This window comes from Phyllostomus hastatus, unplaced genomic scaffold (assembly GCF_019186645.2).
Source record: "Phyllostomus hastatus isolate PE091 unplaced genomic scaffold, TTU_PhHast_1.1 phas_contig_58, whole genome shotgun sequence".
Lineage (NCBI taxonomy): Eukaryota > Metazoa > Chordata > Mammalia > Chiroptera > Phyllostomidae > Phyllostomus > Phyllostomus hastatus.
Genome location: NW_025333916.1, coordinates 993,794 through 1,137,972, shown reverse-complemented (window position 1 = coordinate 1,137,972; position 144,179 = coordinate 993,794). Strand labels below are relative to the sequence as shown.

The window sequence follows — 144,179 nt, the reverse complement described above, 5'->3', positions numbered from 1 at the left end:
GATTGGAGTGAGGTGCACCCAAGCCAAAGAACACCTAGAGTCACCCTAAACAAAGAGGCAAGGAATGGATTCTCATTTAGAGCCTTAGGAGAAAGTATGACTTTGCTGACAGTTGATGTTGGGCTCCTGGTGTCCAGAACAGTGAGAGAATAAATTTTTGTTTTAGGTCAATTGGCTTATGATAATTTGTTACAGCAGTCACAGAAACTAATACAACATTAAATAAAATAATTGTGAAGAATGTACTTAGCATATGATCTAAACATAAAATGTTATTTGTAAATAAAAGTTATTATTATGCAAAACCTAAACAGTATAGAGCCTAGAACTAACACCAAAGTGAAGAAGAGCTTTGCTTTTATTGAGCTCTTTCTGTGTGCCAAGTATTGCCCTGGGTGTTATGTACGAGTTACACAGTTTCTTTTTCTATCTCTACTGAAAGTAAGTATTATAATTTCTCTTGACAGACAAGAAGACTTGAGATTCAGAAAAGTGAAATGACATGTCCAAGGGCTTATCAAAAGTAGGATAATTTAGATTCAAACTTAGGTGTGTCTCTGGGAAAAGCACTTACTCTTTTTTCATGATGCTTCTATAAGATACAGTGTTCAGAAGCGGTGAGTAGGTTTGGCTTGGGGTGGCATGGGCGGAACTAAGCCTAATCCATCAGTTCTGTGTAATAGTTTGTCAGTCTTAAGGCTCTTAGCACAGAGGAAGAATCAAAGAACAAAGAAATAGGCAATGCAATGGATAATGGAGGACATAGACAAAAGTGAGACAGTTAGAAAAGATCAAATAATCCAACATTTCTGAACAAATTATGGTGTTGGTCATCGGAGGCAGGAATTGGTTAGAGGTGAATTTTACAGGATGTTAAAATAGGTTTGATGCCATGGCAGGCATAATTCTAAGATGGCCCTCAAGATTTCTGTCCCTTGATGTGCACACTTCTATATTTCCACCTTGAAGTGTGGGTGGGAACTGGGAATGTAGTGGGATGTCATTCCTATTAGGTTTCCTTATACAGCAAAGGTAAATAGAGTTTGTAGCTCTAAGTCCCAAATCCATGTGTTTTTAGCTAATCAAAAGAAAGTATTTTTGGTGGGCATAATTAACCAGATAAAAGCCCTTCAATGAGCAAATGGACCTGCCCTAAAAGTAGAAAGAGATTCTCATGCATGCAGTCCTGCTGTGAATCACCTGGAGACGGCCATGTGGTGTGGTATCTTGGGTGGCCTCCATGGGCTGAGCTCATCCCATCCAATCCAACAGCCAGTTATCACAAAGGCTCCCCAATCTTACAATGGTAAGAAGATAAATTTTGTGAACAGCTTGAATGAACTTGGGAAAAAATTCTCTGATCAAGCTTAGTGATACAAAAGCAGCCTGGCAGATGGTTCCAATGTAGCTTTGTGAGACCCTGAGCAGATTAAAAAGTTGTTTTAATTTTAAATGACCTTTGCACAATGGAATTTAAATATATTTTTCTCCTGATTTGGAGATATTTCTTTGTAAATTCTAGCACTGAGTATATTATATCCAAATGACTAAGGATATTTCCAAATATATTATACAGAGTCTCCTTAGGTAGAAAACTTTTTGAAATCTTCTTGCTTTTTGGATTACTGAGGTAAATATCTGACTGATAATTATAAACATCTTTACCTATGTTTTAGTGACTCAATCTTTTTCAAACTTTTCAAGGGATGATAACCCTCGCTAGTAGTTACTGATAGATTGAAAGTAGAATTAGACCTCATGTTTCTGTGTGTCTCCATCACCCATCCAGATGTATTAAATTTGAGATGAATGCTATTTTTTTCTGAAATTTAGTTACTTTTAATCTCCCAACTATTGTTATTATTAAACTTTTATGTAGAAAAATCAAGAATTCCATCCAAAACTGACCTTAGAAGAGGTTTTCCATGTATAATTAATTTTTCTCTTTTCCTCCCCCTTCCCACCTTTATTTCTCTTCCTCTTTTCTCTTTCCTCTGTTCCTTCCCTCTCTCTTCTTTTTTTCAACCAGCATGTATTAGACATACACGACCTATCTGGAAAAAGTTCAGCCATTATTAACATAATGAGAAAGGTTTTCCCAGCAGCAATGTAACCTGACAGGCAAGGAGAGTGGACTGGATTGAGTGAACAATGACGATATCACTGTACTAGTCAGGGGGGGCAGTAGCTGCCATTGAGTGAGCATGTGTACTGTGTGACCATCACATTCAAAATGACTGAGAGAGTGGAGCAATGAATTTGCATCAAATTTTACATTAAGCTTGAACACTCCTCCACAGAAGCTATTCAGATGATTCAGAAGGTTTTGGGGGACAATGCAATGAGTGCAGCACAAAAAAAAGTGTGGTACAAACACTTCAAAGATAGTCTAGAATCTGTTGAAAGTGATCCACATTCTGAAAAGCCTGAAACATGCAGAACACCTAAGAATGTTGACTGTGTACAGGCTGCAGTCAACAAAGCTCAGTGACTGGTGTGCAAGAACTAGAAACTGACCTGGGGATTCCCAAAACTACTGTGTCCGAGATTTTGATGCAGGCTCTTAGAATGAAACATATCATGGCAAAATTCATTCTGTGGCGTCTGCTACCAGAGCAGAAGGAACATTGTGCTGAAGTTACTAATGACTTATTTCAAACCACTACCAATAAACCAGATTTCCTCAAGAAGGTCATAACTTTGAAGGCACCTAAGGCATCATTGTCCTATGTATAACGTTTCGTGTACCTTATATCCTCAATAAATGTTTCTGTTTTTTATATTGCATGGCTGGATACTTTTATATCATGTACTTCCACTGCATTAGGCACAGGATATAAATAAAACAAGACAGCTTTGTATGTGATCTCCCAAAGTTTAGAATCAAGGAGTCAGATTCAAATTTTAAAACAAGTATTTACAGTAAAGTATGATAAATAATACAGTAAAGGAAGAGCAGAGGGCTAAGGAAATGCTTAGCAGCAGCTTCTAATACAGTTGTGGACAAGGGGTATTGCTCAGAAAAAGGCTTCTAGACAAAGTGACAGGCTGAAACCTAAAGATTCATTAAACACCAGACAGTTAATATTTCCATGGTAAATATTAGAAATACATGTTTATTTAGGTTTCTATCTTATTATATTGTTGTCTCTTCTTTTTCTCCAGTACCCACTAAAATACCTGTCATATAGATGGTGTTTAATAAATATTTGATTAATTAATGCAGAAATATATAAATAACTTAATAGTGTATTGGCAAAACAATTTGTTAAATGTGCTTGTATATTATACAATTAAAAAGGAGCATTGATTTCAAGAATATTAATACATCTCCCACGTCTCCACCACTAGTCTTAAAGTCTCTTCTTTTTTTCTTATACTTTATTTATTCTGTTTCTCTTTTTTTATTCATGTTTAAACGTATCAGTGTACTCAGATCAATATACAATTAACTTAACCTTTTTACAATACAATTTATTACAGCTTCAATACTTATTCAAAGTTTAATAACTTATTTTAGGTATCATTTTATTAAAATAGCAATTTATAAAACTTCTCACTTGACCAGACACTTCTCCAAGGAAAACATACAGAGGATTCAAAGACACATGAAACGATGTTCAATATCGTTAGTTATCAGAGAGATGCAAATTAAAACCACAATTTGATACCACTTCACACCGGTCAGAATGGCCATCATAAACACAGCAACAAACAACAAGTGTTGGAGAGGTTGTGGAGAAAAGGGGACTCTAATGCACTGCTGGTGGGACTGCAGACTGGTACAACCACTATGGGAAGCAGTATGGAACTTCCTCAGAAAACTAAAAATGGATCTGCCTTTTGACCCAGCAATTCCACTGCTGGGACTATATCCTAAGAACACTAAAACACCAGTACAAAAGAACCTTTGCACCCCAATGTTCATAGCAGCACAATTTACAATAGCTAAGTGCTGGAAGCAACCTAGATGCCCATCATTAAATGAATGGATCAAAAAACTATGGTACTTTTACACAATGGAATTCTATGCAGCAGAAAGAAAGAAGGAGCTCCTACCCTTTGTAACAGCTTGGATGGAGCTGCAAAGCATTATGCTAAGCGAAACAAGACAGAGAGTGAAAGACAAATACCATATGATCTCACCTTTAACAGGAACCTAAGAACAACAAAACAAAGAAACAAGCAAAATATAACCAAACACACTGAAATAGAGGACAGGCTGACAGTGACCTGAGAGGAGAGAAGAGGGAATTTCAGGGGAGAATGGGAAGGGTTTAAAGGAACAAATTTAAAGGACACATGGACAAAAACTAGGGGGAGAGTGGTAATGGGAGGGAAGTGGGGAGGGTTGGGTGGGTGGGCTGGAATGGGAGTAAAAGGGAGAAAACTACTTGAACAATGATTAAAATAAACAAAAAGAAAAAAAGAAAAAGAAAAAACTTCTGGCTTAATATTTGCCATTTTATTTTGCCTATAGGAAATGTGTTTAATAAAAGACTGGAAGATTATACAAGAAAATTACCAAAAACTTTGAGTACTAAATAATTACTTTGAGTATTGCTTTAAAAAACTTGCAAGTTACTTACTTTATGCATATGGAATATACACAAATTTATGCTTCTTTGGGCAGAGATCATTTAATTGGAGAATAAAAATTAAAACCTTATTCAAATTCATTTTGAAATGTGAGAATATAATACACACAAAACCAGGCTCATACATTCATAAATAAAGAAAGTACATTAGAAAACAGCAATGCTAATTGACATGAAACACCAAGGCAATGGGGCATTTACAATTGTCATTCAGAGTTGTTGGAATATAGTTAAGAAAATGAGATTTTAGATCTCATTAGAAACTGAGCTCAATAAGATCTTACAAATATTTTTATGCTTAGGGTGAATATTGGAAATTTGTTTATATTAGCTCAAATTGGTCTCGAGTATCTCATTTTCTTCTGTTGCTTATTCTCAATTATCTGAGAATTCAAATGCAGATAAAGGAACAATAAAACACGTCAAAGGTGGAAATGGGTCATAATTTACTAAATACAATTATACATTGTTTTTGAAAAACAAAATTTTTTGAGAACTTTAGAGGCAAAAATATAAAGTTTATATAAAAATTTGCAAAAGAAAAAATTTAACTTAGCTTTCTCCAAAAATCAGGGATGATTTTTGTTTTAAATTGCAACTTTTTAAAAAGATTTTATTCATTTTATTTTTAGAGAGGGAAGGGAGGGAGAAAGAAAGAGGGAGATAAACATCAATGTGTGGTTACTGGGGGATGTGGCCTGCAACCCAGGCATGTGCCCTGACTGGGAATCGAACCTGTAATGCTTTGGTTCGCAGCCCACACTCATTCCACTGAGCTACACCAGTCAGGGCAGGGATGATTTTTTAAGAGAAGCAAATTTATTTTCTAGAAAACTGATTATATAACACACACACACAGACACACACACACACACACACACATACAATACGTGGTACAACACATTTTAGAAAATTAAAATAATCCCTAAAGTATACTTTTCTTTTAATAAATTGCTTGATCAAGATGTTTAGGAAAGGATTTCCTTTGAATATGTGAAATTTAACAGTTCTTTTTAAAATTTTATTTTATATATTATTGATTATGCTATTACAGTTGTCCTATTTTCTGCTCTTTTATTCCCCCCCCACCCTGCAACCCCTCTCCCACCATCATTCCCCTTCTTAGTTCATGTCCATCAGCCATACATACAAGATTTTTGGCTTCTCCATTTCCCGTACTATTCTTTTTTAAAAATTTTTATTTTAGTTGCTGTTCAAGTACAGTTCCCATACTATCCTTAACCTTTCCCTGTCTATTTTGTACCTACCGTTTATGCTTCTCATTCCCTGTACTTTTTCCCCTATTCTCTCCATCCTCCTCCCCACTGATAATCCTGCATGTGATCTTCATTTCTGTGAATCTGTTCCTGTTCTAGGTGCTTGGTTAGTTTGTATTTGTTTTTTTGTTTGTTTGGTTTTTTTGTTTGTTTTTCTTCAGTTGTTGATAATTAGTAGTTTGTTGTCATTTTACTGTTCATATTTTTAATATTCTTCTTTTTGTTAGAAAAGTCCCTTTAACATTTTATAAAATAAAGGCTTGATGATGATAAACTCCTTTAAGTTGATCTAATCTACCTTATCTGGGAAGCACTTTATCTGCCCTCCAATTCTAAATGATAGCTTTGCTGGATAGAGTAATCTTGGATGTAGGTCCTTGCCTTTCATGACTTCAAATACTTCTTTCCAGCCCCTTCTTGTCTGTAAGGTTTCTTTTGAGAAATCAGCTGATAGACTTATGGGAACTCCTTTGTAGATAACCTTCTCCTTTTCTCTCATGGCCCAGTGGGTTGGGCATAGTCTAGCAAACCAAAAAGTCATTGGTTCAATTCCTGGTCAGGCACAAAACTGTGTTTCCTGCCAGATCCATGGTTGGGGGTGTGTGAGAGGCAACCAATGGAGGTTTCTCTCACACATTAATGTTTATCTCCTTCTCTTTCTTTTTCCCTTCCTCTCTTTCTAAAAATAAATATAATTATTTTAAAAAATGGGATACTGAAGTATAGGTTCTCTGCTTTAAGTGCATGGATTATTCTAACATAGGAACATGGAGTCCAAGCACAGCCATCATAGAGCAAGGAATAGTCAGGCAATCCCATGGTTTAGAATCTGTGCACTAACAGAAGAAGGGATGGAATAGAAGGAAGAAAAAGCGGAGATTCTAATTGATCTCGTGCCATGTGGTTCAACTGTCCCTACCATGAAAATGCAAGGGAAACAGGGCTTTTGTGGTTTTACTTGGATGGAGGAGTAGCAAACAAAAGCCATTTTAGTTGATAATTTTGCTTAATTTTAATAAGATTATAATCTGTTATTCTGTTAATTTCTTATGAAAATAAAAGCATAATCATTCCATTAATACTATTAAAAAGCTATTCTCTACATGGGTTATAACCTTGAACTTGAAAATTGGGGAAATAATGATAAGCAAAATACTCAATTTTTAATTCATATAAAGGTAGAGGATTGGAGTGTGAGGTAAGAACAAAGAGAAGTTACATCATTACTATTTATTATTTCCAGTTTTTCTTTCTAAGAGAGAATTTTCCATGTCTGCCTCTGTGCCATGAACATGTTTAGAGTAAATGTTGGTCTCATTATTGCTAGATTGAGGATTAAAAGGACTTCTTCAAGGACTCTTTTTCCTCAAATTTTGATCAAGAAAAAGTGAAGATGATATTAACATAGAACAATTGTATACATATTGAACAGCAAATGAAATCATTGAAATATTATGTTGAATTATCACCATCTGATCTGGCACAATTGCAACCAAACACTGGTTAAAGGTTAAAGACTGAAAAATAAAAAGTGAACTTTTCTTTTTGAATCTCATTTGATAGATTTCTAGACAATAAAATATATCCCTAAGGCATGCTAGGAAAAGCAGCAACTTAGCCTTTAAATATAAAGAGAAGACTAGGTACTTAGAGATTTCAATATAGCTCCTTTCATAATAACTTAAAGCACTTACAACAAATTGAAGCAATTAGATTTTGACTTTAATTTGGGAGCCATGCAATTTATAATGCTTAGTACCAAGGTTCCAGTCATTGATATATATCAGAAGTACCCTTTTGGTATCAGAGGAAGGGGCTGATATTCTTGGTGAGAGTGATCATGCCATAAGGGACAGATCAAGTTACAAAGATAACCTTGAATTAAAGGTGATTCAGCAAGAAAGTAGAGCTGATGTTCACATATAAGAAGGACATGGCATGTAGCTGCACTAAGTCATACTTTTGTTGAACAACTAGTTAGCTTCACATTTAGAAAAAGAGATGATTGTTGACTTTATTTTGGTGAACCAAATTTGGCTCTGAATTCACGACTTCCCTTTGTAGTTACAGACTTTACCCTGAGTTGATTAAGCATTTTATCTAATAAATATTGATTTAAGCTATTTTGAATACAGCTAATGAACTAATAATCTCACAAGTGGTTGAAGATTAAATTTCACTATAATTTAGTTTTTGATAGTTTTGAGCAATTATTAACCTCCCTGCCATTTTTCTGACACAGTGAAATATGACCATTGTCTTATACTGAATTATGATTAGGGTGACAATATAATTTATCTTCGAACAAAGAACAAGTTTGAAAGTAAACAGGATGCTGTTAATAATTGTACTAGAAGTTCGGACATAAACCAGAACCATCTCTGGTCTATAATTATGGCCACCATAATTATAGCAGATTTATTTTTCAAGCAAATATCTTATGGGGTGGTGGGAGAATCACAATAAAAACAGAACTTTGATGTGACTGTGAGGGTTAATTTTACTTTGAATATTTGAAAAATGTTCCCAGAGTTTATGGAAGTCATATTTAGTTTTGTATTGACCTCAATTTTTTCAAACTCTTTCTAATTTTTTAAAATTTAAAACCTTGTAAACTTAATTAGTTACTGTACAATTGACCTTAATTGACAATAATATATACTTTCCGTTTAATAACCAGTGGAGAATAGAAAATTTGCCAATATAATCATAATTTGGATTATCAGTTGGTGATTTTGAGGGCATTAAAAGTGATAAGATATGGAATAATTTACCATTTAACTATAGTAATTAAATTGTGTAGAGTTTTTTTTTATTTGTAGTATAGGTTCATAATAAAGCAAGTTATAAATGTTACATTTACATAATGGGCTTGTACTTTAAAAGAAACAATATCTTGCTATCTAGTCAGTTTTTCTCCAGAAATGGTGATAAAGTTACCAAATTAAAGAGATGAAACTGAAATATTTAAGCTAGTTAGACAATTAAATTTTTTTCTTATTTTATTTTATACTGATTTAAGGTATACAGCTTAGCGCTTAGACAATCATGTACTCTTTATGTTGTGTTCCCCACGTGGTTAGACAATGTTACATACTTCCTTAATGCCAAACATTAGGGAATATAACTACTGCTTCAAACTGGGAAATAATTTGAGAGAAAGAGGGAGAAAAACATCCACATGAGAAAAACATCGATATGAGAAACATTGATCGGTTTCCTCCTATAAGCACCCTGACCAGGGAACGAAACTGCAACCTAGGTAGGTATTTGCACTGACTGGGAATTTAATCTGAGATCTTTTGGTGTATGAGACTCTCTAAACCAAATGAACCAACCCACCAGGGCCTGATTGAGGTTTTAAATAATGTTGGAGAAAATTATTCTGACTCAGAACTAGGAAATTCATATTCAAATCACACCTGAGCATAAGAGGCCCTGGGCATATTTATGAAAATGTCTTTATAGATCCAGTTACTTCTTCTTTAGAATCAAGATAATACTACCCTGCTTACCTCACAGGCAACTATTTGTGAGGCAGTGATTAAGCTAATACATATAAATGTAGTTGCAAACTTGTAATCATGCAGGAGAATAAATCCTCTATACATTGAGAACTGTTCAATTATTTTTGTCACTTCTAATTTCACCTTGATGAGGAAGCCACCTCTCACCTCCCTTCTGTGATAGTGACATGAACTCCTGTGCAGCAGGTAAAGTGTGCATGTGTCTGCATTCTTAGTGCGTCGTTTCCTTTTGGTGGCTCAAAGGCAGTGACAGCTCAGGACTTTGACAGTTGGTAGAGACAGAAACTACAGCAGGAATAATGACGAGTATATAGACAAATTTTTAACATCATCATTACTTATTGCTAGAAGACGCTGGATAAATGCATTAGACACACATCAGCTCTTTTAATTACCATTTTAAAGCTTCACTAGTTTTTTAGCCTTTATGTTTAATAAGCTATTATAACAGTTTCATATTATCTTCAAATTAAACTTTTCTTCCATTAAAAATGAATCCTTTAAAAATGATTGAAATATTTTAATGCATAGTTGAAAACTCTTTCAAAGTGAAAAAGTAAGGGATAATTCTCCTTTGTGGGTCTTTCATATTATGAAATATTGTGTATGTACATAATAAAGTGAAAGAAATTCTCCAATGAAACCTATATATTACAAGGCAAAAACTTGAGACCTACCATTAGAACAGGGGGCAATGGTGTCCTATATCACTTCCCAGGTGATCTGAGTGAAGGATATCAGTGAGAAACAGATAAAATGTGCAGTCCCACACACATATCAGTCCCTAGGTCCCCTGAAAACAAAGTATAATTTTGTTCAATTTCATTATTTTATTTTTGGATACTCAGATGCATATTGTTAAGCATGTTAATTCAGTTTATAACACATTATCATCAATAATCAATACAAAGTCTCTGTCTTGTTTTCTTTATTTATTCCCTTTTATTACCATACTACACATCTATTCCTGTTTATCCAATAGTCAGTATGTTACTATGTTTCATGTGTATTTGGCATATGGATATTTTGGCAAAAGTGTGTCATTCTGTGTGCAAGTAATTTTGATGTATTTATATGGTATTGTGTTATATATGACTATCTCTGTATTATTTTTTACTTTTATTACTAAACCTTATGTTTTAAGAACATTCATATTTCTTAATGTAACTCCAATCCATTGCTTCATCACTTAATATTTTCTTCACAATATTTCATGGTGTGCATCAAGTTCATTTTCTTTTCTATCCTTCTAGAAATGCATTCTGAATTTTCCTCAAGCTCCCTATTACTATAAACATTGCTGCAATAAGCAGTGAGTTACACATCTCTCTGATGTCTTGTGTGAATTTCTTAGAGCTATACAACAAGGAGTGGAATTTCAGAACCATGAGACACATATAATTTTATTTTATTATAAAATGACACCCTGGCTGGCATAGCTCAGTTGATTGAGTGTGGGCTGTGAACGAAAGCATCGCAAATTCGACTCCCAGTCAGGGTACATGCCTGGGTTGCGGGGCACATCCCCAGTGGGGGCCATGTGAGAGGCAACCACACATTGATGTTTCTCTTTCTCTCTTTCTCCCTCCTTTCCGCTCTCTAAAAATAAATAAATAAAATCTTTTTTAAAAAAGAAAAGAAAATGACAGAATTTCTTCAGAATGGGTATCACAACCTACTTTCTCAGTGACAGCAGATAGAAATTCATACAGTTCATATCTGTGCCAAGGCTTTGTAGTGTCTAGCTTTTTAATTTTTTTTTGCCATTTACTAGGTATACCATGTATCTCATTGCCTTTATACTTATAATTCTTTCATTACTAATTATTGTGAGCAGTTTTTTATGTTTCTCAGCTTTTTTGATTTCTACCACTATAAAAATATTCTTATTTTGTCAATTTCAATTCCTTTGTCAATTTTTCTATTGGGACTGACTTGATTTTCAGGAATTCTATCTTTTGTTGCTTTTCCATTTGTAGGTTTCAAATATCTTTTTCCATTCTATTTTATAAATACATAGTTCACTTTGAACATAAATTCTCAATTTTCGATAATCTAATTAAACAAGGTTTTTCCTTATAGTTTGTGCTTTTGAATTTTAAGAAGTTCTTTCTTATCATGAAGGTACTTTCCACATTTATTACTGATAGTTTTTAGTGTTGCCTTTAACATTTAGTATCTAATTCTTTTGAAATCAACCTTATTTTTCTCCATATTAATGAGATGGGTTATATAATATTGTAAACTACAGATTTATCTTTTATCCATTTATCTGTGGAGTTCCTCTTTTGAAAATTAAGTTTTTATATATTCTTTCTGTCCCTGAAATTTTCTATTCTACTGGACTATTTTCTATTTCTGTCTAATACTATACCACATTTATTATTATGGCTTTTTAATCCATCTAATTATCTGATTGGCCAATTTTATAAAATGAAGAGATAGTAATGTCACTTGGTCCAAACTTTCAACTAATGCCCAAATCTCTTACAACATCCCTGATGAATCAACTTCAACCTCTCTTTAAACAACTCTGTAGATACTTTTCCAGGCAATTCAACCTGTTGTTGATTAGGTGTCCCCACACATGATCTTTACAGTTTGACAAGGAATTTATTATTCTGTATCTCCCTTTCACCATGGTTAGCTCCTGTGGAACAAAATAAGAGATTCACTTTATCTAACGCATGAAAATTCCTTATTTACTGTGATCTTCCCAGTCATTTTTTTCTCTAGGTTTAATATCTTCAAATACTTTATCTGTCCTCATGTGCCTTGATATTCACATGTCTCAATTCTAGCTGCTCTCATTATATACAATCCATTTGGTCTTTGATCCTTTTAATACATTATAAGTGTAACTGGCAAACAAAGGATTCAGATGTGGCCTGATAAACACATAGTATAGTGAAATTATACTGTCTCTTCATGTGAACTCTAAAACTCTGTTGATGGGTACCCTTTCCATGGCTCACTAAAGTAACCCTTCAAAAATGTAGCCCATCTTGAAAAATAAGTAAAAGTGTACATAAGTCTATAATCTATCACCACAAAGATATAAATCATTTTTAACAGAGAAAAAGTGCAATATTTTTAGTGCAGTAAATTTATGATTTTCCAAATCTACCTTCCATGAACTAATTCACAGAGACCTTTGACTTGCTAGTTGTCAAAACATACACCAAGCTGGGTTATTTCTATAACCACATATCCTTAAGCTGCCATTAAACTTGTTATTTTACCTTATTACACAGGAGATCTAGTTTCCTTAGACCACTCCAAGTCAAATTGCCCATAATAATGTCCTAAAATGTCTCTGTGCTATTTTTAGGCAAGATTTTCTCCACACCATTCAGCTCTCAGCATGGACGTATCTGGGAAAATATTAGAGGAATTATTGGCCCCCTCCAGGCAAGAAGGGAGAGAAATTTAAGAACCAGTGACAAGTTCCATGTGAGGAGAACCCGAAGTGTGAAAAATCCTGTGAACCATGTGACACACTGCTGCAGGCCTGTCAGCTCACCTTCCGTGAGGATCAGTCTGCATCATCTCCTCATGAAAATTCCTGCTGTGTGTCCTGAAATCCAGGGAAAAGTTCTGGCAACAGCAGGGTGTGTGAAGTTCATTAAAAATGTTCGTTGTAATAAATTCTTTTAGTTTTTCCTCCATAAATTCTTGCTTACACTGCTTGAAAAACAAGTACTTTTGCTGCCGTGAGCTTCAACATATTTCCCTAAGCAATTTCTAGCATGTTTTGACAAACTGTCTGTAGGTTGTGTTTGGACCCTCTAAGCAATTTAACTGAATGAATTTAGAATCAGCCTAGAAAACTGTTGAGCTTTGCCTAATTGTGTACTAGCATAATTCATCTCATCCTTCAAAATCCAAGTCGAAGGTCATTTCCTCAATGATGCCCTCCTCTCTGCTAGAATTAATGCTTTGCCTTTTTATGCTCTCTTCAAAGAATTCACAACGTGATTATAGTACTCTTTTGTTTATTCAGAACACATTTGTGTTCCCATTACAAACCAAATTCTGTGTTTGGTACCAAAGGTACAGAATCAAACGAAATTTCAAACGTTTTGCTTAAAAGATGCTTACATGGAGCTAGACATAAATATATGATTACAACACAGAATGGTAAGTACAGGGATTAAAGTACAGGAAAATGATCAAATTGGCTTGGGTTTGAATCAGTTGAAGCTTGATAAATGAGATATTTGATTGTAGTCTTGAAGAGAGAGTTCATCTGCAACCTAACTTGTTTCAAATGTTGCCTTTTTCCTTGGGCTAGAAAACATGAATTCTTTATCTCTGAATCACCATTGCCTAGCAAGGAAATGGATATATATTGTGTGCTCAAAAATATTGGATATAAATATGTATTTTTGTGCCAAAGACTATGTCTACTTTAAAAGTAAGTATTGGATAGCTTACCTTCAATAAAATTTTCCTCCTACTTATCTGCATAGATTAAAATACATACTTAAAAAATACCTCACTAACATATGGAAAGGGGGAAGTAGGAAAAAAAGCTGGAAGGAGGCACCCATTGCTTAAGACCAAGACCTATAGTAAGGCTCTTTTTCTATCAGTCTGCCTCTGTCCTCTCTGATCACTGGTTTTTAGGACCCCAAATTGCACAGAGTTCATGCAAGTTTTCCAGACCGGCTTTGCTTTCATAGGCAGTGAGAATTAAACATGCAGATATTCTTTTTCCTTCATGATACCTGCCCTATATATTTGTTTTCAGAGGCTTTGCCTTGTGTTCTGTAACAGCAAATCCACCAAAGAGACTAATGCCATGATCATGGTTTAAAGTGTTATCCCTCGCACACAGTACATCTGAGCTTAAAGCAGGCAGCTACCACAATTTACTCAAAATAGTGGCCTCACAGTCAGATTTTTCAGACATCATGGCAATTCAATGGGAAAAATGTTGGAATAGAAAGACTTCTTGATATAACTGAAATTCCTATAAAGCCTACTCTAAATCACATTCATTGATTCAAAAGGAAAATATAACTTTATTTCTAGTGTTCAAAGAAAGACAAGAGAGGGGTGTAAATGGAAAATGTGCCTCTTACATGAAAATGGGCAGCTTTGTCTTCACTACTTTATTGCCAAATGCCTTCTGCCAAACCACTTATTCATCTAAGGATTTTGTCTTTTGTGGTGTTAGATTTCAACAAAGTTACTTTTATACTGACTCTTATATAACTCTAATAATTATTAAAAGTTATGTAAGAAATAGTATCCATATGCCAAACATTATGTGAGATATTTTAGTTATTTACTAAATATATAACTTTTAAAGTGTATATATTCTTCCTGTATTACAGAGAAGAAACTAAGGTTCATTGAATCAGTCATGTCACATAAGAAGCAAGCACTTGAATCAAAGTTTATTTAAGTCTGAAATCTTAGTTAATTTAATCAAATCACCCCATGTCCCTAACATATATGCATAATGATAGAGTTTAAATTAAGGTTAAGTTGTGACAATCATGAACCAGAAGCAGGAAAAGCAAAAATTTTCACAATACTAGGAAGGATGGGGAAAAAAGCCAACAGTTAAGAACTTCAGACTCTTGCCAGCATCAGTGTGGGGGAAAAAGCTGGGCAGGTGAAAGTGCTGTACGTAGAGGCAAACTGTTGCAGCAATAAGGAACAGTCTGGGTACAGGCTGCAGATGAACCTAGGCAGAGGATAACAGTCCCTGACACAGGTTGAGAGATGTAGGTACAAAAATAAGGTAGGATTAGGCACTTGTTAAAATACACAAAAAAGCATGGTTCTTTTGATCACATTAGGAATGTTAGCTTACCCAAGCCATTCTGCTTTCAAGCAGTGCTGGGTGACCAGTGAACAGTACTGAGTAAAACATAGTACAGAAATGATTTGAGTTAGATCTTCATGTTTGGGGAACAGTACAGCTTTGAGGTCATGGCACATGGAGTCCCTGCAATGGCTTTAGATTGCATTTCTGGACATTTTCTAAATTTCCCAGTGCAGGGATGTGTTAGGGGAAGGAAGGGAAGTGTGGGAAGAAGGTAGGCATAAATGCTCTTCAGCTATTTGGGCAGGTACCTAGAACCTGAGCTGGTAAGTATGTGGGCTCTGAACCTTCTCTGTTTCTGGATACTTTCTGACCCTCTACGTCCATATCAGACCCATAAGGTAAAACACATGCCTGAAGGAGTTCCAGGATTTGTGCACATGATGTCATATTACTTCTTGAACAGGCTGGGGTTTCCAGAGGGCCCCTAAAAAACCCCAGATCACTCACCTTCCATAACACAAAAGTTGTTTTTTGTTTGTTTGCTTGTTTTTGTTTTTTTAAATGAATTGCTGGGGAACAGGCCACCATTCACTTTACACAAAGAATAAAAGATACTTCACATGCACTGATTAAACAAAAAATAAATATCTAAATACCACTTCTGTAGCCATTGCTCTAAATCTTCATCAATAAATTATTGTATGAAGGTCCCATGGACCTATTCATTTTGTAATGTATTTTAAAATCAAATTGTTGATAAATTCCTAGACCCTGCAAAAATTATCTACTTGGAGGAGACTCTGCTGGGCATCAGAATGAAAGGCTGGTGCTGTGTGGGCAGCTGCAGGACTCTCAAAAATTAGGAGCTGGGGACCATTTTTCTGGGCCAGCAACTGTTCTTAAACACACTGTAACTGAGGAGGAGGTAAGGTTGGTGGTACTATAGTAGGTTAAGCACCTACTAGGGTATCTCTAAAGTTTTTTTCCTTTATTCTCATAAAGGGATGGTTTATGACATTAAGTTCATCATTGAAATTAGATTTGAATAAAATACATGTTCGATAATGCCTTAAAATACATTTCAAGATTACTATGACTACTTGTATTATGCATTTATTTGTTTTTTTAATTTATTTGTATCATTTGTTACAAGTGTCAAGAATGGATAAAAGCAAGATTTGCAGTACTTTGATTATTTTCTTTCTTCTGGGAGAAAAAAAATGGCTTGAGCAGAATATTAAAGCAGAAATAATAAAATATGTGAAGCCAAGACTAATGTAGTGGGCAATAAATAATATCGAGATCTTCAGAAATGGTTCGCCAAGATGCCTCTCACACAAAGTGATGATTTGCATCAAGGAACTTTCCATGGGTTCTGTACTTCATCCTTATTCTTATGGCCCTAAAATATAGGCCACAAGGTATTCTAAAAGAACTGAGCATGGAGTTTTGAAGCACCAATACAGATCCACCAGAATCTTCCAGTCTGAAAAGTACACATTAATTAGCAGATAATTTCTGCTAATTAATATTCCAAGAATCAAATGAAGTCAAAGTTTAGCCACCTAACCATACAGCCTAATCATAGGTCATGCAAACAAACTCTGCTCTGGTCCAGGCCGCAGTTCCACATGGACAGTGATTTGAGGGAATTTTGACATAGTTGAAGCACCTAGGCATAAGTTTTTCTCATCAAATGATAAATAGCTCAACTGCTCTGAGAAAAATAGACCTCAACTGTCAAAAATTATAGGCTATGATTTGCAGAATAATTATTAATTCTAGGTTGCATGATATGGCTCTGTGAAAATATATTTTAATACATGTAAAGATTCATGTTATATCTGTTTCAGGCACTAGTTTTATTAGCTGGGCTCTTGTAAGCATTTAAGTTTGTAACACCTGAATCAAAACATGGGGTGGTAGATAAAGAAGCCAAACTGATGTGAAGTACAAGTGAAGCAGTTGGGGGTAGATATTCAGCACTCCAAAGTATGCATAGCTTTAGGTTGAATGATAAAGTGCAGTGGGAAACTAAGTTCATGAGTAATTTAAGAAACATTGAAAATAAATGTTAAAGATTGAAATATTAATAATATTATACATTTACTTATATTGTCCGCTCTTTTTAAAAAAGATTTTATTTATTTACTTTTAGAGAGAGGGGAAGGGAAGGAAAAAGAGAGGGAGAGAAACATGAACGTGTGGTTGCCTCTCATGCACCCCTTGCTGGGGACCTGGCCTGCAACCCAGGCATGTGCCCTGACTGGGAATATAACTAGCGATGCTTTGGTTCATAGGCCTATACTCAATCCACTGAGCTACATCAGCCAGGGCTATTGCCTACTCTTAATTATCCTAAGCAAAACTATATTTTTTCAAATACAACAGAAAGTAGCATTGTTATCTAGCAGCATGATCAAAGCTGATTTTAGAGGCATGGTTGAACTAGCGGTACTGTCACTAGAATCCTGGAATGGAAGGAATAGGACATGTATTGGCCCATGGGAAAAGGGTAGAGGGTACATAATTTTTAAGGTAAAGCCGTCAGTTCAATTAAATGTCACCTAAAGGCCTTTCTTTTGAGACCAACTTCTTTATCTTTAACCTGACCTTCTCTCTGAGTGTTTGTGTGTAAATTGTTTATTGATACCATGTATGATAAAGGTCACAGCTAGTAAATATGCCCTATTTCATATTATACATGACTCAGGTCTAACGTTTCTGACCAAACCCCAAAGGAATGAGTGTTAGTCACAGAGCTAAGCATTAGGGAAATAATTGAATTTGTCTGGCTCTGAAGCAAAAAAAAATGATTTGAAGGACAAAAGAATAAGAGTCTAAAAGGCCAAGTCACAAAGGGAGGAGTGTTTTGAGAGTGTTTGTTTTTCTTCTCCCAGAATATGCCATGCCTTTATAGAATGTTAAGTGAAATATCTAGGTAAAGATCTTAAGCAAAGTAAAGGAAAATCTTCACAGTTTGGTCTTAATTTCCTGGATATTTTAAGCAAATTTACTTCAAAAGAGATAGTAAAGAGAAAAAGGAAATGGTCTGACTGTCCTTAAATGAATGTGCTAGTGTAACACTATTTCTGGGTCCACGGCTCTGTCAAAAGAATAAAGGTAGCAGCCTAGTAGGATAAAGTCGATTTGGGTCTGTGTCACTTCATAGAAAAATAAGTCATGGTTTCAGACTTACCAGGTTAAAATTAGAGAACCATATGATTTTCCAGAATTTACCAGTTTGAGCCATTTATCAGTTTCTTAGTGTTTTCAGTATGGCCTATACCCCAGGCACAATTCTGAGCACTTTAGATGTGCTTTTTAAAATTTTTTAATTTAATTTAATTTAAATTGTTGTTCAAGTACAGTTTTCTGTCTTTTACTCCCATCCCAGCCCACTCCCCAGCTCTCCCCACCTCCCTCCCATTTCCACCCCACCTAGTTTTTGTCCATGTGTCCTTTATACTTGTTCCTGTAAACCCTTCCCCTTCTCCCCTTTTAATCTGTCTAGTAACAGAATGAGGGAAGTATAATTTATCCCTACTTACTGGGGAAGAAACTGAGGTCCAGAGTCTAACTATCCTGCCCAAGATCACACACTTGATGGTAGAAATAGGATTTAAACTAGGGTGTGAATGCAGAGGCTCAGCCTGTGTGCCTTCCTCAGTGGGTGGGTTTCTGACCCCCATTTGTAGTACCCACCATTTTCTCCGTGCAGAATGCCCAGGAAATACTCCCCTCTTCTGAAGTTGTATAATTAATATCAAGCGAGCTAGAATCAGTTGTTAGAAGTATTTCTAAAGTGAGGAATGACGTCTACTCCTCTCTTTCTGTTTTACCAACGGAGAAACAGGACCCACCCCCACAGTCTCATACGGAGGTTAGCAGCGGAGGAGCTTGGATCCCGGCCCTAACCCTTGTCTCAGGATGCCCAGTGGTTCCTCCACCACATCCACTGATTTTCCTTTGATAGATCTTGACAGGTTATTATTTTCCAGGCATTATGCCAATATAACTTGCTTCCTCTCACACACTGTGTATCTTTTCAGACAATCTTTGTGCACTTTAATGCTTTATCGAAAATCTTCTCTTTATCAAGGAACAGGAGCCATGTTTTTAGACCTACCTTTTTTCGGAGCAGTCATGAGAATGGGTGGTTGCGTGGTAAACAAAGGTGGACTTAGTGAAGCATCACTGGAAGGAGACACATAAGGCAAAGCAACACAAACATGTTTGCTCTTACTTTGCTCTGAAGAATATAGTAATTTAGCTGAGGTTCAACTTTATCCTCCTTGTTCAGTCCATCCACTTACCTTCTTATTGCGCCCTCATTTTCCCAAAAGCAGTAAAATTTATCCAGCGTGACTTTTTCATTTTAGATATTTCTCAAGATACCCTTAATAATATAGTCATCATGGGACCCTATTTGCTTGTGATTACTATCTTTATTGCATAATATTATACCATTTCCCTTAATAGAACAGAAACTCTCCAGAAAATTGTTGTAATAGCAGTAGTATTTTATAAACATGTTATACAATTTTTTGACTTTTAAAAAGTAAATTTATTTTAAATTTTATTTAGTAAATAACTGCTTAGTGTATACAATGTTCTTATAATGTTAAAAGTTAGCCAATTGATGGAACTCTCTTCTGATCATATACATATATATATAATTGTTGATCTACTACAGTTGTCCTAATTTTCTCCCATTGCTCTCCCCTGCCCTGCCCACCCCCAGCTCCCAAATCCCTGTCTTGTTGTCCAGTCCAGTGGTCATTTATGACTTGTTCTTTAACTAGACCCTTTCCCTTCTTTCCTCTCCTATCCTCCCTCTCCCCAACCCCAGTCCCTGTCAGTTTGTTCCTTGTTATACAATTAAAAAGTCTAGACATGTAGGTTTTTGAGAGTAAAATATCTATTTGTACTATTGACTTTTCCTTGACTTGTTTGTACCTTGAGGAATAATAGTCTGATGGCTAGAGCTGAAATACATTCATTTTGTTAACAAAAAATCACAATGAATGCAATTTGATTGTAAGAAATAAAGTTATAACAGCAATGGGAAGAAAGCATAGTGTCATTATTAGTGGAAAATTTATATTGATATAAGTATTAAAAGGTAAAAATATGCTTTTCTCCCCCACAAGATTTTCTTTAAAGATCAACCTTTTTGAAAACAATCCGAAAAGCACCCTTTGGATTTTCTTTGTTAGTCTCTGTTACCTTTACAAGTTTCTTTCAGAAAGTACCAATTTTATTTTAAAGTTTTAGTCAATATTTCGCGAGGTGAAATCTTTTTCTTTGACACAATGAATTATCAAAGCATTTCCTCCGCCCCCCCCCCCCCCCGCCCCCAGGCAGCAGCTTTGGGTTGTGACTGACAATAGATCTTGTGGATACTGTCCTGTCTCTGTAAAGATTAGACCAGACACCATGGGGATTCCTTTTCATGTTTGTGACTCCTAAATCAGCTGAAGCAACACACAGGTTTCTCCATTCTAAAGGTAAGTTTTCCTCAGTGGTGTGACTATCATTGATTGCATTTGATTTTAATTGCTTCAAAAACAATGTGCAGTTGTACAGTTGGAAATTGTTAACTGGATATATAACTTTTTGACTCCTTCTTTTTCTTTGAAGGCAGTTGTCCCCCAAAACACAGTAAAATCGCCTCATTTTTATATTGCCTGCCCTTTAAATGGCATGTGCAATTGAATCTTTCAGGTAAAAAAATTCTTTTATTGAACACAATCTTCCCTCCCTCCCTCCCATCCAAGATGACAAGTCTATTAGGGAAATATGAGAGGGAGACACCCAAGTGACAGGCAAAGAACTCCGAAAATGTCCCTTCAGTCCAAATGCAGATCTGGCCTTAACCTTCTCAGAAGGACAAGAAATGGAGGTTTAGCAGTAACATTCTCTGGCAGCCACTTCGCCAGGACATGAGTGCCTCACACAGTGCTGGCTGCTACTCCCAGCAAAGGAGGGGAAGGGACAAAGACTGTTTATAGAATCAATGTGAAGGCAATGAGAGTTATAAGAAAGTCAGCGAGAGAGACAGACAGAGAGAGAGAGAGACAGAGAGATGGGAAGGCCGTAAAAAAGAGTCCCAGGCTTTCAGCTCTGAGGGCCTCAAACACATTGACAAGTCACTCTGCAAAATGTCACTGCAAAGGTAAAACACCTAATATTTTCAAGAGCTGCCCTGGGCTGCTCCCCATGTGCCATATCACACTGCCACTGGTACACGACAGAGCCCAAAGTCCCATTTTTGAAAAAAGAAAACCCAGAATAAGCCCTGCTGCTTTTTAAGAAGAAAGGAAGGAGTTTAAGGCTGCTGGGACCTCTCCCACACAGACCTGTGTTCTGTAAAGCTATTTCCCAGCAGAGCCTGGCACAGTTCTTGTGAAGGCCCCACGTTTTGCCACTTGTGCTTCAGCGTACTCTATTCTTCATTCAAGGGCTGCGAATTTCTAATTTAGTATTGGAATCTTGAATGACAACATTTATTGAATGAGTTGAGAAAGCCCTGATTTTCTTGAAGCTGCTGGTGATGACCTTGATGTAGCTCTGAGTTCTCCCAGTCCTGGTAAATTTGCCACATACTTATCCCACCATGGCTGTCACCAAAGGGACCAAACTTTTTGGCATATCTCTGTATCTGTCTCTGTCTCTGTCCCTATATCTATACATATTTTTAAAGATAAATTACCAGCTGTTCCTGGATGCAGAATTGGCAACTTGGTACTGGGTTTATACCTAAAAATAACTTCCCTCTTCCCCTCCCCTCCCCTCCCCTCCCCTTCCCTTCCCTTCCTCTCTCTCTCAATCTCTCTGTATTATTAGCTGTTTTCTACTTAGATTTGTGCCAATAGAAGTCTTTTTCACCATTAAGGCATTGTGGAGACCTATGCTATACTAGTTAAGAGCATTCTGACACTAGACTTTTGTGGGTATCAATCCTGTCTCTGCCACTTACTTGGTGGCAGAAGTGACTACCTTGGACAAGCCACTTAAGTTCTTTGAGCCTTATTTTCCTTGCACGTAGCATTGCCTGACTCCTTGGCTGGGTAGGATTTAATGACATAATCCCCACAAACATTTAATCCTATTATTGACACATAATGGGCATTTTTATACATATTAGCATCATTATTAATTAAGTAGTAAGTATAATGTATACAGAGACAGACATTTGCCTGAAAATGGTTCATACTTATTTAACAAAGGAAGAATTTCTTTTGACCATATTCCCCCCCCTTTATGTCCTTGAATATTTTATTAGCTTTTTTTCCCAATGAGATCTAATAAGTAAAATAATATTACTTCCTAAAAATTCAAAGCAATTGGGGCATATCTACTATGGCTTTCTTTGGGTAACATTTTAAATATGAATTTTCTTAAGCAGTCAATATTCTTTTAATATTAGATAGCTTCAGATATTTATGATTTGAATATTCTGTGACCAGCTGACCAGAGGATTCTTAGAGAAAAATGCTAAAGCTGGTAGGTTTCAAGAAGAATGTACAGTTGGGCTTTGAGGGAAATTTGCTTCTATTTCAGCTAATATACATTAGGCCCTATTGAAGGAGGCAGTGACTGCCTCAGTTATTGATGGCTATCTGGATGCTGCCCTGCTTTAGGAGAATTGGGTAAGTGGAAGATGAAGTCATTCTCTAAAGCTTGGCCCACTGCCCTGCTTTCTCTTCACTCTGACCATTTAGATGGTGGGCACATATGAGCAAGAAAGGAAGTTTGAAGCTGAGATGAAAAATGGGTTTAATGGAGCGGGAAGATGTGTAATACAAACAAAACCATTTTACCAAAGTAGAGTTTGCATTTTTTTTTTTTGCTCTGTAAACAATCATCATACACTCAAGAAATTAGTCAGCTTTTGAAATTTTAATTAATTTGAAATGTTAAGTGGATTATAGGTATCTACTTCCTGGTTGAAGGCTGGGGGGAAGTTAATAATGAACAGAACTTCTGGAAAGAGGCATTTTTCTGCAGCTAGGAAACTGACACACACATGGGAAAACTTCTATATGATATTACTACTTTTGATTAGGGTCTAAATCATCTCTTTATGTAATTCTATAATTGTCATTTTATGCCATTATTTTCTGCCCAAGGATTTACAAAATATTCAGGAGAGCTAGTGAAGAACAGAAATACATTTTTAAAGAGAAAAATGTATAATAAAATTATTTGAAAAAAAGGTTATGGGGAAAGACTGAAAGGGCATTTTGAATGAGACCCCTTTCTTCCCCTTGACTAGAATTCTTCCCAGAATTTCTCTTCTATGGGAATTATTATATCCAAAGTCTTACTTTCACTTTCTGAATGAAGACATTTTTTTAAGGATGTGCAAGTGGATTCTTTAATAATGACCATCTTTACTTTATTAAGGCCCCTAAAACCATGACTTATTCCTGGCATGTATAACCACCAGCAGGTGAAATACAGTCATCTGTCCAGGTAGGTGAATCTAAATCAGTTCCACTCAAGAGAAATATTTTGTTTGATTTTAAGCAAATTATCTAAAAGCAAGTTTCTAAGCCAGTAGTAATCAGGAATTCGATTTTAAATAAAAATATAATATAATATAATATAATATAATATAATATAATATAATACTCTGCCATTTTGCTCTCCTTACCATCTGTCTGGAGAGTGTGTTTCTAATTTATGCACCTAACATGAGTCAGGCGACATCCTTTCACAGGGACCACTTGCAAGTTTATGCCACAGGGCCAGGTGCCCACAAAGGTGAACAATTGCCCTCACCCTGTGACGCTAAAATGTATCCATCACTCTCCATCTGCAATTCCTCTGTCTCCCCATGGGGCCTATTCTCAGGAAAGTGTTACTAAACCTTGTAAACTGCTTATAGTCTAACTGTTTGTAAATGAGCTGCTCTGGAATAAACTCAGCGTTTTATCTTCCTCACTGCCAAGCATATCACAGTTTCTTAAGTTTCTTAGTCTGGGGAATAACTATCTTCAACCACAATCTATCAGCTCCTAAAAGTTATAAAGTTATGCACACACACTGTGGATTTATGTCACATTATAAATCATGTTGGTAAAAGTTTAAAAATTTCATGTCTTTAGTCCAAAGGTCTATTTTAATAAATTAAGAGGAAACTATAAGTGTATAAAATTATTGAATATTCTTATAGAGAGGGTGTTAAAATTTTATCTTTGAAAGAAAGGAAACCTTCCGAAGTAAGATAGTATCTGATAAAGGGACGTTTTCCATGGTGGTTGTCAGGGGTTTCTGGAGCACATGTACTGAAGCACAGGGGCAGCGTCTCTGTGTATGCATACACTCTGTCCCACTGCCGTCGTGTCAGATATGATGGATTGCTATAGTTTTGCAAAGTCATGCTTTGTGTCTTTGTGAAATGAATCACAGTTTAAAAAGTCAGTGACATTTTTATACATGTGCCTGAAATTATGGTGACATGTCTGAAATACGGGGACATGAGATGGCATTTTACATTAAAGGTGTCTTGTGCATTAAATAGTATTTAATAATTATATATAGAAGATTCAAATTTGTTTGTGTCTTGGATTCTTACTTTTCTAATTTTTTTTGAAAGACATGTGCATCTCTGAGTGTATTTGCTGGTTCCCTAATGACAAATATGCTAAAAATTATAAAAAATGTTAATGTCTATATAAAAGATGAGCCCAGGTAATGTTTAATTGGTTTGGCTATACTGGGCTTGTTAAATCTTTTATCTGAAAACTATGATGTTTGCCTTGGCTGGTGTGACTCAGTTTACTGAGTGCCAGCCTGCAAAGCAAAGGGTTGCTGGTTCAATTCCCAGTCTGGGGCACATGCCTAGGTTGCAGGCCATGTCTCCATTGGGGGAAACACAAGAAGCAACCACACATTGATGCCTTTCTCCCTCTCTTTTCTCCTCCTTTATCCTCTCTAAAAACAAACAAACAATCAAACAAACAAACAAATAAAATCTTAAACAAATGAAAACTATAATATGATAGCCTTGTTTCTAACCTGGGCTCCTGCTTCACTGGACAGGATTCCCAATCACCATCTTAGGGACCCCCCTGCCATGGCCTAGCCCACTTGCAGGCTTCCAGTGGTATTATGAACACATACAGTTTTGCCACTCCATTCAGACTCAGGTCAGGGACAATGACTTTCTCAGTTACCAGTTTATACCCTGGAGCCTCACATTGTTCCTGGCACAGAACAGGCACTCAAAGTCGACTTTGGGTGAAGGAGAGAAGGAGTGAGGGCCACTCTGGCAGCTGAGCCCTGAGAGGCTCATATGTCCATTAATTTATGAAGAGATTGCAGAGACCAACTTCTTGCTAGCCTTGTAGCGGCTCCATTGGCCACACCTCAGGTTCCTTCATTGCTGTCCAAGATGGAATCCTTCTGATCGTCTCTTCTCCCATACTCTCAGCTTGAGCAAGCTGTATATTCTTTTTAGTATGACATATCTTTTTTTCAGCTTTCCAGCTTCCAAACACTCCTCTATGACTTCTGCAAGCTACAGTTTATGATTAACTCTCATATAGTCACAATCAAGGTCTAATCAAAAGAAGCTATCTTCACTTGTTTCCTTTAGCTGACAATGCCTGTCCCTTGAAACCATTCTTTTTCTTTTTAGGTGGAGGGCTGCAACATCCTACAACCCACTTTTCTTGGTGTTCAGACACAAATTTCACATTCTCTTCATTTGTCACTTGCAGATAAACTCTTCACATTCTCTTCATTTGTCACTTGCAGATAAACTCTTCCATTCTCATCGAAAAACCTGGCATCGGTGGCTGCAGACACATTGTAAAAGGTTACGTAAATATATTCATGGTGCAAATCCCCAAATGATTAAATTTTTACTTTATTTTTCTTTGTAAATTTCTTCATGGTTTGAATTTTTAATTTTATGCCTGTATTATTCCCCCCCCAAAAAAACTACTTTCACTTATTCTTTTCAGTTTTATTGAGTAATTACACATAAAACATTGTTTAAACTTGCGGTGCATATGTTGAGTTGATACACATATATTGCCAAATGATCACTCCATTTTGTTAACACTTCCATCATCTCACATAGTTAGCATTTCCCTTTTGTGATTGAGAACAGTTAAGATCTACTCTTTTCTTGACCTTTCAGCATATAACATATTATTATTAACTGTAATCACTATACTGTATATCAGATCTCCAGGACATACCATATTATAACTGGAAGTTTGTACCTTTGGTGCAGTAACCCCAAAATTTCTCACTCTCAGGCCCTGAGGACCACCACTCTACTCTGTTTCTATGAGTTTGAATTTTTATATCCCACATATAAGTGAAATTACACAGTACTTGTTTTTGTGTCTGATATTTTACTTAGCATGGTCCTCTTTGGCTACTCAATCTCCCCCTGGTGTGCCCACTGCAGTGGAGTCTGGTGACAGAGTGTAGGTGGGCTGGGGCATGCTGGAGCACAGCTGACATGTGTGGGTAGCTGCAGATGAGTGCAGTGGTACACCCCTGTGACAGAAGACAGGGACTGATCTGGGGCCATGAGCAGCTGCAAGGGTCCTGGCTGTTGGCCTGCTCTCCTGAGGCTGCACAATCCCACTGGCTGTGTGCACTGCAGTGGAGGCCAGTGAAGAGGGCCATGCCAGGGGTGTGCAAGCACACGGCTAGAGGGGCTAGCACTGAGTGTGTACATGACAGTAGGGGGTCTAGGTGGCTTCTTATTTTGGTGCAGCCACAGATGGCTGAGCTAGGGGACAGGGTGGTTTCTGGGCTCCCAAGGGGGCAGGGAAGAGAAAGTGGGGAGGGCCTTAGGAGGCTGGCATCAGCGAATGTGGATATCTGTGGAGCAAACAAAGGCTGGGGAAATCTTTGGGGTGCCTGTGCACTTGTGCTGGGGCCATGGTTCCTCCATTAGTGGTAAAGGCTGTTGCTGGGTTTGTCTATAGACCAGGTCACTGTGAACCACACTCACTCCCTCTGCCTAGCTTCTATGAATAGCCCCTGTTTCTTTTCTTCCTAGTTTCTAGTTGTCTTTACAAGATTCTGCTTTTTTAAAAAACCTGGATTTAAAAGTAATACATAGTGCTTATTCATTAAAAATTCCGTATATATATAAACAGTGGTGACTGACAGAAAAAACTCTTATTCTCATGTAACTTACCTTCTAGTATAGAACAAATAGTAAACAAATTTTAAACTGTATGAAGTCAGATAAAGATAAGTGGTAGGAATTAAATGACTCAGTCACCGGCCTGCAGTACCTCAGGATGCTGCAGATGGCTCATGGAAACACGAGAAAAACATACACAGGCACAACCGAGTCCTGTGGGGAAATAGGGACGAAATGGCCACTCTCTCTAGTGGAGAGCGTGCTGAGACCCCACCTGAGTAGGTTTTTATTAAGCATAGAGACATGGTTTGTGGATTCCAGTCTGGCAGGGAAGATCAAACAAGTAGGTAATTTTCAAAGGTGCTGACAGAACTCTCACTAGGATTCTGGGCAGAGAGTTTGTGTTTTATCACTTAAAAAGACTACAGGACCTAGAAGGCTAGTCTTGTTCCCTGCCCGTGCCTTCATATTCTAATTCAATAACATCCTCCAGCAAGCAGATCTCACAGGATCTTGCATATTCTATGTCCCAGGCCTGATGACCCTGGGGGTCTGCCGACTCTGGTCTGGACTGCACCGCCCCTGTTATTTCCACAGTCCTGAGTCAGGCAGAGGAGACAAAGGCAGCTGGGAGATTTGGATTTCTCACAACTAAGAACAAGGACTCAGGCTTTGACAAAGCCGAGGGGGCAGGGGTTGATGTCCATCACCCCTTCATTTCCACAGTCCTGAGTCTCTTCCCTGAGGCCTCTTAATGATCATGCCTGTTTTAGATGATTCCCCCATGGGGAATCTTACCCGTCATTGGCTAACTGATCAAGCAGAGGAGGCCAGGCACAGAACAGGCAGCATTCATGCCAAGGAAATAAGTTTTGTCTCCTTAGTGGCTCCTGGTTCGGAGGTTTCTCACTCAGCCTAAGTCATGGGGGGTTACAGGTTTCTGAGACCAGGCAGGGCGGGTCCCAACAATTAAAAGTAAAACAAAACCGTGTGATAGAGAAAGGATGCTGTTTTACCTTAGGGTGATCATGAGAACAGTTCTTTGGTGGGGTGGAGAGGCCATTAATGATGTTGTGAATACACAACAAACAGATGAATATACAAGAAAGGCATATGGGAGCAGACTTTAAACAGACCAGGAGAAATGTCTTAGATACAACTTTTATTTTTTAGCTTCTTAGGGCTGCAGTAGACAACCACAAACAAAGAACACTCTTCCCCCAAATATAGATAAATATGATAGATATTACATTATTTTGTTTAACAAAAAATTTAGACTTTATAAGAATAGGTCTGTGAGCAAGAATAATTATTTATATAGCCTTTCAATAGTCTGTGGTTTGCAGCATTTGGCTATGAAAAAATAATGCCCTCTCTGGCAAGACATCACTGCATTTTAAGATTCTTCTTCATACCACCAACAATGAACACCCCATATGATTTACTACAGTCAGTTATAATTCCCATTAAAAAAAGACATTTCTATATTCTAAATTGGCAGTGTATGCTTGCATGTTTGATTCACCAGAAGGGGTACATATTAATTTACAGGCAGTAATTCTAAGTTACTTTTTAGATATTGTATTCAAACAGCATGAGTGTCCTTGGACAAAATAACAGAGAAACTAGCAAACCAGAAAAGAAACTCTTCCTAATGCAGAAAGGAAAATAATAGGCATTCTTGGACTTTTGTATTTAATATAGATTATAGTTTGACTTTGGAAAGCTACATTAATAAAATCTTTTTACAGACAAGTTAAAAGGTGATTTTCTGTAAATCAATGGATAAAAATGAATGCTATAACTATAGCTTCTATCCGTGCATTATATCATCTGTATGCCTAGGGAACCAAGAACTGATTAGGGCTCCTCTAAACGGGTCATTAGTTTAAGCAGAAGTCACACGGCTAGGAAAGTCATTTACTATTTTTTCCGGTAGAATGTTTTCTTAATGCATGGTACAACCTAGGCAATACAATGAGAACAATTTTCACTTCAATTTTATAAAAAGGGTAAAAAGAAAGGCTTTAAGAGCTATCACTTAAAAAAATTAAGCCCACAGTTATTCAAAAATAGTCTTTACCATAATTATTAAGTAAAAAGAAAAATCCATTAGCTAAAAAGATGGGCTAAATCCACACGGATTACTTAACAAACACAGTACACCTTAAATCTTGAGCGAACAAAGACAATTTTGTTAAATGAAGTGCCCTTTCTCTCAGGACTATTTTTTTAATTGATTTTGGTTTGATAGATAAATAGAGTCAAAAAAATACCTGCTGGATTTGCTCATCAGACATTTTCATAACTGTAAAACAGTAATAAATATTTGAAACTGAATCATATTATCTATATTAAAGTTCAGTGTACACTTCTTATAAGAAAGTGTTTACTAGGTTATCAGGATATATTTACTTTGTCTCACCTTTAGGCAAAAATACTTTTAGCATAGTTCTAGTCAATTTAGTTCAAGCCAGAGGAATAAGTTTATAGTAAGTGCTTACTCTTTATAAAGCAGGTGCTACATAAAATGTGGGGTATGAAGATACTAAGACTTGACAGCTGGCCTCAAAAGAATTGGAATCTAGGGCGGGAGAAAGAAGTTTAAAGCAATTAGCCATAAAGAAAGACATAATATATTAAGTACTGTAGTATAGCTACTACGTGACAGGATAGTGGAGCAAAAAGAAGAATTAATTCTGACTAGAAAAGGAAAAAGATTCCTGAAAGTGGCTTTTGAACTAATTCTGTTTGATAACTTCAGATTTTGATAGGTATCTGACTTTTTTCCTTCCATCTCTAGCTATTCTTTCCACACATTTTGTCCAATGAGTCCAAGCACTGATGTGTTAGCAATTGTTTAAGACATTGGGGATACAAAAATGACGGGAACATGACTATTGATTATATCGAGTGCCTTTGCAGTGATCATATTTCATGCCTGTATGCTAACTCAAATTATGCCGCTCATCCAGGACTCTCCTGATTCTCAGTGCTGCATTTCTAGAGAGTTTGCCTTCTAGACATCTCATCCTGTATGCTTTGCTGCCACCACAAACTACAGCTTTCTAAAGTAAAATGTGATTTCCCTCCAAATCTACATATCTAATTTTATAAATGTAATTTTACATATATCTTGTTCATGCAATATCATTCAGCTAATGATTTCAATTTGACTTCCAGAGTCATCAGTTACCTCTGCCGAAATAACTACTTCTAGGCTCTCCATGTAACACAAAGCACGAAGATGATTACCAATTGGCATGTCCTTAGGTTTACCACAGGAAGCAAGGTCCGCACTTCCGTCCCACTTCCATCTCTTTTTTCCTATTTCTCACTCCACCACACACACGCAGATACCTAAAATTGGCAGAATGTCCCCCTTGTCTGTACGGTAGAGGGTCCTCTTACATCCTAATTTCAATATTTCCCCTCAAATATACAGTTTCTAATGTGACATTTTTCAACACTACATTTCTAAACTTAGGTTTGAGGATACACAAAAACCAAAGACTGGCTGATTTTTTTCTTTTTCTCAAATCCCATTCTATGGTGATGAACACACTTTTTGGTTTAAAAGATTAAGGTGGAAATTACTGGAAGGAAAAAAATTCTGCTAATAAGCAAGGCACTCTACCCTGTTGTATTTTAGCCTCTTTGTGCTTACTTCCCGAGAGACAAAATAAGAATAGTTGTATCTCTCCCTCACAGTCACAATAAAGATTAAATGAGAAGAATGAATAAATAGCACTTATTAGCTATCATCATTATTATTCTTCCGATGGTCAAAGACTTCACCACTAACATCCACTTACCAGATGGCAGTTTGTCACAAAAAGGAGTCCCTAAATGTTTACATGTCAGTTATGAGTAGAGTGACCATGAGGATCACCACCAATATGCACCTCCTGTAATATTAGTGAAGAGCACCCTCTTTGGAGCTGAGGGGAAGGTGATTCTGGGCAACAAATTACCCTGGAGGACTGGTCAGATGTCTTGATTGATTGCCATTATCAAAGAAGGAATAAGAGTACTGCACAGTCGTGGACACCAGGCTTCCAAATAAGCTTGCCTCCAGCACAGTGCCAAGCCAGCAAGGTACTCATCTGTAAATTGGAGGTACTTACTTTGCCTTCTGAAGTCATCAAAATGCTTAGCCGGCCAGCAAATGATAACAATAAACAGCTAACCACCCATGAAACAAGAAATCAGAACTTTCTACTTGTATGCATGCTTAAGCTAGGAGAGATGCCAGTCAATGAGCTTAAAACAAGAAAAAAAATGCTGCAGCAATGAGGCAACTGCACGATGGCATTTACAATCTCCATTAAGACGCAGGGAAACGTGCCCAGTGCTTTACCCAGTGGAGGGGAGCCATGACTCTGGGAGGCTCTGGGAAATGAGCTTCCTGCAATAAGCAGGGCAATTAACCTAAAGCAGATTCTGGCTGCTAAGTGGGGTAGAAGTGCCTTTGTTTGGTCAGGCAGAGACTTCCCTGGTGTGCTCCTGCTGGGATTGTTCCAACAAATTTGAGTTGCCTTGGTTCCACAGCCTCCACTCCCCGCCCCCTCTCCGCCCCCCCCCCCACCCCCGTCCTGCAGAAGGATGCTAAAGTCCTTATGTCGTTCTGAGTGCCCAGCTGTACCAAGAGGACCGGGGGCATGGAGGAGGTATAGGAGTAGCTTGGAAAAGACACACTTCGTTCTCTTGGGGAAGGAGGGTGGGGGCGTGGTTCTTAGCCCCTCCAGATGCTGCATTTAACTCGCAGTTCAGTTATTTATTGCAAGTGAGAAAGAAAATCATGTGTTTTGGCCTTTGATTAAAGAGAAGGTAATGTTTTGTTAGAAAAGTCAGCTGCAGAGATTCAGTCTGAATGTGTCTGGGCTGCCGCGGAAAGGTCTTGATTTGGCTAATCACAGAGGTCTTTCTTGAATGCTAACTAAGGAGTCCAAGCAGAACAAATTCATTTCTGATGAAGTCTTGCAGCCGACAACGTGGAATAATTTGAATCACAGCCTGCAAAATTTGAAAATTTGATCAGGATGGAATTAAACGACTCCCCGAAGTGATTTGGCAAGTCTATTTTCACCAAGTCACTGCAGTGAAAGCGGGTAGCCCGCCCACGAAGAGCCATGTCCACCGGCTGCTCACGCAGTGTCTTGCTGTCGAGAGGAATTCTGAGGGTCATGCCATGGGAATATGTTTGCTCGCCCGGGTCAGACTTAAAGATATGGTACAATACTCACACCTTCTCTTCATTATCATTTATGTCTCCATCATTTTCGAAGGTGTTCAGGCCTATTTAGAATCCATTTATGCTAGGACCACCTCCTGAGGGTGATGATACTTTCACACTTATTGCCATCTGTATGAAATATAATTTCTTCCTCTTTCTCTTATACTCTACAATTCATAGTTTAAGAAGTACAATGTACTTGAAAAATAAATTCAAAACTAGTATAAAAATCAACCCCAACCTTGAACTATTAACCCCAAGGTAGAAATTTTCTTCAGGTGACCTTGATGACATTGAATGGTTCACTTCTGTTCTCATAGCTTACTGGTCAGACAATATCAACTTGGCTTTCTGAGGTCAGAGCAGGGGTTAGGGGATGGAGTAAAAGACAGAACAGAGAAATCTCACATTACTGTCTAGTAGCTGTGAATTCTGCTGTTGAAGCAATTTGTATCATGATGATAGTTTCTTTTGCATTTGTAAGAATATGTTAAAAATCAGTATTAGAATATTCTACCACAGAAAGGTAAACCATCTGAAAACATTTCTTTTAATGTTATGGTCTACTACTCTGTCTTTTAGGCATAAGGCATGATGAAGAAAGTTTCTGAAAATGTTACATAGGTCACAGCTAATCTAATTTTAAAGGATGTGTGTGTGGTGAGAGTCCAGAATGCAGTTGTTGGCAAATAAAGGAAGAAAAAAAGAGTATCCAAGATACATACTGTAACAACAACAACAACAATAAAAAATGCTGGGATTCATATTTAACAAGATAGTAAGGAGAAGGTGACTCAAGAAAATTCAATATAAAAATTGCTGCATTTTTGCAACAAACATAATGTATATATTATTGATTTACCTTAAAATTGGCTAAATGCCTGGTAACAAGGAAATATCATGGCAAGAACCAGGATGCAAGTGTTTCACCTCTCACTTCAAGTTACTTCTTTAGCGGGATCACTTTCTAGTGTTTGCTGAGACATGCAGGGGTCACTGTGGCCTAAGTTGGAAGCCAAGAGAACTGAAGTCAGAGTTATATTTACTTGCAAGTACAGATGAGAATGGGCAAGCTTACAGTTTAAAACATTCTCTAAATTCAAAGAGAATGCTTTTTAGACTGGGCTTTGCTCTTCTAAACTACCACAAGAATTTCCAGGGGGAAAGAAGTTCACCTTTTCCTTTTTTTAATTAGGCAACAGTTCATTCAGAGATAAGCATAGAAGTATGGAGATGTGGAAATTAAGTCAATTCATGTGACATCTTTTCTTTTCATGTTCATACACATGTCAGTACCTTGTTTCTGCAGATGCAGTGGCCCAGGTGATGAAGTACCACCTTTTCCCTACCACCTACCGATGGCTTCAATTATTTAAAAAAAACTTTGCTTATCATTTTATATATACACATATATGTTTAGTATGTATACATATAAACAAACAATGTATATATGATCATTTACATTGTGAAATATGAGACTCATACAAGAATTATTGAGTGAAGTTGTGTTTATTTTGAGTAATATAGTACCAGAATACAAAAAAAGAACTTTATCTCCTCTACAGAATCTTATGTCAGCATTAATTTAGGTGAGAGAAGAATGCTGTTAATAAGTTTGAAAGCAATTTTTTGCATGTAGTTATACTTAACAAATCACATTTTTTATTTGCTACAATTTATTGAAAAATAAATTGTGTAAAAATGCATTGCAAATGGAAATGTTCCCTTAGACAAATTGGAAGACATTCCAAGTGCTATTCATATGAAATGAAAGGCCCACTTGTCTGCTTTCCTGGAGAAAATATGACAAGTCACTTTGCCCTTAGAATATCCAGATGGAAATGGATCTACTTTTTTTAAAGTAATTCAGAGAATTGGTAATATTTATAACTAATATCATGCACGTTTATGATATTTTCATTTATACATTATAATGGCAAAATTAAAAAGAGAATATTTTGTTTTTCTAATGTTCTCATGTTGAACCCAGAGATAAAGAAATATTGATTATTAGAAAGATTTTGGATCCTTTGAAAAACATCAACAAATATTTTGAGAAATATCTATAGGCTTTGCAACTTTCTGGCAGAGTGACTCTAGCCTACATACTGCTTTCAGTCATGATAAAATTGCCTATTTCGTGGGTTATATCTCTTCTCTGGTTTCTCTGTGGCACTTGTAATGGTTCACAGGTCCTTTCTTAAAAATCTTCCTTCAGATCCTGTGAAGTTGTATTTACTTTTTCTATCATTGACAGGCCTTCTTTATTTGTTGTTTCAGTTCCCTTCCCCCTACTGCTGTCAAAACAGGGCCCTATGCCAAGTTTTTATTCTATTTCTGTGCTTTGGCCCTCATACTTTGTATATACTCCTATGGCTTCAAATTTTACTGGCAAGTTGAAAATTTCTTAATCTAGTTCTTTAGCAGCAGACCTCTCTATGGTTCCATTTCCAATATCAGCTCTGCTACTGGACTGAAAAGGTCCACTTGCCTGCACACATTGAAGTCCAGGGAGACATGAACAGGAGTTTGCAGCCTAGAAAATAAGAATTTATTAAAAACATGGTGTACTCCCAGAGTCACAGGAGAGCTCAAGCTCAAAGACCTGGCTCCCCAATGGCTTCCAGGAGATGAATTTCATAGGGGAAAAAAAATTACTAGTCATGGTGACTAATAGAGTTACGGCTGTGGTCTCTACTGATGGGTCAGCACTAGGGTAGAGGTTAATTGATCATTGCATTTGGGCCTGATGTCAGCCATGGGGTTGCTCTGTCCAATTTTGCAAGAATTTGTTCTGCTGGATCATTCTTCTTTCCTGGGTGTGGAGCTAAAACACAGCTGAGGCCAAGTTACTATATTTAATTCTGTCTCAGTAGTCAGTAGACCCAGGACCTTTTCCTAAGACTGGTTGTTGACCAGAACCTCATTTTCCTATAGGTTTAATGATTAAATAAGGGAGAAGGAGTCAGGGTACTAGGTGAAGCAAGTTTGAGTCAAAGAAAAAAAATCAAAATAAAAGGCCAGAATAAAGAAAATAAGGTTTCTGCATGGTTACATCTCCATATATCTATCCTATGTAATTTTTCTGACTTCTAGCCATTTCTGATCATCTGGGCTTAAGCAAAATCTCTTCTGTAGTGCATTTGCTTTTAGATTCTCTTCTTTAATACAAATCACCTCTCATTGAAACCTCCTGGCTCCAAATCAATACATTTAATATATTCAATTATCTCCTTAATAGCTTTATGTTAATAATAACAACAAAAAACTATAACAATTTAATTTATCATACACAGAGCTCTTGATATACTCTGATCTTTTTCTGATGTTCCTTGCCTCAATAAATTGCATCACTCTCCATCTTGTTTCACAAACCAAAAACAAGGGAATTATCTTTGACCTACCCTCATACACAATAAGCCTAGTCATCACTGTTGATTTCATCAAAACTACCATTGTCTTTCTCCATACTTCCAGCATAGCCTCCTATTTTCTCCACATAAGCTCTTTTTCTTCTCTACTCCATTTTGTTTAGTGAAAATGGAATCAAGCATCATTTTTAATCTCTTTATCTGACATTTTAGTCATTCGTAAAATCTCAGCTTACCATCACCTTCTTTTTTAAATTCTTTCATAATTCCTACAAACCTTCAAATTTTATTTTAGTTTTGAAGTGGCCATGTGGAAGAAAGCTGTGTGTTTTGATTATAGCCATTTCACAGATGTGGGGTCTAAGGATTAAAACGAGTAATGGTATAATCAAAGCCACCTAACTAGTCAATAACAAAATAGAACTTTGAAACCTGGTTTATGTGACTTAAAATTTATCTTTGTCCACAATACAATGTTACTCAACATTCAGTTTTTTCCCTAGCACATTAGTGATACTAATATGGCATTATTCTTGTGCTTCTAAGGTTTCATATTCTCACATTCTCATCTAAAGTAGAAAATCCTTGAGAGAGAAATGATTGCTTCATTCATTCATTTGACAAATACTTTCATTGACAACCTGGGCAGCTAGGATGCAGTGCTGACATGTCAGATTTAACAAATGAATATCTGTCTCTAGCATAAAACATACTGATTCAGATCTTAATTATTATTAACAAATTATAAATATGCTTTATTTTTATTTTAGCACTATTAATACTTATAAGATATAGGATTTCATAAGTTTGGTTATTGAAATCTTGGAAAAATAACTTAGAGTTGTCCATAATGTAATTCAGGTTTTGAATATAAACACATTCCTTCAAAGAAATACCCCTAAAAGTTTCAATATTTATATACCTTTTAAAATATTGCATAGAATTTGAAATAGATGATGTGATTAAAGGTATGTATTATAGAAATTCACAGAATGAGTTCAGAATGATCAAGTAAAATAGGTTAATATTTGTGAGTAGTAGATCTATGTTTGGAACCGCCCTGCCTGGTTTCAGAAGCTATATATAATCCTTCATGTCTAAGGCTGAGTGAAAAGACCTTGGGACCATAAGCCATTAAGGAGACAAAGCTTATTTTTCTTGTAGGGGTCACCTCTGCCCCCCTTTACTTCATCCCACTTGGCCCTGAGTGGATGACTGGTTAGCCAAAGACCAGTAAGATTCCTCCTGGGAAAGATGATCTAAGACAAGCGTGATCATGAGGAGGCCCTCAGGGAAAGACTTGGGGGATGATGGACCCTCACCCCTCAGCTTTGACAAAGCCTGAGTCCTCATTCTGTCTGCAAGAAGTCTCCTCATCTCTTGGCTGCCTTACTTCCCCTGCCTGATTTAGGTGGGTGCAGCCCTATGCTGGAAAGGGCAGTCAGGGTGATCCCCAGGGTGATCAGGCCTAAGAAAGAATGCATAAAATCCTGTGAAACCTGCTTTACTAATACCCTCAATTTAAATGATAAGGTGCAAGCATGAAATGAGTTTGTTCCCAAAGTTTTGTGGCCCTTTAACTATCTGACCCTGACTCAGAATAAACCCTCCAAGTTCTTTGAATGTTATCTATTATTTGATCCTTACTGCCTGACAATGATTGATGAGCTTTATGTATGTGCCTTGTATTCCTAGACAAATGAACCCAATAAAAGCTCTTTGAAGAAAAGAGTCCTGGCCCTTCTTTTTTTGAGAGATCAGCCACCTTTCCTGCCCAAGCTGATCAAGTCTTGGTAGATTTATTCTCATCTGTGGTGGCCGGGGATGGGGGGTTGCCCTGCAGGTGGAGCCCCCCCCCACAGGTATACCTTTCATATAATTAGTAGAAAGTAGGTATTGGGTTCAGTGGCTCAACGTTCAATAAAAACCACAACTGTTAAACTTGAGGAAATATGAAAGTATGATTTGTCCTGATGGCTATTCTACATTATTTAAGGTTCTCCTCATAAACCCATTGCCCATGGGCAGATGGGACAGAACAGATAGGGTCCATCTAGGTACTAGGATCAAGTAGGAGAGTAAAAATTAGTCTACGGTAGTTGATATATCTGGAGCTGTGAATCTGTCTATCAAATTCAGCATATCTTCTATGGCCAAAGAATCCATTCTAAAAGTAAATAGTCAAAAAAAAGGAGTCAGTATTTCCAGAGCTGTTATTGTTACTGAGCAGGTATGGGCCCATTCATGTGGCACATTGGTGTATCACCCAGCAATTAATGCTGGTAGAGACAGGTCTTTATTTACAACATTCCAACCTTGGGAGAGCTTAGAGCACCTCAGCTTAGAGACCTCTTTTCCCACAAGACCCAGCACTTCCTATGTTCCCCACTGGGCTAGAAGCCAAAAACATCCTCTAAAGTTCCCCATGTCCTTATTTGTGCCAAATCTAGAATATGTTGCCATCAGCCTCTGTGTAATAGTCCAGAAAAACATGTGTCATGTTACTGTGGATCACGGTGAAACTCAAGAAAGGCACAGTCCAGGTAAAATCCAGGTAAAATCCTGGTCAGGATCTTATAAGGAAGTCCTTTGCAATTCCAGAGTCATCTAAGAAGCATGATCACAGCAGCAGTGTCTCCTTTCTTATTAGTCCAGGTCACATGACCTCCTTCCTCACTATAAATTACATAGCTGCTTGCTTCCTTCTCCCTTCTCACTGTTGTCTTTCAAACTGCATGGTCAACTCCCCAATGGCTGCCTGCATGCTGTTTAAATTCTGACTCGGAGCTTCAGACCTTTCACTCAGTCACTGTAAGCTCTCCATTTCTGACTCCTCCTACAGTGAGCTATATCAGGAAACAAAGTCACAACCATCTTCCCTACCCCAGGTGCAAGCACAGCTTTTTTACATATCTATGAAGCTAGCCAAGTTGCCATAGATAGGAAGTCTCCCAATCACAGTGCTCCAATTCCCCCATTCCCCAAGCCAGGTTTATGGGGGATATCCTCTTAACCCCATTAGATTATAACTATGCTTTCAGTCTGTCATTAGTGGGCAAACCTACCCATGATCTGCCTGGGTCATGTGCATAGATAATTCACAGATTTAAAGTGGCCAGTGTCTTTGGGAAGTGTGTTTGCCTGGAGTGTCAGTAATTCTAGCTTGGCCAAGTGTTATTATTTATGCCTTTGTGTTTATTTTACACTGTATTTTGTTAGGAAAGAGGTGACTCAAAGGAGGCCATTTCCTGATTGAAACTAAGTGTCAAGATGGAGGTGAAAGTGAGTGGACTCTTTGACATCTTTTGGAAATCTGGCTCCAGACACATAAGCAATGTCCCCCAGATTTGGTCATTCTGGCCTTGTAGAGAATTTGCTCAACATCCATAGCCAAGGCATCTGTACTCTTACAGCTGGCCATGATTCCAGAACATCTTACATGTGGGGGTGGGAAGCAAGGGCAACCTCTGCCAACAGGACCCAGAAGTCTGGACTTCTGGGAACCTCTTTAGTGGGGTTCTTTTTCACCATTGTCTATAATCTTTTGCAGAACCCTGACCTGCTTACAGTCTTTCCTCTCTCTGAGTGACATCTGACTGTTATAGCCCCAAGTACTGCCATTCCCTGTGTCTGGGCTACTTTGTGAATGAAGCCTGTAGAGTAAGCACAGCTAATTCATGACTAGTGTAACTTAGTAATCAAATTTCCTGCTTCATTCTTTGTTAATGTATCTTCAGATTCCTCATCAGAAAATAACATTATATTAATACTAAAATTATTTGTAATAAAGTAGTTAGCCATACACACAGTACACAGTAAGCTTTCTATAAATAAAAAGAACTTAATTTTACTTTTTAAAAAATAACTTAGAGATTATTTGAAAATTTTATTTCGGTATTGTTGTGCATCAAAAAAGTAAGTTTTGTGTTAATTGCCTATTATTAGTTCACCCCCACCCCCCACAAGAAGTTTATAATGTATCATAGGAAAAGATGAAAAGTATTACAAGGAGATAAAATTCTTAGATGAAGTTTTGAATGATGAGCAAGAGTATATCAAACTGAAGGGATTGGAGGGTAGAGCATAGAAACATAATAAACAGTATATGGAGTTAAGAGTGAATTTGACTTTCTTTAGGAATTAATCTTAGAAATGTATGCATGAATTTCTGAGAGAACAAACTGAGATGGGAAATGTACTTAGGTCAGGTAATCAGGGTGTTACAGTGCAGGTTAAGGAGTCGAATTTTGTCAGAAGACTGATGGTATTATAAGCAAAGGTGGATAAAATCAGCTTTATCTGAATTTACTTCTGTGTGAGAATAGAGTGGGAGGTCAGAGGCCAGCACAAAAGATCTTGTAGGTGTGCAAGTGATGAAAGGTTATAGTATCTCAGAATGCTATAATGGCAAAGGGATAGGAGAGAGTATGTGTATCCAGGAGTATTTGGAGTTACAATGAGCAACATTTGGTATTTGTAGGGACTAAAGAAAATAGATAACTGTATTTTGGCCTTCGTAACCAGGTTGATGATGATAACATTTGTGATGATAGGAAACCTCAGAAGAAGAAAACATGCAGAAATGGGGAGAAATGTTTAGTCCTAAGTATGCCACATTGTGAATATGCAATTATTTCTCTGAGTGTGGAGGTGAAGAGACAGGTGTGGGCTGAAAGGTCAGTTTAAAAATATTGGTGTGAAGACTTCACTGAAGCCATGGAAATGGAGGAGATGGATTACAAAGATTATGTGGTGGGAGCAGGGATAAGTTTTGCAGTTTGCCTGCATTTAGCTACTGCATAGTATATTCTGCATGTAGTTGATATTCAATAAGCCTGAACTTAATTAAGATTTAGTAAAAAATATAAGACCTTCTCATTTGAAGGGGCTTCTCAGTGCAAAGATAAAGTTCTGCATATTAAAATTTTTAAAGTTTGGTGCTTCCCATTTGATTTCATTAGCCCCGGCCGTTAGCAGTTATCTGGTGAAGGCATGGCTTCTGCCACGGATTTAAGGGAATGGCGCTGAAACTCCTCCCATGTGGCTGGGCCACAAGCTCCTGGCAATGGCTCCTTCCTGGAGTGGCCATTCAGAGAAAATCTGAATTTGTAAATATAATAAGTTTCTGAAAGGCTTATTATTTAAATCTTAATAAGAACTTACGAAATGAATGAGTAAATAAAAACATATTTTTTATTTATTTGTTTTTTGTTTTGGGAGGGCTAGAGTGGTACTACAAAGAAATAGAAAAAAAGCATGACTTCACAATTTATGAAAAATAGAGGATAATTAAATTATGTGAGACAGAAGTAACAATGTGCATAGGTCTCTTACACCTGAAACCAAATGTTAATCATTGCTTTTGAAGCTATCAATATTTTAAGATTTTGATATAATTATCATAATAACAAATATTTAGTTCATATCCAATGCTTTATTGCACACTTATTTTAATCATAATTAATATTATATACTAAAATTCTCTTAAAATGTTAGAAACAACGTAATATTTAAATGCTGTCAGGTTTATATGCCACCCCAGGAAGTGTGTGGCCTGTTGATTATCCCATCAGAATCACACACCCCCCTGTGATTGTGTCCTTTCTGATCTTACTCTATGCAGCAGACCTCCTTCAGAAGCTGGTCTGTCCCGGAGCGTGGCTAAGCAGGGTGCTCAGAGACTCATCCCCTGTTGAAGGTAGGTTTTCCTTACTAAATCACCGATTTGGGATCTCACACTCTTGGGTGCACTGGAGGTACAGCTTTAAAAGGGTAGGTGACATTCTGCTGCTTAGTGTATTTTCACATAATGTAGCCTTTGAGAGGGAGATGGGAAGAGTAAGTTGCCTTTTGCTCTCTTAGAAATGAACAAAGAAGAGTCAGATCTTGACTTTTCTAACTTGATTGAGCAATATTTCACCTGGCTGCAAAGCTACCATATGCTACACACTTTCCAATTGCCTTTAGACTTGCTAAATGCATTTATAGATTGAGAACAAGCAGAAGGAAAAATATGGTAGATGAAATGAAGTTTTTTTCATACTGCCCCTTTTATTATTGTGTAGAAAAAACAGGCTTAAAAGAGATTGAGGTAGATTTATCTTTTAATGAGAATCACCAGGAGGTTTGAAGTCAAATATTCTTATCTTTTTCTCATGTCTCCAGCGCAGGACTCATCTGCAGTGCCGACCTTGCAGTATGGTCCTAGGGGGAGCTACAATGATATGATGGACTGACTTCCTTCAGAAGGGTCTTTGAAAGGAGACAATGAAGCCAGCATGCCTCCTTTCAGGCTCCATTGTCCCAGGTTACACATGTCAGCTTTTTCAGCAAGCAAAAGGCAGGAAAGTTCAGGGGCATCACGTGCAGTAGGAAAGAGTAAGTTCTTGGGACATTGTTAGATAGGTGGCCTCAGCCGCTCAAGGTCACATGCAGCTCTTCAAAGATTCAGTGCTTATCTGAACAGCAGGTTGGAGGTTAAGTGGGTTTAAACCGCTGGGCCCTTTCATGCATTCTCACTGACAGGCACTGCGCAGAGCAGCTGTGCAGTGACAAACTCCCCCAGCTCCTCACCACACGACAATGCAAATGCCTCCTTCCGCTGTCCTCACAGCCTCCTGACACTGAAGTGGGCTCTCAGAAACCTGTTCAGTATGAGAGTGACCTTACCAATTGTTCCTTGTCTTGGTTTTTCATCTTATATAAACCAGAGAGGCAATAACTTTATGCTTCTTCTATTTTTCAGTTCCTTCCTGCATGAATTTCAAAATTCATAACGAAGAAGAGGTTGGTGTTGAGGTGGAAGAGAGGCAGAGGTAAGAAGAAAAAACAGGCAGGCAAATGGCACTGCTGTGTGCCAGACACATTGTTACATGCTGAAAATAGAGGATTGAATAATGTAAGCATGACTTTCTGCCAACTTAAAGCTAACTTTCTAGTCAAGGGAAGTAGACAATAAGTAAGCAGTATATGTAGACATCGGATAGTAATGAGCATTTGGGGGGAAAGTAGAGCAGAAAAGAGATGGGCATAAATTTAATGTAATATAATTAGGAAATGCCCACGGAGAATGTGACACCTGGAAAAAGAACAGAACATGAAGAGGAAATGAGCCATGAAGATATCCAGGTGGAGATGGAGACACAGAAGAGGGAACAGCAGTGCAAAGGCCCTGAGGCAGATGTGTGAACATATGTCAGAAGAATTGCAAAGAAGCCAGTATCCCTGGAGTGGAGGGAAGGATAAGAATCGTCTTTTGTGAGTGGCTCAGTGTGACAGATTGTGTAGGACCGCTGTTAGCGCTGATTTTATGTCTGAAGTCTGAGTGATATGAGAAGGATAGTACTTTCACCCCAACCTTTTCACTACTGTGATACATAAATTTAATTTTAATGTCAAGAGTCATTTGAGAGATACAGTTTTCAAGCATGAGTTCAAAGCAAGGCTAATCCCTGTAACTTCAGCTTTCTCCCTGATTCAGGAAGGGGGGTTTTATTAGATTTTTCCCCACAACTAAACATACTGTCAAAACCTATCGGAGTATGAAGGTCTGAAGAAAGACAGTGAAATTAAAATGATGCAGATGAGGTCCAAACTGGACCCAGAAAACCTAGATGTATTTATCATCCTGAAAACCTCTAGATGGGCTTTTCAGTGAAGTAGGCAAGGGCAGAGTAAAGAAGAGGGTGGGGGCCAGTGTCTCTGGGTCCAGGCCTTTTTCCATGAGCCAGAGCTAGAGATGAACACCTGGTGTCTGGCTCTTTAGGAAAGTCTAGAAACCAAGGGGAGGGAGCATTTGCTTGGCAGTGACCATTTAGAGCAAGGAGACCCAGCACTTTCTGCCCACTGAGCCCTGTAGGTCTGGATTTTAGAACAAGGCTTTGCCACAGGCCCTTGTATCTTGGTTAGGTCACTATGAACAAGCACTCTTCTGGTTCAACACCTCTTTTTCTGATGAAGTGCTATCCATTCTAAATCATTGGCAGGTGGTTTATATTTTTAACTCATAATTGCAAATTATAATGAAATCTTCTGTGCCTTTTCACATAGAAAGGATACAATATTTGTGGTCCAAGTGTGTGGCCCATGCTAGATTACTTGGCAGAAAAACAACCAGCCTGATGGGGACATAAACTTTTTCCTTAAGAATTTGATAATGGATTAAAAAATATATAAACCCGCCTTGGAGACTTATTTTACTCCTTACAATCATTTTATTACTTAATAGTTCTTTCATTTTTGATTATATATGGAAGGACACTGTACATTTTTAAGGTTAAGCTCTCTAAAGAATTTAGTCCTTGCCTCTCTAGAGCTAACATATGCCCTTGCAAAGTGCAAAGGTGTTCTCTGTGGATAACATGATAAAATTACCATATAATGTTTATCAAATTTGGGGTGGCAGCAATTTGTGGTTTAAGAACAAGCTACTGCTGCATGAATGAAATAGTTCAGCCACTTCTCTTGAAAATACAAATGTGACAAAAAAGATTTGATCAACACTAATTGATGGTTAATAATTCATTCACTTTTCACATTATAGTATACTTACTAATTATTAAGTGTCAAACTCTACATAGAAAAGATAATTTTGAACTTCATCATTTTCAATTATCATAATTTTGTAAAAATATGATTCATCCTCAGTTTTCATACCCTATTATTTCTGATGAAATTAAAACCAACCAAATAATCTATAAACACTACCAATGCTAAATAGCACTCTGACTTCAGAGATGTTAGAATATTAAAACATATGTGCCTTAGGATCAATGAGACATGGTAAAATTAGATAATTCATCCAACTAAAAGTATCATGTACCTACTATGTATCAGGGACTGTAAGAGGCACTACAATCATAACAGACAAAACTGATACATGCAATTTCTGTCCCTAAGCTTTAAACAGCTTTGCAAAGTTGATAGAAAGTTAGATAAGTAATAATAGTAAAGTTGGGCAGTGCTTTGGTATGGAGAATATAGATCAACGTCTGAGCTAAGACCGAAGTGATAAATGGATGCCGGCCAGCTAATACCCAGCGAATGTCAGGAAGAAAGTTCGAACTAAAAGGATTAGACCAGAGGAAAAAAAAAATAGAGTGGTGCTGGAGACTTTTAGCATGGCCAGAACGAACAGTTTGGCCCATAAAGTTGAAGTGCCAAGAAGTGCAATTAAAGAGATGAAAGCATGTAAGTTCCTGATGAGGGTTGATAAGAAAAGAGTAATAAAAAAATACATTTAGATCTCAAATAGCCATCACTTAATTCAGTCAGGGTCCTCGTCACCTAGAGTGCATCTTATTCTTGAGATAATCTCTTTCTCTTGCAGTGAATGGTATTAAATGTTTGTGGTAAAGAATGTTTACCTGAAGGATCAACCTGTCATTAACAGAATTCTTTGCATCTGTAAAGCCAGAGGCTGGTTGTTGTCTGAAATCCTTCTTTCATCTGAGTATTTGAACAGATGTGATTTTAAAATGTACATTTATAAAAGAGAACACTAAATGGTTGTGGAAATGAGTCAAATGGTGCCACGTTCATCGACATCAGTATATGTGAGTATAGCTCATATATATCATGTTAAGAGAAAAATCCAGTGGTAAAGCAATACATACAGTATGAGTCTGCTTTTATTGAACTTAAACCATGCATAATAAACTATCTATTATTCAGTGGTATAAATATGTGGTGAAATTACCATGAAAATCAAGGACTCTATATTCTATTTTGTTATGAATCTATGTTAAGTTTTCTATAATTTATTTGCTATGAGAAACTAGTTCCTTTGCAACTTTTCTAATAACCTCAATCCACAGTACATCACACAGTCTTCTCACCACCAAAATTACTTTCTATCAATTATCACATTTTAGCATATCTTAATGTCAGACTCTCTTCAATTAACAGATAATTTGAAAATCAGAGATTTATCACCAAATAAGTCAAGTAAGTGAGGTAGCCAGTAGTAGACCAAGCTTTTTTGCCTGTAGCCCTGGGCCCCTTGCTGAAAAGACATAACCTAATCAGTGACTGTACAAGTCTTCCCATTAATTCACCAAAGACGTAATGTCTTGAGCTGCACTGTTCAAGTCAATAGTCATTAGCTTTATGTTGCTATTGAACACTTTTAAAGGAGTTCAGGATAATCTAGGAATTCAATATTTTGCAGTTGTCAACCTATGTGTCCATGTTTTTTTTTTCCCCCGTGAGGCCTGATTTTGATAAAATAAGCTTCTTTGGTTGAGAGTTTCACTTTCTTTGAAGCTGGGCTATTCAGATGACTAAGTTCCGGCTTGTTCTTAGCGTGCTCTCCCTTCCCATTTCAGAGGGAGAATGTGTCTGTGTGAGCTACCAGGGACTCACTTTCTTGATCTTTCATATCACTTTTCTTTCTGTAATTTAATCCCAGTTTTTTAAAGTACAGTTGACATTCACTATTACATTAGTTTCAGGGGTACAGCATAATGGTTAAACTTTTATATAACTTACGAAATGATCTACCAGTGGGTAAGTTTGGTATTCACTTGACACCATACATAATCATTACAATATTATGGACTGTATTCCCTATGCTGTACTTTACATCCCCACCAGTGTTTTGCAACTGCCAATCCTTCACCTTTTTACCCAGCCTCCTAACACCCTCCCATCTGACAGCAATCAGTTTGTTCTTTGCATCATATTGCTTTTCAATTACCTGTTAGTAAGCAATAGATTTTCATTACATTTTTCCAAGACATCAGTTATGGTGCTTAACAATAGCCATTCAATCCAATCATCCTCACAACTACTATTTCTTCTGTACCTGTTATGTGGCACCAGTATACCATCTGAATTCACTGGGTAACAATGGGGCCTAAGTCATTCTAGAGTGCACACCTAAGTTACACGAATGATTCAAATTCCATGCCAATGATCTCTATTAGACCATTGTTTATCCCTTAGTTCACATCTATGGCCTTATAGGGCATTTTGTAGCACCAATTGACAGAGAGAGAAAATTTAGACTTGGTTCTCAGATGGGTCAGCTTAATAGGTTAATGTAAGCTGAAAATGTTCACCTGCTGTACTTTAGCCCAATCCAGGTAAGGTCCTGTAGGACCATGATGAGAAGAAATCCTCCCAGTGAGCAGAGCTGAGGGTAATATCCTTGGACATTTACTTTGTATCAAAGTTGTGACTTGACTAGTTAAATAGGGACCTAGACAGACAAAGATTGGAAGCTAAAAAAAGGAAGTCTAACTGATTTGGGAGGAGGCATGATGTTTGTGGATTACTATGCCTCACATTAATGTTTGACCCAGATGGAAAACCTCTATCTATTACAGGAGAGAATTTCAGCCACCTAGGGGGATAAAATGACCCTTCCTACTGATGTCAGTTAGTTCATTTTTGGCTGGAGTAGATATTACCACAGCTGAATGTACAACTTGTCAATAACAGCAACTGATGTGGACCCTCAATATGATATTAATTCAAGTTGAACAATTTGGAAGCATGTTGAAATGATACAAGGTGAAATTCCTAGGCTTTTTTGAATTAGACCCTTTTAATCTTGGAAGAGGCCACAATTTAACCTTACCAGAATTGACATAATTCTACATATATATTTGTTTTCCTATTCATAATACTTCTGCCGACTTTGCCATCAGGCTCTTAAAAAATCCCTAATTTACTGAAATGGGTTCTGCAAATTTCTTTAGACTAATAAGACAATTTTATGAAACAAGGTGAGGCAATAGATGCATTAGTATTGCCACGGAATGAATCTGTCTCACTACACACCTAATTACCAAAAAGGGCTAACAAATATGATAAAGGAATGGCTTCAGTAAAATGACAGCTCAGAGCCAAGGCACCATGCAGGTTTGGTATGCTGCTGTTTAAGATGTGTAGGATGCATTACAGTAATAGTAATACATGGTGCTGTGTTCCTAATACTAAAAACACTAGACTCATAACCAAGTAATAAAAGTATCATTGGCTTCTCAACTCATTTTCCCTGTCAATCTATTTTGGAAATTTGTGTTTCTTGTACTTACAATTTAGACTCTGTTAAACAGATTATAAGTCCTGGGGGAATGTTTCTTTCAGGGGTCACAATAAAGATCTCGCTGAACTTGAAACTAAGATTACTACCTTAATACAATGGGGAAAGGGAAGAGTATGTCTGGGACCCAGAACATTCACTGGTGCAGCGTCCAGAAATAGATGTGAGTGGACAATTCCAGCAATCACAGTCCACCACGTACAAGTCAACTAAGTCCTCAGACTCCTTGAGGACTTGGGTCACCCTTAGGCAAGAAATCCACACTAGCTGAAGTGAGTGGCTTTAAGAAAAGAGATAATGGCCCTGGCTAGTGTGGCTGATTGGATTGAGTGATGGCCCGTATGCCCAGGGGGCCCCCAAACCAGGGGGTTGCCAGTTCAAATCCCAGTCAGGGCACATGCCTGGGTTGCTGCCCAGGTACCTGGTGGGGGGCATGAGAGAGGCAACCACACTTTGATGTTTCTCTCCCTCTCTTTCTCCCTTACTTCCCCTCTGTCTATAAATAAATAAATAAATAATAAATAAATAAATAAAAGATAATTAATAACAACTTATGACTTGAAATGACTCATAGTTCATGGGACTATAACTGCCAAACTATTCCCCTTATTTAAACTCTTCTGTAAAGTTTATAGCAATCTATTTGAAGAGTTTGTTATGGATTGGCATTAATGGAGGGCACCAACCTATGCAAATGATGCACTAGAATTATCATATTAAACACCTTGTGCACTACATCAAAATTTTTCTGCCTCACCTCTAATTCCAGTCACAGATTCAGCAAACAGTACTGTGCAGACAGTGCCTCAGGTCAAACTGTGTTGGGTGTCTCTCTGCTATATGCTTTGGAATACCTGTGGGAGCTAGCTTAGAATTCACATGTGTAACTCAGAAGTTCTGGGAGTTTATGATTCATAGGGAAATTCTCATTGAGAAGAGCGTCTGATAAGCAATTGCTTCCTCTTTACATCCCTTGAATCCTGAGATCCTCAGTAAAAGTTTCCTCAGTTAGTACAAGTGGGATTGAGCATCCAGTATCTGCAGAAGCAGTCAATTTGAAAACACACCTTTATATAGGCTTTCTATCCTTTCTTATTACACTTTAGTTCTGTCTTGGTCCCTTCAGTCTGTTATAACTAAACATAATAGACTAGGTGGCTCATAAATAACAAGTTCTGGAAGCTGTGAAGTCCAAAATCAAAGCACCTGCAGATTTGGTGTCTGGTGAGAGCCTGTTTCCTGACTCAGTCAGCCCCCTCCCTGCTGTGACCTCACATGGTATAGGAGGTGAGGCAGCAGGCTAGGGTTTCTTCTATTAAATGCACTCATTCCATTCATGAAAGCTCCATGCTCATGACCCAATCAGCTCCTGAAGGCCTTACCTCCAAATGCCATTACACTGAGAATCAGGTTTTAACATGAGTTTTGGAGGGAGACATAATCAGTCTGTGGTACCCTGTGTCCTCACTTCTGCTTCCTGGAAGCATTTGCCCAACCGACTATTTGCATTAGAAGGTCTTTGAGCAGTATTTTTAAGAGAATCTAAACTATGAATTTGCATACTCTTCTATGAATAGATTCCCTAACTTTATTATTACCTCTACTTATCCATGTTTCCCTCAGTTTACAAAGCATCAGAATGGATACGATCTCTAGAGCTGCGGACATAAAATTATACTAAAGAAAATCCAGAAACACATTTTAGGTGTTCCTACCCCTTTATGTTCCTATAAAAGGGAGCTGGCAGAGGAAAGAAAAGTGTGGTCGCTGAATGAGAGGTCATATTAGAAACCTCATATCCTATATTTTAGAAAGTTTGGGCAGGTAGATTTCCAAATTCTGGGGTCATCCCAAAATCAAACTTAAAAGTTATAATAATTTGGTAACATGTATTGAAGTGACAGAAATAGGTCAGTTTTAAAATTCATCACTTTGAAGAAAGTACAAGACATTTTCTTTGATGCTGTATTTCTTGCAGCTGGAAGCTCAAAGTAAATGTTAAGAGATAACTGGAAGTGGAGACTCTTGTACAACGGATAATGTCAATAGCTCTGCAGTCACTTGGTTTTGGTGGTAAGTGCTTGGTTTAGGGTGGATTTCAGTATTATTTAAATTTGTAATTTGACTGATTCAGGGTAAAGTATGGGCAGGGGCAGAAATTGTGTAATTTCTATAAGCAAGGATTGATGGGTATTTCTGTTGTTTTTTTGTATAGTGGTTTCTCAAACCTTACTGATTAGATTAATAAAAATAATGTAAATCCAGCTAGCATCTGTTCTTTGGATCTTCTGTCTTGAGTGTTTGCCACCTGACTACAAACCATGCTCAGTGTAGCCTGCATCTTCAGCCTGGCCTCCTCTGTGCTCCCCTAACTCTCAGAGCACTTTAGGAATAGAATATCTGTCACCAAGGGATGTGATCACTTATTATCTTGGATGTCTTTTCTATCAAATTTTGATAACCATAAGAATAAGTATTTCTTATGTTTAGTTGAGTTACTAGTAGATAGTATTACCTTATAAATGCCCAATAATTGTAACCATTTATAAGACAAAGTATTTTCAGATTATACGTACCAGCAAATTTGCTAATCTATCCATATTAAATGAATTTATAAACTCACATAGCAAAAACATGCCATCAGTGTCTATAGAATTAAATCAAATTACCCCATGTCTAGTATATTGATATAAAGTAGGCATGAGAACTATGAATACACACAATTATTATAACAACTCATAGGAACACTAACCATTACAACAATGACCATAGAAAATCAGATGTTATATTTATTTTTCTTTTGCTAAGGCCATGTTTTGCCTTTGAAGAGCTCAGCAAAATAGTCTTATAAAGGCTTATATTTTACAAAAGAAAAATCTTGACTTATTATCAGAGCCTTCTGAGGCATATCTGCACCTATGCACATGGTAATATGGAACACATGAGCCTGCATTTGCCTGTTATTGTTCCATACCTGAGAGACAAATGATCTGTTTGAACACAATGACCTTATGCCCAGTCATGGAGATCAACTAACATAGAATCCAAAGCAGAACAACTCCAGTGGTAGCAATCTTTCCTGGAAAACATCTGCTAGCAGCTGAGTGTGTTTACATTGTGGCAGCACTGGCAGATGTGTTCATAGACAGCCCATCTGTGTGGCAACGGGATGTTGGAGGTAAGGAAGCTGGGCTGGACAGACAGTAGGGGAAGAGCTTACTGTAAAATACTGAGTTGTTCTAGAAATGAAAATTAGCACCTCATAGTATTTTTTTTCTTCCTGTGCTATGAATGTCTTAAAACAAACTAGTATGTGCACATTGCTTAGAATGAGCAATAAAATTTAACTTTGGGACTGTTAAGAATTTAGTCATGGTATAATTAATATTTTAGAAAGAGTAATTGTTGATGTAAAAATTAATATAAAAATTTTAGAGACTAAATGCTAGGTTAAATTGTTTTCATATTTGAAAATATTACTAAGGAAATATTTTGGCCTATGGGAAAAGACAATGCTGAATAGAGTCAGCATCAGCCTTTCTAACTGCAGCCCTTTCCTGTTATCTTGTATTGTTATATCCAGAAGTGCTATCCTAAGTATGATCTGTAAAACATAATTTCACAATTGACAGAAATTATGTACAAAATTATCAATGACTTTTTAAACAGTAAAAATGTCTTTTTTTATTGCTAATATTCTCAGACCTTTTTGTATGTTAATGCATTTTCTGAATCTTCAAGGGAGAGATACACAGAATTGTCCTTCACTGAGCACATTTTCCTGGAGCACATCCTGGACTAATATTCTCTTGTGTTTACTTGAGAAACTACTTTGGTGATTAAACCAGAAATCAGCAATCTGGAAGCAAAAAAAAAAAGATATTTATATTGGCATTCAGCTCTTTCATATTGTTTATTGAGATTTATTAACAATGAAGTGACAGAACCATACCTTTAGAAATGGATCAAACTGTAACTTTTATTCCTGTATTTGAGGTTTTCTTTATTTAAAAAAAACTTGCATGGGCTTGCACAGAGTAAAGGTCATATATAATGGGAGCCATTCACTGCCCCCTTAATTTGAAGATGAAGTAACTTCCTTTTCCAGGATACGAGGGAAATTTGTTTTAAAAATTAATGTAAAATGGATGAATTTAGCTATCTGCATAGGTTCAACCTTAAGATATTCCTGTAAATAGTTGCTAATGGAGATGAATGAAACACCCAAATTCAATTAAAATGTTTGTATAGGAACCTCACATTAGACTTTAAAATAGCTGTAATGTAATAAATTTTGTGATACATGAAGTCAGATTCTAACATAAGTGTAATCCAGCTTGCATGAAAAAAAATATAAGAAGAATTTAGAGCAAGCACCAGCCATGTCGATGCCACACTGTCCAGGGGAAACTAGAAGGCACTAGAAGGCACACATCTCACCTTTAGAGATGAGTGTTCTCTTTAGGGGCAGAGGTCATATACTACACTATACTGAAGCCTAAATTATATACCCCTCCTATAAACGTACCTATACTCCTGAGCTGTGCTCATTAAATATTAATTTATCTGCAAACTTAAGTTTCCCAGGGAACTCTTGCCAGTTTAAGAAGAAGCATCAAAATGTGGTGGTTAAGACATGGGCACTGAAGCTAGGCTGAACACATAAGTTTAAATTCTGATCCTTCAAAAGTCATACAACCTTTTATTTCATCTAATCTGTACTGCTGGGACACTTGCCATATGCACCTCAGTTTTATAATAAGATCTGATTATATCCCCAGAATAGATAGAAGTGACCAATAGTATATGGACCTTTGAAATTAAAGGTAATTATGAAAATATAAACAAGACCTATAATCATTAACCATTGTTAATGGTTTGCTGTTGGTCTCTAGCACATGTTTTAAAATTACAGAATGCTAAAAGTAATCTTATGTAATACTTTTGGCGACAATAGTGCAGAGTCTGAAAACATAGACTAGGTAGTTAGAGAAGGCCATGTAATTTTCCAGAGTCATGTCCTAGAAGATGAACAGCAAACGGTACCAAGTGGATGAAATAGCAGTTGAAATTGCAATCAAAGGGCCACCAAAGCATGTGTAGCATGTAAGAAACCATTGGCCTCTCCAGCCATGAAGCTGTAGTGACTGACTGACATCAGCCAGTAGCTCTGTAAATTGAATTTAAATGACTAACTTGTGTAATATTTCATTCCTTCAACGGCAAACAGAATGCACCACACATAAAATTGTTAAGAGTTTACTGATGTTCATGGGCTTTTGATTTCATTCTTAGTCCCGTGCATACACTTTCAAATAAATGCCAAATTACCAATGGCTGAGGCTGAGAGGCAGGGAAGACAAAAGCTTGTTAAAAACTAGGACCTTATATTGATGTACAAAGTTCAACCGAAGGCTTGGATATAAGAAACAAAAGAAAAATTGAAAAAAGGGGATTTAATTTATTTTACAATTTTACAAATGATAAAACAGTAACACCAATTGCTATACATAAACGATAGGGAAACAGTGTTGAACATAATGAATCTGACAGAATAAACCTTATCTTTCAATTTCACAAAGTATATAAGAAATACTCAGTAGCAATTATTCTGTGCAGCAGTGCTATCTCTGTAAACTTTTTTTCCTGCTATATACATTTGAACCACTTGTGCTTTTGCCTACACAAAGAAACAGTCTCTATTAAAAAGTGCCACTTAGATGGGAGACACAGGGCCCAAAACCACAATCTGAAAACTGCAATTCAAATACATTGCCAGCTTGAAGACTTTTTTCTTTAAATTTTTCTCTTTTTAAACATTTGGACAGACTAGACCCTTATTTTAACTCTAGGTATAGACAACATAGAATTCAGTTATAAAGTAGATCCCTCTTAAAGCATGTTAGTAACTGAAGTCTCAAAAGAACTCCTTTATCCCAAAGTGGTCTCATCTCCAGAGTGCTTCACAATACCACCCCTGAAGATGTTAGCTTAACACAAATCTACTGTGTGTATATTACAGGCTCAGTGTGTATACACACAAACACACATATATAACATTGTATATATGCATTACACATCTATTTGTACTATATAGATATATCTATAGCACATGTATAATAAAATATCTATTTCTAGGTGGACTTTATTTGGATTTTCTTTCATTAAATACAAACAATAACCTCCATTAACTCAGCTTTTAAAACATGGGTATACTGATAATGTCTGGTGTGGAAATTTCAAACTTGTAGAGGTAACAACTAACTCTATTTAACTCTTCCTACACCCCTTCCACAATTACAGCTACTCTCAACAATAACCACATGAAAACAACTCTTTTATGAACCAATACAACATTGTGTGCATTGTGACTAACTGGCTCAATTAGAAATAAATTATTTTGTTCACCCTTTTCCTGTGTAGTAGCTTAATGGCTACTTGGTATGTACACTGCCCGTAGCATATAGAAGGCCGCTATGCTCACCACTATATCCCCAATGCAAGCATAGCATTACTGAAATGAATCACTTCTGTAAGCATATACGCAGAAATTCCCATTAGCCACTGATATACATTTCATATGATATACACTACATAAAGACATTGAAATGCCCAGCACCTTCTTTCATATAAAAAACTTCCACAGTAATTTCATCAGTCCTGTGGGCTGAATAATTAGACTTGCCCAGAAAATTCTGTCACTGATTCATTGTTTTTAATTCCAGCAATGTAATAGTAAGTATAGAACAGCCTGGGTAGTAACGATGAAAATGTTCCCATGGCCCATTCATGTCAACAGCACACAACAACCATGCTTTCTAAAGGACAGGAATATTTCACAATCAGCTGCCTGAGCATTTGTCAGGTAAAGGGTTAAATCATGAAAAAGAAATAAAAAACCCCCAAACAACTAAAGCTGTGAACACATAATACAAAAGAAAAAGAAACACCCAGATATTTCAAGTATGTATTTATAATTTAATTTTATCAAGATCCTTTTTGCCCCCTTATTGGTTAAATCTCATTTCTTTTCCTTATTCTTGCTGTTAGCCTTCAGTGATCTCCTTACCTCACCCCTATAGGAAGGCCACAGTAGATCTTGAGGGGGACGTGTGGATGGAAAGTACACAACAGGGAATGGAGTGACCATGTAAAGTTTATATTCTTTGAACACTAAATGCTTTTAAATGAATTTATTCTTGAGTATTAAAAGTTCCCTGAGATGAACAAAAGTAGTCTCAGCTGAAACTGAAGCCCTTTTTGTATGCTGAACATTTTCAGAACTGGGCAACATATTTAGAGAACACAAAGCATCGGGCAACAACACAATGGGAAGCTAAAAAGGCACTACTCAATGCGTCTATGAGATAAACTTCAATGCACAGAATAGTGAATGGCTGGGATGCTTTTGCTGTGGCCTTAAAATTGTTTAAATACCTTTGTTGAAAACACAGTAAAAATGGCAAGGTACTTTGCTGCTGCTTTTTAAAACATACTTTCAATGACTTCTGAGATGGATTTTACCTCTAAGAATTTACTTGTGACTTCAAAATTTCCATTGAATTTAAATTAAAGGCTATTCAAACAACTGATTTGCAAATTGTCAAAATTACAGTTCTATAAATTGCCTACCTACATTTGTTTTTTTAAATCAATCAGACTTTTAAACTTCACATTCAAAATATGTGCCTAATTCTTTTAAAATTTCCAATAGATAAGAGGTTAATGATAAAAGTACATTATGCTCTACCCATTTTTAGCTATGCATCTCCTTTATTCATTCTATTTTGTTTTCTCAGAGACACATGAATTCTCAGAAAATATAGTCTTCTATATCACACAGTTCTACCATATTTTTTAAAAATAATACCACATATCATTAATAATTCGAGAGCTGTACTATTGTGAATATTCTTTTTCATGGTAACATATACATATACATTCTTCATGCTACTTAATCTTTTTTTCACACTGTCTTCCCTAATAAACAAAACATACATACTCTGCGTGCTGTCCTTCTTTCCTCAAACGGCCTTGCCTGAAAAAACAAGAAGTCATCTAAGTCGTTTCAGGCCAAGAGTAGAAGTGGGAACACAGTACTTCTGCTTTTGGGAGAAACAATTTACCATCAGAATTACCTACCCGTTTAGGATAAATTTCCAGTAAACAGGCCTATTGGTCAATTCTGTTATATGCTAAAACATTTTAAATTACTTTATTCATAATTCCATGTGCTTTTTTGAAAACACATTAATATGATAACATGAATAAATTTAACCACAGAAAAAATGTTGGTCAATTTAATTCATACAAAGTGCAAAACACTGACACACAGTTTTATTGTTCAACTTCTTAAAATGAATCATCCCTGTTAGGGAAACAGCAGTCTTATTAGTCATGTTATTCCTGCACTAAGGACATTTAACTATGGTATGAAGAGCATGCCAGTCTTTTCATTTGAATAAGGGGGAGGATACTAAAGAACTGGAAGTCATGTTTCTGCCGTCAGTCAAACATTTATTCTACAGGGCAAAATGTTTCCACAGAGTTATTATGAAATGTAAAAACTGTGGAGGTCTTGAGTTTGGAAAATTTAAAATATCTAGAGAGAACTTTCATGTTGATAGAATAACACATTAATACATTATTTTCATGGAAGGAGAATGGTTTGTTGTGTAGAAGCATCAGTATAATCTTTGGTACCAAAAGTACATTTTTTTCAGCTAATATTACCACCTCAGGTGACATAGAACACCTTTGCTCTAGAATGGCTCAAGATTACCAAATGGTACAGTTTACTGGGACCCTCTACACCAATGGAAAAAAATCTGGAGGTTTAGAGATGTGCAAAACAAACCTTTTTATCAAAGACATTGTGTGATTGCTCTTTAAAAATGTAAGAACTTTAAACATGATTACTTGAAGGTTATTTATGTCATTTACATTTGTCTTAGAAAGGATTTCTAAGCACCCCAAATACCCAATCCAAAAGAGATTCCAGACAAATAAAAACAGGAACAGAAACATAATTCACGATAGGACTCAGAGTCTCAACTGAAGGCATTTGCTTGAGTTGTTTAAATTTATGAATCTCACTGATCAAGCTGTTTGTATCTTCCTATCTGCTGACAAGGATGGTTAATGTCCCCAAGGGCGGAGTTGTGTTCCTGGATTCCTCTTCTCCTGTGCTTGGCGTTGCAGCGGCAGCCTGACAGTAATGAACATCTTTGCCTCGGTAACTAATGATGAATGCATTGTTGGATCTTGTAAACAGTACTGATTATACATTCAAACTGTGTTCTTCGTGGAAGTGGCACTTACTAGGACCCTTGAAGTCAAGATATTTAATTTTTAGAGCACTTTGCAGGTTTTTCATCAGCTGGTAGTGGATTTCTCGAGAATGTCCTTTATCACCTTTCAGGTCATTGGTGAATGCTGAAACCCAGTTTTGTTTTGGATCCTATTTTCAAATCTTAGGAAGCATCTTCAGAAAAGAAGTGCATATTCAGCTTGTCTGTTTCCAAATGTGCTTTATTGCTTTACACACTTCCCTGTTGTCAGTTTCAGAGCGCCTCTATTATGTAGCACATTCAATGTTTTGAATTCTAATGGCATTCTGTGAGGACTTGCATTAGAAAAGTACCTATATTTTAAGTCATCATAGTAATGATATTTGACAGCTTTTCCATTCAAATCCTTAGGGAACGGCCAGAATCCATACAGGTGAATTTCATCACAGAATCTTGTTGCAAGTGTGTACATGAGGAGGCCTGTACTGGGTCTTTTGATAGGAACTTTGTTTGTCAGCCAGTAACTGGAAAAACACACACACAAACACAGAAACAAGAATTTAGAGAATCATACTACAGCGTCTATAGCAAAATACTATGTATAAAGTAAATGAAAATGAAACTTGAAAAATATCTTTATGAATAACATTTGAAGTATTACTGAAGAAATATATCTGTTAAGCATCTAGAATATTAATGAATTTTCTTTATTTTTCTTAATCCTTGATTTCTTTGCTTATTTTTGAGGTCACATAATTAGCCAGGTCACCTGAAATGTACATAAATATTACTGTGTAATCCTGTATTTAAAATAAATTAGTAGCAAACATTTGCATACTCTACAGAGCAGACTCCTCTCAGGAAGTGTGAAATGTGCTGTGAGAGATGCAGTCACGGGCAGTGACAAAGTGATTCTCCTGGGAAAAGGGAACATAAAACTAGGTCTATAGTTTTTCCAAAATCTCATATTTAAATTAAAAATTCAAACAAATAAATGCTTTACCTGTATTGTGCTAACATATTCATTGTCGGTTGTCTAAGTTACACTTTATTAAGGCTAATTAAAAATACTGTCTCCACCCACAAAACAGCACAAAAGACTTAGATTTGTAACTAGGCCACCATTTATGCAGTTTAACATTTTGTAAAGTTGGTAAAACATAATTCAGTGCTGATAAATATTTCATGCTACTCATTTTAAAAGGTAATAAAATACTCCAGAGTGTTCGGGCCCATCACTGTTGCCACACGATGTTCACCTGACAAGCATGCAGGCAGACTCAAGAAGCTAATCTGGAGTGGAAGGGGGTTGGTTGCCAACAGTTTTTCACAGATTCATTGCCTTCTGCTGAAGAGTAAGGGTATACATTTTGTGTTTCTTTCAAAGTTACCCGATAATAAATAGATTGTGTTTTTTTTAAAATTTTGGTTTTGATTGACATCTCCTATTCGGGGAAATATATCCTCTGCCATCCAAATGTAAGGGGAAGGTTTCTGGATTCTGGTTGTTGTGGTATTTAAATACTTGCCTTAGATTTTACATAATATTATTTCCTATTTAAAAAGGATTCATGAAGCTTTTCAGGGAAGAACAAATATATCTAGACTATTGAATATGAAAAAACAAGATTTTATTTTATTTCATTTGATGGAGAAATACTAGACTTTCAAACCTCACTATAAACACCAAAAAAAAACAAGAAAAATACACTTTACCATTATCATTCCTTTTTTTTCCCCTTTGACCTCTCCTTCAAACCAGAATTGACCTCTCACATTTTATTGTTTTCCTGGGTCACATGCTGAAATGTGCTAAGCATTGTGAAATGCATTATTGACCTTTTGTTATCACAAGTGTTTTAAGAAAGACTATTCTCAGTAAAAAAGGTTTATAAAGAATTTTCAGAGAAGAACATCTAGGAATTTGTTTTTGATCTAAAGATAGCTGAATGAGCAGAAACCACACCACCCATATTGGTATCACCGTGACGAAACCACCAACATTGATTTCATGTCTACAATCTAAACAGTTCGAAGAGACTGAGCTACAGCCTGAAGTTCTCTCAGCCCTGAGAAAGCAAGCGATTATTATAGGAAAGTCTTGCCCATGTTATCTATGGGTGGTTAAAAATGTCAGTAGATGTAGTTGGTTAGTTTTAAAAACACATTTATTTTTAAAAATTTCAAGTGGGTGAAGTTCAAACTCAGTGAACAAAATTATTATTTTCATCAGGAAGCATCAATGATTGGAAATAGTTTGGCAATATGAAGGTCATACTGAATTATGTATTTTAATCTTATTCTAAGGTGAGGGAAAAAATAAAGTCACTGATGTGACTTCAGTGAGGAATTTACAGAAGAAATAAATGCATTTTTAATAGGGAGGATATTACCTAGAATATTAATATTAATAAAAATTGTGTTTTGAAAACTAAATCCTGATCACAAAACATCCCATTTGAAAATAATTGGTAGAGATACTTTACAAACTTGTTGTTTTTTAATCTATGCAGTTGAAATACTGTTATTAATAAACTTTCCTTTAGAAATGTTAGCAAAAGAAGAAATGAAGCTTTGTGATATTTGGCTTGTAGCAATTTGAATAATTTTAAAGAAAATAAATTACACATTTTTCAGGACATTAAAAAAACACAAACTAAATGCCACTTATCCTTTTGAATACTTTTAGAAACCACAAGAAAACAGACTTTAATAAATGGCATCAACATGTAACAACTTAAAAGAAATTAAAGTGGGTCAAGAAATAAAGTTACAGGTAATAACATTCTGTGAAATTATTACTAACAATTTATTACGTGTTTATTACAAATCTAATGTTATGCTTGAAATTTTATAGGCCAATTTAATTATCAGGATTCAGTATTTGCCCCAAAACACATTTCATATGTGAAAAAGAAAAAAAATGAATATTCTTTAAAAGTTCTATTAGCAGGTCAACTTTACAAGACAAAGCCCAGAATAACATTTGGAAAGCCATACTTAAAAATTTTTAATCTTAAATTATTAACTTAAGCTTTTAATCTTAATTAGGACAACATTGGATTGAAACATCTGTATTGATAAAATAATGAACTACTCATATTTAGCATAGCTGTTATAAATTTGATCTCAAATTCTTCTGTGTTGTATATTAAAACTTAGCAATGTTTTCAAGTCAGGAAATAATCTTGTTTCCATATATGTATTTACTTTTACAAATAAATTAATTTTTAAAATTATAAAATAAATGCAGATTTTTTTATAGAAAACTGAAGGGAAAAAATAAATGAAAAAAAAATATTAGCTATAATCCATCACATAAAGATAACTGTGATACTGTGCAGCATCCTTTTTTTTCCCTGGCAGTTTTGGATATTACAATATAATTTAGTCATTCATAGACACACAGACAATATTATTCATCAGCTAGGCTGTTTTATTTCAGATATTATTAATCCCCTTTCTCCCTCCTTCCCTTCCTTTCTGTTTTAATATTGTAATACTCTGTCTTGTATGAAACAAACTCACCTTAGATTTTATATGTAAATTAAAACTTTCTTTTTTAAAAATAGATGTCATCATTGCACTACTCAGTATGGAAGCTCTGTGCTTGCTCAGCAAGGTGTCTTATCTACTGTCCCATTTCTTATTTCAGGCGCACTCAACGCTTGGGATGCCTTTACCCACCAAATCAGTGTGCTATAGGTGACCATATTTACGATTATAATGCCTGGGCATGAAATAATGTTTTTAAGTCCTTGAAAAAGCTAGTTTATTTATTTGGACATTGGTTAATAATGTTTAACATGTAGGCTTATTATGACCATGTGAAAAGAAAGTAAATGTGGAAGAATATAGCATCGAACTTGACAGAGTAAGTAGTAGTTGAATTTCAGAATATCCCACAACAACCCATTCTTCAGTCCTACTCACACATCCCACTTCTGTCTAGGCACCTTTTGTATCTGCGTATTGACTGGAGAGTTGAGGTCACATTTCCTTAGTTGAGAAACAAAACCATATGACTTTGGGGTGTTCTCTACCTCTAAGATTCTGCTGCTGTTCCAGATCTCCTCCCCCATGAAAATGCACAGTCCCCAACACGTTCCAGTCCTGCTTGGCTCCCTCCTCCCTGTTTTGCTCCCTTTACCTTCTTTCAGGTTTGATGTACTGCAAAGCAGTTACTTGAGAGTGCTTGATTGTAAAGCCAGCAATATGTTATATTTTATCTCATAATAAAATCAGATAATAACCACCTGATGAGTCAAAATATATGAGTATTTCAGGCAACTGACATTTTTAAAATAAAAGCAAAAAATGTTACATACAACATACTCAACATATTGATTAATTTGTATTTATATTTAAACAAAGAAGCCTTCAAGTTTAGAAGTACTATTCTTCCTCTTAAAATATTATTCTAATGATTAAACATGAACATTTGTAGATGAATCTGAATAAAGAGTATGGAATCTCATTCTGCCAACACCTTTAAACCTAACGTTATATGACTTGCAAAGTTTCCATCCTTGAGCCCAGAAATTCTTTTATCTGGAATGCGAGGTGGAGCACCTACATAATACAGTGCACTCTTAGTTCAGAAGTGGCTTCTCCATTTCTCCTCTCTCGTTTAATCTTCTCACAACTGGGCTTTGTGCTTGGTTCCACAGAAAGATTCTGTTAGAGGTATAATATAGCCTCTGCTTCTAAAACATCTATGAAAACTTGAGATATTATAAAAGAATTAGCTTTCTATAATTCATCACCCAAAATACATACCTCCCTAAAAAGCTAATCATTTTATAATATCTGAATAATATGTATGGATTTTCAGGGAGTCTGTCCTACACATTCATCAGTCTTGAATGGTTTCATTCTTTGGCGGAATTTGTGTGGACAGGCTATGCAATATAAAAGTGAAGGCAGTCACCCCCGCACCCACCGAAACAGAGCATCTCTGGTATTTTGCTTTCAACTATTCAAATAGTCATGTTGTCGTATTCCCAGTCTGCAGTATGCTACAAAACATAAATTCATGTTTTAAATTGGATAAATCTTAATTTTGTTTTAAAACTCTTTTGGTAAAATTTGTGATACTTTTTTAAGACTATGAGATGATTTGTCTTGTTACAAAAGTAGGGCTGATGATCATTTTAAAAAATATGACTTCCTGCACTGTTCTTAGAATAATTGGATTCACCATGAATTAATTAACACTTATATTGTTCCAGGGAAGAAAAGGTGATGATCTTAAATATGCTTCTCCTGTGAGGAAACAGAGTAACAGAGAAACATATTTTACGTGATTTGGCAAGCTAGGAGTAAACCCAGGAGTAAAAACATAAGCAATTTATTAAAAAGTAGCCATGATAATCATAATTTACTGAGTATTCATAATGGTCAGAGATAGTGTTATGAGCATTAAGTATGCTGTTGGTTTTTTTCTTCATTTAATCCTTACCACAAACTACAAATAGATATTATTTCACAGATGAGGAAACTGAGGCTTGGGAAGGTTACATAACCAGTTTAAACTCATGGAGATTGGAGGTGACAGAATCAAGATTTAAGCCCATGTCTATCTGGCTATGATGATTTTAATTGTAACTAAAAAGGAATTGATTTCTTTAGCATCTCAAGAGCATTCAGCTTGAAAAAGCAAGTCATTAGCAGTATTTTTAACACTGACTTCATATGGAGAAAAATAAAAGTTTGCGTGGTGTTTTACACATGAACATTTTTGGGTTTTTTTGTTTTAATTAGAGGCAAATAAGCGTTGACAAATATACAGGACACATTTTTCCTAAGCACTCTCAAAAGTGTTTGAAATCAGAAGAGGATTTTGTAGTTTCAATAAATAACTCATTGAACCACATTGCAAATGCCAAAGGCAGTTACTCTGTATCAAAGGGTAGGGATTTCCATGCAGATTTGAACAACACTTCTTGAAATTATGTTGGTGTCATGAAAATGAAAGCAGAATTTTGTAGCCTCGGGAGGTCAACTTGTCAATTTTCTTCCTATGAGCCCTTTGTGTGCAGAGCCCTGTATTAAGGAGGTGATAAAGAGAAAATAGAACATCCTTTCTGCGGAGGCCTTCATAGCCTACTTATGGAAAATGTTTTATCTGCCACTCCCTAAACCTAATTCATCAGAGGCATAAGGGACTTATGGCATGGGGAAAACAGTAGAAATACTACTTTAGACCTAATAATCCCCATATTCTATTTGGTACCCATTTGCTATTTGATGTCCCCTATAGGAATCAGACTTTGACCTTCAGTCTAAATGTCATCCTTTTTCTTATCTGGCCAGGTCCATAGTTGGTTTATGTGTAGATGTGATGTTAAGAAATTCTAGATCTACCTATGCTATGTTGGTTTTGCCAAGTATCTCATTTTATTAGTGAATATAGAACTCTCATTGCTGTGATGTTAGTGATTCTATTTGAAACTTAGTTTCAAAGTACTTTTACATGAACCTCATAAAATCCTGTGATATATGCTATAGTATATATTATCGTCCTTACTTCACAGAGGAAGTAGTTAATAGTTCAAGGAGTAAAATAGTTTGTCCAATTTTGCTCCAAAATTGGTACATTGATACATGTTTCACAGCAGAGACTAAGAAAGTTACTGATATGCATTATTTGCTCATTTCTGTGGTGTAAATATTCCCATCACAGCTAATTTCAAACTTCTCCCCTGATGTCAGTGAACACTGAAATGGGAAGAGATGGTGTGACCTGCTCTTGCAAGCCACTACAAGCCAGTTCCATTACATCACTGGCTGCAGAAAAGACTCAGAAAAAATCCTCCTGACCTGTGGTTTCTTAATGTTTGTACAAGTAAATTCAAATTTAAAGAAACTTGCCTTCAAAAAATTTCCAGGTAGTTATTTCTTTTTACCACATTTGTAAAGAGAGTAGACGGAGAAATAATTTGCATCTCTGGAAAGATAGCTTCACTACATACTAATGGAGAACTTCAACATTATTATATAATAAGATAGAAATAAATGAATCAATTTTATCTCATGACATTTTAGCACAGTGCTGAATACACAGCAGGTACTTAATGAGTGCTTACTTAGTTTCTTTTTGCTGGCATTTTGGAGATGCATGGTGCTAAAATAAATGGAGCACACCTATGGCTTGGCAATCCCTGGGTGACAACATTCAACAGGGGGAAAGCCCTGAAAAAGCTACAGCCTTGGCTCTGCTTTACCCTTCACTAACTATGTGATCTTGGGCAAACCCCTTAAACCTACTCAGTTTCAGATTACCAACCAAAACATGGGATTCTTAATATGGTTTCTACCACATCTAAAACTCCCATTTGTAAAAATTAACGAGTCAGCTGATGTCATATTGAGGAACATGAACGTTCACCCTGCTGTGGCAGTGGTCTAATCTTTATGTTTTGCATGATGTCATTCACTACTAACACTTTTATAATGTGCGATCTAACTAACATGCAGCATTTCTTTTCAATAACACTACGAGCTGTTTGATAAAACCATTCCTGTTGAAAAATTTAACATCACTTCTGCTTTTCTGTGATACTTACAAATAAGATTTACTTATAAGTAGGTTTTAGTACCTAAAACTTATAAAACTATCCACTATAATTCCAAAGATAAAGCTAGTGGAAGAGAATGATATAAAATAGGAAAATGGAATTTTGCTGAGAAATTAGAACAATTAAACAAAAGTAAACAGAAGAATCCTTTCGACTTTATTTACTGTGTCAGAAACCTGAATGAAATTTAAATGAATCACACCAGAACTGCATCATATGTTAGTTAGATTTTAGTGAAGGAGAACTTAAGAATAATTGTCATATATAAAGGTATTCTAACTCTATTTTAGAACTTCTCAAAGATAATGCTTAAAAACCTGCACTGGTGTGTGGAGGTTATGGCAAAAAATTAAGTAGCTGTAATGCTACAGGTTTTAATGACCTTTTCTTTTAACCTAATGAGTTCTGAAAGACAACTGAAACTGAAAATCTAACTTGTGAGAATGAAGAAGTGGTGACGCCCGAGAGAAATACTGGCAACGTAGAAGGGGGACAGCCTTCTGAAGCATGATGTTGGAGTTAAATACGATTAATGCTGAAGTGCCTTTTGTATGATCCTTCTTATGAGTTGCTTATTGAAAATCAACAATTGGGAAAACCTTACATTTGCCTTATTGAGATGAAAAGGAAATAGTAAAATTATTTCTCATAAGATGTAGAGTACTACAAAAAATAAAGGAGGAATTAAAATCAAGTAGGGGTAGGTAATCCCAAAACCTAAGAACAATGAGTTTGATATTGGAAGATGAGAATGACAGTTGTATTTTATGCATGCAAATTTTTCCTTTACCTAAATATTTATTCCAAGGAGGCACTTAGAGATTATACTTCCACATTCCTCAGCCAACATAAGAACAAATTCCCAATAAAAGTTCATTTTACTATTATAACAAAATGTAAACAACTTTTTAATGGTGTGGTGACCGTAGTTAAGCTTAAGTTAGACTATTTTCAAATATATATGCTTAGTTTATGTCAATAAGTAAGGTTACATTAACCTCCTAGATAAGAGTTGTGCAAAACTCTGTTTCAGGAGGAGTAAGGACAAATAAATGCAATCTATAATCCATTCAATAATGTAAAATGCTTGCTAGCAAAGTGTACAAACATCAGCCAAAGATCAGAGTTCTTCTGAAAGCCCATTGAAGTAATGGAATCAAGATAGTCGTAAGCAAGTTCAAAGTAGTTCTTTAAAGCTTTCCCAGCAAGTATCAACATAATAGCAAGTGGGGAGTTTAGTCAAATTTAGGTCATCATCCTCTATTTTTATTCTTGCCATAAAGGGTGTGATGCTGAAGGAACTGTCTATTTAGACAACCGTGTTGTCTTTAGCATAAACTCATCACTCAGGAAAAGGCATTTCATAAGCATATACATTGGGAAAAGACCCCCCAGCTTAAAAACAAAATAAAATAAAACAAAAGAAAACAATGAGTATTACTAAGGGAATACCAAGGATGCAGGTTTAGGGATCTGAATTATACTCCAAAGCTACCTGTCACTAGAAAAATACTGCTGTAATTCTGCTCCACAAAATTAATTAGGGGGTAATTTTAAATTTTTATATACTAGTAAGGGCTATAAGGTGATTATAATATTTTTCATCAAGTCAAATGTCAGTTAATACTTGTTTTGCTTTCTCCAGATGTCAATATTTATTGGATGCAAGTCCAATCTAGGGATCAGTGCAATTTTCCTCCTTTTCTCTTTTTTTAGCTTTAATAAATGCTGATCACACCCTGGTTGGTGTACCTCTGTGGATTGAGTGTGGGCCTGCAAAGCAAAGGGTCGCAGGTCCCATTCCCAGTCAGGGCACATGCCTAGGTTCCAGGTTAGGTTCCCAGTAGGGAGTGCGTGAGAGGCAACCACATATTGATGTTTCTCTTCCTCTCTTTCTCCTTCCCTTCTCTCTAAAAATAAATAAATAAAATATTTTTTAAAATAATAAAAAATAAATGCTGATCCCTTCCATGTATTTTTAAGCAGAATCACTTAATATATAAATCACATTTAAAGTAATTGCTGGATGGAAGACCATTAGTAGAGATTTAAAAGAAAAAAGAATGTTCTTGTACTTCTGAAAAAATAAAGCAATCAGGAATATAGCTATACAGACAATTACATTATATAATACCCTATTCTTTGCACTGAAAAAATATGAAAGTGAAACAGTACTACAAAATCTGGCTAATGTTTAACAAAATGCACCTTGCCTGAGACTTTCCCTAATGATGTTTACCATAATATTCAGTCAAAATGCAACACTGAAAGAATGAATTTGGACCCATTCCTTATACCATTTGCAAAAATTACTCAAAATGAATCATAGGCCTAAATTTAAGAGCTAAAACTCTACAACTCTTAGAAGAAATATAGGAATAATGTAACACAGCTTTAGGCAAAGCCTTCTTTAGTATTACACCAAAAACACAAGTGATAATAGAAAAATTAAATTAGACTTTATCAATATTAAAACTGTGTTTTCAAAAACTAAAAAGAAGAAAATACCACAGAACAGGTGAAAATATTTGCAAGTGACATATCTGATAAGGGACTTGCATCTAAATATATATAAATACTCTTACAACTCAATGTTGAATACACAAAAATACTCAAAAATGAACAGAGGAATAGAAGTTTTGCCAAAGAGGATATAAATTGCCAATATGCATGTGAAAAGACGGTCAATATCATTAGCCATAAAAGACATGTAAGTCAAAACCACAATGAGATACTTTTTCACATCGACTAGAATGGTTATAATAAAAAAGACAAATAATAGTGTATTGACAAGGAGGTGATGCAGTTGGAATCTCATACATTGCTGGTGCTTGTGTACAAGAGTAAAATGATGTAGCCCTTTTGGGACAAGGTCTGGAAGATTTTCACAAGGATAAACCTAGAGTTACCTTACTCTGCAGCAATTTCACTCCTAGGTATAAGAGTCTCTCCTCAACCAAACTTCAGTGAGGCTCCTCTGCACCCTCTTGTTATCTAGGCCACTATGGCCTTCTCTGTCCATTCTTGCTGTGTCCAGTTTTAGCAAGAATCCTGCCAAGTTAGTTTAGAAAGAATCCCCCCACTTTTGATATCTGACTACCCTTTACATCTGATCAAACATTCATCCCTCCCCTTGTTCCAGTTCACTATGAAATATGAATTTATATACAAATGAAATTTAATATATGATTAGAAAAGGTCAGTTGCATTACCTCTGCATATGGCTATTAACATTTATGAATTTGAGTTCAGTTTAGTTTAGTTCTTGCTTTTGTTTAAAGAACTTGATGAAGTATTGCCTACATTATAGGACTAGGACTTAAAAATCACCTAGGAAAACAAAACAAACCAAAAAATCTATAGTTACTTTTTTAAACTTGTTACATTTTAAAAGGCAAGGAGAAATAATCATGTTTCTATCTAGAATGTGAACTATACAATTCAAGTTAATACAGCAATCATGAAATTCACACAAAATTGAGAGGCAGTGGCCTAAGACAACCATTTTCATACTATTTGTTTTTCTTTTAGTTATACTGATATAATAGAAATTCAGGAATGAGAGTAACAAAACTTTTTTCCCCACTTTGAATAAGAATGGAGGTTGATGGAGATAATTAGCTAAGGGTTCATAACAATAAACTTATCAAGAGAGTGAAACATAAGTTTCTTTAAAATGAAAATGTAATTGAAATGGCTTTCTGTTGTTGCTGTTGTTCAAAGCAATTTTTCTGTAAAAAAAAAAGGCATCTTAAATCACTTGTCTAATGATTGATTCTACTTGAAAAAACAAATCCAAAGACAGGCATTCTGTGGGAGCCGGCTTACAGAGCATGTGTACGGGTATTCTTGACCTTCTTCTTTTCTTTGTTAGTACATTCACGTAATATCGTCTTGTATGCTAACTGCAATTTCATTTGTAAACTTCCTGGATGCATGAGACACCCATAGAGTGCAGAAAGCAAGAGATCAACCTGGGAAATATACAGGTTCAGGAAAGGACTATACACCTACTAAAGAATAAATTACATTTATTTTGGAATAAGTGTAATTAGGCTTAACTAATAAAGACACCTCTAAAATGTCTCAGTTGTTATCTTAATATTCATCCTTTCAAATAAGAGGACAAATGCAATGCAACAGCAAACTGACTACAAATCATTGTAATTTGTAGGCACTCTGTAAGAGCTGTCCAGAGGATCCTTCACCTTTTACTGGCATGAAAACAAGCCCTTTGTCTCTGGCCCAGCAATTGTGGATGGATGCAAACTCAGGATCTCAGAGACTGAGCTTCATATCCGAGACACATTAATTTAGAGAACCTGAGAGATAAGAAGATGCCAGAGTAGGCCGCCCTATAGAGTTCCATAAGTAAATAAGAAAATGTACCTATTAATTTCCTCAAAATGGCTGCCTACATGAAAGTCTGGTAAATCAGATCCTTGGCCACCTTATCGGGACCAGTGATTAGTCAGTGATGAAGGTAAGACAGGTGTGTTTCTGAAGTGGTGTGGAAGTAGAAAAAGCATAGTAAAATTCTAATTATTTTGATAGAGTTTAAGTTGTAGTATTTAATTTATTTAAGAAGTGTATGAAATTTTGTGGTTTTCAAATGGAGCAAGTTTAAAAAATTTGGGGGATGGTCTATGAATTTTACCTGAAAGTACTTTATAAAAGTGATATTAAACTTTCTATGCCAATGGTATTGAATGTAGTAATGAACATGGAGATAAGAAGTGCATCAATGACTGTTTTTGTTCACATTTTGGTTATTAAGTTCTGCCTGTAGCATATGGAGTTCTTCAACTCCTTACGGGTTCAAGAATTCAGTGTTATCTAATCTAGACCAACGGCCAGTTAGTTTGGTCTGAAAGACCTTTAATTTAAAGGGGGCTAAAAATATTCACTATAATTGTTCTTGCAACAGCAAGAATTTTCAGGTCAGAGACAAGCTCTGAAAATACAGGGCAACGACTGAACTTGGACATTAAGTGGCCTTTTAGATCTAGCAACTGGTTATGATAAGAAAAGTAAGTTATATTACATAAAATGGAATATTAATGTATAAATAAATGTGTATTTTATAGCCATGGACTTAAGATTTGCCTTAGGTAGTCTTTTTTTTTAAATCATTTTTTAAAAGAAAAGAGTATTTATTTATAGCTTAGGAGAGCTTTCTCTGAAACTGAATTACCAGTAAGGGTCAATTTAGGTTGCCTATATTAAGGTCAACAATATAATTATAATTAGAGTATTTTGACCAGAGAGAAAGAAACATGAGAAACCTGATATATACGAAACACACTACTTAAAACCCCTCTTTTCAAACTGTGATGGAAGTTTGGTTGGTTTGGAATGACCTAAATCTCTTTTTTATACGCAGTTCTACAGACTAAAGAAACTGTAACTCCACTGCAGTGCTAAGTGATGATCCTCTGGTTTTTATTGTCACACAGTCTGGCCACTTGCCCTGTTCCCTGCCTCTTACCATATTTAAGAACTGACTATATATTCCAATGTGGGAAAACACTGCTGCTTTTCAAGCAGAAGTTCTACATAAGTTTAAATTTCCAGTTGATTCATCAAAACAAAGCTGGTTCAGAAAGGGGAAAAATTACAAATTGCTCACATCTGTTCAACCTAAAACATTATTCATACTCTGCCAATGGTGATTGCTAAGCCATCTGGGGAATGTGATAGGTGTTTGGAGGGGGGGGGAATCTGTCACAGAGCAATGAGGAAATGACATGTGTGAAACTCTCAAGGTTATTTCATACTTCAGGGATGGCTTTTTGGTATTTTGGAATAGACATGTTCTGAATTTATATATACATGAACTAGAAACACTTCTCTACTAAACAATTTTGCATAGTAACCATAAACATAGTTGTTAAATTACTGAATTATTGGAATCAAGAGATTCTGAGATAAGCAAGTGAAACAAATTGTTATATATTATAGGAGATAGAACATTTCATTCTAATTAATAATGTGAATATATAAGTATAATATCAAGTGTGACTATATAATATACAATAATTATGTGTCACATATTATGCTTACATTTGAAATCAAACATAATATGTGCAAAAACACATGTAAATAAACATATGTAATGCATAATATATACCTCATTAGCTATGAAAATACAGGGTCCAGCAAAAATAATACCTCCTTTTATTACAGAAATTTTTATTACCAAATCATAGGCATGTAACTCTGTAACATAATAATATCACACTCAAGAACACCATATGACATTCTTGGTGAAATATTCAAATTAAAACTATAAATTATTACACCCATATTATTACCCTACCAACCACACTGAAGCAGGCGTTACTTCTGCCACACCCTGTATGTATGTATGTGCATACACACACACACACACACACACACACACACACACACACATCCCACAGGTATATAAATAATTATCTAAGTATCAGAATACATAGTTAAATATTGCTTTAAATAAAAATAGTTTGGGATAGTAAGACTTTTTAAACTCTACTGTTAGCTGAATCAAAGTTTCTATCATTTCCTTTTTACTGTTGAAAGGAAGTCTATTGTTTGCAATGCAGATGTATATGATTCCTAATGAAACTCTGTCTGTCATGAGGCATTTTTGTTATGAGACTTATTTCAGCCAGTTTTATTTTTAAAAGTACCAAATTAAAACATAAGTTTGGTAATTGACCATTTCCTACATTTCAGAAACTTTTAACAGGAACTCAAAAAAAGAGAAATTCACTCTAAAATTACTTAGTGCCACCTATTTGGACATACTTGAGGGACAATGCATGCTACTTTCCTATCAGGAAAATGTTTATATAGTTACTGATGTTATTCACTGACCTTCTCTTGACATCCATGGCACAAGTAAGAAATTTTTAAGTTCTAGTATACATTTTGGTGTTAGTGCTATAGATAAAAATGTTGAATAGAATAAGCAATATCAAGGAATAAATATGAAATAAATTTTTTAAATCTGGATTGTGGAACCAGTTGTTTTCCAAACTTTTCATTGAAATACTTTTGGAGATCTATAGCAATTTTGTTTCTATTGAGGAAAGAGGACAGAAATGCATATTTTAAATTTGTAGAGCATCCAAATACTCTGTGCTCCTCTCAACTACAGATCAAAAGAAATATTGAACTAGTCTGCCTCCAGAAAATGCTCAGCAGTCCAAGATCAGAAGAGGTATGGGATCACTTCCACTAATGTGCATATGTAGTGTAGACCATCCTGCTGAAAAGAAATCATATTCAAATGTGACCGGAGCTGTGTATTTGTATTCATCCCACCATGGAAACAGTCCGAATGCTTTCCTCGGGAGACTTATATATCTCACTGACAGCTGCAGTGCCACAATATGCTGAAGTGGCTCATCTTGACAGGTCATATCCTGGATTTCACATTCTGAATGGCAGCTGGGGTGCCAGAGAGTTTTTTTTCACAGTGGGTGGGCCCTGTATTTAATCAGGCCCTCCCTGGCTTCAGAGACAAGCTGCATGTGTGGCTGCAGGCCACTCTAAGAAGTCCAAGATGTACCTTTGTCACTCCCTAAATTGCAGTGACGTTCACGGCAGCAATCTCTGTGGTTCTATAAGAACACTGCAAAGTGCCTTTTAAGAGCACAGATTTCCGGTGTCCAGTTGTAGCATTTCCTTCAGATGCCACTTGCAGTATCAGCACCATGTACATCTCTGGTAAACACTGGATAAGGGATTCAAGTTTCAAACTGAAACCTGTATCTACATCCATGTCTCTACATATGTACTGATGTATAAAATGAAGTAAAAGCTAAAACGCCTTGATTTGCAGTTTCAGGTCATCTCACCAATTGGAGTGAATGTGTGATTGCAACAACAAAACGTGAGTCCACTTCCAGTCACTGGAGAGTGGATTACCTGTCCTAGCTGAGTCCTTGCGTCCTTCCAGGGGTGAACTTCTTGAATTCATTACCAACTGTGGCCTGCACAAACCAACCATGACACAAAACCCAAATGAGCCGATGGGCGATAAATCGGTATGTGCTGGCATGCCAGAGTCCATCGCTTGGGCCAGGCCAGCAGCTGCCAGAGGTATTTGCCCAGAGCCGGCAGGATGGCAGCTGCCTGCTATAGCTTAGGCCAGGTGGAAGCCCTACTCTTCACCCCTGAGACCTCAAAAACACAATCACCACTTTTTTGAAAACCTAACAGAAAGAGGCTCATAACAGGATAAAAACTTTTGTATTGGATGAGAACATAGGTTAAGTTTAAGATTCCTAAGCACATCTTTGCAAAGACTTCTTGCAGGCCTAAAGCCTAGATAGTACCCTAGATTGTCTCACTTGAGGGACACCAGAGATATTTAGGGCCTTGTTTCATGATTAAACCTGCAGTTTGCTTTCGATAATCTAAGTACAAAGCTTCAGACTTTTAAGAGGAGAGTCAGCATTTTGGATGGAGTGTGGGAGATCCTTATCCACAGGTGTTGATTCAAGTCAAAGAAGTAAAGGCCTTTTTTACAGTTAATACTACTCCCTAGTTAAGCAAGGGAAGAGTTCAGTGTTTTCCAAGGCCTAGATTCCTATAAAATGTCCTTAGCAAGTCTGAGACTGAGAAGAATTTTCACTGGCTTAATTATTACAGTCAGGGAAAGAACAAAGTGGTACCAAGTGACTTACTATAAAATGTTGATGAATTCTGATGCAGACAGTTTTGTGCCCAAATCACAAAACTGCACTGTGAATATCCTGCATGTAGAAACATCATTGTATGCGCTCACACTCACCCAGCAGCCCTGCAGAGCTCTGCCTTCTCACGGTAATTTCTAAAAGGCTCCCAGGAAGCAGCAAAGCCTGAGAACCCTTGAGAGCTGTGTGAACCAAGGACCCTCCAGCACTGACTCACTCCCTCTTCAAAGCATAGTCATCTTTAGGCCTGATGTCCACCACTCTTGTCTTTTTTTCCACTCACAGATTAGAAACTTCACCTTCATTCCTTTTTCAAACCTAAGCATATATTCCTCTGTGACCCATTTTCCTTGACTCCTCCCTATGACTGCCCCAATGCTCTGTTAAATCTTCTCATTGACTTAAAGTTTTGTTTTTTGCATTACTTCTACTTTAGAGTAATAAAGAAAAGTTGAAACATAAAGGGTATGGACAGTGATAAACCCATAATAGGAAAAGAAAGGTCATAAATTCAACATGAATTCAACAAAATAGATATAAATTTCTTCTGTCCTTAATCTCTAGAATGCTTGAACATATCCTTTAAAATTACCACACTGTTTCTATCTAGTGACATATTTTTTTATGAGTTAAACTGATTTTTCTGAAGTACAATTAAACAAGATAAAGAGATATAAAGTTTTATCTATTTATTATTTATGACTTACTATTAAGAGTGTGATAATAGTATTTTTTATAATATAAAATTGGCCAGGGCTACGGAACATTAAAGATAAGAGGCTTGTGTGGCTCAGTCTAACAGTTTAGTTCTTTATAAAAATTATGTAAAGTTGAATAAGAAGACTTGTTCCAATAGGCAAATAAGTGAAAAGCAGCAGAGTTTACAAGATGCACTACTGTGCGGGAGTTACAGGCAAATGGGAGCCAGACAGATGAGGTTCAAGGCCCAGGGCTACCACTTACTATGTGAGCATGTACAAGATATTTAACTTCATCGTGCCTCACTCCATTGTCAATAAAATGGGGATGAGCACTGACTGGTGTGGCTCAGTTGGTTGGGCGTCCTCCCCAAAAGTAAAATGTCTCTCTGGTTTGATCCCTGGTTGGGACACATGCCTGGGTTGCAGGTTCAGTCTCCAGTCGGGGCATGTGCAAGAGGCACCTGGTTGATGTTCCTCTCTCACATCAATGTTTTCCTCCCTCTCTTTCTCCTTCCCTCCCTCTCTACACATAACTAAATAAAGTCTTTAAAAAATAAAAATAAAAATGGGAGTGATATTTACCATATAGGATTGTTATGGAGACTAAAGAAGTTAAAATTTGTAAAGTGCTACAAACAATACCTGACCCAACACTACACCATTTATCGTTGGATAAAACAGTTAATAAAGCAAAACTTTGAAGCTAATCCATTCGTTAGTTAGAAACTGTGCATATGCAATGGATATCCATGTAAAACATAAGTTTTATTTTTCTGAATTCAGGATACCCCTTCAAGCCCTCAGTATGCTAATTTTATGAATTTTTATGTAATATCTCTGGGTGGTAGCTTATTGTATTAATGCTTGTGACTTTCCACAAGCAGTCAAGGACACTTTGTCAAGAATGACATGGAAAATCACAGTTGTGTTCTTTAGACAAAGATGTTCTTTTGAATGACTGCATTATATCTATCTATGGATGTGCACATGTGTGTGCCTATGTGTACAGATATGCACAAAGCATACATGTGAAAATACATGGAAAATAAATTTCGCAAAAGAATGAGTTTCTTATTTCTCCTTAGTCTGAACTGTTCTTAAAAGGAGACTTACAAAACCTTCTTGTTATGAGGACTAAATGAGAAGTGTTCAATAAATGAAGATATTCTTATTGCTATTGTCCTTCCTCCCATGAAGAGACACGCAACTCTTCTCTAGTACATCGTCTCTTCTCCATCTCAGTTCATCGTGTCCATTTTTCCTTCATTCTCCACTTCTGCTCCACTACTTAACCTTCCATTGGAGGTGTAGTCCGGCTCTTAGCCAAAAAGATGCTTCTGAGTGGTTTGACCTTATCATCTCTGAAGGGACCTCAAATGAATAATTTTATATATTTTTTATTTAAAAAAATCTCCTTATCTGACTCATGATAAAACTTTTCTACAGTTTTTTTTTGTTTGTTTTGTTTTGGAGAGGGGATAGATGGTGACCTGAGATGAGACATGATAGGAACCTATATATGCAAGTGCATTATATTTAAGTAGCTCTCTAAATCTAGAACCATAACTTTGTTTAAAATATTGGTTTTGGAAAAGACTGAGACCCCCTCTATGACTTCTAAAATCTAGTTTCATTTGAACATGGCGCCATTTAACTTTGACTAAGTAGGTACTGAATATCAATAATGGATACTTCATAACTGGATAAATTAAATGCATTGTATTTATACTTAAAGCAAAACCTTTGATACAAATCAGTCCACACTTTAGGTATTATCTTCTTTTTAATCTTAACTCTACATAGATTAGTTTTTCTTTTTCAGGCTTTGTTGGGGCACCACAGTTTTTGCAATTAGACCTAAAAAGTAATACTGTATGTCTGGGACATATGCTTTAGGGAAGCCTTCCAAATTTTTTAAAAATATTGAGGATATTTCAGTATCACAGATGTTTCATTATTGAAGATATTTTAGTATCATAGATATTTCATTTTCAAACATGTTTTGGACTACAGCAAGTATAATAGTAAGAAGAAAGACTTGCTATTTTCATCAATGAAGTAAAGGATTTGTTCTTATTTTCAAAGTGTGGCACACTCTCTCTCAGTTAATGTAGGTTAGTGAATTAAAACCTACTGAAGCATTCTAAAATTTCAACATATCCTTAGCTAACTTCCACATCTTTCTGTTTCCTTATCTTCTTGTTTTTATTGTCCTCCTTTAGTCCACCATTAATTTGCACACGCTTTAACAAATTAGCTTCTAAAATATTTTTATAGGCTCCAGTTATAAAATACAATGCTAATTTTATTGTTTAACTAAAAGTGCAGTTCTGGTTTGTCATTTCTTGCTCACAAACTTCTACGGATTCTCCACTTTCAAAAATATAAAGCTCCTTGTTACATCTTTTAAGGTTATTTTTTTTAATCTTACACTAGTCAAACTCTTCAGTAAATCCTCTATGTCTTTACTCAATTATTTACCTTTCTGCTCTACTAATTTTGCTTATCCTTTATATATTAAGCAAATGCCATTTACTCTGCTACTCTACCATTTTCCAGTAGGGAAATCCAACTCATTCTCAGGTCCCCAAATGTCTCTTTTTAATGAATATCGCATGATTCACAGTGATGACAACGATGTTTTCCTTTATAGCACATTGTTGCATTCATTTGTTCATTCCATATGTAATGTGTCTGACACTGTGCTCTGAATTCAAAGGTAAATAAGGAAAACTCTGCCCTCATATCCTACAGGTGTCTGCTCAATTGTATTTGTCCTAAACTGTATATCTTCTTATTGGTTAACACATCACCTCACAGACAAAACTGAAAAATGCAGAGCATAAACTAATTGATCGTGATGTTCCTGAGTCCTAGCCTGAAACTTTGTATGTAGAGAAAGATAATAAATCTTTGTGGAAGTGAAGTGAATTCCTAGTCTGCTATGGACTATGATTAATAATAAATGCACACAGGCATTTTGGTGATTTATATTATTTGAGCTATTGTAAGCTCAAAGAATAATTTTGGTCTCCAAAATAATTTTTCTGGTTATTAGTCTCCAAAATGAATACTTAGTATATATAACTAATTAAATTTTTACTTCAATGCATTTCCACTGTAAAGGCACTATGGAAGTCAGAGGAATAATACAGATTCAAGCTGTCTGGCTTGGACTCTGGCTTTGCTTTTCACTTGTTGTATAAACTTGGCAAGTTACTTCACTAGTTCCTTTGTCAGTTTCTTCATGTGAAAAATGAAAGTAATAACAGAACTAGCTTACAGGGTTTTTTACATAGAGTGAAAACATCTTGTAATAAGGCTGGCACTTAATAAGAGTTATATGAGTGTTAGCTCATATTAAACAATGAAATGATTGCAACAAAGTCATTTGTCTTTACAAATGTCATTTTCTCTGCCTTAAATAGTCCCCCTATTCCTACATTAACTAAAACATAAATTTCTTGAGCAAATCTTTTTCTTTTAATCAATTTTCATTTTTTACTTTTTCTAGAAGTGACTTTCCCACACTATCCTTCCCTCCCCCATCATAGAGCACTTGTTACACTGATATAACCATCCAGGTGAAGGTGAGAACTATGTTTATTTACTATGAATATGTACCCCAAATCTACATGGCACACAGCTTAGGTTTGGTTAAAGCTGAGTGCTAAATGATGTTACTGAAGAAAATTGAAGTTTAGGAAATTCTTTTAATCAAGTGAGTATAAATATAATAATAAAAGAGATTTTTATCAAATGCAATTAAAATGTATAAAATGTATATGTTTACACAGTATTGAGGTCTATTTTTAATAGAATTGAAAAGTGAAAAATTATAGAATAATGAAAGGAAATGAAACATGAAATCCTATAATGACAAGAGGCGTTATTGTTAGTTTGTGGTGAACAAAAAGAGAATACAACAGCTTAGGATTTATCATGCCTTAAAATCTCATTTGGATACTAAATACAGAAGCCTCATGGATATCCTTCTCACATACACACGCACAAAATGTCCTTATTTGTGAAAATGCTTGTAATTTGATATTTAAAGGGGGCATTAAAATATAGTCACTGTAAGAAATTTTTGTGTGACATACGGTATTTTAATCTGATGGTTTTACATTTCTAAATGCTTAAAATATTTTTTTTGCATGTAATGTTTTTTCTCATTCTCTCTTTTTTAGAGATTTTATTTATTTTGTTTTTAGAGAGAGGGGAAAGGAGGGAGAAAGAGAGAGAAACATAAATGTGTAGTTGCCTCTTGTGTGCCCTGTACTGGGGACCTGGCCCGCAACCCAAGCATGTACCCTGACTTGGAATCAAATCAGTGACCCTTTGGTTAGCAGGTCGGTGCCCAGTCCACTGACTCACACCAGCCAGGGCTTTTTCCTCATTCTCAAATTATTGCTCAATGAAATTGAACATCTTTTTTGGATTATTTCTTTTCAAAGCTATAAAACAATGAAAAAAAATGGGAAAATATTCCAATTTATATTCTTTTATTTATATCTATGGCAGTTTTGCATCCATAACATGATACTAATTTAGTCTTTTCAACTTGTACACAAAGTCCTCAATCATAAATTACAAGAAGGTTTAAAGTTTCACATCAGTTGCACAAATAAGCACAAATGGTCATCTCAGTCTTTGTTCCTACTTCCTGGCATAGAGACCCTATAACCCTTGGAATTTCCTGAGTGATGGGAGTGTGTCTTTTGTTATTCATTGAAGGTCACTTTCAATTACATCTGAGTTTATACTGAGGAGGTTACATAGGGAGGGGTCCCTAGATACTTCAGGACTGGGGCTGGTGATAAGAAAGGTCAACTGATAAGTGGGTGAGAACCTTCAGCCCCATCTCTGACACCCAGAAAGGACAAGGGATTGAAGACTGGGTTATAACAACTCTTAAACAAGGAGGTACAGAGAGATTCCCAGTGAGTAATCACACCAAGGTGCTGGAAACTCCTACCCATCTTCCTTATCCCTTTTTCTCTACCATACCTTGCCACATGAATCTTCTATTTGGCAGTTCTTGAGTTACAAACCTCATAATAAACCAGTAATAGTAAGTAAAGTGCCATCCTGAGTTATGTGAGTTTTTCTTGCAAATTACAAAACTCAAGGAACAGGTTGTGCAAACCCTTGATTTATAGCCAATCTGTCAGAAATATAGGTGGCCAGGGACTTGCATTTCTTCTCTGAAGTGTAGGCAGGCACATGGCATTAAGATCTTTCACTTGCAATGTACCAGGCACCATTCTATATGCTTTACAAATATATAACTCAAATGATTCTCTCAGCAGCCCAATGAAGTAGGTACTCTTAATAACTGTTTCACAATTCAGAACCCCAAAGCATGATGAGAGTAACAAAAGAACCCAAAGTCATAGAGTTGGTAAGCTGTGAAACTTGGAATTAAAAAACAACCTCCCTCCAGAGTCTGTGTCCTAAACATTATGTTGAATTAAATCTCAACATTATCTCAGTAGTGCTATTAATTTGGCCATGTCATTTTAGTTGGCATTACATTAATTTCAGAATCAATAATTAAATTACTAAGACATTAAATGTGACTGAGGGTCCAATACCTCATTTTATAACTTTCTTGGGTATAACTTTGAAATTAGTCACTGGGTATGTTGCATTAACTGATTAAAAAAACACACAGAGAAGTAAAAACCTTTCTAAAATCTAATGCAGAAAAGAAGGTTAACATGTTTTTCTGTCTTAGTTTAAGATATGGTACCCTTACTGATTGTAACCTGGAATTAAAAAAACTTTCACAGTTCTATGGCAAATATTATATCTTATGTCATTTCTTCAACTTGCCAAATCAAAGTTATTCCATTTCATTGAGAGGGACAAATACATTTTAGAACTAAAAAAAAAAATAAAACAATCAACTTGAACTATAAATAATCAGGAAAGTATTTTATCATCTCCAGATTCTGTTTTTACTTACATTTAGTAGAAGTAATGCTGATACTTGGAAAAGAATAAAATCCATCAGAGAAAATTGGTACAGTTATGTGCTGACATTAAAATGGAATAGTTTGGAGGCATACTACTCAATTTCTGTGTAAAAATATTCCCATGCCAGTTATTATCACTACTGGCTTTATTCATAGGAGCTCTAAGGGAAGGCTAAAGAGTTTTCTCATTAGTGCTAAAATAAACACACACACACACACAACACACACACACACATTCATACCCCACAATACCTGAGGGAAATAAGAGACCATTCTAATTATTAACTCTACTTTCTACTTGTAAAATCTGAGTCATCATAAATGTAAAAGGTGCTTCAGGGAACCAGTGTTGAATTGGTTTACAAAACAGAGGGGAAAAAGATCGATTAAAGAGGGAGAAAGGGATTTCAGCAGTCTTATTTTCCATACCACATGCTTTCTCTAATTTTGAGGAAAACACATAAGCCAAAATAATAAGCCAATTTAAATCTTAATCTTAAGCACTGATTTCTACCTCCAGCTTCTGTCTAGAGGACAGTTCTGGAATCCTAGAACACAGGCTATTTTACTTTTCTTTCACACACTACTCACCCCAAAATCTAAATCCTAATTGTCTCTCAACCATTGAGCAAAAGAAATAATTTCCTTTATGTTATGAATAAAGAACTATGAAAATAACAGAGGAAAGAGTTCAACTATTCCAAGTGATTCTCCCAATGCAGCACATGCATGCAAACACACTTCCTTTTACTTTGCCAGGCTTTTCACAGACAAAATAAAATAAATGGGGTTTGTATGTCCTGGGAACAGCAGCTAGCTTTTACTACTGTTTGAATGTTCATCATGAAATATTATCTTTGCTCTTTATAAATTGAGTGTTACATTTGGCTGTTTTCTTATTGTTTCTTTCACCCAGAAAAGAAAGTTAATGAAAGCAAATGGTGCAGGTTTACTATCTGCAACACTTAATAATTCTGTGGCATTAGGCAAGTCATCTTCCTGCAATGGGATGAACTACTTCAGATGCAGTGGTTATGATGAGACCCTGTTCAATTTTGGGGATGAATATAAGAGGTTTTAGGTAACAAAGTCTTTCTCTTCAAATAGATGATTAAAACTGCTAGAAAATAGAGTAACGATGAACTATATATGACCTCCAGTACTGTAAATGATTTGACTAATTCCTGTTACTGAGGAGACGCTTCTACTATGGAAGAAGGAAGAAACAACATTTCAGTTTCTTAGCCTAAAACACCTCTGGAATAAATAAATGAATTTATGTAAAACATGGCAGATGAAATAAATTTTATTTCCTAAAAATCTGAACTGCCATTTTACACACATATATCATCTTATTTTCTATTTAGAAATAAATCTTAATATGTATTGACAATCAGTTCCATTAGTTCATTCACATATGCTTTAGAGTTCTGGAATTAGATGTAGATTTGGATGCACATTCACTGGATTGCACACATCTACACATATATAATACATATATACATTGTGCTCCTACAGGAGAAATATACATATTTGCTATAATATTTTAATCATGTATTATGAAATATTAAAATTTATTTCTGTTTTCTGTATAAAAATTTACCAAAAAATATTTTCCTATACATTTCGTTGTAAATAAAGGAAATGACAATATATTGTACTTTCTCAGATGTTATCATTTTTACTAATATCATAAGGTTTATTATCATTTGATTTTTAGGTTAAGCAGTTAAAAAATCATATTTTTCCAATTATGTAAGTAAACATATTTTGTATGGTAATAATTAATGTCAAAAGAAAACAATATTGAAATAAAGAGAGAACCAATCATATGGGAAAACATATTTGCCAATGATACCTCAGACAAGGGTTTAATCTTCAAAATATATAAAGAACTTACACGACTCCACTCTAAGAAGACAAGCAAACTAATCAAAAAATGGGCAAAGGACTTGAACAGACACTTCTCCAAGGAGGACATACAGAGGATCCAGAGACACATGAAAAGATGCTCAGTATTGCTAGCTATCAGAGAGATGCAAATTAAAACCACGGTGAGATACCACTCTACACCAGTCAGAACGGCCATCATAAACAAAGCAACAAACAAGTGTTGCTGAAGTTGTGGAGAAAAGGGGTCCCTAGTGCACTGTTGGTAGGATTGCAGACTGGTACAACCACTATGGAAAACAGTATGGAATTTTCTCAGAAAACTAAAAATGGATCTGCCTTTTGACCCAGCAATTCCACTGCTAGGATTATATCCGAACAACCCTGAAACACCAATCCAAAAGAACCTATGCACCCCAATGTTCATAGCAGCATGACTTACAATAGCCAAGTGTTGGAAGCAACCTAGGAGGCCATCAGTAAATGGATGGATCAAAAAACTATGGTACATTTACACAATGGAATTCTACACAGCAGATAGAAAGAAGGAGCTCTTACCCTTTGTGACAGCATGGATGGAACTGGTTAAATTTTCTTGGATTTTTATATAAGGTGATTGACATCTCACCAACAGTTTAAAATTGGACATGGTGGGAAATGAACATGGACTGTGGAACCAGCAAATGTTGTAGTCCAGATTTGCTTGTTTTCTCAGATTGCTGATTGTTAAACATTTATTAGCACACACTGCCTGAAAAGAACCTCTATTGATAAAATGTTGTATAATTTCTGCAACTATTTCACTGTTTTTTTAACTAATGAAAAAAGCATGACATTTGGTGTCAAAAGATGTATGTTTGAGACCAAACTACTGCATATAAAGTCTGAGTCATTTTACTTGCCCAAATATGCCTTCATGTCATAATTTTTAATGAATCCTTTAATTAGATGATAGGTAATCTTCTCTAGTTCTAAGACTGTCTGAATCGGTTGACATATATATTTATACCTCATTCTCCTTTCAAAAAGAAGAATAATAAAACTAATGTGTAAAAGCTAATGGGCAGGAGACCAGGGTGAGGGAATCGAGCCCATTGTCAGGATGAAGAGACAGGGATATGTGGATTGTGACAAACTGGATAACAATTGTTACACTATAGAAAGATAAATTCAGTTCTAGCTCATAGTTATTCATCAGTAAATGAGTGGATCAAAAAGCTATGGTACATTTACACAAGGGAATACTACACAGCAGTAAGAAAGGAGTGCCTACCTTTTGCTACAGCATAGATGGATCTGGAGAGCATTATGTTAAGTGAAGTAAGCCAGGTGGTGAAATACAAATACCTGTAAGTGGAACTTAGTAAACAAAACAAACAAGCAAGCAAAATATAACCAGAGACATTGAAATTGGTAATAAACTGTCAGTAACCAGAGGGGAGATGGGAGAGGATAATGGGGGGGAAAGGGAGAAGAGTTTTAAGGAACATGTATAAAGGACACACGGACAAAACCAAAGTAGGTAGGATCTAGGGTGGGAAGTGAGGGTGGATGGGGTAGGGGGAGTGGTGGTGGGGAAATGTAGACAACTGTACTAGAACAACAATTTAAAAAATGGGAAAAAAGAAAAGATAAAGTTCCAGTGTTGCCAGATCTTATTTTTTTTTAAAGAACCAACAAAAATTTCATTTGAAAGCTCATGGTTTTTAAATGTTGACCATGAAATCTATTTTTAAATATCTATGTGGTTACACAGGTCACTAGACTGTCATCAATTTGTTACTCATGAGTTTGCTACGCTTATTCTACAATCAGGAAGAGGAACAGAAAAGCAATAGGGTGTTTCTACAGGAGAAATGAAAGAAACCAGGGATTTTAATAAAGAACAACATGATATTACTTATACTGCTATCAGATAAGTGCCAACTAGACACTGAATACAACATATTTTAAAAGTCTGTCTTGACAAGGATTAAAATCTAAATTATATTTTTCTCGATCAAGTCCTAACATTAGTAAATGATTATGCTTGAAACACTACAAAGAATACTAGATGAAAAAAAACCTGTTAAGTTCAATATTAAAATTCACAGCCCTACAAGTCATTTGCTTATTTGTCTATAGGAATGCAGTTACTATTTTAATCTGAATTTAAAATAAAGACTTGGGTCCAGAGACTCAAGTACAAGTTGTCAATATGATAGTTACTCAGAATACATTTTCTGACACTTTTCTCAGGTATATCCTCATGAATATTTGTTTTGTACAGAATAATAAATGTGTATAATAGAAAACAAAATTGCTACTAGGTAATTTCAGCAAACTGTGAAACAGTGATGTTTTGATTCTATCACTGTGTCATCCACATTAAACTTTTCAGCAAAATTATTTAAGTCGTGTTGACAAAGCTTGATCTAAAATCAGATTATTTTTACTTCTATAAACTTTTATCAATTTGAAATGTGTAAGAACTAATATTTTGTTGTTCTTTGGGTAAATGTATATCTTAAAGTTCAATATTGTTTCAAATTTCACTCAAAATAAAATATTTCAAATTTACATCGTTTGAGATTTATAAATAATATGATTCACCATCAATCAATTCTCTAGAAGAGATTCTGATTTTGCTCTGCAAATGTCAGCTGAAAGCCTGAATAGATAAATGAAATTAAATTTAAAGAAATGCTTCAGAACCCAGCTGTAAGGACTTGTGTTATCTCTTTTAGAGTTGAGAAAAAAAGGAATTCTATTTTAGAATTATTTAACAACTAATGTCTGAAGTTTGGGGTATAAATCCTTAACTATACAGACAGTTTACTTAGTTACTTCCGTTTCTTTTCTATAGAAAATAATCTCTTCATCTCTGGCTCGGAAACCCAAGCTAGAAAGTGTTCAAAGTCTGTGATAACATATGAATAGGAATGCTTTCACTTTCTAAATATCATTGTAGCAGAGTGCAAAGCTATATAAATTAATACATTTTATTATATTGAAAAATAAACATCAAAAAGGAATGATAATATGGCACAAATATTGTAATATTAATATAAAGCTACTTTATTCTATAGAGATATTGGTGAAAAGTGAGCTTCTCCTGGAATAGGTAAGTTTGACTTTGCCACTGAATGTCTAGTCTTGGATGAAATTCAGGGAATCAGCATCCTGCTCAGTGAAATGAGAGTTTAACTAGATGTGTCAAACGATCACTAAAATATCTTTATGTATATTAATTAATTAGTTAGCTATGCATATTACACAGGGATGTATAAAAGTATGCTTACAGTTATAATACAAAATAATATAATAGTTAATAAATAATAATACAAGAATAAATTTTGTTTTGTGTAACCAATGAGCCTCCTGGCCAGAGCTTTTTAACTATTCTTGGTCCTAATTTTTTGTGCTATACATATATGGTTTTATCAGTGAGACACAGCAAAATTATTTGAAGCATGAAATGAGAATATTTATTATTTTTCAAATTGGTTTGGATTTTTCTAATCATTTATGAATTTCCTCACTCTTTTTAAAACATTTTCAAACATCTTTTTTACTCATTTTAAGAAGAATTATAGTGCTATTCTAAAAGAAATTTAAAGCTGAAGATACAGTTGTTTGATGAACATATATAATACATTAGAGTTTCCTTTAAGGTAAAATATTGGGGACTTTCAGAGAAACTATAAAACCTGTTTTCAGTGTATTATTATAATGCAAAAGAACAGGCTGTGAAAATATTCCCTAATACTGTCAACCATCAGCTTGGTTAGAAAGTACCCAATCAAACCTAAGTGTTAAAAGGTCCAGGAGACTGAGTGGGGTGGCCAATTCTCCAAACAGTTCACTTCAGCCTGCGTCACCACTCTTGCACAAGGCAGTCATTTCCTAACGCACGAACTTCCGGAGAGGAAACCACAGGCTCCATCATTGCCTGGCCAGTAGGGGCAGCACCCCATTTGAATAGTTTATTTCCCTTTGAGTCTTTTTTCCAGCTACCCTACATTTGCTCTCATCACATGCCTGTCCCAGGTTACTAATGGATATAAGAAAACCGATCTCAAAAAAACTTTTACATAGATGCAAAAGAATTTTTTAAAATACAGATAGTTTGCCTAATATGCCACACTTTTATTTTGTAGTTGCTTCTTGTGTTCTCCAGTAAGTCCCTGCCCTCCTGCTAACCTACTGGCAGTCAGTGTATTCCTCCTTACAGTCATATTCGGTGACTCACAGGGAGTGAGAAATCCAAGGACTTAGTTCCTGCACACACTAAGTTAAATGAGAAAACCAGAATAAGGGAAATGTCAAACTTACCATATATCACGGTGCAGAAAGAAAAAAGATTCATAAATCTATTTAGACATTTTTTCTGTTACCTTATATTGTTCTAAACAGGTAATCCATTTGAGTAGTTACATAAATACTTCTTTTTTATCACCTTCCCTACCTTTCTAGAATAAATTTTACCATGGATCCTGAATCTTTTTGTAAGTTGGGGCTCTGATTAATATTCTTTTTATTCTTTCATTTTTTTATCAAGCAAAACTTAGGAGGTATTACATTTAGTTCTGTGGGAAAAGAGTATTATGCAGTATATAGCTGTGATATGACTTGTGAATAGGCACTACTGTAAATTCTTGGTCTATACTCTCAGGTGACCTTTAATCCTGGTTGGAAAACTCTTCTGTCCATCTGCATTTAGTGACTGGGCTCACATAACTTTATAGGGGGATTCCAAGCATTTGCCAAATCTCCTGGACTAGCATTCTCAAATTACCTTGTCCCTTCTTTATCTAAATCTCTGGACTAAGAAGGTGGGGATTCCATTACTTGAGGGTTCCCATGCTTTTATTATCTTCTTTGCAGCTTTAGACCTTGCCCAACTCCTGGTACGGAATGTATTCTTAAATGCTGTTGAAAGAATGTATGTGAAGAAATACATCTATTCAAATTTTTCAACTGTGGAATTATGTGATTTAAAGTATTTTGCTGATTCAATATAAACTTTTTAAATGAAAAATTTTGTATTTTATTTTTTACCCAGTCTGGGAGGGATGCTATGCTTTATGCATTACTAAAATATTTGTATGAACATATTCTGTGTTAATTATTTTCCATAAAATAATCAGCTTACTGATTTTGAAACTACAGCAATTCTGTTGCAGGCATCTGTTATAGGGAAAAAAAGAAAGAAAAATATTTGCCAGCTGAATAAACTACAAAATGTGCTTAGCAGCACTGATTCTTCCTGATAGTGACTTTTATTAATGAAAACCTGCTGATGGATTAAGCTCTAAAACATATGGATTTTACAAAGTTTCAAGTTTCTCTTTCTGTTCTTTCTTCCTTCCTTCCTCCCTCAGTTCCTCTTTTTTTCTTTCTCTCTCTCTTTCCTTCCTTCCATCTTTCTTTCTTTTTCTTTCTTTCTTTCTTTCTTTCTTTCTTTCTTTCTTTCTTTCTTTCTTTCTTTCTTTCTTTCTTTCTTTCTTTCTTTCTTTCTTTCTTTCTTTCTTCTCCTTCCTTTCTTTCTCCTTCCTTCCTCCCTCCCTTCCTTCCTCCTTCCCTCCCTCCCTCCCTCCCTCCCTCCCTCCCTCCCTCCCTTCCTTCCTTCCTTCCTTTTCTCTATCTGTCTCTTTCCCTCTTTCTTTCTAATGATGCCTATTAGGAAGCAAAACAAAGATGATAGTTTTGGGCAAGTGCTCAGATTCCACTCAAATGCTGCTTCTTTAATTTTGATTATTTTAAAATAGGTACTGCCAAATATTTATAATGAGTGTAAAATTTTCTCAAGCAATACTGGGAAACAGGTATTTGAATGTAAGACCAGTTTATCATATTGTAAAATATTTTATATATGTTTATAAAATAATTCTTGCAGAAAGTTTATAGAATTCTACTGAGAGGAATAAAATTATCATTAAATAAAATGCAAAATCATAACTTTAACTGCAAGTAATAATTTTACTTTAAGTAAGATCCACTGGAGCAAAAGAAAGGAAAAGAAATTGGTTCCTATTAGACTCAATGTCAAAAATATTAATAATATGGCCTGGCTGGTATGGCTCAGTGGGTTCAAGTGTCATCCCATAACCAAAAGGCTGTGGGTTCAATCTCCTGTCCAGGCTTGTATAACCAATAGAAGCTTTTGTCTTTCATTGATGTTTCTCTCTCTCTCCCTTCCTCTCTCTCTAGAAGTGGTGAAAAAAAATGTCCTCAGGTGAGGGTAAAAAAAATAAAATAAAATAAAAGTTTTTAATAGTGTAATATATAATTCTTTGCAATTTAGATTATGTATGAATATCCACATGTCACATGAGTGTTTTAGCTACTTCCTTTCATCTAAGATTGTATCTGGCATAAGTGTTGTAGGATATCTGAAACATGGAAGCACATTTCAGATAAATATGCCTAACTTATCAACAAGTAGTAACAATAACAATAGTATATCAGAAGACTATAAAGTTCTTAAAACATAATATTATTCTGAACAACTAAAAGAATACTTCCAATTATACTTTCATTTAGGTCCTTGTAGCGACAGCCCTACCATAATCCCATTTGGAGGAAGTGATGTGACAATGAACACTGATCTAAAAAAATAAGAATTTGCAACTTATATAATGTATTTGACTGGTTCTCAAACTAAACTATTGTACCATCTTCTACACATATGTCAAAAAACATTGTGTTTAAATATGATCTTCAGAAAACCATCCCGAACTACAGATGCCCTCACCTGAAGGGAGGGCAATCTTCTTTATCAGTACATATAAGGGAACATCATTCAGTATTTTGGTGGTGAACAGAGGATAGCCCTGGCTGTTTGGGATGCTCATGGATGAGGGCAAGCTGGCAGAGGTAGCACACTCAGACAGCTACAATGCTTTCCCCCTTTCCACTGACTAGTGGTTTTTATTAGGACTCTATAATTCTGCTTCTTCTCGTGTCTCTGTGAATGTTCTTCTTCACTTATTGTATCCATGGGATGTGAAAATGTAAATGTCTTATTTCTGAGAAGCCAAACCCATGCATATGACTCCAACTAGAACCTGTAAGAAACAGAGCTTCCAGCCTTCCCTTAACCAACATACTTTCCCATTGTTGTTTTTTATGTAAACAGAGAACCAAAAGGCATTGTTAAAGGGACTTTAAAAATATTTAGTTGTCAAAGTCATTATTCAGGCACAATATGCTTATTTACTTAGATATTCAAATGATTTGAGAGTAAGGCTGTCAAAAAGGAGAAAAAGGAAGAGAGATGGTTCTTTCTTTGATCTCTTGGCGATAGGAATCACAGTGTGCTGGTATCCAGGCTCTTGAATATACAAAAGTCTCTATCAGTGACTTTTTTCTAATAAAAAAAAGTGTAGTGGGCAAGCCCCAAGTCTTTTGTCTTATTCTTTTAGAGTATGTTATCTTGACTTGGCATTTCAAATATTTATAGCCATAATTTTGAAATTGTAGCCTGAGGCTGTGATCATGTGATTAATCATATTAGACGCTAGAAATGCTGATTGACTATAATCAATCTTATGAAAATACCTAATCTAAACTGTTGCTTTCAAGCTATGCCAGAGGTAAATTATCCTAAGGAGAAAAGAAACTGTAAATACATAAAGATTTATGGGACACTTGATTCAATAACCTTCTTCAGCAAACTCAATATCTAGTCATACTCACTTCTTAAATAGTTATTATATATTTGCTTTTTATTTTAAATTCACAACTAATTTTTAGTGTTTATGGGAAATCTCTGGATGTAGTAATTGCCCAGTAACTTCGCCTTACATTAGAAAAGCTCCGTGCAGATTAATTCAATACATATCTTGCATATTGATCAGTGTTCCTCTTTCTTTCCTGAAAGGTCAGAGAAATAAGGGAATTTCTAAGGTTATTTACGTACTACCTACCACCACTCATTACAAGATTGGGTCTTGAAAGTAGAAAGGCAATAAAATAACAAAAACTACTGAATAAATAAATCATATGAAATAAATGCATGGATTTTCCCTGCAGCTCTTAAATGTAGCAGTACAAACCTTTTTTTTCTGAATACTGAATTTCAGTCTTGAAACTTAAAAAATACTAAAAATAAATTCATTTTTCTGGCTAATGTGTTTAAAATAACATTTTTTCCTCTCAAAATCACCATAATAAATGATTTAAAAATATTAATAGATTTCAGCCCTGGTTGGTGTAGCTCAGTGATTGAGCGCGGGCTGCAAACCAAAGTGTTGCAGGTTCGATTCCCCGTCAGGGTACATGCCTGGGTTTCAGGCCATGACCCCCAGCAACCACACATTGATATTTTTCTCTCTCTATCTTCCTCCCTTCCCCCTCTAAAAATAAATAAATAAAATAAAATCTTTAAAAATATATTAATAGATTTCTCTATCTTCTTCTCTCTGCCCCTATCTCTGTCTTAATATACATACATCTATACAAGGTCTGTCCAGAAATAGTCCAACCATTGTTAGTATAACAAGAATGGTTTATGTGAAATTGATGTAACCTGGCAGCCAAGGAGAGTGGGCTGGAGCTTGCATGAGTAATTAATGATGACTTCTTTGTACTAGTCAATGGGGGCAGTAGATGCCATTGAGCTGGCATGTGTACTGTATGGCTGTTGTATTCAAAATGACTGACTAAGTAGAGCAACAAATCAGCATCAAATTTTGTGTTATGCTTGAACATTCCTCTGCAGAAACTATTTGGATGATTCAGAAGCAACTGGTGATTGGCAGCTTCTTGAGTAAAAATTTTTTCTTCCATTTGACTTGTTATCCTGCTTCTTTGATTGCTCTAAAGAAGTAATTCTAGTCCTGGCTGAGTGGCTTTGGAGCATCTTCCCTTGCACCAAAAAGTTGCAGGTTCCATTCCAGTCAGGGCACATACTTAGGTTGGGGGGTTCAATCCCCATTCAGGATATGTATGAGAGGCAACATATAGATGATTTTCTGTCACATTGATGTTTCTCTCTCTCTCTCCTCCCCCTTCCTCTCTATCTAAAATCAGTAAACACAACCTTGGGTGGGGATTAAAAGAAAAGAAGAAGTAATTCTAAACCAAAGTCAACACAACTTGGCCCTTTTTCCGGACTCCCTTGTCCATCCCTTTATACATGTGTTTCAGCCCTCATCATAATAAGTATGGGGCTTTCATGCTTCCAAGGAAAAGAGATAAGCAAATCAATCTTTGCTCTCATAAAATTTATAATATAAACAAAATGAATAATAATCATACATTCCAATGAATGTATATTAAAGACATCTATCCCTTCTGAAGAGAATACAAAGAAAAGACACCCAGGTCTATCTTAGAGAAAGGGACAAGAGTACGATATTGTGCCCAATTGATTAGAAGAAGAAGAAGAAGAAGTAGAAGAAGGAGGAGTAGGAGGAAGACGCTACAAAAAAGTAAAATAAATAATCCAAACATCAGGACAAAGTGCTTGGACTGACCTGTTGATTATGTGCCTCAAAGGCTCAGTGCTTGTGTGAGTTTCCTTAGGGTAATGCCCAGATGTCTTCTTTAGGTTATATCCAGAGCCCAGAGCCCACAGGTATGGGGAGGTGCCTGGCCCAAAGGGGGGCTCACAAATTGTTCATGGAATAAAGAAAGGACAGTAAAGAAGGAGAAGGAGGCCTATGGACTATGAGGCTGATCAGAATGTAAGATCTAAGCTCATCCTGGAGCTGGGAGCCAGAATAATGAATGCCATTTTCTTGTTTGAGCCTCTTTGAGTTGCTAGTGACAGAACTGTAACTGGATTAGGCAAAAACACATATGTACTGGAAGGATGTTGGCATTAGTCAGTCCCGTCAAGTAAGAAGTCATGTTTAGAGTACATGCAGTGGAGCAATGACTCAGAGGAACAGTGCAACCCTTCCACAGGCACAGTACAATGTGGTAGGCACACGTGCTTATCTGACAGCTAACAACACCTTCTCAGAGCATGTGCAGTAGTGGATATTAATCATCATGTGCTTATGGAGGTGGTACAAAGCAACATGTGTTAATCAAAGGCTGATGAGGCATTACATCATACAAGAATATGAAGGCAGAGGCCTTCTAACAGACAGCTGAGACAGTTGAGAGGGAGAGGATGGCACATGGCTGTGCCAATCAACCCTGCCCTAGCTGACTGAAAAGCCACCGCAGACTCTGCCTTGGAAAATGCTGACTGGCTGCCTCCCAGACCTGGACTCTGATCTGGGCTCTTGGGACTTGGGTCCATTATCCCCCAGTTCTCTTGTGTGATATCATTGCTGATTGTTTGTGAGTGACTATTAATGTTATAAATATGGGTTGAATCTGCATTAATAAAAGCTGAGTGAATAGCATAAAAAATTAGAAATTGTGCCCAATTGGAATTTACCTTTCAACTGAAACTTGCAGAAGGAGTAGAAATTAACCAAGTAGAGGACAGAGAACAATGCATACCAACAAGAAAAAAACCAGGATACGTCAATGTCACTGAGTGCCATGAAGGCTTCCCCACTTCTCAAAAGATATTTTAGATATTTTCAAAGCTTCTTAGTTTCAATGAGGGAACTAAGAATGGAGAGCATGTTGGCTAAGGGTAGCCTGGCAACTCTGTTTCCCACAGGTTCCTGTTTGAGCCACACACCCGTGAATGACTTCTCAGATATAAGCTCTTTATGCTTTCGTATTCCAAGATGATATGTGAATGATGGGAGCTGCTAGAAAATAATGATGTAACTTCAAGAGCAAAAAGATTAAGATATCAGGAAATGAAGCAATGCCAGAAGGCTGGATATCAAAGTCCCCAGTGAGGGAAGAAATACTCCATCATGATAATATGAGGCTTAAAGTATCTATAATGCAGTGTCTAACTATTCAAAAACATTAAAGAAGGATACATGTTTCATAAAGAAATATTATAGCTATGTTGCTGATTGGTCAAAATAGAAACCATAGGAAAGTGGTCTTAGCATAGGACTAAATTTAGAACAAGTAAGCCATTTTCAGAAAGCATTTGGAGTGAATATGTCTATTTTTTTCATTGCTTTTACTTATGTGACTTGAAGTAGATTCATTATTCCAAAACAATTCATTTGAACGACAGTGTGAACTTAAATTTTCTGAAGCCTGCTAATGGTCAATTTCATCCTACATTTCTACTGGAGGTTCTACTTGGAGCCACATATGATTCAGATTCTTGTGCAAGCACATGCCATTCACATGAATTTAGCCTGCAAAGAGTCAATCTGAATTTATATAGCTTTTTTTTTACATTTTCATTTAAAATTGACAAATTTTCACATTTGAAATATGATTACAGTAACTAAAGTCTAAGAAATGATATTTTTGTGTTAATCTTAAAACTGAAAAAAGTTGATGCTGGAAGATGTGTAAAAATACAATTTTTAATTTAAGAGCCACATAAAAAGCATACATTATAAACTAATGCATGCTTATTTTAATAGTTATACTGGACCAACAAAATATTTTACAACACAATGACAAGCTCTATAGAGAAGAGGTTAGCTAGAAATGTCACTTGATTTGGTTTCTGTCATGCTTGTTATTTCTGCCTACATTTAAATCAACAAGCAGGAATTGTGACCATGATCATTAAATTGTGAATCAGCCAATTTACTGGCTGCATGCCACAAGAAAACACCAATGATCCAGCAAAATGCTAGGAATTGTAAGAGAGTATACTAAGTGATACCCCATTGTTCAACATAATTTTATTTGATAACAAAAATGAAGAAGCAAGTATACTACTTATGAAATATTTAGATTAATTACAAGTTTATCTTATATTCTGAATAAAAATAATTTAAAAGCTTAGTCACAGTAGCAGTGTAAAAAATACTTATTCTCCTGACACAAGATAAAATTACTAGGAATAAATTCAAGACAGCACAACAAATAACAACATAACTATAAAGTATGAGAATTTTGTTATATATTAAACACAACAAAATCAGCCTTTGAAAATTCCAAGTCATAACATGTTGAATATGAATCAACAATGATTCATAATCATAAGGAAAGTTAATGTATTATTGATACTGTGTCTGACATGTAAAAAGTCTATCAAAGGAGCTTGGGGGGAATAAGTTGTTTTATATATATACATACACACACATATACACATATATACATACATGAGTATATGTGAATATACTAATATTATATATTCTCTAATTATATGTAATGTTACATTATATTATATACTTTGTAAATATATATAAAATATTAATAGTATAGTAAATATTATATATAGTGTGAATATAGCATATGTGTATACTACTTTTATTTTTCATATATGCAATATATATTAGTCCAAAAATAATTTTCCATAATTTACATTTATAAACAGAACTATGATTTTTAAAAAGTTTAACAATCTCAGAAAACCAAGGAAAGAATAAATTCAATAGACTAAATGGTACCATAACAAACACTTATACCTATATCTTTTCTATCTCTGTATCTCTCTGTCTGTCTATCTATCTACACATTTGGGCATTTTTGTGTGTGCATACCTTTTACTATTAACACTAAACATTTAGATTGAGGTGGGTTAGTTAAAATGTACTATTGAAGAATATAAAGAATGTTTAAATTACCGGTGAAATAACTTTAAAGCAGAAATGTTTAAGAAATTACCTCCACTACCATGATGATCAAAAGTTAAATGTACCTCCTTTAGGTTATAGAGAATACATTCCTGAAGATGATTGTGAAAATCAAATACAAATGTTTATTGTGATGGCTTGAATATTCACTTTAGTAAGGACAAAATACAGAACCAGTAGAACTTGAAGCCCAAATTAATCTAAATGCTTATTTATGTCAATATCCACACTTTAAAGGATACAAATATGAGACTTAAGATTGAAAATAGTCTTTTCTACAGTCAGAATAAGATAGGTTTTTCTGACCTTCCTTGGAAATTAAACTCCAAAATAATTATTGAAAATTCTCTAAGCAAATGTTCTCTGTTTGGATCAACATAAAAACATATTTTAAAGAGAGTAAAAACATTTTCTCACACTTTGAAATATGTATTTATGAATTCTAATTTAAAAACACTGATATAGGTCATGAGGGGAATATAAAATATTCAAAAGGGAAATTCTTAATTCTGTGCAAAATTAAAGCAGTCATGTGGTCAATTTATCTCACACTTGAACATTTTTTTTGTAGTTGTTAAATTATCCTTCCAATAAAAAAAACATCAGGAATACTGGTCACATATAAGGATAGCTTATAAATAATGTTCCTATGAACATAGGGATGCATATATTCTCTCAAATTGGTGTTTTGGCATTCTTAGGATATATTCCCAGAAGTGGAAATGCTGTGTCAATAGGAAGTTCCATTTTTAATATTTTGAGGAAACTCCATACCATTTTCCACAATGGCTTCACCACTCTGAATTCACCATTATTCCTAATAGCCAAGGTCTGGAAACAGCCCAAGTGCCCATCAGTAGATGAGTGGTTAAAAATCTGTGGTACATTTATACATTACATTTATACAATGGAATACTACAAGGCCAGGAAAAAGAAAACCTTACTGTTTGTGACAGCATGAATATACCTGTAGATTGTTATAGTAAATGAAATAGCCAGTCAGAGAAAGACAAATGCCATATGATTTCACTCATATGTGGAAATTGATGAATAAAATGGAAACAGGAATGGATACATGGAACAGACTATCAGCTGCCAGAGGGGTAGGGTAGGGGTAGGGGTATATCGGATGAAAGAGGATGAAGGGATTGGCCAAAGATCATGTATGCACAACCCACAAACACAGACAACAGGGTGGTAACAGCCAGAGGGAAGGGGGCCTAGGGCAGGGGATGAATGGAGGTGTGGGGAAAAGGGGAACATCTGCGACAGTGTCAAAATAAAATAAAGTCTAAAGAAAGGATAGCACATACATTTTCCACTAAAAGATAAAGAATAAATGTCACAAGTAGAACTCATATCAAACTTTTTAAAATCTATATAAACTGAGTTTATCTTTTCCTTAAAAATCATTTTATTAAAGATGTTAGTTTATAAAGCCCTGGCTAGTGTAGCTCAGTGGATTGAACACGGGCTGTGAACCAAAGTGTCGCAGGTTCTATTCCCAGTCAGGGTACATGCCTGGGTTGCAGGCTGTGACCCCCAGCAACCGCACATTGATGTTTCTCTCTCTCTCTCTTTCTCCCTCCCTTCCCTCTCTTTCTCCCTCCCTTCCTTCTCTAAAACTAAATAAATAAAATCTTTAAAAAAAGATGTTAGTTTATAAAACTGTTATATAACTTTAGTATTGCTATAAAATTGCCATCACTAAATATATTTACTATTATCAGTCTCAAAAGTCATCAGTAAATTTTCAAACCAGTGTTTATCCTGATAATAAGTATAAGCTTCTTAATTTACTGAGACTAGAGTGAGTTATATAAATATTGATATTAAGGCAAGTTAATAATTAGAATACAGTGGTCAAATAAAACAAATAGATTATTTTTGTTACAGTAGAGTTAAAATAATAAAAATAATGGATTGCATATATCTTAAAATACTTGACTTATTTTATTTTTGGAATAAATATTTTAATAATAGTTCATAATAATTGCCAAGGAACAAAGGATTCACATATAAATTTGAATATATTTCCAGGACTGATTGTAAACAAATCAAAAGTTTAAATTAAATTAATTAAGCTCTTAAAAATAAATATCTGATTAGAGATAGAGCACTATAATAAGAAACAGAGGAATGGAGATGAGAACTGTAAGAGGAAATTCCCTAAAGTACAAATATCAAAAAAATGTACAGGCATACACATGATTCTAATCTAAAACTAGGAATTTATATAAGCTTAGTTATATAAAATGAAATTTTAAAATGTTCTCATTTTACCTATCTCCTGGGAGAATTCTTAAGAATTTGTCAATTGCAGTAGTGGAATCTACTATAAACTTTACTGTAAATCTACTGTAAACCTACTGTAAACTGTAAACTTTCGATCTACTTTTTAAACTCTAGCTGTTGTTTTTTTTGCTACCACGTTAAAAGATAGACAATTAAGTATAGCTATCCCACTCAAAAAACAGTGATCAATTTGATTATGAATCAAATTATATTAATCATAAAAATAAGATTTTTTCCTAATGCTTGATATTTTATAAAAATAGTTTGAATGTTCTATATAATAATTTAAAATATTATATTAAATTATGTAATTGGGTGCCTTTAGGAAGTTTTAGATTGTATGTTTATATTATTATAAATGTATAAAGAAAAAACCCTTGATTTGTATATATTGTAGTAGTAATAGTTTTAAGTTTCTACAGTCATTTTATATTTTCAAAATTCCCTCTTGACTCTTAAGTCACATGAAAATAGTTCCATTCTTCACAAGAGATATAATAAAATAGAATAATAATAATAAGTAAATGTGTAGGGGTTCTGAAAAATACCAATGAAAAGCTTGCAATCTCAAACCGTTGAATACATTTAAATTTGTAATTAAATTTGTAATTATTATTTTTCTTACGAAATTACCCTTTCCTTATTTATAAGATGTTTTAAAATTAGAATCTAGCTATATTTTTTTTCTCCTGTTTTACTTAATATGGCTTGGAAGAATGACCATATATTAAAACATAAGAATCTCTTTGAGTGTTGAGATTATTAAATATATTTTTATAAATTTAAAAAAACATACAAATAAATGTTTAAAATTAATAAACCATCATAATTTTCAGAGTAAAATATTTAAATAGTGAAGATTAACAAAATGAAAACCACCTAAATGATTCTTGTTCTGTTCAAGAGTGTTCTGCTTTCCAAATTGCTCAAACTTTCCTTGTAACTGCAGTGCTTGACAAGGCCTTTACATTTTAACATTATGATTTTGTACACCCTAAAATGCATGTATTAAGTGCTCTAAAGCTTTCATGCAAAACAACAAACACTAGTGATTAACAGAGGATATGAAACTCAACTATTTTGCTTAGTTTAATCACAGGGTTTCAGAGAGATGTAAAACAGATACGTAAAGAACCGATATTTGGGAACTTTGCTCTTGTTTTGTTGTCATATGAATCTTATCTCAGCACTTCCTTATTTTTTCAGCATGTTAGTATCTGTGTAAAGTACAAACGTTATATCAAAATTCTATGTTACGTGCATCAGTACATTAGTTCTATTAATTCCGTAAGTGAAATTACCTTTCACATACACCATGTGTACAAATTTCCAAAATATTTGAAAGAGGAAAGGCATCTACACAGCTACTTTTTATATTCTGGACCAAGTTTAGAACTCAATCACTTGACATTTCAGGGGAAATATGCAGATAGATACATGACCAGTAAAATAGCAAGATAAGGTCTTTCTGGAGAATTCAAGATAAGTCTTGTCAAAAACACCTAAAGCATAGGAATAAAAAGAAAGCATATCATTAACATCACCAGTGGTCATAAGTTTGGTCTTGTTGCTCTTTGAAATGATATGCTTAGGAGTTTGTGAAGTAGTTCATATTTATAATGATTATGGAAGAAAAGTACACACAATATAAAAGTGGAGTATTGATGAACTGATTATTAAAAGTTGTGTACTATCTTTAATACATCTGTAAAAAGCCCATATAAATTCATTGTTGTTAACAATACATAATTCTATCAGCATTCTAATTAATTGAAAATGCCATATTTGAATGTCTCTTATTTTATGTTTTGCTATTGGTAGTAAGCTGAAAATATAAACCAGAATCTAAGGGAAAAATTATAATTTCAAAGATTATATGGAAAGGCAAGTGACCCTTAATAGTCAATGTAATACCAATGGATAAGAAAAATTCAGTGTACGCTACCCAACTTCAAGGATTGCTATAAAGCTACATAATCACGATCATCAGGTGTTGGTAGAAAAATAGACAAATAGATCAGCAGAACAGATAAAGAGCACAGAAAAACACCCATATAAATACAGTCCACTGATGTTTGATAAAGAAGTAAAGGTAATAAATACACTGGAGTAAAGAGTTTTTTCAACAAATGGTGCTAGAACTATCAGACATCCACATACAAAAAAATATGATTCTACACACAGATCTCACACCCTTCATAAAAACTAACTCAAAATAGACCACAGATGCAAAATGCAAAATTATAAAACTCTTAGAAGATAACATAGAAGAAAACCTAGATAATTGTGGGTTTGGCAATGACTTTTCAGTTATAACACCAAAGGCATGATCTATGAAAGAAATAATTGATAATTGGTACTTCCTTAAAAATAATAAACTTATGTTCTACAAAAGGCAATATCAAGAGAATGAGAAGACAAGCCATAGACTGGGAAAAATATTTGTAAAAGATATATCTGATAAACAATAGTTATCCAAAAAAATACAAAACTCTTAAAACTCAACAGTAAGAAAACTGACCATCTGACTAAAAAATAGGCCAAAGATGTTAACATCTCACTAAAGAAAAGATACAGATGACCAAAAGCACATAAAAAGATGCTATACACCATAGATCATCAGAGAAACATAAATTAAAATATACCAAAATCCAGAACACTGGAAATACAAAATGCTGGTGAGGATGTGGAGCTACAGGAATTTAATTCATTACTGGTGGGAACACAGTACAGTATAGCCACTTTGGAAGATAGTCTGGAAATTTCTTACAAAACTAAACATATTCTCTCATTATAAGATCCAGCAATCATATTCCTTGGCATTTGCCTTAATGAGTTGAAAACTGTCTACCCAACAACCTACACTCAGATGTTTACAGATGCTTTATTCATAATTGCCAAATTTGTAATCAACAGATGAATGAATAAATAAATTGGTACATCCAGACAATGGAATATTTTTGAGCACTAAGACATGGAGGGATTTTTAAAGCATTTTTTTAAGTAAAAGCAGCCAATCTAAAAAGGCTATATGTCGCATGATTCCAACTATAAGACATTTTTTAAAAAGCTACACTATGGAAACAGTAAAAATACAGTGCTTGCCATGTGTTGATGGGGAGGGAGGAATGAGCGGGCTGAATAGAGTGGATTTTTAGAGCAGTTAAACTACTGTGTAGGATACTGTAATGATGACTGCATGCATTATACACTTGTCAAAGCCCACAGAATGTGCAAATGAGGAGGGAACAGTAGTGTAGCCTATGGACTTTGAGTGATGATAATGTATCAATGTGAATTCATCAGTTGTAACAAATGTATAACTCCGTGGCAGAAGGTGATAATGGGGGAAGCTATGCATGTGTTGGGGGGCACAGGCTGTACAGAAAATCTCTGTACCTTCCTTGCCATTTTGCTGTGAACCTAAAACTGCTCTAAAAACAGTCTATTAAAAAGTGCTAATTCAGAGTGATGAATTTTCCAATTAGTTTTCTATACTTAGGAAGTACTAACTTCCAAACATTTGTTTTTTAATCTTAATAAGCTATCACTGGAGTGTATGTATATGGCAAAGTGTGTGCAAGCGTAAAACAGGACAGAGTGATATCTTTAAGTATTCCTCTGAATTAAATGATATTCAACATTGACATCTCATAAAATCGGATGCATTCTTAGCACAAGACATTATAGTTAAGAACACATTATTTTTTTAAAAAAGAACACTTTTTTTTTCAAATGTAATTAACAGGAATCTTTGTAACCAAAAAATACTTATCCTTGGAATGCACTTATTTTGTATCTAACTTCACTGAAACTTTGTGTCAAACACCAAGGGAATGAATGTTGAATAAAATGATCTAATTATAAGAATACAATTTAACTGTGCACAGAATAACACAATCCAAGAAACTATCTGGAGGCATAACAAAGAAATGGTCAATCTTTGAGGATAGCATCTCAATAAAAAAATAAGCAAAAACACTAGTCCAGTTACAATTACAGCATATAAAGCAAACTATTTTTAACTCTGGGCTTGGAATTCATTTTCTTGTCACCATATTCAGTTGCTTCCCTGAACTTGCCCTTCCTTTCCACATCTACTGATTGTACCCTTTGTTTTTATCATCGTATGAGTAAATTAGTTTAAAAAGTCTTTTAGTACCTCTCCTTGCTAACGCAGAGTCTGAAGCTACAAGATTTACCTCCTAAATTCACACAGCTAACTGTGCTTAATGCAGGATAAAATTGATTCTCTTCCCAACCAGATCACTAGTAATTTTTCCAACTTTGTATTACAATATTCCACAAGCTTACTGTATAATCATTTCCTGCCTTGGTTTGCTCCAATGATGCAATAGGTTTTCTCTTTCCCCCGACAATTGTTATTCTATTTTTAAAGTCTGATTCAAATGTTTGACTTTAAAGACTTCCTTGTTAACCTTAGGGACAAATTCTACACTCTTGACAACATACCCCCTTATCATTTGTTTATGCCTTGGTTGGTTGTGTATGCCTTTGCTTCCACCATACACAGCCTATACATTCATTTAAAGCAGTAATCCATTCTTTTTTGTCCTCTGTATCTACAGCATACGGCACTCAGTAGATACTCAGTAAATGCACATTATTGCTTATCATTGTGTTATGTATTTCACACATACACACGCGACTAAATTTGGCCTTTTGGTCATTTGCCACTTTTAAACAAGAGTCCATTTCTTAGGTTTTTCTTCTGTGTTTAAGTTAAAAAAGGGAAATGTTGACTTAATTCATAAAAATAGCATCTGTAACTTTTGGGGGGAAGCATTAAGTAATATTACCTCAGCCAGCTTTTTGTATCTCCAGTAGGGTTCTTAACTATAGATGGGACTTAATTGCCCCTTAAATACATTTAACATTTATGTTTGAACAATATTGCCCACTAGCCATTTAGCACTTCTGTTGTTTTCTTACCCAAATTCATCAAATTCGCTATGAATTGTTATTATTCTTTAACACAAAAAATATATAAAACAGTAGTTTCTTCATGAGCAGATATACATTAGTGCCAAGTTCAAATATTTGCTTTTATAAGAAAAAGAATGAGCTAAAATATCATAGTGCATAAACAAAATTCAAGATGGTGAATAGAGTAGCCACTCTAAACTAATAGAAACATATCCACTGGGAGATTTTACGAGGCTTCTCCCTGTCTAGAGAAAATGTGTAGTTATGTGTTCCATTGTGCCAAGGACAGACTGGTCCTTTCCAGACACTTACCCTCTGACAGCATGAATAAGTCTCAATGACGGATAGGCAGTTCGAACTTTCAGCTTATTCTTAAGGATTAGTGCATTAACCCACTCCACGTGCTTCTCTCCTCCTTTGACCATGAAAGCAGGGATCCAAAGGACACTGTCGTTCAGCATAGAGAGTCTATGCACAAATTTTTCTCTGTCACTCTCATTCCGAAAGCCTCCAAATGCTCTTTGTACCACTGATGGATTCATGGTAATAAAATCTGATTTAGTTCCCACATCTGCAGCAAACTCCACCACAGGGGCTAGATTACACCTGAAGAGAAAAAAAAGTAACGGGCAAATGAAAAATAAATATGAAACATTCATTCTGAAATGGTGTGTATGGAAAGAAGGATGAAAAATGAGCATAGTTTTTTTTTTTTACTTTCTTAAACCAGGTGGGGGAAAAAAGATAATCCAGTAAAATTACATTTTCAATAAATCACCACACATAAGGAACATTGTCTTCAATAAAGGTGTGTGCTCCTGATATAGGGCTCAAATTGTCATTTATACTAATTCGACCTGTCGTCTGAGAATTCTCTTTGCTTTTATCTTCATAAAACCATACAATATGAATTCCTAATAAGTGGATTTGTGATGATAACTTCATCTGTTGCCATGCAGTAGGGAATCCAAACCACATTATAAGTACAACACATTAGACTTGATATTCCACTCTGCATCATGTGTCAAACTTATTTCACAACTTTGTAAGTGTAAATAAGTGATGATGGCTTTTCTGCACCCTGAGGTTAAAGAGAAACTATAATTCTGTATAGCATTTTGCACACACATATTTATAATTGCCTCCTAGAGGCTTAAATGGGAAATAAAAGTAAGAAAAAGGAACTCTTCTCATGTTCAATATGCCATTTTGAGATGTTGAGAATGTTGAGATACAAAAGTCATTACTATCAGATCAAATATCTTTCTGTTCCTTTTAGGACATCCTCAAAATGATCGTTTTTTCTTGCTAACAGGCAAATGCCCCCTGCAGAGGAGGGGCAGAACTGGTTGCCCTGTTCTTACAACTGAAGCTCTAGGGTGTCGAAGACCCCTGGGCCTCATTCTGTTCTTGAAAGCTGATTTCATGCTTGTATTGAAAGAAAGCTTCAGAAAACACCTTGAATTTTTCTTCATCCAATTTGTGATGCTTTTCTAATTCTGTTACCTAAATCTTTGGATACTTAAAAAATAGTATTTTAATTTAAAATATTTTAACTTGCTTAAAAAAGGTAAATTTTCATTAGTTGAGTATTGAAGAATTAGATTTTTAGCAAACAAGATTTTGCTAATTTGAAAAATTTGCTGATTTTTTTTTTGCTAAAAAATCATTTGTGGCTATTCAAATCTACATCTTCATGAAACACACACATGCACACATATGCACACAAAATTTCTTCTTCTTTGCTTTGTCTTTCCTTATATCAGCCTTTTAGGGGAGGGGGAAAATAAACTGATTTCCTCTCTCTGCATTTTACAGATTTGACTGCATTGTGAAAGTTTCTCACATTTCTTTTCTTTTGCTATATTTATTAAATTCTCAAACAAGATAAATTTAATTAAAAAGTAAACTGTGTGCTCTACTGTTAAAAACACTGGCTTGCATACCCTTCCTTAGCTCTTTTAATGAATACATGTTATTACTTCTTAGATCTCTGAAAACATTTAGCTATCACAACAAATATCTTTCATCTTACACAATTAAGCAAAGCCTATATTATCCAGGATGAGCTACTGAGAGAAAACAAGTAAAAATTAACACATCATATTATTTAGAAATAATATTTTCAGCCCTGGCTGGCGTAGCTCAGTGGATTGAGTGCAGGCTGCGAACCAAAGTGTCACAGGTTCGATTCCCAGTAAGGGTACATGCCTAGGTTGCAGGCCATGACCCCCAGCAACCGCACATTGATGTTTCTCTCTCTATCTCCCTCCCTTCCCTCTCTAAAAAAAAAATAAATAAAATCTTAAAAAAAGATTAAAAAATGATATTTTCAAGTTATACATACTTAATTAGCCCACTATACTACATGAGTTTGTATTTTTGTCTTCATTTGTGATTCATGTGCTATTTGACATTAGATATTATTCATTCCCACCACAGTCAGAATATTATGAATGGAATTTCCCTGGAAAAGAACAGCTACATGTGAACAGAAGCTAAAGTGAACATCTAACAGTGGAACTCATGGAAGACTGAGGATATAATGATTTTTGAAGTCTGAAAATGCACTCCACACCAGCTTTAAAGATAGTCTAAAATTCTAAGCAAGCAGATTATAAGATGACTTTGGATGCTGTGGGGAAAATGCATTCGGGATATCTTTATCACAGACATTCTATTTCCTTAGGTAAAAAATAGACAACACTTGTTAATATTGCATTTAACATGTTCCTGTCAGGAGAGGTGGTGTTAGGTATACCTTTCTGCTATAAGAAATCCTCGGCAATTCTTTTCAGAAGATTTCCACTGTGGAAAGAACAATATCTATACTTCATTTTCTCTATATTTATAAAAATAACCTGAGTCAGCCCACTGTAAGGGAACAAAAATAACATTATACTAAATTATCTTTTCAGAAAAAGTGTCATGTAGATACTTTATGTTTTTCATTATTTTTTCTTGTCACATACTTAAAAGCTATTCCACCCCTAAATTCACTAACACCAGTCCTTTAGGATTGACTGAGCATGTTTGTGAAACACGATTGTCTGGTCACAAGTCATTTCAGAGCTAAAAAGATATCCATCAATAAAGTTGGGTACTGAAAAGCAGGACTTCCTACCATGGAAGCAAACAGAAACTAACAGAAGAACACTTCTGGAAATAAGGTTGATCTAGGAGATAAACCAATTTATCTGATGCAATCAAAGAATTCTAAGTGACTTTGGTGAAGGGAAACAGGAGATCAAAGAGTAATTAAACCACATGAGCTTTATTGTAAAATTTGTATGACCTATGTGTAGCCTAACCAGGCTTTGTGAGGGACAGAAATAGCGATACTGAACATAGCATGACAAAAGGACACATAGTAAAATATAACGAGTTCTGGCTCCAAGAGTCCAGCTGGTTGATTTTCCTTGGAGCAACTGTATCTAAGTTTTCATTGGCAAGAAAGATTAACATCATGTCCATATGTGGCCAGTAAATTAACTACTCTGTGGTTGAGTCAGATATTTAGTCATATAATTAGCTGCGTGCCACATAATCAAGGCACACATTAAGTAAGCCAAAATAACAAACCAGAATAACGAACCAGCTGTGCTGTACTCCAGCAATTCAGTCAACTTGTGAACCTCATAGCAATACTAGTAGCAATGCTGCTGACTGAGCAAGATCATGAATAGATTTCCAATCAAAGGTTCTTAATCTTCCTTTCTTTAAATCTTAGGGATTATAATATTTAAAAGTATCCAGAATGTGTAGCAAGCATTTATGAAGTAACATATCATTTTAGACTTTATTATTAATCTCATCAAATTGAAGAGTAGATAATTTTTAAACGATGAATTTTGTGAGTCAAAACTACTGAGTGCATAAGAATATTTTAAAGCTCTATTTCTTTAGCCAAATGAATTTTTTCACTGTCCAACTAGTTTTGACATATATACATAATTTGGTACATTGAATGAACTCCCTGTTTATTCTAAGCTGCCCAATTTTCAATTTATTTGTGTTTGTTTTCCATCATTGCTGAAAAACCTGAAGAAATGCAGCTGGGTCCTCTTGTTCTCTAGGCCTCTGAAATTTCCTGTGATCTCATACTAGATGTGATTGCCTTTCAACAGCCCTTTGATGCAGAACTCAAGGTACTTCTATTTATTTCAAGGCCACATAATTTTTAAAAATTCATTTGAATGTTAATTCATGTAATTTATTTCATGTATAACATTTCAAGATCACAGAATTCCCTAGGAAGACATAAATTTTTGATTTGTCAATATCCTGAGCCATTTCCCTTAAGTTATAGTTCAACAGTCTAAGTAACTACGAGGTCCCTCTTTCTTTTTTTTTTTTTCTTTTTTTAAAGATTTTATTTATTTATTTTTTTTAGGGAGGGAAGGGATGGGGGAGAGAGAGAGAGAGAGAGAGAGGGAGAGAAACATCAATGTGCGGTTGCTGGGGGTTATGGCCTGCAACCCAGGAATGTACCCTGGCTGGGAATCGAACCTGGGACACTTTGGTTCCCAGCCTGCGCTCAATCCACTGAGCTACGCCAGCCAGGGCTGAGGTCCCTCTTTCAATAGCTCAACAGTTCTTGAGAGTTCCTTGTGAAAACACCATATCACATGCTTAGATTCTTTCTCCAGCTACCTTACTATTTGATCGCAATTTTTTTACTATTATATAATCTGACCAAAATGTAATCTCATATTAGTAATACCAATAAAGTAATGGTCATTCATTTAGCCATATCTTTATTCATCCCAAGGTATATCTGCACATTCGTGCTTGTGACAGGAGTAGTCATCCACGATACTGAGGTTAAACAGTTTGTGCTGTGATACAGGGGGTTATCAATTGTTTCTTTACACATAAAACATAAAGTAAGTGTGGAGAAAACTATACTGAGTGCATCGTAGACTAAAGTCTAGGCCTTCTCATTGTCAGGTAATGTCAGACAAGTTCCAAATGCATGATTGGCATCCCTTTTCTCCTTTGGCCAGTCCCACTGTGTGTTTCCCTGCATGATCACTGAAATGCCTTAGCCCAAACCACTGTTACCAGTGGGACCACATTTGCCAACCACCATGAAAAGGGAGCTTGCTTCTTCTCTTTTCTGCCCCCAGAGGAAGCTTATGATTTCTATTTGCATTGGTCTTGCTTTTGAGCTTGAAGAGTCAAGAGAACAAATAATCTCTGATACCTAAGTGTTTTAGGTTAGGGGTCATCCTCTCAAAATTGCTAGGGGAAGCTGACAGATGAAATTAATTTATCAGCCTCTCTGACTTTCCTGAGGTGGGTAGTAGGCCCCAAATAGTCCTGAAACCAATACTTTCTTGCAGTACTTTGAGGTAAAGAGTAGTATTATCTCCACTTCAAAGATAAAGAACTAAGATCAAAGTGTTAATAAACATGTCCAAGGACATTGTGAATATAGAAGAAAAGCACAGCTACTTTAGAATGACTCCATCACAGAAGTTTTAAATGAAATCATGGACATCTGCGATTTCTTTCAGAGTCAGAGGAAAAATCTACATGTTCATCCTTCACCCTGACTTCCTGTAGGAGAAATAATAGTTTACATTTAATCTTAGGTCATAGTCTCAGACTCCCAGGATTTAAACGTATTGTATAAGGCAACTCAAACACATCTCTCCCCAAATCCTGAGAAGTTATTAAACAAAGACATTTTATGAATAGTAAATATGAAAATAATATTTATACCTCAGGTCTCATGAGGGAAACATGTTTCAAAATGCTGGCAAGAAGATTAATTATCTAATTGATGTGACTTTTTGAAATATGAAGCATCAGATTAACAGTTGATCTATATGTGGTACATACCATTATGTCGTGAGCAAAGTGTTAGAAATAGAGATGAAATATCATGTTGAAGCTTTGAATTTTCTGTATGGTGAATGAATACAAATATACATACATTACATTTTATGCTTGCTGGTAAAATAACAAAAAAATCCTACCTTTCATAGATATAAATACTAATGACACATATCATGAAAATAACTGACTAAACAGAAGAGGAAATTTTTCACAAATCCAGATTTGTTTACATTACTGGCAAGCTTAGGAAGAAAAGCGTCATATTATTCTAGGGAAATTTCAGAATGAAAAAATCAAACTCATTCTAGAAGACAGATCAAAATACTGAGAAACATATTAGACTATGCTCTCTTTTAGTAAAATATCACATTTTTGACTTGCTGAAAAGGTCTTAATCTCTCTAATTCTTTTATCTTCCATATCAGATTTATTACAAAGCCTTGAAAATTCCTGTCAGAAAATTTATCCAGAATATATTCTCTATTTCTATTAATATTTTCTCAGCCCAGGCACCTCCATGTTTCTTTGAACTATCATTACAATAATTTCCTCTTAATTACTTTTCAAACTATTAGCTAGACCCTTGGTGGATCATTAATTGAATATGGGGTCATTGATCAGCAATTTTTAACAAATTATAAGAATAAAATGGATTATAATAGAAAATACAGATTTTCTTGCACATAATATTCTTGCATGCAATTGCTATGCATCGTTATAAACAATGCTCTTCTCTAACTCAGTGATTTCCAACTGGTATGCCACAGAATTTTTAAAACACGCAATACCTGCCTGTTTAGTCAGGGGCACTGATCTCTTTTCCCTGAGACTGTCAAATGAAAAAATGACAACAGCCGACTCAACAAACTATTTGGTGTGAATGAATCCAAATTATACCTATTTTTTTGTCAGATTGGCAAAATATATTTTTGTTGGTGTGCTGTACAATTTTAGTAATTACTTTATATATGTCTTGAGATGAAAAGGTTGAAAATTGCTGCTCTAACCAGTTCTTTAACACAAGGATGCCAACATTATAATTCTCTTTTTCAATAATGGTATCATCATATTAAAATGCACATTTGATCATGTTGCTAACCTAACCAAAAATCTTCAGTGGTACCAGTCTAGGGACTCATAACTGGTCCCTGCCCTTGCTTTCCAGAATCAGACTTCTGCATATACTTTTCTGTGTCCCTTTACTTATGATGATGCATTTGCCTGGCATGACCTTCCTCTCAAAGACATCCTAGCTTTTAATCTAATAAAAAGTCATAACTTGTCAAAACTCAAAGGTTAATATCTACTGCAATGCCAACTTTGGCAGAATGAATTGTTTCAATTTCAGTCTAAAATATTTGCTTATATTTTTATTCTACTCTTCCTGAAATTCTGTCATAGTTAGTTGCTTGCAGGGAGTTGATGTCTGTAATGAAACTAGAAGCACTAACCATAGGACAGTGAGAGTTCCTCTGTGTACTCTGTGTGTTTGCAATGAGAACTGTTGAGAATGGTGTTTGATCTCTCAGGCTTCTTGGAGCTCTGTTGATGCTCCAAACCAGGTCCTGAAGACATGCAGACCCTCAAACCAGAGGTTAACAGAACTCTGGTGAGTGGATAATTTTGTTTATGTACTTCCCTGTATTTAAAGGAGCAGCATCTCCTGGGTCAATGATGATAAATGCCAACAACAATAACTACTACAACATGGTAACCTACCACCATGACTGAGTGCCCAGGCTGTCAGTTTGGGGCTCAGCACTAAATCTTCTGATTCCCTGTACACTCACTTCAACATTTATTTTGAACTGTTAGTTCTGTTAAACATGTTAAGGATGTTGAATTAGAAAGTGGATATAGTGTGTGTTTTGGGAAGTAAGCTAATGAAAACAAACGTGTTTTAGGCTGAAAACTGCATTTTAAGCACAGTTGTTATAGTGTTCAACTCTCAGATGCTGTGCTAACTAAAATAGACTATTTTAAAAATCATCCTATCAGGTTGGAAATTTTTAACCTTAAACAAGAAATACAATCTATCTCACTGATGTGTCTATTTTAAATGACTAGTGTCTTCTGTAAGTAAAACCATCATCATTCAAAACAAATTAGGAAACTAGAGAAGTTCTAAAGGCTGATATTTTTTAAAATCCTGATTTTTAAAACTCTCAAGAGTCAAAATTTACTCATTATAGAAGTTAGTAGAAAAGGACGGGGAAAAATGCTACAGTGCTTAGCATTCTTCCAATTGTTAGGGTCCCTCCCCTTTTATTTCTTTAAAGTGTAACAGTTTCAGTTTGTGATCTATAAAAACAAAAATCCCAGTTCTGGTTGAATCCAGATAGTGTTCTGCTTTTTGCTGAAGATCACATAAAATACTGAGATATACTTAAAAGTCTATTATACATTATAATTGCCCAAGACAGAAATTAAAGAATAATTTGGATAACTTAGAATAGATCACAAGTATCTTGAATATAGAAGGCACAAAATTAAGCTTCCCAAATATTAATAGTTTTCTTGAATTACGTAGAAGATCATGCTTGGAGAATTTGAAAAATTAAAGTGAAGGACAAAGCCTGTCAAGAAACTGGGCAGGATTATTATGAATGATCTCAATCATCGAGGCTAACAAGCAGGAAAAGCACATCTGCACAACACTTTGATAAGATGATGTACACAAAGAGTGAGGGCAAGAATATCCATAAAAATATGACATTTCTCAAACAAAAATTATTTATCCTGTCCCAAAAAGAACTGCCTTGAAAGTTAGATTCATTCATTTTATAATTAATTTCTTCAGTCTCTCTGGCATCGATACTTTGTTGCTAGCTATATTATTGCTGCTATTGTACTGTTTTGTAATTCCTCTTACTCTCTTTACCTGCCTGTCTCCTCCATCAGACTGAAAACTTCAAGAAGTATAGAACAGATACTCTGTCTAATAGACCATGGGTATCCTTAATGTCTCCTAAGGTCTTTCAGAACTTGGCATCTAGTGACTGCTTGAGAATTGTTTGCTGAAGAAAGAAACACCTGTTGAATAATGTGACGACAGATTCATGAAACTACCACTGTAATTTTTAAATTTCAAGTAAATATTTTTAGTTTTTTTAATAATCATATTTGGGAGCCATACATTTAATGCCAAAAATCAAAGTAGAACTCGAAAAATAATTTTGGAATTCTAATTTTGAACGTATGAATCACAGCAGAAAAATCACTCCCAATTTTTATAGGATCACCATGCTTTTGACTCAAGACTATTGTTCAGTTCAATCATTTGTATAATTCACTAACCATATAAAAGCTAACAGTCACTGCCTTCCTTATGCCAGATACTACACATACCTTAGTTATTCAGACCTAAAAAACGGTCATATAATTGAGTATCAGTAATCATATTTTACAAATGAAGGGGAAAAGCATCAGTTTACAAATCTTCAGAGCTGGGAGTTTAACCCAATTTTGAGTCTGAAACACTATGAATCCAAAATTTATTGCACAATACTGTAGATTCAAAGGATTTTGATTATCTAAAATATACATTGTTTCTCTCTCACACACACACATGCACATATACACCATACAAACAACATTTGACAATAGTGAGAGAATAGTCTAAATTACAGGCTGCAAAATCTATAGGTTGAAATTTTATGTTCATTAGAAAACATATTTAACATCCAATGTCATCCGGGCAGTGTTAGAGTTGAAATATGATCCCAACTCTCCTAACTTCCAGTATATCTCCTTACTCATTTACACTCCAGATTTTAACATAACTTTTAAAATTAGTTATTTTTATTCCCAATTTAAAAACATTATTGCTGCTCACTGCTTAAAGACATATACACACACATTCACACATACATACACTAATACATGCTAACATCAGCACCATAAACAGAGGTTTAAGCTAATTTTCAGACATAAAGCACTTGCAAATTTCCCTCTCAAAGACAATCACAGTTAACATTTGATACCATACTGACTGCTATTGTTCTAAACAAAAGTTTCCAGTAATGGTATAAGTCAAACAATATACTGAAAGGATTGCTTTCTGTGGTTCCAAGTATTTCAGTGGTTGCCAGCTAGTATATAGGGGAAGTGTGAGGTCTTATCTCCCAGTAAATGTCAGAGTCTCTTTTCCAAAACTATACTAAATGATGTTGGTGTCAAATAACTTCTCTGCCCTTTTACAATTCTTGATTTTAGTGGTTCTTCTTTATGTATTTCATACAAACCATGACTTTCCAAACCTCTGACCTCATCACATTTTCCATAATCTGTACAAATCCCCCCCTTTGGCTAAGAAGTCATACTCTTCTGATTTTAAGTCCTGTCATTTGCTTGCAAACATCAGCAGAAAAGGCCAAGGGCCAAGGGGAAGAGCCAGATCAGAGGATTTAAGAGGAAAATGTTATTTTTACAAATTGACTGATGAGGAGGAAATTTATTTATAAAACAGCAACAAGCGGGAAAAATTCTAACAACAATCCAAGTTGACAGGACCTATTCCAAAGTAGCTACTGAATCATGTGAAAATAGAGTCATGGAGTTTTGGATACAGAAAGGAATTCAGGAGTCCATCCAGGTCAACTGCACACTTGGCATATCAGGAGACCAAAACCCAAAGTGGTTTACATTATTGTTCAAAATCTTACAGCTATATTTAGTGGCAATGCCAGCAGGGGATCCAGATTCCTGACCTCTCAAGTATTTCATGGGACAATACATACTGTGTAGCAACTATGGCCACTTAACTGAAAATATTTACATTTTCTGTGTACCTAGGTCACAGATACAATTTTTCCCACCATGAATATCAACCCTATGCCATTAGAGGAAGAGAAATTTACATTTCTTCAATTACTATTTTATACTTGGGTTTCTACTAGACCCTTTCACATGTATTATTTTATTTTGACACCAACAAAATTAGAATATAGCAATTATTTTCTTCATATTAAGTGTGAAGAAATTGGGGTTTAGAGAAGCAAATAAATCACTTAAGATCATATTATATATATTAAATATGTGTGTGTATATATACACACACACATTACACACACACATGCGCGCACACACACACACACACACACACACACACACACACATATATATATATATATATATAATGGAAAAGCTAAAAGTTGAGTGAAAGTTGAAGTCAAATCTACCTTTTCTAAAGGTTTATCTCACTGGATTAAGCCATTAGTTCCCATGAGAGAAAAGGACATGAGTCTCCTGCACACTTAGCTATCTCTGGAATATTTTGACATAGTTTTAACACACAATAAGTGCATGATAAAAGGAAGAAATTCTCACAGATGACCCACAGATCATATCAGAAAAAAATGCTCATTGCTATAAAGTTAGCTTTTTTAATATTTCTTTGATTTTTAAAATAGTTTTTCCAGCTTTAATGAAATATTATTGACAAGATAACATTGTTTAAGGTGTACGACATGATATGATAGATGTTTACATATTGTGAAATGATTTCCAGAACAAAGTTCCTCTTTAGCAAGGAATAATGGACCTGACCCTGTATCACCTGCCTCTCAGCCTCCCTCTCCAGAGTAGTCCACTTCCACCGACCCATACAACCTCCCATTCCAGCATGCTGAAACAACTCCTGGACCTGGGAAAGCCACTTGTTCCATATCCAGACCCCTCTGTGCATCACAGATCCAGTTTGGACTAGGTCTCACTCTGTTTTCTCCTCTTTCTACACTTGCCTCCTCAGCTTTTATGACTCATTTCAAGTGCTGCCTCTCTCAGAAAATTATCCTCCGCCATCCACTTATATCTCTTCTCTGCATCATTACCAATGCCTACTTTTGAGTACCTCTGATAAACCAGTCTGTCCATTATAAGTTCATACTTTATCTCCTTCACTAGACTGTGATCGTCTCAATTTAGAGACAGCTCTCAGTTTCTGTATCTCCATTTCATGATAAATAGGTGAATAAAAGAATGGAGGAGTTAATGAATAAATTATAAGATCAAAGCTAGCTTATCAATCACTTGGAACAACAGATGCTGAAACATTTGTGATTGGCTTGGGAGTACTTATTTTGGGCCTGTGTCCACTTACAGATGATATTGATAAAATATATCAAATTTTATAAACACAAAACTGAAGCCATATTTTAAAATCTATAGAAGGACTGTTCGTTCAACTGGCCATTTACTAAGGCCCATATCAGGGAAGGGTGATTTCTATAATACTTGGCATTAATATTAATCATACCATCTAAGCTTTATCATTTTAATTTGTCTTATGACTTGGATTTTATCATATTTTGCTTCCTCTAGTATCTTTCTTATTAAATGCTCTTTCTTATCTTTGATTTATTTATTACCATCGTCCTTCCAACTGAAAATATGCTCTAGTTTCTGCATCATTAAGTATGTTCCTTTTCTGCTTATAGTTACAGCAACAAAACCTCAACAAAACAAACAAACAAACAAATAAACTCTAAGGGGTTTTTTTGCACTACAGAAAACCACGTAAATCCTTAAATTGGTGTAAATATCTTTTATCATTTAAGCCCCAAATACCTTGCTATATTCATACAGTTGCTTATTATGAATGTGGTAACAGAATGGTCACAAACTGTCTTATCCAAAGACTACAGAAAGCATTTGTCTTTGGGGTTGCTGATCCCTTTGCCTTAGAGTTCTCTTTTCTTTTTGTTGTATAACTAATCATCCAGATGTATGATGATTTACTCATCCTTTCTTTTTTTATTGAATCTTTATTTTATTTTTTTACATTACTATTTAATCCCCTTATATCCCACCCCTTCCAGCAAACAAGTGTTCTCCTTAGGATTGGGAACAAGACAGGGATGTTTACTTTCACCTCTTAGTCACATAGTACTGGAGTCTAGTCATAGCAATCAGACAAGAAAAAGAAATGAAAGGCATCCAAATTGGAAAGGGAGAAGTAAAACTGTCTTTATTTAGAGATGACATGATACTGTACATAGAGAACCACAAAGATTCCACAAAGAAGCTACCAGAACTGATCAATGAATTCAGCAAAGTAGCATGATACAAAATTAATCCCCGGAAGTCAGTTGCATTTTTATATGCCAATGATGAACTAACAGAAAGGGAAATTAAGGAAATGATCTCATTCACAAAAAGAATGAAGTACCTAGGAATAAATCTAACCAAGGATGTAAAAGACCTGTACTTAGAAAATTATAAGACACTGAAAAAAGAAATAGAAGAAGGCAAAAATAAGTGGAAGCACATACCATGTAAATGGATTGAAAGAATTAACACCATTAAAATGTCCATGCTACCCAAAGCAAGCTACATATTTAACACAATTCTAATCAAGATTCCAATGATATATTTCACTCTACTTATCTTTTATTGTCAGGCATTATAAAATGCCTTTCTATTTACATAATTATTCACATTTGTATAGATACTTCAAACTGAAAATAATAAACAAATAAATATATTATTTTTGAGGCTTAGTAGACATTATCACCTGTTTTTTAGGAAACTTTTATTAATTTACATTTTTGGAAGCACTTTATAAGAGTCCCAATATCACTGCAACTTTGCACTGAGTACTAAGAATTTTTTAAATTCTTGCTAGATTGATTCATGGGTAATTGTATCTGTTTATAATATTGCATTTTTAGAACATGGAAGAAGTATTTCAGAAAACATTTTAAAATTTAAAATAGTTTATCAACCATTGTCATTTCCATTTAAAATTTATCTGTTGTAAATAAACTCTTTTTATTCCAAGAGCAACATAATTGAAAGGAAAAAGTTAGAGCCTTCCCTCACATCATAAAAAATAATAAATCTTAATTTTAACTTACATTTTAAAAATCATAAATAATTAGTATAAAATTATTATTTATACCAAGAACATATATTTTATAATTAAAAGCAATCAATATCACAAAGATAATTAGTTTAAGAAACTATAAAATTTCATTCATCAAAATCATGAATAAAATATTAAGTAACAATATGGTTGAAAATATATTCAGCAAATATCACATACCCAACGTTGCTAATCCTAACATATAAAGTAGCTATTTTAACCAATAAGAATTTTTTTAAGTCTTTATAATTTCAAGACTTGGATCCCTACGAGAAACTTAATCATCTGCAGTTAAAATGTATGGGTTAAGGATAAACATATTATCTGTGAGAGTGGCTGGGACAGAATTAAAGATATTTTGTCAATACATAGAAAAGCAGGCATTTTTTTCTCTTCCAGAAAAGAGTCTATTTTGCTATAAAAGTGTAGGCATTTGTCAAAGGTCAAGGGGATAATTTAAAGTTTGCTGTAAATTATCCAGCAGTAGAGAATGAAAAAATTTATTGTTATACAAATACATTGTATCATTCAAGGGAAGTCAATTCTTCCATCTTTTTCTTTTGTGAAACTTATCATTCCTTCTTTTAAGAAGATGGGTCATCATAAAATATAATATTTTTGTCTTATTACATTAGTTTCCTGAAGAAATATATACATTCACTACAATTATTTCTAATTTTATGTAGTCAGATTTTGTAGATACTCCAACCTATTCCAGCAGTGTTCGTGTGTCTAAATTTTATATTATATAATATGTTATCCGGTGTCAACTATATACACATTTGATAGATCTGGGGAATGTTTCTCCTTTTGTTTATATCATACAATGGAAATTTCTATTTGTAGTCAGTAGACATTGCTATTAGGAAATGCAGTGAGAAATTTAATTTTCAATTACATTTAATTCAAATGAGCTGTATTTCAATTTCATTATTAATTTAGTTTTACAGTTTCTACATTTCTTTATGAATTTCTCATCTGATACTTAGAAAAACACTTTGAAATAAAGTATTATTATTATTAATATCACAGGACAATGAAAATAATGATGTTTAAAATCTTAAAATAGATGTCCAAAATTGTATGTTTCCAGTAATTGCCAGGAACCCTACTTTCTGATTCCCAATATCTAGGACACTTCATTTAGCCACTCTTCATGTTCCTGTATTTTCTTTTCAACTGTAAGGATTTAAATGACCTTTACCTATATATGATTACCCTAAATATGATATGGTATGATTGATATGATATGATATGATATTAATGTGATATATTAATTTTGGACTCCAGTGTTATATAAATTCTAAACCAACAATGCATGAATGGAAACTAGAATTTTCTCAAATCCTACATTTTTTTAATTTAATAAATAACATATAACTCAATGTACCAATTTTGGTGCTAGATTATGAAGATACAGACAAAATAAATCAGATTTGTTGGAGAGTTCAAGATGTCTAGAGCTTGTTGTCTAGGCATATTGAGCTCTTTGGTATATCTCAAATCTTAATGCGCATAGAATACCTGAGCAATCCAAACAAATGCCCATTCTGACTCAGCAGCTCTGGTGCAAGTTCTGAGATTGTAGTTCTAACAAGCTCCCAGGTGATGTCAATACTGGTAGTTTAGAACTGTGATTTGAGTACCAAAGATTTACTTATATAAGCATGGATATATTTAAATAGATATTTTTACCTGCCATTCATTGCTGTTCTTGTATTTTTAGGAAAAATATGAACCAGGAGAAAATTAAAAGGGAGCTGGTCAAGCACTGAAGATCAAAGAATAAAAGGGGACAATTAGAAGAAAGTGGTCTATTTTTGTCACTTGAACAATAGTTAATAAAATAAAATTAAAATTAAATTAAATTAAATTAAATTAAATTAAAAAGTGGTCTAGGCTAAAGGGAAGATGGGGACAGTGGAGAGTGGAGAAATGGGAGGTACCATAAAAGAATAAATAAACAAAATCAAATTTAAAATTTAAACTAGTTTTAACAGAAAAAAAGTGTTTTGTAGCTTTTAGTTACCCATTTCTGAATCACTTAAGTCTTGCTCACTATTTCTAATATCTGTTTAAGTGAGGAGTGGCATTTGACGATTAAAAAATATCAGTTGCCAATTGCAACTTAATTTACTCAGAAGCATCCATACAACATCAAAGGGAGTATAGTGTGGGACCAGGATTACTCATCAGCTGGACACTGTCTCTCTTCTATGGAAAACCAGTACTGATGGGCTGCCTGACATTCCATACAATTCCCAGGTAGCCCAGAGAATGGAGAAAAACCACCATCACTGTTGCACACCAAGGTGGCAGGGGAGAAGAATGTGGAAAATGGAATGAGGATTTGTTCTCCAGCATCTTCCAGCATCAATATAAGGAAATATTTCAATTTTTAAAAATCTCATTAGAAAACCACTATTGTTAATTTTATAAAATTCTTGAATATAGAAAGCACAAATATTAGAATGCACAGTTTTGTAAATATACACAGGTGTAAGTTATCTAAAAAACATGAAAAGTAACTATAGGAAAACTTAAAAGCATATTAAACATTGTTTTTCAAAAGCCCCCCAAATTTTCATGACTAAATAATTGCATCCTTTATGTAAGGTATATACTGTTCCAATAATTTTACAACTACACATAGTAAAAAATACAAGAATATATTCAAAAGGTATTTTAAAACTGAGTTTACAGAAGTAGCTTTCTATACCTGCCCTTTGTTCTTTTTCTGCCTAGAGTGATATATAAATACGTTGTCTTCTGAACTCTAAGTTCCTGAAATTGTACAGCATTCTTTAGATAAATCAATACACAGAGGGTGGATTTAGGGCAGAGATTTTGTAGAAGCAATTCTATCACTCTGTGGTCTCAGTGAGTAGGTAAATTGTAACAACCTAGGTAGAGAGAACTAGTTTATACAATCATCTCAGTTTCTATATTGGAAAACTAAAGAAAGTAAAGTATAGCATGCCACTTCGGCCAGTATCACTTACAATGAGCTATGCTTGCAGTCCTGGACCCTATCTTGGGTGACAGTTTTCCTGCAGCACTGAGATATCTCTATCTCTATCTCTCCCTCCCTCTTTCTCTTAATATCTTCCTAAAATGTGTTGTGTGTGACTCTAAAGATTAGTTATTTATTTAGAGTTACTGTGGAATATTTCACAGACATAAGGTAAAATTCTGAGTTTAAACAGTCTTATTCAGTATTGGAAGCATACCTATTCTCCTTTTAAAATATTTTGCAAGTCATTCTGCATTGAAATAATAGAGCTGTCCCATACAAAATATTTTACATTCACTATGTGTTTTCAGAAACTTCTTGTTTCAAAGGTTTTTCCTGACCCCACAAATCTCCAGGCCTCATTCAGGAGGGAATGCAGGAGTAATCATTTCTATAATTGTACTCCACTCATGACTGGCTTACTGTTGGCACCCACTAAGGTTTGTTGCCTTTAATAAACTACTGTAACAAGTTATTAGTACCTTTGAGATAATAATTTAGTGTTCACCTTTTACCAGATTATTTTCATTTTAAGCGACTATAAGAATAATTTCAAAGAAAGTGTTTCAATAAGTTGAATTATATTTAATGTGGTGCCTGTGTAGGGAAGAATTTTAGGGAATTATTTGTGGAGGCCTCTAAATTTACTGGTCCTATAAGTACTGGTATAAAGGAATGTTTCATAATTTTAAAAATCATATTTTTATCCTTTTGTCTACACACATCATTATAATTGCTGTTAGAAATGTAACTTCAGTCAACTGAGTATTTGGAATGTTTTCTATTAGTTAACAAAACAAAGCTATTTTTAGGCCTAAAATGCACTTGTCTTTACTTAAAAACACCATAGACATAGATGTTATTTGAAGAAAAGAAGAACTTATCCTAAAGAGGAAAATGAGAACATTGGAAATAAGAATATGCATCCCACAGAACATTCTTTTTGAATAAATCCTGGCCTGCACCTGCTCTGTGAATGCAGAAGCACATGAAGGAAAGTCACATCTTCCTCCCATTTCGAGGCAGTACAATCTGAGAATCAAAATGCCTGTCAGTGTAGAAATAGGTCCAATGAATAATCCTTAAATAATATTTTCCTTTTTGTCATTTACAACATGAATGAAACTTGAGGGTATCATGCTAAATGAAAAAAAAATAGTCTGAGAACTACAAATACTGTATAATAGCATTTATACATTAAATTTTAAAAAGCCAAACTTACAGAAATGAAGGTAGAATAATGGTTAGCAGGGGCTGAAGGGTGGAACAAATGACTAGATATTGGTAAGGTCATAGACATCAAGTTAAAAGGTGAATAAGTTCTGCAACTAATGCATAGCATTGTGACTTTAGTTAACAATACTGTATTATATGCTTGAAAGTTGCTGAGACTTTAAATGTTCTCATCACCAAAAAAATAGTTAGATATGTGACCTGAAGGAGGTGTTTAAATTGAAATATATGCATGTATAAAATCAACACATTGTACACCTTAAACTTACACAATGTTACATGTCAATTATATCTCAATAAGGCTAGAAAAATAAAATAGAATTTTCCTTTTATGCCTCTATTTCCTTTTCTTCTTAAAGAAGGTGGAACAAGGTATATAACTGATATGTGAATGTGAGAGTAAATCACATCAAAATAAACATTACAAGAGCTTTATCATCTTTTATTAATCTGTCCTATCAGAGAGGGTTATGGGTCAAGAGAAGGAAGATATTTTCAATTTGAGGGAGTGATTGACCACCCATGATTCTTTGCCTTGGCCAACCTTCTTTCCTTGCAGAAACAAGGCATTCGCTTCCTGGGGAACCATGTGCTACGTGTCTTGAGGGACGCACATATAAAAAATATCAACCAAGTGGACATAACACTAATATTTGAATTTAATTTTAAATACTTTTATTAAGAAAGAAAATTATTTCTCTCATTTTTCTTTTGTTTAGGTATTTATGTGTATGAGTCCTAGATTTTACAAATCAGTTCACTATTTAGTCACTCATTAGGTAACCAAAACCAGGCTTTGATTTTCATTTATTCATTTAACTTTAAGCAGCATGTAATGTTATTGACAAGGGCTCCTAGTCAGTGTAATACCTCACTGAAACCAGTATTTAACTGATGATACAAACAGCCACTGAGAGAGTATCCCATCCAGGAGAGAAAGTGCATGACACCGTATGTGTATGTGTCTGTAGCTACGTGGAACTACCATTACAGGCTAAATGTACAACATGGGCATTTTTCATAGGCTAATTGGAAAATACTTGTGTGGGATATTAAAAATACTTTTTTCCAAAACTCCTCTTTATAGGACAATAATGGCATTTACATGCCCCTTGCCCTTGTCCCCCAATAGAAAAACTATTGGAGCAAGAAATTTCTTTTGCATTTAATAATACATTCCAATATGTCATTTTAAAAAAAATAATACTTTATTCTTTGAAGGATTTTATCACAAAAATAAAGGTGAAGTTTAAAATATAATATTCAATGATGATTTTATCTAAAAATAATGCTTTGGTTTAAAAGTTAGAGGTCAACTTAACATAATATCTGTGTGAATCTCATCTTTGAGGGGTCAGTGAACTAACTATTTCCCTCTGAAAGCAGACCAGGCATAATTTCTCTCCTAACAAACTTACTAACTAAAGGGAAAAGTGGGAAACAAACTGGGAATCCAGGCTCTACATGCAGTCAACCATCAAAATCTGTAGCTACGCAGATACATGTACAATACATCTTTGCGAAGGTGAACAATTTGAAAGATTCTATGAACTGCTACTAAAATGTTAACAATTATGACCAATTTGATATTGATGGGAAACTGTTTTAAGGAATGATGAGGCTTTGGCTGAATTTTAAATCAGAAAATTCTTCTTGATGTTGTAGGGTAGAAGAAACACATGTACAATTACAAAGGCCACACATACTTGGGAAGGAAATGGTCTGGCTCACAGACAGTGAGTCAGAATGCTATGAGAAAGACAAGGGCTTTAGAAAGGGTGGAAATGTGGTCTTTGGTGTTGTGTCATCAAAGATGCTTATGTCCAGGAGGCTCAAAAAACTGAATTTCCCAAGTAGCAAGTATACAACAAAGATGGTCTTCCTGCCAAGATTATTTGTTTCCAATGATAAGTGGACTTTATAAAATTTTTCCTGAAAAATTAGAAACCCAATCCTGAGTTACATTTCCTAATATATATTTTAATCTATAATTCTAAATTGTATTGTTGGAAACTAGTAATAATGGACAGAAAAGAAAAAATTATTATGATAATTTTCATGCCTTCATAAAGATGTTTATCCTCATTTTTTGTACTTCTCAGTAAGATCGATCATACCACAGTTATACATCATACTATTGGTCACCTTTGTGTTCTTGTTAAGTAAGTTTTGATTTTATGTTTTAGGGTAAATGTAAATTTGGATACTACACATCAAAAGATACCATAGCAAATATTTGTTTGAGCTTTCAATAATCCTTAATATTAATGTTGAGTTAAAACATTTCTGCCAGTTTTGTAGTTCTAAATTAAAAGTCTTTGAAGAAATTGCTATCTTTAGAAAAAGAAGAAAGCTCACCTTATCACAAAATTATGACTGTCAATCTCCTTTCCACATCCACTATCTAGCAGAATGCCAGAATTTCCAACAACTGCACAGGTCTGAAATCTGCGGTTTTTCATGGGTGACACTTCAGGCAGGAGGCTGTGCAGATCTTGAGAAATATTCAGTGTCCGGCGCCTGTCAAGCACGTAGTGGATGACATCACCAGGCTTGAAACTGCTCTTGACCACTGAAACATCTCGCTCTGCATCAAGGAAACGAAGAATGTTCTTCCTATATTTGAAATACAAAGTGTCCTATTAATGACAACTTATCAAAGAACTGGTGACATCATTTACAAAGTACCATATGATGACATGTAAACTGGAAAATTACTAATTTTAAATTGCAAGTTGGTAATTAAAGCAATCAATTATATAGATTCTACAGGAAATAGAATATATATTTAAAGATAATTTGCACATAGTTTTTCAATGATTTTCTAAATGAATACAGTTTATACACTCATTTGTATTCACCCATTTGTAGAGTGAAAAAAGACCCTTTGTCTATCAGAACATACAGGAAAATTACTTCAGTAAATAAAATGCAATTGTCAGGACTTGACTTTGAATAATTAGATATCTTGTTGGCTTTAATTAATTTTCTATAGTAATCTATTTTGTTTAATATTGTCTAATTAAGGTGAATGGAAGTAACTTGATATTGTTTGGAATTACACTTTAATAAACTTTATTAAAATAATTGAGCTTTTCAAAGAACTTATATGCATTTACCCAAATTGTGTGTACATTATAATTACTTGAAGAGGAATAAAAACAATAATATGATGTGTATTAAAAAGCTAGCTACCAAGCTCGATCATCCAGGAAGTAAGACATCTACACTAGAGGAAAAGAGAGAACACTGGACTCACGGCAAAGATAGCTAATTGCTCCTTAGTGTTCTTTCTTCCCTTCTTCCTTTTAGTATTGAGTCTTCTAAGTTTTAATTGATCACATCAATGCTCACCTCGAACATTCCAAGTTTTCAAACCCAAGTGCATCTAGGTTTGGTACTGTGAGTCTGTTTTCTTAAACAGTGTATGAGTGAATCATGACCATGACTATATGAGAGAAAAATACATTTTCAACTCGTCTGAACCACTGCATTTTAAGGTCTTTTTTTTATGGAAGATTAGCCTACCCCATGACTAATAAAGAAATTATAAAAGATGTAAGACACTACATAAACATACATGCATATGCTAATTTTGATGATAACAAATGAAAAAAAAATAGATATAGTGGGCCAGAAAGCTGGTCACTTTTGGCATGACAAAGCAAAGCTCCTGATAAAACTGTTGTCCACAATAATTTGGGAATCACAGTATATATCTAACAAGCCTGTTATTCTTAAAGAATTGTTAAAAGTGTTTATATATTGTTAGCTCCATTCAGCAAGACCCTAGAAGATTGGTGAAGTGAGGCATAGAATAGCCAAATTGAAAGCTGAAATGAAAGGGAAAATCTCTAATAATAACCTATAATCTAAACTGTGTGAGAGTCAAGTAATTGGGACATCCCAAATGTTTCTGATGCCCCAGTGAGCAAGAGATGCAACTGTAAATCACAGCCATCCCAACAGCAAGATGGATATTGTCTTCCCATCTAAGTATATTTATTCCAAAGACTTAAGAATAGCTGCCATTACATGGTGGGAGTCAGAAGACTGAAGAAGTTGTGTTTAGAAGTTTTGTGGTGAGGTATTAGACCAGAAACTAATTACAAAGAAGTAACCCAAGAGCCTAATGAATTTTTGAGAATTGTATTGCCAAAGAGATTATAAACTTGTTTTACAAAGTCCAAGATTGCTTGATCCTTAATCTACCAAACATATACCAGCTACAAGCTATCTGAGAAAGCTCTTTTCTAGTAGTTTGAAAGTTGGATATTATTTACTAGTGTGCACTTATTGAAGCTTGTATTTTCAGAGCTAAAAACAATGTCATTATTATAAGAAGATATGACAGACATATTTTTCCTGTAGTGTTATTATTGTTTTAGCTCCATCACAACTCAAGCACTTTCTTACTGAGCACAAAATATGTCCTCCTTTCATCACTTCACCAAAAAGGCAATTCCCCAAATCACACTTATAAACCTGAATCATGACTAGCAAAGAGACATAGAAAAGAACTCATACATATCTTTCCTTTGATTTCTTTATTTAGGCTTGTTTTAAATAGGTCCCAGTTTAATATGTGGTATAATTAGAAAACAAGGTAATTACAAACTTTATTTTGTCAGATATTATATGGAATATATTCATCATCTTTGAAAAATAAAGTTTTGAAAACTTTTCCTCAGGTTTTCTGAGTACATGTCTTTTACCTCCTTATATATTGGAAAAAGAAATTGAGGAAGACACAAGTAAGTGGAAGCATATAATGTGTTTATGGATTAGACAAATTAACATCATTACAGCATCCATACTACCCAAAGCAATTTATAGACTCAACACAATTCCTATTACAATATCAATGATATATTTCATAGATGTAGAAAAAATATTCCAAAAATTTACATGATTCAAAAAAGACCCAAATAGCCTCAGCTATATTGAGAAAAAGAACAAAGTTGGAGGTATCACAGTATCTGATATCAAATTATATTATAGGGTCATTGTAATCAAAATAGTTTGGCATAAGAACAGGCATTTGGATCAATGGAACACAATAGAGAGTCCAGAAATAAACCCACATCTGTATGGTTGATTAATATTTGACAAGGGAGGCAAGAGCATACAATGAAGTAAAGACAGTCTCTTAAATAAATGGTGCTGGGAAAATTGGACAAGTACGTGTTGGAAAAGTACATGTGGAAAAATGAAACTAGATCACTAACTTATACCACTCATAAGGATAAATTCTAAATGGATAAAAGACTTAACTGTAAGTCACAAAACCATAAAAATCCTAGAAGAAAATACAGGCAGTAAAATCCCACATATCTCTCATAGCAATTTCTTTGCTGATACATTGCCTAAGGCAAGGGAAATAAAAGAAAAATAAACAAATGGAACTGCATGGAACTAAAAAGCTTTTGCAAAGCTAAAGAAACCATCAACAAAGAGAGCCCACTGCATGGGAGAACACATTTGCCAATGATACATCTGACAATGGTTTAATTATCAAAATATATAAATAATTTACACAAGTTAACAACAGAAAGATAAACAATCCAACTAAAATGGACAAAGGACCCAATAGACACTGCTCCAAAAAGGAAATATACTTGGCCAATAAACATGTGAAAAAAAATGCTCAATGTCCCTAATCATCAGAGAAATGCAAATTTTAACCACAGTGAGGTATCACTTTGCACCTGTCAGAATGGCCATCATCAGTCCTAGTGTGGCAATGCAGACTGGTGTAGCCACTGTAGAAACAGCATGGAGCTTCCTCAAAAAATTAGATATAGAACTGTCTTTGATTCAGCAGTCCCACTCCTGGCAACGTATCCTAAGAACCCTGAAACACTTATCAGGAAGAATATATTCACCCCTATGTTCACATCAGTGTTATTTATAGTAGCCAAGGTCTGGAAACTGCCTAAGTGCCCATCAAGTAGATGAATGGATGAAAAAGCTGTGGTATATTTACACAATGGAATTCTACATGGCTTTTTAAAAAAAAAGGAACTCTTACCCTTTGCAACACCATGGATGGACACAGAGAATATTATGTCAAGTGAAATAAGCTAGTCAGAGAAAGACAAATACCATATGACTTCATTCATGGGTAAAATCTAATAAACAAAATAAAGTGATGAATAAAATAAAATCAGAGGCATGGACACATGGAACAGACAGATCTCAGAGGGGAAGAGGGTGGGGGGAATGGAAGAGAGTAGTCAAACAACATGCATGCATATATGCAAAGTCCATGGACACAGACAACAACGTGGTGAAGGCTGGAAGGGGGAAAGGCAGGTTAGTGGAGGGAGGGAAAGGGCAGGTAAATGAGATCATCTGCAATAAGATCAACAATAAAAAATTAAAACAGAGAAAAAAGAAAAACTTTCCTCAGATTGTTGGAATATTAGGTTCATCACAAGTTATATCTGTACAGGAAAACCTGTATACCTTCCCTACAAATGAAATTTAAAAATTAATAGAAATACTATCAGACACCATAACAGTTCATTTTAACAACATATGAGTTATATGAGATTATATGAGAAGAGAATTTCTGGTGAATTCAGCAACTACAGGGCATGTGTACTGCAGAAAATTCAGAAGTCTTTCATGATGTTAAGCAAGTATGATTCTTAAAAATTAATAACAAGTGCAAGAGCAGGAATGCATAGAAATTTTTATATATACTTATGAACTATAATTTATTTCTTTGAGGGAAAAAAGTAATGCCTGGCACTTGTATTTCAACAATTTTTTTTCATTTCCTGTGAAAACGACAAAGCTGGCTCTAAAATAAAGACTGAACGGATGTGGTCAAATCACCAAACGAAGAGGTATTATCATTTTCCTTTGAACATAATGTGGAGGGGTTGCAGCAGATCTGTGAAGATGTAACTCACGAGCGGTGGCACGTTTGCAAGTACGAAGGGAATAGATGTCAGGTCCAGATTTGAAAGAAGACTCTAGAGCTTGGAAATCCCTTTCCTCATCAAAAAAGTTAACATTAAGTGCTTGTCAGCTGATTGCAAGATAGACTTTCTAATAACAGATAGAAAGCAGCAAAAATATTTTCAAGCACTAAGTCTTCTAAATTCCTGAGTATCAAAGGACATCTTTAATTATTTACTTAGGGAAAATTGATATAAAATTGGACTATTAGAGTTCAGAAATGTTTTGAAAGACATCATATTGTTCTTGGAAGAAAATAATGCTTAATGAGATAAATAATTATTAAATGCAGATGACACTATTGTCTATTTTCTTCCAATGTTGTTAGAGGCTCAACAATAGTTTTTTGTTTGTTTATTTAATACTAGTGATAAAAACAGTGAAAGTATTTTCCAAGACAGAATAAAAATACTAATTCATGTAGATTAATTAAAATATAAAAAATATAAGTTTTTAGGTAAAACTCAGAATGACTGTTAGGGTAGTATTCATTTTTTGAAACTGAGAGGGAGGGGAAAAAAAACCTTAAATGTCTGCAGTATATTCCTTTTCTTATATCAAACCAAACTTTCAGTTACTTGTTTAGGGCTTAAATCTATGGATGGGAAATTATCTAAGCTAAGATTCCTGACGTAGGATGTAAGAAAGACTGAAAATAATTACTGAATGAATATTTTGACTTCAGTGTTTAATTTGTTCTGTAAACAGTAAGAAAAGGTAAGTTTTTTTCCTTCCCAGAAGGCTACAGGCATTTTCTTTTATATTATAGATACAAAGGGCTATAAAAAGTTCTGTGAATTTGCTAAGTCTAGTTGTTCAGAATGTAGCAAAAAAAAAAAAAAAAGGAGAAAACCAGTGCTTCAGTATAATTACCTATATGTCATTGGAAACATGAAAAACTCTTGAACTTAGCTGGAACTGAAACAATTTATCACCAAAGAGAAAAGACATGCTTTTGCTCAGAAGATAATTGATATGAATGAAAATAGCATGTTAAACCAAATTACTTCAGAATGAGAGAGAGAGAAAGAAAACTCATTTTAACTTCTGGGCTCTAAAGAAACATGCATCAACAAAAGCTACTGTTTAATATACTGGCTGAGCCAGTACTGTACATCCTCATCTAATGTTGTGGAGAGGTTCTTAGAAACTGTGACTTTAAGGGAAAGAAGACATACAACAAAACTAATTTTGCCATAGACTAATTGACAAAAATGAATTAGGTTCCTACAATATATTTCTGCTCACAAAAACACCATTAAACTTCTAAGTTAAAACCCAAAACATTTCAAATATTAGACACTGAAATGAATGTGAGCTAAACATACATTTATGAAGGATGAATAAAAACAAGGAAGATAATTCTTTTCAGGGTCAGTTCAGGGTCACAGGTGACATGAGCCTTTCCTGGTTCCCTGAACAGGTCACCTTTGCATCTCAGGACCACTCGCATCTAAATCCACACCCACACTCAGACTGCGACAATGTGGACACCCCAGTTCACCTAACATGCAAGTCTCTGATGTGAGATAAAAGCAAAGGACCCAGAGAAAAGCCACAAGACATGAGGAGAACATGCAAGCTCCATAAAGACCCTGGTCAGTGGCTCTGGTCAGGGACTTTTCTCTCTCATCAGTATTACAATGGAACGATGTTGAATGAAACCACGTTATTTAAAGATCTGCTATACAAGTTTTCCTATATGTAGTCAAGTTATTGCCAGATATTTAAAGCAGGGGGTTGTATTTTCTGTGTGTGATAAACAGAACAACAAAAAAGATTCCTTATGTGTCTGTCATTTTGTGAACATAATGTAACTTCTGGAAACCAATTATATAAGCACACACCTAAGTTCAGCAACTGTTTTAATAAGTTAATAAAGTAACTGAAAGAACCTGAAAATATGTGTTTCACTTTCAGTGAGACTAAAAACGCAGTCATGAAGATCATTTTTGGTCAGGCAACACTGGCCTAAACTGAAAGGTTGGTTTAGACAGTTAAACTGACAGAAATAGATTCCATAACAGAAAATTTTCAACTGAATTTTCAACTAGAATTTCCCTTCCCTTTCAACAACACCCATCACTTGAAATAGCAGCTACAAAGTCTCAGAGAATTAATTTACTGAACAAAGTTTTCACTTATGAAATGTTAAATATAGCTAACATTACCAGGTGCCACTCTTTCTTCTCTGTAGGTTTCTTGTCAACAACAAACATATATGTTGTGTCAACTAAAATTTAATGTAAGTGACATTGCTGACTCCATCAGCAAGTATTGTGAGACAAATCCTACAGTTGGAAGGCATCACAAGTTGAGAAGCAAATTAGTTTATTAGCAGTCAGGCTTTGCAAACTTTTGACTCCAAAGAGCACTGAATCAATTCAATCATTACATGGTTTATTAAAAAGAAAAAAAGTTTAAGAGTGCCAAGTGTTTCATTATGCCTACAAAGAGCAGAAAGAAAGAACACACATTTTTGTTGTTTTTTTTTTTGTCTCAAAAGATTATTTTAGTGAGCAACATGCCTCAGACAGAGTTCTAAATGAACATAACCTGTCTCTTGTTCAGGCTTCCCAGCTTAGGGTTCTCTGTGGTACCAAATGAAAGGATAAAAGTGTCCCAAAATGCTTAAAGAAACATACTTTTTAGTTTAGTTTACACCTCTAGTGGCCATTTAATATTTGACTCAGCATTTGGTAATGTTGGATGCATAATGTATTTTATTATTTTAATGTATAAAACTACTGTTTACTTCATAAATATGCATTCAATGGTATACATTTTATTATTAAAGGACAGTTTTCCAATTAGGCAGGCCTGACTTTGAAGCTTGACTATGCCACTATGAAGCTGTGTGACTGACGATATGTTCTACTGGTTCTTACTGAACAAAGAAAGTAGAAGTGTTTGTGAAACTTTTTCTAAAGAAAATCAAAGAGGGGAGGTGAGAGGTAGGGTGGTGGAAAAAAGGAAAGGAATTAGTCAAATACCATGTATGCATGACCCATGAAAATGGACAATGGTGTGGGGATGGCCTGGGGGAGCTGGAGGTGCTGGGTGGAAGGGGGCAAAGGGAGAAAAATTGGGACAAATGTAATAGTATAAATAATAAAATATAAAAAAGAACATAAAAAAAGAAAATTCTATGCAGCAGAAAGAAAAAAGGAGCTCCTACCCTTTGCAACAGCATGGATGGAGCTGGAAATTTTATGCTTATTATGCTAAGCAAAATAAGCCAGGCAGTGAAAGACAAATACCATATGATCTCACCTTTAACAAGAACCTAAACAACAAAACAAAGAAACAAGCAAAATATAGTCAAAGACACTGAAATAGAGGACAGGCTGACAGTGACCACAGGGGACAGCAGAGGGAATTTCAGGGGAGAATGGGAAGCATTTACAGGAACAGATTGAAAGGACACATGGACAAAAACTAGCAGGGGGTGGTAATGGAAAGGAAGTGGGGAGGGATGGGTGGGTGGGCTGGAATGGGAGTGGAGGGCAGAAAACTGTACTTGAACAATGATTAAAATACAATAAAAAAAGAAAATCAATGATGCAACAGCAAATTCATTTTTACAGATTAGAGCATTTAAATTTGCAGTTATGTTTAGTTGACATTCTAGCTTTTTCCATTTAGAAACTTTGATATATCGTAATACTAAGAGTTGAAAATATTTTTTCTGACTGATTATTACATGTTTAATCTGTCCAGATGAGCAGCTGAGCTCATACATGTCTATACATCTACATTTGGTATTGCCATTCTTTACACTTCTGTTCAACACATAAAAAATAAAAAAAAAAGACAAATAAGAAACAACTTAAAGATGGAAAAAACAAAATCAAGTCACAAATGTTGGACACAACCAAATGATACCTTAGTATAATATACACAGATTTACTTACAGCATCTTAAATGTGTTATATCTTAGCTTACAATAATAAATAAATAATAAATTAGTAATAATAAAATCAAACCTTTATCCAAGCTAATTGTTTTAATTATGAAGTTAGCTATAGAATGAATAAATTCCCCTAAATCATGATGAACCTTCAAAGTGCAATGACCTACTAGATGAAACCATCTCTCTTGGACAAATCCCCAAAGGTACAGTTTTTTGATGAATATATATGAATCTACTCTTGATAGATGCTTACAAAAGTAGCAGAGTACATATAGAGCTGAAAGAATGAGTGATAAAAAAAGAAAATCATGTCTATAAATATAAGGAAAATAATTTATCTTCAGTGACTGTTTTACATTTTAATGCAAATAGATAAATAATTTATTAAGAATGTCACAAGAGTGTTATAAGTTTAATGGAATTTTTAAAATAAAAAAGGTTTGTAAGCACAATTCATTCATGTAAGACAAAAAATGATTAATTGTACTGTGTTAATCAAAAAACTACAGTATTCATTTTTTAAGTCCTCACCCAAGGATATGTTCATTGATTTTTTTTTGAGAGAGAGAGGAAGGATGAGAGAGAGACATCAAAGAATTTTGAAAACACCTGTAAAGCATGTCACACCCACTCACTGACACAAAGTAATATGGTTCTTCATAAATGCTATAGATTGGAGAAAAAAACAAAGAAAAAATAATCCAAAATACTTTACAATTAGTTTCCAGTATGACTTTTAAAAAGTTAAGCTAACAATAAGACATTTTTGTATTCTAAATTTTTTATTACAAGTGTTAAGCTGATTAATAATCACTAGTCACCACTGCTATAAGCAATTATAATTTTAATGGACTGTTTGCATGTTGCACAATAATGGTTTTACAAATTATTATTTTGCTGTAAGGAAATGACAACTTCATGTGCATTGTTCAATATTTGTTCACTGTTTTATTGTTTATTTCTTCATCTGTTAAGGAGAACCATATGAAAAGAATACTAATATTTCATACATATTAATCAGCTGTTATAATTGAAAATAGATCATCCTCCAAGATATTAATGCAATTCTCATTAATTTGTAAAATTGAAATAATGAACTGCTTGGATTAATTCACCTTTAATACCTTTAGCTTGAATATCTTAAAAATAGCAAAACATACCACTGTAATCTCATGCATATCTACAGTATTCATTTTTTAATCCTCTCACCCAAGGATATGTTTATTGATTTGAGAGAGAGAGAGATGGATGTGAAAAAAAAACGGGGATTAGTTGCCTCCTCTACTCACCCTACCAGGGATTGAACAACAACCTAGGTGTGAGCCCTGACTGGGAATGGAACCTGCAACATTTTTCTTCACAGGATGATGCTACAACCAGCTAAGCCACCTGGCCAAAGGCTACAGTATTCACTTCTGTATAGATACTAGGACAGCATGACCAGATATATTAATTTAGCAATTGCCAATTACTTATTTAATTTACTTGTTAGATTTTATTTTATCTGATACATTACACAGCATGTCTAATATATTAATTAAGCTGTTATAATTTCTTATTTTACTCTGCTTTCTTCCATTACTTTCTATTACCTGATCTGCGTAGCCTTGTCTAATTGTCCCCCTTTTGCCAATCACTCAATTTTAAAGGTCTTGTTGAGATATCCTTATAGACTAAATATTTCCTTTTTATTTATTCATTTATTGTTAATATCATTGGAGTGACATTGGTTAATAAAATTACATAGGTTTAAGTGCAAAGTTCTATGATACTGCATTGTGGGTTTACCACCCAAAGTCATACCTCTTCCATCAGTCAAAATATATTTGACCCCTTCTACCCTTTATGTGCTCTCTCACTCCTCTTTCCCTCTGGGAACCACCATACTGTTGTCTGTGTCTATAAGATTTTGTTTGTTTATGTGTCTTAATGTTCATTTGTTGCTTGCAGTTTTATATTCCACATGTGATTGAACTCATATAGTTCTTGACTTTTTTGGTCTGACTTATTTTGCTTAGTATGATATCCTCAAGACCCATCTACGTTGCAAATGGCAGTATTTCATCTTTCTTTATTGCTGAACAGTGTTCCATTGTATGTATGTACTACATCTTCTTTATCCACTCACTTATCAAGGGACACTTCAGTTGTTTCCAAGTCTTGGCCACTGTGAATAATGCTGCAAATATTTCCTTTTATAATAACCCGTATTTCTCTCTTTACAATTTACCTCCAAGAAATATGAATCCTTACTCTGTTCTAAACTAAACCACACCTGTATTTTTGAGCACATCTAGTCCAACATCCTGTAGCTTTTTTCCTCATAATTATCCATCTCATATAGGGTTTCTAAAATCAAATGTGGGTATAAAGGTGTGAGAGAATGCGGAAGGTATTAGACAGGTGTCATGAGAGAAGGGGAACGCAGGAGTAAAAACATCAACCTGGAGAGCCCGTGCCTAGTGTTTGCTTCAGCCAGACAGTTCTGAAGGGGGGTCAGAATTGTCAAAGTTTTCCATTTTTCAAGACTAATAAAATCTTTATTTTCATAAAGAATCTCCTAATTTTTAACATTGGCTTTTTTCCCTATTCAGTTGAAATGAATTTTGCTTTGCTTATCACATTCTATCAAAGACACCAATTTATAAACTTTGTCATCAGATTCTACTTATGTTCACTACTTGTACTCCACCTACCCATATACAATGCTCTCCCTAAGTTAAAAGCACCGAACATAACACCACTTGATAAAACTGTGATTTGATACCATTTTCTCTTTCTAGTCACTGCCAAAACTTTAACACCAAATATTCTAACCATTCCTACATTTGCCTGACCCATCTCTTTAATTTCCAGATATTGTTTCAAGTATATTTCAACATATAATGAGTGCTGTTGCTGCCATTAATCCTATGAATTGCTATGCATACTCTAAATATGAGTGTATATATGCATCCTTTAATTTATTGATAATCTAAATTATACATGGCTCTAATACAAGAAGTGAGTAGATAGAAGCCCAAACATATCAGCAACTAATCCTCTTAATCACTAACTACACTTAAAAAATCTGTATTAATATACAATAATTGAATAATTAGCATTTTGCCAATACTAGACATATTTAATTATTTTGTTGCATAAAGGATGGTTATTCTCTTGAACTTTTAAAAAGAATTCTGATTTAATAAAAAGCTCTTATTAAAATCTACCAACCAACACAAAAAGTAACTTAGAGAAAAATTATCTGTTTGCTTTTCCCATAATTAGGAAGGTCGAGCCCTACCTTTCATTCAGTAATATGATTATAATTGAAGAAAATAAGGTATAATGGACATATGCAGGCACCAAGTTTGATTTCAAGAGGTTGTTTCAGCTAAATGTTACAAAGAATAAACCTGTACTCTATAAAGTTTATTTTCTGATTTTTACCTGTTTTGAATATAAATACTGAGACTTCGATTATAGGAGCTCACATAGAAATGCCCATTGATAGATTAAGTCAAATTTATATATAATTGTCAGCAAAATAGGATTCTATGGGTTCTATTTCTATCTAGTGTTAAAAAACTCAAGATCAGTATGAAGACTTAATACAGAAGTTAAAGGTAATTCTCAAAATATATGGCTATCCAGAGTAATTGAGTGAAGAAAAAAAAGTATGTTAAATATTAGTACTCACTTAAATATCTTATTCCATTAGTATAAAGACAATGTATTCAAACTCACACATTCATCCTTAAACTCCTGACTGTATAATGATTTCAGTTTTATGGTTTCATATTCTTAAATGAATATCATTTAGTAGAGCTGTTTAACTCATATTAAAGTATTCATACTTAAAGTATAAATTAAGCATTCAATGTAAGTCTGCCAAGCCCCATGTATTCTGCCTTATTAAAGAAACTCACCTTATCTCCAAGACCAATGAGGAATTGATTTTCCAACCTTCTACAGAGTGCTGGAAGATTGAAGAGCCAGCCTTTCGAATGATTTTATCAGAACTATTGACAAGAGATCGACTCAAACACAGTTCACCATCTCTGAAACAAAATAAAATGCCAGCTTTGTGAAAGTAAGAAGCACTCTAAGTAGCATAATACATCATTTGATTTATATTACCAGTGAAAAATTATAATACAACCTTTTCTACACGTTACAAGAAGAGATATGACCATGATAAAAAGTATTACAAAGGTTGAGTGAATATGATTTTATCGGGACAATTATCTTGTCCCGATAAAATATAGCCAATTTCATAAGGAGAAAAAGGCTTTGACAGCAAAGGAAACCATCAACAATACAAAAAGGTAACTTACTAATGGGAAATGGTATTTGCAAACCATACATCCAATAAAGTGTTAATACCCAAATATATAAAGAATTCTTTCAACTTAACAAGCCAAAATAACCCAATTTAAAAATAGGCAGAGGATCTGAATAGATATTTTCCAAAGAAGACATATAGATGGACAACAAACATATGAAAATATGTTGAACAGTACTAATTTTTAGAGCAATGAAAACCAGAACCTCAATGAGATATCACCTCACATCTGTCAGAATATCTATTATCAAAAGGTAATAAACAACAAGTGTTGGAGATGATGTTGTGAAAAGGGATCCCCTTGTATACTGTTGGTTGGATTGTGAATTGGTATAGTCACTATGGAAAATAGTATGAAGATTCCTCAAAAATTAGAAATAAAACTATCATATAATCTAACTATTCCACTTTTGCATTATTACCCCCAAAATATGAAAACACTATCTTGAAAAGATATACAAGTTGTGTCCAGAAAGTATCCATCCATATAATATGTAAAATAAGGACATTTATTGATAAAGATACAAGATACAAGAAACTTAGTACATAGGACAATGACAGCTCAGTCCCCTTAAAAGTAGGCACCTTGGGACCTCACACAGTTCTCCTAATCACCATCAGCTGCCCTGTTATATTTTCCTGAATCTCATTGACAGTCTGAAATCTCTTTCCTTTCAAAGGTGATTTTAGTTTTGGGAAAAACCAGAAGTTGCAGGATGCCAAATGTGGGTTAGAGGGGGGCTGAGTCACCTGGGTGATTTGATGTTTCACCAAAATATTCTGTACAAGATGTGATGCCTAAGTGGGTGTGTTGTGATGAAGGTGCCAATCAACAGGTGCCCATAGCTGAGGCCTTCTGATTCATCCAAATAGTTTCTGCAGAGGAATTTTCAACTTAATGCAAAATCTGATGTGGATTTGTTGCTCTACTCAGTCATTCTGAATGCCATGGCCACACAGTACACATGCTCACTCAACGGCATCTACCATCCCTACTGACTAGTACAGTGAAGTCATCATTATTCATGTCTGTGCATTCCAGTGCACTCTCCAGTGCACTCATGTATGTGCATTCCAGTGCAGTGATGGTTACACTGATGTTCTGCAAACCATTCTCCTTAGGTTAACAATGGTTGAACTTTTTCTGGACAGACCTCCTATGCACCCTTATGCTCATAGCAGCATTATTTACAAATATACATAAAAATATCCTAAGTGCTAAGTGTCTATTCACAGATGAATGGGTGAAGAAGATGTGATACACACATATAAACAAACACAAAATTAAATACTACTCAGCCATAAAACAAAGATAAAAATCTCGTCATTTGTGACAGCATGGATGGATCCTGAAGATATTTTGCTGAGTGAAATAAGTTAGATGGAGAAAGGCAAATGCCCTCTGATTTCACTCATGTGTGTAAAGAAGAAAACCAAAACAAACAAAAAATAAAAACAAATTCGTAGAAGGACACAACAAATTGGTATTTACCAGATGGAAAATGGGTGGGGGTGGAGTGAAATGAGTAAAAGAGGTCAATTGTGTGGTGACAGATGGAAACTAGATCTTCGGTAGTGAGCATGCTGTAGTGTATCCACATGTTAAATTATAATAAAATACACCTGAAACTTATATAATGTTATAAACTAATATTAACTCTCATAAACCAATGTTACCTAGGTAAAAAAAAAATAAGAATCCTGAAAAAAAGGCCTTTGTGGCATTTAAAGAAAAAAATTCTCATCAAAGCTCTGCTCCCCTTTAGCCCACCCCTACCCACTGTGTTCAGACCACAGATATAGGACGTTAGGCCACTTCTGCATCTGTGCACTTGAGACTCCCACAATTGTGATTCTATTTTCACAGAGGGCACATAGACATAATGGAAAGAGCTTTTGTTTTGGAGTAGGAAGACCTTGGAATATCAGGTGATCTGGACATGTTGGTGATTCTATCACTTGCTAGCCTGCATGACCTTGGACAATATTTTCTTTCTAGGCCACTAAGCCCTTATTTTACCTTGAAAATTTCAATAACATTATTTAATTTGCAATGACTTTGTGAGGATTAAGTGGGACTCTGAATGTGAAAGTAATTTATAAAGCAGTATTGATGTGTTAATTTCTAAAATTACTGCTGCCTCACCCCAACAAAAGACACTTTCCTGATGGTGGTGGTGAGGAAACAGAGATTGTAGTGGGGAGAAAATTCACTGAGTAGACATTATTACTGGTATTTTCTATCACACATCAAAGAAATCAACCATGCTACTTCCCTCAATCAACAGTGTCAGTCAAGTATGCCATGTAGCAGGGATATTCAACATAATGATAGTGATAGATGCCTATGACCGCATTTATGCCATTAGAATATCATTAATAGATGAACTAATTGAACTAGTACTTTCTTGGCATTTTATAGGTGTAAACCCAGACTTAGAGAATCTAAAAGTCACTTGCTAACGGCATAGCCCTTTTTAAATCTGCAATTATTTCCTTACATATTATCTTTTTTTTAGAATTTCAAAAATATAATTAAAAAGTAACATGACTATGTGCTCAATCAGAAAGTTTAAATGTGTTTATTATGTAGGCAATCCTTTCCCTCATCAATGGAAACACTGCTTGTGTAACAGCTGTTAGATGAATTCTGTAATTGGAGGCTTATAGTTTGGTATTTGGGTCTGCATTCTTTTTTAAACATGTACTTCCAGTTTGAAGCAATTCAAAGCATCACATGCAACTACTCTCTGTAAAATTTAGAACTCAATAAAAATTAATATTTAAACAATCTTACTGATGAAAATGATACATTGATGTGCTTACGCATAAGTAATAATAATCATTTTTAGAGGTCATACAGGATGAATGAAAACATTTGAAGCAATTTACCACTCAGTGGCTGAGAAGTCTATTTTTATATTACATTTCTAGTGATAATAACTACATGTGAATGAAACTGTGGATATATACAGAATTTAACCTTTACACTTGGAGGTATGCCTTTAAGAGTATGACATAAGCTCTCACCATTTCTAGGGGTAGGGGTCTTTCTAGTCTTCATCTTGTTAATAACTGACCTGTTATATCATTTTTTCTAACCACAGATTACTATGATTATGGCAATTATTTTCATCACCAGTAAATTTTTATAGGAGAAGTTAAAAATATACACAGGCTGACATTGTTCAAATACCCATGGAAAATTGTTTTACTGGCATAGATACTGATACATTTTTATGTGGCAGAATGATTGTTATGATGTACCCAGCTGTATAGAGCTATACAGAGCTTTATAGAGCTTTTTTCACAGTAAAAAAAAACTTAGATTTTTAAAAGTGATTTAAGTTTAAATCAGTTTTATAGTAATGAAATGCTACTATGCTGTTTGAATTATTTGCACTGAACTGATGATAAGTCAAATTTCAGGGCATTTTTTTATCACTGGAAAGGACTTTGAATGAAAAAAGCTACAACTAGTTAATTTCTTGGAGTCAGTGAAATTCCTGTGTGTGCTTAGTGCATGCGAGGCTCTGGAGCAAATTTCTTTGCATAAAGTTAAATGGATCCCAAGAGATTTTTCACTAGTGACCTTGGTAGCATTCTGTTTTAGAAAAGGCTTTTCCTTCCTGTGAATACAAAGCATGAAGGATGTTACCACCCCCTCTACTAGTTTCTGATTCCATATCAGACATAATTACTTAACAGCTACACTGAAAACATTTCTTGCATTCTTGCCATACATATAGGAAGATTCAACATGTACTTTTATAGGAAAATTATAAGATACATCAAGGAAGTCATGCACACAAAGCAATATATCTTATAAAGTATTCCTGCTTATATGGAACTAAGAGAAACCCTCTTACATATTCATCTATGCAATACTAGTGACATAAAGCAATCAATAGTTATGTTATTAATATTTACAAATTTTTTCTATTTGAAATATGAGTTGTCAGGTATCACTTTAATTTGTTCTATTAATTCTACAGTATATTAAAATATGATTAATTTTGTTTTATGAAATTAGATCCTAAAAGCACTGCATTTACCCACTCTGAGAAACTCTTTATGACTTGTTTTGGAATGACTATATCTCCTTTGGACTAGGTTAAATTTCCTCATAATAAAATACTTTTTAAAGCCATTTAAAAGAAAAGAACTTGCATCCAACTCAGCCTGAACCCAAACAGTAGGCACATTTCTGTTTTAATTACCTGTGTCAAACAACTAAAAATAAAGATGACAGATGTACTACCTTAACTTACTGCTTTATGGTTTTTGCAGAGTTCCAAATGTAACATATGAAGTAAAGCACAGGTTCCCGGTTTTCTGATTTATGAGAGTGTATTCTATCATAGAACAATCTGGAAGTAACTTTGCTGACAATGCTAATACTCTAAGAATGAATGCTTATCTTCACAGTCAGTTCTGTCATAAGTTTCAGAACTAATACTAGTAAGACAACATAAGGTACACAGTCAAATGAAAAAGATGTCCAGATAATAAAATAATGTAATTTAATGTCTCATTTGTGGTCACCAGGGAAATAGTACGTGGCAAATTTTAAGGAATAGCAAACAGAACAAATGTTTGTATGATATTAAAGTTTCTGTTATACTCTCAAATACTTTATCTCATTAAATAAGCATACCCACATATTTTTACCTGTAGGACACTTAACAAATTTCCAATTACACCCAAATAGCACACAAAGAGCCAGTGAAATCATGGGCTAATTGCGAGGCAAGTGCCATTTTTCCCAAGAAAAATGTCAGTCAAGAGTAGACCACTTCATACCCCCAATGCCCTTTAAGTTCAACTTTATCAACCGGTATCATGCCAGGCAATTCATAGGTTTGCATGGAAGGAAATATCAGTTTTAAATGTCTAGTAATTACTAGATCTATTCTCATACAGTCCTTTATAAAAACCATGCTGCTGGTATTCCTGTGGACACAGGAGAATGTGGATGGCTGGTAGGGAAGTTGTGTTGGTGTTCTCTTTCCTTCTGACTGGAATGACTGCTCGATATTGTGTAGGAGATTAATACTGTGTAGAAGTGATTGTAGATGGGACCTTCAGTTAAGAGAAGCAGAAGCCCAATAGACAGAGAAACTGTCTGCCTATTAAAACATGGTATAGCAGAGAAGCTAAACGTGAATCTAGGGGGATGTTCTAAAACATGAGCAATGTGGAAGGCCCTTAATTGAGGCCCTGCATGCCTACTGCCCACTCAGAAGGCATGCAGTGCCCCCCAAAGGTCAGAGACTGCCTCTCTTACCTCACTTGTGAGTACTGGCCTGGGCCCTGGGGCCAAAACTCCATTCTAGTTTACTCATCTCTAAACTAGACTTTCCACGCGGCTTGAGTAGAGTCAACAAGATGATCGTTTGATGAGTCAACTCCTCCACCAGAAGCACTATTCGGGAATTGAAATCGTGAACTAATAAGCACAAGCTTTTCCGTTGAACGTTTTATGCTGAGTGAAGACTGGCTGTACTCACATTGCTCTCCGCAGCTCCAACTCCCCATCTCGGGGAAGAGCCCGTGGTGGCCCACCTAGGACACCACGCTGCACTAACAAACGCGCAACGCCGGCAGCCTGCTCTCTGCCTAGTCGCACACACCTGTAATTGCGGGTTTTAATTAAGGAGGTGGAGCTCAGTGCCGGCTGAGCAGGAAAAGTGATGTTCTTTTAAGGGTGCCTCACCCTGCAATAAAGGCATCGCCCCCATCCCCACCCTCACTCATTCTTCCACTCTCACTCCCAGCTCTGAAGAGGAAAGCACAGACCTGGAGCACACCTCGCTTCCTGGTGATAACTCCAGCGCTCCCCCCAGGCTTTTTCAGGGGGAAGGGAACAAACTGCAGCTCAACCCGAAAAGGGTGCGAGCCAAATCCAGCCTTGCCAGCCTAACTGCAGCGCTGGTGCCTTCCCGCCCCCTCTTCCCCAGCGCTCTGGGCAGCCCACTGGCTCGCGGTGTCCCGCGAAGGGCCACAGGAGCAATGTAGCCCCTGAAATGTGGAGCGTCCCAGGTTTGTTATTTCCCTGGAGTGACTCGACTCGGGTGCGCACTTCCTTCCTGCTTGCCTGTTTTGGGAGGCCCGGAGGGGGCATTTTGGCAGCTAGTAGTGCCTTCTCTCGCTTCGCTCGTCCCGCCCACTACTGCTCTACAGCTAGCGAGCTGCGGGCCCGAACCCTCGGAGTCCTGGCGAGGCTTGGCGGCTTTGTCTTGGCTCAGGCTTGTCTCCGGAGCCCACCAGCCCGGAAGCGAACAAAGAGCCTCGACCCCCACTCCCCAGCCTCCGCCTCTCCTCCACGCGCCGGTTCATCACCTCCCCAAAGACCCCTTTGTCTGCCTGGGAAGCGCAGGTCTGACGGGGATGCCCTCACGCCCCGCCCAAAACCCTTCTTTTCTGACTGTTGAGCTAGGTCACATTTGCAACCCACCCACTTCCAATGTAAACGACCTCATAGAGTTCGGCATTTTCCCCCCAGAATAGACCATATATAGATTTGTTGATGCATAACGACCATCCAGGCCATTCCTTACTAGCTTTTTCATTCTGTTCCAGTTCCTTTCGACTGTACTTACTGCTACCTCAGTTTTCTATAAAACAGCAGTTCCTTCTGTAAGGATAAGCCTGTGACTTGCTCGACTGAATGCTCATCACTTAGGGAGGAACAGTAATATTAACAAATGGAGTGCATGAAGTTCGTGTGCTTTTTCACGTTTTAGCAGTCCTATCTCTCTCTCTCTCTCTCTCTCTCTCTCTCTCTCTCTCTCTCTCTCACACACACACACACACACACACACACACACGCAAAGATTCTAACTTCGTTTTCATAAATGCCAAGGAAAATAAAAACCAAGCAGGCATCTCTGCCACTGTGGAGTTTCCGGTAGCGGACGCCTCCGGATGAGGGAGGATTTCCAAAAGAGGACTTTGAACACAGTTGACAACCAGGTTCACATCCTCAGAAAACGCTTCCAAGCCATGTAAGCAATACAAAGTTGCAGCCACCCCACTGGGTAAACTTCAAAGACATCGAGGCCAGGGGCAAGGAGGAAGGAAGTGTGATATTTAGAGAACTCACTGGGGTGGGGGGAAATTTTGAACTTATCTAGATAAAAAAAAGGCAGAAATGTAGACTGTGAAGAAGATAAAGTACCCAGTTTCTAAAATTGTACCCATGGCACCCATGCGTTTTAACCATGGAAGAGCAAATAAGGAAGTATCCTTGGTTGTACTGGAGTTTCTAATTCAAACTAAGATACACAGATCTACCCCATGCCAAAGAAGAGTAAAGACAGGGTGGAGACACATTTCCTGCTTTCTGGGCTTTAACTTCAGCCCTACCAAAAGCCAGTTTTCTCTAGCATCTCTAGAATGATAAGGTAGAGAAAGGAGGGCAACCAGATGGTGGATAAAGACATCTTGCTTGAGTTCTGCCCGCGGATTAAAAAGACAAGGGCACACGTTCTTTGTTGACACTTCTGCGGTGACTTCCCCTTTGGAGTACTAGCCCAGCGTCAACACAACTGTCACTGCCACCAAACAGCAGCAAGTTGAACTCTTACTGGGAACATGCCTAGAGAAGCACACACACACACCTTAACAACTGCCTTTGTTATTTAATCCACGAGACTAAACACACGCAAGCTCATAGGAACATACATGCTATCCCAACCCTCACTCCATTGTCTATATTCACATTTCATTTATGGCTTGACTTTTTGTCATATCCTGAAATGAAGCTTTGCATTTACCCGATGAGTTGTGTCTCCTGGTGCTCCTCAGTTCTTGCTATTTCTTTTGTCTTATAAAAGATCAGGAGCAGACTTATGGTGCAGATCGTCCACCTCTTCCGAATGGAGCGCATCTTGGGTGCCCAGGAAAGTAGCGGTTGCCCCAGATCTCGCACCTTCTCTGGATATAAAAGCTCCTCTTTTGGGGACACAGTCGCGGGAGGTGGGGGTCGGAATCTGTAAAACGCGAGGACAGCGTGGAGCCGGGATCTCAGGAGCAGGTCACCAGGGTCCTCTGCGGCCACGCTCACACTGGTGCTCGAGCGCTGCCCAGCGCTCTCCCTCGCGGTTCGTGCCAGCCCTGCCAGGTCGGTCCGAGCTGCCTCCCCTAAGGCTCAGGTTTCTTTAAAGACGAGACACCGTGTGCTTTGAAGGTGACGGCCGCTTCTGCAGCTGGGTTCGGGGTCGTCACTGGCCCTTCCTTTTTCCTAGCAGGGAAATGATGAGCAAAAACAGCCAATCAACGCACTGAGGAGGCGGAGGCTGCTGTTGCCTTGCGTTGCTGGAGGCTGCTCGGAGAGTAACCGAGAGTAACGTTGCCGGGTCTGCCTGCACGGGGCTGGGAGAGGAAACATACAAGCTCATAGTCGTAGACACACACACACACACACACACACACACACACACAAGCTCACAGGAACCACCACTCCTACACTATGGGGAGAGCTCACTACTACAGGAGGGAGTCAGGCGGCTTTCTGAGAACACCCGAAGCGTCAGCTCCCTGGACAGGGTAGCGCAGAGATAGCCTGTCCGCATCAGCATAGAGCGAGCACTTCAGCTGCGGACACATTAGAGACGAGTGGTGGTGGAGAAATTCTACACATAGAGCTGGTAGCGCATGGAAAGAAAGGTCGCTTCTTCCAAGCACCTTTGCTATACATACGCACAGGGGCACACTCATATGCATCCGCACGCCTTCCAAGTAGAGGGAATTCCAGGGGAGGGCGAAGGAGAAGAGGACGTTTTATAATCTGTACAAAGCTCAATCTGGAAAGTATAAAAACACACATGCACCCATTAGCCTATTGCCCACTCAGGGTGGTTGGTAGATAATGATCCCTACTCAGTATCCTGTAGGAAACAAGTGATGTCAAAGGTGTCATTAGATACTTTATGGATATTTCTGTGACTCTCATTGTCGTTTGGAAACTCCTTGCACAGAAGTCAAGGAAACTTCAATCCCACTTAAACTTCACTGAGAAGAAACAGGTTTCCAAGAAAAAGCAGTCATCAAGGACCTTCTTTTT

At 35.4% G+C, this 144,179-nt stretch overlaps 1 protein-coding gene across 1 annotated transcript; it reads right to left on the bottom strand.

The window, feature by feature from the left end:
* Positions 1-53,236: 53,236 nt before the first annotated feature.
* Positions 53,237-143,369, bottom strand: ST8SIA4 (ST8 alpha-N-acetyl-neuraminide alpha-2,8-sialyltransferase 4). The gene is made up of 5 exons (XM_045848235.1): positions 142,891-143,369; positions 134,697-134,828; positions 122,262-122,519; positions 102,262-102,555; positions 53,237-57,781 (listed from the first exon to the last, which is right to left on the bottom strand). The coding sequence occupies exons 1-5, from the start codon at positions 143,001-143,003 to the stop codon at positions 57,499-57,501; spliced, it is 1,080 nt and encodes a 359-aa protein (XP_045704191.1). The 5' UTR covers positions 143,004-143,369; the 3' UTR covers positions 53,237-57,498.
* Between the last annotated feature and the right edge of the window lie 810 nt (positions 143,370-144,179).

What these genes read in the sequence shown, in the direction of transcription:
- ST8SIA4 (XM_045848235.1), bottom strand. Translation starts at nt 143,003, where the DNA reads ATGCGCTCCATTCGGAAGAGGTGGACGATCTGCACCATAAGTCTGCTC. An exon ending in CAGGAGACACAACTCATCGG is followed by an intron (nt 134,829 to 142,890) that starts GTAAATGCAAAG and finishes ATTTTGTTTCAG; the next exon opens with AGATGGTGAACTGTGTTTGA. An exon ending in CTTATTCATGCTGTCAGAGG is followed by an intron (nt 57,782 to 102,261) that starts GTAAGTGTCTGG and finishes GTGTTTTTCCAG; the next exon opens with TTACTGGCTGACAAACAAAG.